Source organism: Rana temporaria, chromosome 11 (genome assembly GCF_905171775.1).
Source record: "Rana temporaria chromosome 11, aRanTem1.1, whole genome shotgun sequence".
Classification (NCBI taxonomy): domain Eukaryota; kingdom Metazoa; phylum Chordata; class Amphibia; order Anura; family Ranidae; genus Rana; species Rana temporaria.
In genome coordinates, this window is record NC_053499.1 from 115,300,982 (window position 1) to 115,445,160 (window position 144,179).

The 144,179-nt window shown below is 44.6% G+C and overlaps 2 protein-coding genes across 5 annotated transcripts; both read right to left on the minus strand.

Moving 5' to 3' along the window:
• Positions 1–21,688: 21,688 nt before the first annotated feature.
• Positions 21,689–74,644, minus strand: RIN1 (Ras and Rab interactor 1). 3 transcript variants are annotated; one of them, XM_040328875.1, is made up of 11 exons: positions 74,521–74,644; positions 73,137–73,213; positions 64,208–64,385; positions 56,891–57,005; positions 49,309–49,381; positions 43,150–43,241; positions 39,583–40,602; positions 34,559–34,864; positions 30,195–30,326; positions 28,020–28,156; positions 21,689–22,566 (listed from the first exon to the last, which is right to left on the minus strand). In XM_040328875.1, the coding sequence occupies exons 2-11, from the start codon at positions 73,166–73,168 to the stop codon at positions 22,240–22,242; spliced, it is 2,412 nt and encodes an 803-aa protein (XP_040184809.1). In that variant the 5' UTR covers positions 73,169–73,213; positions 74,521–74,644; the 3' UTR covers positions 21,689–22,239. The 3 variants fall into 3 exon arrangements, with proteins under 3 accessions (XP_040184809.1, XP_040184808.1, XP_040184810.1); XM_040328874.1 differs by lacking the exon at positions 74,521–74,644 and having other exon boundaries at positions 73,137–74,468; XM_040328876.1 differs by lacking the exons at positions 73,137–73,213; positions 74,521–74,644 and adding an exon at positions 61,018–61,192 and having other exon boundaries at positions 64,208–64,296.
• A 21,030-nt stretch (positions 74,645–95,674) lies between these two features.
• Positions 95,675–132,822, minus strand: BRMS1 (BRMS1 transcriptional repressor and anoikis regulator). Of its 2 annotated transcripts, none has more exons than XM_040328877.1 (11): positions 132,660–132,816; positions 120,924–121,041; positions 117,686–117,776; positions 114,654–114,781; positions 111,245–111,324; positions 107,607–107,703; positions 105,796–105,888; positions 100,813–100,877; positions 97,920–97,959; positions 97,186–97,309; positions 95,675–96,147 (listed from the first exon to the last, which is right to left on the minus strand). In XM_040328877.1, exons 1-11 carry the CDS (start codon positions 132,663–132,665, stop codon positions 96,024–96,026), a joined length of 966 nt encoding a protein of 321 aa, XP_040184811.1. In that variant the 5' UTR covers positions 132,666–132,816; the 3' UTR covers positions 95,675–96,023. The 2 variants fall into 2 exon arrangements, with proteins under 2 accessions (XP_040184811.1, XP_040184812.1); XM_040328878.1 differs by having other exon boundaries at positions 96,060–96,158; positions 132,660–132,822.
• Positions 132,823–144,179: the final 11,357 nt, after the last annotated feature.

Genomic DNA, 144,179 nt, shown 5'->3' on the forward strand with positions numbered 1-144,179 from the left:
TGGATGAGGGAAAGGGCCCCAACGCTGGAGGACTGGAAAAGGGAGGTGAACACCACTCTTCCCTATAGGAAGATGATCTACATTCATAGGGGGCGCCCACAAAAGTTCTCCAGTGTATGGGACAGGTGGTTAGAAGATGGGGAAACATGCACGGAATGAGTTCCGGGCAGGTGAAGAGCGTCTGTGGTGGGAGGGTGGCGTGGTCGATTTGTTACATGTATTGGGTTTCTGGAATGTGCAGGGTTTCTTTTTATACGTATGACAATGTTAAACATATGTGCACAGGTCCTGATGTGAAGCGGTCTGCGAACCCGAATTGTAAAATATATATCTGTAAAAACGTACTGATTATTGATCAATGTTGATCAAATGCCTACCATGTATGTACCTCTTATTTTTTCTACACCTCAATAAACTTGGTTTTGAAGTTAAAAAAACATATATACAGTATATACAGAGGGAAACCATATTTGCTTTAAGAGAAAGTAAACCCTCTGAAACATTTCCCTAAAAAAAAAAAACCTGCAAGAGAAAGGCATAATGAGCTAGTATGCATAGCATACTAGCTCATTATGAATTACTTACCTGAAATCGAAGCCCCCCGCCGCCATGATACTCGGAGTGACTTCCGGGTGTCGCTGCTCCGGCGCTGTGACTGGCCGGAGCAGTGATGACGTATCTCGTGTGCGTGGGAGCCGTCAGGAAAGGCACGGTCCCGTTCATTAACGGCACGCCCATTGCGCCTGCGCCGTTGTCTATGGTGCGCATGCGCCATAGACATTGGTGCAGTCTTCTCTGCAAATATCTCCTTAACCGTGTAAGTTACGGATATATTTCTTGCACCTACAGGTAAGCCTTAATCTAGGCTTACCCATAGGGCCAAGTGGTCTGTAAGGGTTTACAACCACTTTAATACATAGACAAACTGTGCTAGGTGGCTACCGATTTGGCAAGATTGAATCAGAACACTTTTACTTGAGATCGCTCCTAGAAAAAGATCGATATAAAATATCTTGTGCAAGTATGGAAGCACATACATGTATTATTTGAAAGTCCCATTAAAATATATTCATGTTAACTTTGCATTAATAACTTTTGATGTATATGCATTGAAACTATAGTATACTATATTATTCTTACCTTTAACGATGTTCTAAAGTCAAAAGTTTTTTTTAAAAAGTTTTTTTTACCTTAATGCATTCTCTGCATTAGAATTAAAATGGATCGATTACTTGTCCTACCCACCCCAATCCCTAAACACTTAACTGATTCCTGTTACCGCTCCAGCCCTGTCTCAGCTGCAGCAACGCCCCCCTCACTTCCTGCTTTCACAGGAAACCCTGAGGGCAGCAGGAGTCAAACTCCTATGACAAGGGAACAGGGGCATTGCTCACCAGCTCTGTGTGTCTATGGACGCACACAGCTCGGCTTGGGAGTGTGCTTGCATGGGTCCCTCCTTAGCACTTGGTTTGCTAAGGGGGCACCTGGAGGAATGAGAAGTTGACAGCGTTGGCAAGGGACTTCCAGAAGAAGAGGTAAGAGAGCTTTATGTGCAATATCTTTGCACAGAACAGGAAGCTATAATCTCTTTTTTATTTTATCCCAAAAAACTGCCTTTAGTATCACTTTAAACTGGTGTTCCACCCTAAAAAAAAATACACCAAAATCCTTTAAAAAAATAGATTTTTTTTTTTTTAGTCACCAGAAAGGGCGGTTGCTATGCGGAACTTGCTAATCTGCCTCTTCCTCCACCTCGGCAGGTCTTCTTCTTCGTCCTCCTCATGTTGTCTTCTGGGGAATGTGGCGCGCTGCCTTCTGGGAACTGTGGGCCAAATCCACAAAAGGGATACGACGGCGTAACTGCTGTTACGCCGTCGTATCCCTGTTCCTAACTATGGAACTGATCCACAGAATCAGTTTTCCATAGTTAGGCAGAAGATCCGACATGTGTAAGGGACTTACACTGCCGGATCTTAGGATGCAGTACCGCATCCGCCGCTGGGGCATTTCGTGTCGAAATGCTGCCTCGGGTATGCAAATTAGCACTTACGGAGATCCACAAAGCTTTTCAGCTTCGTTTTTTCTCCGTAAGTTTTAGTTTGCAAACGCAAAATTAGGGCTGCTTTTACAAGGTGTAAACAGTTTACACCTTGTAAAAACAGACCTTTCTGTCCAGCGACGCGATTTTTTTTTTATTTTATTTTTTTTTCGCGCCGTATCTTTTTTTTTTCCCGACGCAACTTTATTGACCCGTCGCAATCCACAAAGCTCGGCGTAATGTAATTTCGCGCTATGTACGTTGGGAAAATGACGTCACGAGCATGGGCAGTACGGTCGGCGCGGGAGCGCGCCTAATTTAAATGGGAATCGCCCCCATGAAAATAGGAACGCCTTGTGCCGGCGGAATTTAAGTTACACAGCCCAAAATTTCTTGGTAAGTGCTTTGTGGATCGGGCACTTAGGTAGAAATTTTAGGGCAGTGTAACTTAAATGGAAAAAAATAAGTTACGCACGATCTTTGTGGATTACCCCCGCGTGTATCCCAAAAAAGGGCAGCCGCCCATTCACAAATCGGCGCGAGCCTCGCGCATGCGCAGTAGGAAACGAGGAATGCAAGGCTTTTAGAGATTTATGTGCATAAACAAATTCTGTTGGCTAGAATATTCATTTATTCTGGCCAATCAAATTCATGAACACACCTACACGCTTGTTTACATGCATTTATTCACGCATTTGCATGAGTTATGCCAGTAAGCTCCTCTATGAACGCAGGCTTTTTATGCCTCCAAGCGCTGCTTGAAAATATAAACCTAAATGCATGTACACATTGGCTGACACAGAACTGCATTTAGAGCAGGCATGTCCAAAGTCCGGCCCGCGGGCCAAATGCGGCCCCCTGTTGATTTCATATGGCCCCCCTGGGGATTTGGATATATATTGTTTGTGGCCCCCAGGGCCACAAAAGATATACACCGTATTAATCGGCGCTGCCTTGGAGGGCACAGGACGAGCGCCGTCAGAATACATAAAGAAAATCTCCTGTTTACTCAGCAGCGTCTGTATTGAAGTCCCGTCTCCTGGGATGCCATTGGACGACTGTTCTGTCTATCATAAGAGGCAGGACTTTGTATTAAAGAGGCCACAGAGTAAACAAGAGATTCTCCTGTTTGTAATCTGTCGGCACTCCCTCTGCCCTCCGAGGCTGCAAATGGGCATCGATTAGGCTGCACTGATGGCACGTGTGAGGCTGCACTGATGGCACGTGTGAGGCTGCATTTATGGCACATGTGAGGCTGCATTCATGGCAATGGTAAGCCTGTGCGTGTTATATGCCGATAAATACGGTATATCCAAGTAACACGCCCAAGCTCATCCTTAGTCCTGAGCAGCGCTCTGGGATTCGTTGGAGCCACAAAAGAAATATACACAGTATATCCAAATAACACGCCCAAGCTCATCTTTCTCTTCCGTTCATGGATGGACACAGCAGCAAATGACCTTAGGGTTATATCCGCTTCCTTCAGGACAAGTGGCCAGAAGGGGGGTAATAACCCCCCTCCCTGCGCCTGCTTCTGGGGAAGGCTCTGACATGGAACCAGATCCTGCTGCTGGCTCTGGTTCTGTCATGTCAGATGTTGCAGGCTTAGCCCACACGGTCAGTGAGGATGACTCTGCCTCAGGGTCAGCGCTTGATAAGGTGTTTTGTTGGAGCTTTTATCACTGCGGTGCGGGACACTCAAAAACGTGAGGACGGCGGAGACATCAGAGATGCCGGTCCCTTTTGGGTTCCGCACGCTACCCCGCACCGCAAAAGTGTTTCCTTGTGTTCCTTACCTGGACAAAATATTATACAAGAAATGGGATCGGCCGAAGAAAGTTTTTGATGTACCAAAATACTTTGCGGTCCGTTATCCTCTTGAGGAAGACTTTTAAAAAAAAGCCTCCGTCAGCGGACCCCCCTGTGTCCAGACTGAACAAGTCTACCACGTTACCTGTGGAAGGGGCTCCCGCCTTTCTGGACCCCGCAGATAGGAGAGCTGAGGCTGTGGCCCGCTCCATGTTCACAGTAGTGGGGTCGGCAGTGAGACCGGTTTTGGCCGAAGCTCTAGTGTCAGACAATTACCGAGCAGGCAAAATCCCTGCTGCAGGAGCTGGAGGCGCATAATGCTCCTGAGCTCTGTGTGGGCCTGGCTGACCAGTTAGTGCAGGGCCTGCAGTTTGTCTGTGAATTGGCCCTGGATACGCTCCTCTTGCTCTCCAAGGCCTCCGCCTACGCGGTGGTACTATGCCACCTTGGGTGGCTAAAGTGTTGGTCGGCGGACCAAACCTCTAAAAGGTCCTTAGGGGACTTACCCTTGAAGGGTGCACGGCTTTTTGGGGCGTCCCTGGATGACATCATTATAGATGCTACAGGGGGTAAGAGCACTCTGCTCCCGCAATCTGGGAAGGGTAAGGAGCCTCGTCATAAGCAGGGTCCCTCCTTTACCTCCCCCAAGTGATTTTTTTCGTCCCCAGGTGCGGCAGGAAAACGTTTTCTAGGGTGCTAAGGCACCCGCTGTAGATCAAAAAGCGCACCTGGTACCGCAAGCAGGGCCAGATTAAGAACATCATGGGCCTGGTGCTGAGGATTTTGGTGGGGCCTTTTATAAATAATAAATAAATGCGTGGGAATGACATGAACGCAGCCTGGCCAAGGCAAGTGACCAAAGGCACAGAACCCAGAAGGAAGACCGGGTGAAGATGGAAGTGCCCGGACCCCGCCTGATTCATCACAGCGCAGCACTGAGGGGCTCAGTCTGAAAATGTAAGTGTACACTAATGTGCTAATATGCTGTGCATACTTGTACATTGTGGAATAACCTACCCCATGGCCTCTAAAAAGTAGTAATGTCAGGAAAGTTTACTACCACTTTATTATCACAGGATCCCAGGAGCCTCTCATGGGGCCCCTACTGACCCAGTGGTCCTTGGGCAGTGCCTAAGTGCACAGTTGCCAACATTTAAAAAATATTTTCAGGGACACTTTTTTATATAAGTGCTATATTTAGAGTAGCTGAGATCCCCGATGTTCCTCTATAGATCATAGTAGTAATCACAAAATTAAATGAGTACTAATAATGGGGCAGAACAAATATGAGAACTGAGATTTCCTTTAGTTGAACTATCAAAAGTGTGCCCATTCTAGAACTGGTAACATTGAGGGTATTCAGTATAATTTTTAAGAACTGTTTTTGTGGGTAAGCGACATAGGGGAGGAGTATGGACGGTATATAAGTGGGAAGTATGTGCAGGTGAGGGAGAGGAATGTGGAGGGTCTAACAGTGGGCACTATGTACAGGAGAGGAGTGCAAAGGGTATGGCAAACAGCACTATGTACAGGAGAGGAGTGTGAAGGGTATGACAATGGGCAGTATGTACAGGAATAGTGTGGGGGTATGACAAAGGGTAGTACGTACCAGAGAGAAGTGTGGATGGTATGATGGGGCAGTATGTACAGGAGAGGAGTGTGGAGGGTATGACAGTGGGCAGTATGTACAGGAGAGGAATGTGGACGGTATGATAGTGGGCACTATGTATAGGAGAGGAGTGTGGAGGGTATGACAGTGAGCAGTATGTACAGGAGATGAGTGTGGAGGGTGCGACAGTGGGCACTATGTACAGGAGAGAAGTGTATGACAGCAGGCACTATGTACAGGAGAGGAGTGTGAAGGGTATGACAGTGGGCGCTCTGTATAGGAGAGGAGTGTGGAGGGTATGACAGTGGGCACTATGTACAGGAGAGGAGTGTGTAGGGTATGACAGTGGGCACTATGTATAGGAGAGAAGTGTGGAGAGTATGACAGTGGGCACTATGTACAGGAGGAGTGTGGAGAGTATGACAGTGAGCACTATGTACAGGAGTGGAAGGATATTTAGGGACTGAGTAGTGGTTAAGCGGGTCATGCATGGATTGAAATTACGCCAATTATACAGAGACCAGCCATAGTCGATCTATGTATGGGCTAGCTGGTTTTACACAAGTCAATCTATTAATCGACTTGAGTACAACCAGCCTGTTAGATTTTTCTTAAAACAATCAGTGCTGCCAGCTATAGTTAGCAACACTGATCATTGTACTCACTGGCAGAACACAATAACACTGCAGGAGTGATTCCCCCATCCACAGGTCAGCAGGTGAGAGGGTGTGTGGGGACAGGCTGGGGAGAGATAATAGTCAGTGGCTGGGTAGGCACTGGTAGTATCAGAGCCAGATACACACAGGTTACATACGCCACGATCGTTAGAGCGAGAACAATAATTCTAGTACTAGACCTCCTCTGTAACTCTAAACATGTAACCTAAAAAAAAATCGCTTAGGATACCAAAAAAAATCGTGCTAACTTAACTAACTAGTGTTTTTTTTAATGAATAAAACAGTTTTTTTCAAAAAAAAAAACATGTTAGAAAAATTGCTGCGCAAATACTGTGCTAGAGCTGCACAATTAATCGTTAAAAAAATTGTGATCTCGATTCAACCCCCCTGACGATCTCCAATGCAGAGTTTGCCGATTCTTTCATATAACAAGTGGAAAGACTTTCAGCTATCAAAAGAAAATATCTGGGCAGTCTGCCAAGTTTTTAACAGGAAACAATGGGCCAGATCCTCAAAAGGGATACGCCGGCGTATCTACTGATACGCCGTCGTATCCCTGTTTCTATCTTTGGAACTGATCCACAGAATCAGTTTCCCAAAGATAGTCAGAAGATCCGACATGTGTAAGGGACTTACACTGCCGGATCTTAGGATGCAGTACCGCATCCGCCGCTGGGGGCATTTTGAGTCGAAATGCCGCTTTGCGTATGCAAATGAGCACTTACGGAGATCCACGAAGCGGTTTAGCTTCGTGAAATCTCCGTAAATACTTACGTTGTAATCGTAAAATTAGGGCTGCTTTTACAAAGTGTTAACTGTTTACACCTTGTAAAAGTAGACCCTTCTTTGCAGCGACGCTGATTTTATTTTATTTTTTATTTATTTTTTCCCGCCGTATTTTTTTTTTTTCCCGACGCAACTTTTTTTACCCGGCGCGATTCACAAAACACGGCATAACGTAATTTTGCGCTATGCCCGTCGGGAAAATGACGTCACGAGCATGCGCAGTATGTCCGGCGCGGGAGCGCGCCTAATTTAAATGGGACTCCCCTCATTTGAATTGGGAACGCCTTGCGCCGGCCGGATTTAAGTTACACAGCCGAAAATTTCTAGGTAAGTGCTTTGTGGATCGGGCACTTAGGTAGAAATTTTGCGGCAGTGTAACTTAAATCAGAATATTTAAGTTACGGCGCCTCTTTGTGGATCTGGCCCATTGTAACTAACGCTACCTTCTTAGATCAAAGGGATAAACTTCTGTGTGTAAAGAACAAATCTGGGCAGTCTGCCAAGTTTGTAAACAAAATGAAACATTGTAACCAACTATCTTCTTAGATCAAACTTCTGTGTGTAAATGCGGGAAATTTAACCACTTAAAGACCAACACTTGTTTCTTAAGTTAAAAAGCAATATTATTTGCTAGAAAATTATTTGGAACCGCCAAACATTATATATATTTTAGCAGAGACTCTAGGGAATAAAATGGCTATTGCTGCAATATTTTATGTCACACTGCATTTGCCCATTTCAATGAATAATAAAAACCATAAAAACAAAACAGTAAAGTTAGCCCATTTTTTTTTTGTTTTAATGTGAAAGATGATGTTACGCCGCAAGAATCCTGATCTATCTTCTAAGCAAAAAAATTGCAATTCTCATTTTAGCCAGAATCGTGCAGCTCTACACCGTGCAACATAAAAAGTGCAAAGACCACCATAGAGTAATTTTCTAGCAAAAAACAAATGATGATTTTTACATGTAGTAGAGAAGTGTCAAAATTGGCCTGGGTGGCAAGGGGTTAATTACCATGAGTAATATACAAATAATTATTATAAACCCTGTGATCAGGTTGCTGCAGTGTGTCAGCTTGTATTTATACTGGCCGCTCTGAATGTGGCTTCTGACAGGCTGTGCAAGCAGGCCCGTATCTCCGGAACCATAAATGATAGCCGTCCCATATTTTGACCAGTTGTGGGGTAGGTCTTCAACTGCCTATCCCCCAAATGTGGGGTTTCTGTGACCTCTGGTCGTCGAGCTACAACCCCCGAAGTCCGATGTTTTTTTTGTTTTTTTTCTGAATTTTTTTTTTTTTGGGCAATTGGGCCTATCTTGAGAAAGGGGCCTGGAGCTGCAGCTCCATCAGCCCCCTTGTTAATCCGGCCCTGACCGCAAGCCCAACAAGCCTGCGGACAAGCCTGCTTCTGCATGTAGGTCTGCCCCCGCCAGATACTTGGGTGGGGGGCCGACTTTGCGGATGCGCGATTTGGTGGAGATCCCTCTTTCCGACCGCTGGGTTTGCGAGGTAATTTCCTTGGTGTACAAGATAGTTTCTCTCTTGTCCACCAAACAGATTTTTCCTTCCAGCTTCCTCCGATACGACGGGTGGCCCTGTCAGGGGCTGGTCAGGATCTGCTGGCCAGGGGAGTGATTATACCGGTTCCTTCAAGGGAACGTTTTCAGGGGTTTTTACTCCAATCTGTTTGTAGTCCCCAAAAAAGGAAGGGGTCTGTCCAATCCTGGACCTTAAGGCCCTTAACTCCCTTGTCAAAGTGCAAAGATTCAGGATGGAATTGTTCGCTCTGTAGTGGCGGCTCTCCATCAGGGGGACTTTGGGGCGTCCTTGGGTACTCAGGACGCGTACCTGCATATTCCCATACGCGCAAAACACCAGAGGTTTCTGCGTTTTGCGGTCGAAGAGGACCATTTTCAGTTTGTGGCCCTCCCCTTTGGCCTGGCTTCGGCACCACGAGTTTTCACAATGGTGATCGCTCCGATTTTGGCCCTGCTAAGGCAGTGCGGAATTACTATTGTGGGATACCTGGACGACCTTCTGAGAGCTTCTTTAAGCTCAGTCTTAAGAGAGGATGGTCCATCACCTGCCAGCCCCTCCAAAAGATTCTAAAAATCATCATTTGTTTTTTGCTAGAAAATTACTCTATGGTGGTCTTTGCACTTTTTATGTTGCACGGTGTAGAGCTGCACGATTCTGGCTAAAATGAGAATTGCAATTTTTTTGCTTAGAAGATAGATCAGGATTCTTGCGGCGTAACATCATCTTTCACATTAAAACAAAAAAAAAATGGGCTAACTTTACTGTTTTGTTTTTATGGTTTTTATTATTCATTGAAATGGGCAAATGCAGTGTGACATAAAATATTGCAGCAATAGCCATTTTATTCCCTAGAGTCTCTGCTAAAATATATATAATGTTTGGCGGTTCCAAATAATTTTCTAGCAAATAATATTGCTTTTTAACTTAAGAAACAAGTGTTGGTCTTTAAGTGGTTAAATTTCCCGCATTTACACACAGAAGTTTGATCTAAGAAGATAGTTGGTTACAATGTTTCATTTTGTTTACAAACTTGGCAGACTGCCCAGATTTGTTCTTTACACACAGAAGTTTATCCCTTTGATCTAAGAAGGTAGCGTTAGTTACAATGGGCCAGATCCACAAAGAGGCGCCGTAACTTAAATATTCTGATTTAAGTTACACTGCCGCAAAATTTCTACCTAAGTGCCCGATCCACAAAGCACTTACCTAGAAATTTTCGGCTGTGTAACTTAAATCCGGCCGGCGCAAGGCGTTCCCAATTCAAATGAGGGGAGTCCCATTTAAATTAGGCGCGCTCCCGCGCCGGACATACTGCGCATGCTCGTGACGTCATTTTCCCGACGGGCATAGCGCAAAATTACGTTATGCCGTGTTTTGTGAATCGCGCCGGGTAAAAAAAGTTGCGTCGGGAAAAAAAAAAAATACGGCGGGAAAAAATAAATAAAAAATAAAATAAAATCAGCGTCGCTGCAAAGAAGGGTCTACTTTTACAAGGTGTAAACAGTTAACACTTTGTAAAAGCAGCCCTAATTTTACGATTACAACGTAAGTATTTACGGAGATTTCACGAAGCTAAACCGCTTCGTGGATCTCCGTAAGTGCTCATTTGCATACGCAAAGCGGCATTTCGACTCAAAATGCCCCCAGCGGCGGATGCGGTACTGCATCCTAAGATCCGGCAGTGTAAGTCCCTTACACATGTCGGATCTTCTGACTATCTTTGGGAAACTGATTCTGTGGATCAGTTCCAAAGATAGAAACAGGGATACGACGGCGTATCAGTAGATACGCCGGCGTATCCCTTTTGAGGATCTGGCCCATTGTTTCCTGTTAAAAACTTGGCAGACTGCCCAGATATTTTCTTTTGATAGCTGAAAGTCTTTCCACTTGTTATATGAAAGAATCGGCAAACTCTGCATTGGAGATCGTCAGGGGGGTTGAATCGAGATCACAATTTTTTTAACGATTAATTGTGCAGCTCTAGCACGGTATTTGCGCAGCAATTTTTCTAACATGTTTTTTTTTTTGAAAAAAACTGTTTTATTCATTAAAAAAAACACTAGTTAGTTAAGTTAGCACGATTTTTTTTGGTATCCTAAGCGATTTTTTTTTAGGTTACATGTTTAGAGTTACAGAGGAGGTCTAGTACTAGAATTATTGTTCTCGCTCTAACGATCGTGGCGTATGTAACCTGTGTGTATCTGGCTCTGATACTACCAGTGCCTACCCAGCCACTGACTATTATCTCTCCCCAGCCTGTCCCCACACACCCTCTCACCTGCTGACCTGTGGATGGGGGAATCACTCCTGCAGTGTTATTGTGTTCTGCCAGTGAGTACAATGATCAGTGTTGCTAACTATAGCTGGCAGCACTGATTGTTTTAAGAAAAATCTAACAGGCTGGTTGTACTCAAGTCGATTAATAGATTGACTTGTGTAAAACCAGCTAGCCCATACATAGATCGACTATGGCTGGTCTCTGTATAATTGGCGTAATTTCAATCCATGCATGACCCGCTTAACCACTACTCAGTCCCTAAATATCCTTCCACTCCTGTACATAGTGCTCACTGTCATACTCTCCACACTCCTCCTGTACATAGTGCCCACTGTCATACTCTCCACACTTCTCTCCTATACATAGTGCCCACTGTCATACCCTACACACTCCTCTCCTGTACATAGTGCCCACTGTCATACCCTCCACACTCCTCTCCTATACAGAGCGCCCACTGTCATACCCTTCACACTCCTCTCCTGTACATAGTGCCTGCTGTCATACACTTCTCTCCTGTACATAGTGCCCACTGTCGCACCCTCCACACTCATCTCCTGTACATACTGCTCACTGTCATACCCTCCACACTCCTCTCCTATACATAGTGCCCACTATCATACCGTCCACATTCCTCTCCTGTACATACTGCCCACTGTCATACCCTCCACACTCCTCTCCTGTACATACTGCCCCATCATACCATCCACACTTCTCTCTGGTACGTACTACCCTTTGTCATACCCCCACACTATTCCTGTACATACTGCCCATTGTCATACCCTTCACACTCCTCTCCTGTACATAGTGCTGTTTGCCATACCCTTTGCACTCCTCTCCTGTACATAGTGCCCACTGTTAGACCCTCCACATTCCTCTCCCTCACCTGCACATACTTCCCACTTATATACCGTCCATACTCCTCCCCTATGTCGCTTACCCACAAAAACAGTTCTTTAAAATTATACTGAATACCCTCAATGTTACCAGTTCTAGAATGGGCACACTTTTGATAGTTCAACTAAAGGAAATCTCAGTTCTCATATTTGTTCTGCCCCATTATTAGTACTCATTTAATTTTGTGATTACTACTATGATCTATAGAGGAACATCGGGGATCTCAGCTACTCTAAATATAGCACTTATATAAAAAAGTGTCCCTGAAAATATTTTTTAAATGTTGGCAACTGTGCACTTAGGCACTGCCCAAGGACCACTGGGTCAGTAGGGGCCCCATGAGAGGCTCCTGGGATCCTGTGATAATAAAGTGGTAGTAAACTTTCCTGACATTACTACTTTTTAGAGGCCATGGGGTAGGTTATTCCACAATGTACAAGTATGCACAGCATATTAGCACATTAGTGTACACTTACATTTTCAGACTGAGCCCCTCAGTGCTGCGCTGTGATGAATCAGGCGGGGTCCGGGCACTTCCATCTTCACCCGGTCTTCCTTCTGGGTTCTGTGCCTTTGGTCACTTGCCTTGGCCAGGCTGCGTTCATGTCATTCCCACGCATTTATTTATTATTTATAAAAGGCCCCACCAAAATCCTCAGCACCAGGCCCATGATGTTCTTAATCTGGCCCTGCTTGCGGTACCAGGTGCGCTTTTTGATCTACAGCGGGTGCCTTAGCACCCTAGAAAACGTTTTCCTGCCGCACCTGGGGACGAAAAAAATCACTTGGGGGAGGTAAAGGAGGGACCCTGCTTATGACGAGGCTCCTTACCCTTCCCAGATTGCGGGAGCAGAGTGCTCTTACCCCCTGTAGCATCTATAATGATGTCATCCAGGGACGCCCCAAAAAGCCGTGCACCCTTCAAGGGTAAGTCCCCTAAGGACCTTTTAGAGGTTTGGTCCGCCGACCAACACTTTAGCCACCCAAGGTGGCATAGTACCACCGCGTAGGCGGAGGCCTTGGAGAGCAAGAGGAGCGTATCCAGGGCCAATTCACAGACAAACTGCAGGCCCTGCACTAACTGGTCAGCCAGGCCCACACAGAGCTCAGGAGCATTATGCGCCTCCAGCTCCTGCAGCAGGGACTTTGCCTGCTCGGTAATTGTCTGACACTAGAGCTTCGGCCAAAACCGGTCTCACTGCCGACCCCACTACTGTGAACATGGAGCGGGCCACAGCCTCAGCTCTCCTATCTGCGGGGTCCAGAAAGGCGGGAGCCCCTTCCACAGGTAACGTGGTAGACTTGTTCAGTCTGGACACAGGGGGGTCCGCTGACGGAGGCTTTTTTTTAAAAGTCTTCCTCAAGAGGATAACGGACCGCAAAGTATTTTGGTACATCAAAAACTTTCTTCGGCCGATCCCATTTCTTGTATAATATTTTGTCCAGGTAAGGAACACAAGGAAACACTTTTGCGGTGCGGGGGTAGCGTGCGGAACCCAAAAGGGACCGGCATCTCTGATGTCTCCGCCGTCCTCACGTTTTTGAGTGTCCCGCACCGCAGTGATAAAAGCTCCAACAAAACACCTTATCAAGCGCTGACCCTGAGGCAGAGTCATCCTCACTGACCGTGTGGGCTAAGCCTGCAACATCTGACATGACAGAACCAGAGCCAGCAGCAGGATCTGGTTCCATGTCAGAGCCTTCCCCAGAAGCAGGCGCAGGGAGGGGGGTTATTACCCCCCTTCTGGCCACTTGTCCTGAAGGAAGCGGATATAACCCTAAGGTCATTTGCTGCTGTGTCCATCCATGAACGGAAGAGAAAGATGAGCTTGGGCGTGTTATTTGGATATACTGTGTATATTTCTTTTGTGGCTCCAACGAATCCCAGAGCGCTGCTCAGGACTAAGGATGAGCTTGGGCGTGTTACTTGGATATACCGTATTTATCGGCATATAACACGCACAGGCTTACCATTGCCATGAATGCAGCCTCACATGTGCCATAAATGCAGCCTCACACGTGCCATCAGTGCAGCCTCACACGTGCCATCAGTGCAGCCTAATCGATGCCCATTTGCAGCCTCGGAGGGCAGAGGGAGTGCCGACAGATTACAAACAGGAGAATCTCTTGTTTACTCTGTGGCCTCTTTAATACAAAGTCCTGCCTCTTATGATAGACAGAACAGTCGTCCAATGGCATCCCAGGAGACGGGACTTCAATACAGACGCTGCTGAGTAAACAGGAGATTTTCTTTATGTATTCTGACGGCGCTCGTCCTGTGCCCTCCAAGGCAGCGCCGATTAATACGGTGTATATCTTTTGTGGCCCTGGGGGCCACAAACAATATATATCCAAATCCCCAGGGGGGCCATATGAAATCAACAGGGGGCCGCATTTGGCCCGCGGGCCGGACTTTGGACATGCCTGCTCTAAATGCAGTTCTGTGTCAGCCAATGTGTACATGCATTTAGGTTTATATTTTCAAGCAGCGCTTGGAGGCATAAAAAGCCTGCGTTCATAGAGGAGCTTACTGGCATAACTCATGCAAATGCGTGAATAAATGCATGTAAACAAGCGTGTAGGTGTGTTCATGAATTTGATTGGCCAGAATAAATGAATATTCTAGCCAACAGAATTTGTTTATGCACATAAATCTCTAAAAGCCTTGCATTCCTCGTTTCCTACTGCGCATGCGCGAGGCTCGCGCCGATTTGTGAATGGGCGGCTGCCCTTTTTTGGGATACACGCGGGGGTAATCCACAAAGATCGTGCGTAACTTATTTTTTTCCATTTAAGTTACACTGCCCTAAAATTTCTACCTAAGTGCCCGATCCACAAAGCACTTACCAAGAAATTTTGGGCTGTGTAACTTAAATTCCGCCGGCACAAGGCGTTCCTATTTTCATGGGGGCGATTCCCATTTAAATTAGGCGCGCTCCCGCGCCGACCGTACTGCCCATGCTCGTGACGTCATTTTCCCAACGTACATAGCGCGAAATTACATTACGCCGAGCTTTGTGGATTGCGACGGGTCAATAAAGTTGCGTCGGGAAAAAAAAAAGATACGGCGCGAAAAAAAAATAAAATAAAAAAAAAATCGCGTCGCTGGACAGAAAGGTCTGTTTTTACAAGGTGTAAACAGTTTACACCTTGTAAAAGCAGCCCTAATTTTGCGTTTGCAAACTAAAACTTACGGAGAAAAAACGAAGCTGAAAAGCTTTGTGGATCTCCGTAAGTGCTAATTTGCATACCCGAGGCAGCATTTCGACACGAAATGCCCCAGCGGCGGATGCGGTACTGCATCCTAAGATCCGGCAGTGTAAGTCCCTTACACATGTCGGATCTTCTGCCTAACTATGGAAAACTGATTCTGTGGATCAGTTCCATAGTTAGGAACAGGGATACGACGGCGTAACAGCAGTTACGCCGTCGTATCCCTTTTGTGGATTTGGCCCACAGTTCCCAGAAGGCAGCGCGCCACATTCCCCAGAAGACAACATGAGGAGGACGAAGAAGAAGACCTGCCGAGGTGGAGGAAGAGGCAGATTAGCAAGTTCCGCATAGCAACCGCCCTTTCTGGTGACTAAAAAAAAAAAAATCTATTTTTTTAAAGGATTTTGGTGTATTTTTTTTTAGGGTGGAACACCAGTTTAAAGTGATACTAAAGGCAGTTTTTTGGGATAAAATAAAAAAGAGATTATAGCTTCCTGTTCTGTGCAAAGATATTGCACATAAAGCTCTCTTACCTCTTCTTCTGGAAGTCCCTTGCCAACGCTGTCAACTTCTCATTCCTCCAGGTGCCCCCTTAGCAAACCAAGTGCTAAGGAGGGACCCATGCAAGCACACTCCCAAGCCGAGCTGTGTGCGTCCATAGACACACAGAGCTGGTGAGCAATGCCCCTGTTCCCTTGTCATAGGAGTTTGACTCCTGCTGCCCTCAGGGTTTCCTGTGAAAGCAGGAAGTGAGGGGGGCGTTGCTGCAGCTGAGACAGGGCTGGAGCGGTAACAGGAATCAGTTAAGTGTTTAGGGATTGGGGTGGGTAGGACAAGTAATCGATCCATTTTAATTCTAATGCAGAGAATGCATTAAGGTAAAAAAAACTTTTTAAAAAAAACTTTTGACTTTAGAACATCGTTAAAGGTAAGAATAATATAGTATACTATAGTTTCAATGCATATACATCAAAAGTTATTAATGCAAAGTTAACATGAATATATTTTAATGGGACTTTCAAATAATACATGTATGTGCTTCCATACTTGCACAAGATATTTTATATCGATCTTTTTCTAGGAGCGATCTCAAGTAAAAGTGTTCTGATTCAATCTTGCCAAATCGGTAGCCACCTAGCACAGTTTGTCTATGTATTAAAGTGGTTGTAAACCCTTACAGACCACTTGGCCCTATGGGTAAGCCTAGATTAAGGCTTACCTGTAGGTGCAAGAAATATATCCGTAACTTACACGGTTAAGGAGATATTTGCAGAGAAGACTGCACCAATGTCTATGGCGCATGCGCACCATAGACAACGGCGCAGGCGCAATGGGCGTGCCGTTAATGAACGGGACCGTGCCTTTCCTGACGGCTCCCACGCACACGAGATACGTCATCACTGCTCCGGCCAGTCACAGCGCCGGAGCAGCGACACCCGGAAGTCACTCCGAGTATCATGGCGGCGGGGGGCTTCGATTTCAGGTAAGTAATTCATAATGAGCTAGTATGCTATGCATACTAGCTCATTATGCCTTTCTCTTGCAGGTTTTTTTTTTTTTAGGGAAATGTTTCAGAGGGTTTACTTTCTCTTAAAGCAAATATGGTTTCCCTCTGTATATACTGTATATATGTTTTTTTAACTTCAAAACCAAGTTTATTGAGGTGTAGAAAAAATAAGAGGTACATACATGGTAGGCATTTGATCAACATTGATCAATAATCAGTACGTTTTTACAGATATATATTTTACAATTCGGGTTCGCAGACCGCTTCACATCAGGACCTGTGCACATATGTTTAACATTGTCATACGTATAAAAAGAAACCCTGCACATTCCAGAAACCCAATACATGTAACAAATCGACCACGCCACCCTCCCACCACAGACGCTCTTCACCTGCCCGGAACTCATTCCGTGCATGTTTCCCCATCTTCTAACCACCTGTCCCATACACTGGAGAACTTTTGTGGGCGCCCCCTATGAATGTAGATCATCTTCCTATAGGGAAGAGTGGTGTTCACCTCCCTTTTCCAGTCCTCCAGCGTTGGGGCCCTTTCCCTCATCCATGCCTTAGCCGCCACCTTTCTAGCCATAAAGAGCGATTCACAAATAAAAATATTCTGGTATTTATCTACGTCCACATCTGGGACCAGTCCCAAGAGACATAACTTCGGGTCCATACCCACCGGTGTTCCCATATTGTCATGGAGGAACTGAGTTACCCGCAGCCAGTAGGCCTGCACGTCAGGGAAGTGCCACAACAAGTGGTAGAACGAGGCCGCAGCAGCGGCACACATGGGGCAGGCAGTGCTCCATGTGGGTTGAAATTTTGCAAGTCTCATGGGCGTCAGATATGCACGGTGAATTATATACAGCTGCGTTAGTCTGTCCGATAGTTTGGGGGATGACGTCTTCACTCCCTCTAAGATCTCTCCCCAGTCAGTGTCATCTATCTGTCCCAAGTCCTCTTCCCATTTTGCCTTTGCCGCCTGTGACACCCTGCCCACCTTTTTCAGTCGAATAGTATAATATAAATTGCATGTGAGTTTTGTTGAATCAGCCCCGAAAATTATATCCAGCACCCGCGGCCTACTCAAATCTACAACGACCTGTTCCAATTGTGTTCTAAGTGCATGCCGAAGCTGCAAATACCGGAAAATAAATTGAGGCGGAATGGAAAACTCTTCCCTAAGGCTTGAAAAGGATTTAGGTCCTGAGTCAGTCAGGACCTGTGACAGAAAGAGTATCCCATATGCCGCCCATATCCCCGGGTCCGGTACTGTTCCTAATTCGGGTAGACTTCCGTTTCTCCACAGTGGTGTGTGAGAGTGCACATGCGTCCTGTCCAGTTTCTTAAGGGCTACATCCCAGATTTTTTGTTGGTGCGTCAGCATATCTGCCCCAAAGTGCGTTGTCCTGCATCCCCCATGTCCCGTCCTAAATATTGCCTGCACCGGGGTATGGAGAGGGCTACCTGGCCTGTTACACACCAACGACCTATGTCTCTGCGCTTCCGACGTATTAAAATGATAGACATGGGACAGTTGCGACGCAATATAGTAATCTTGCAGATCCGGAAAGGGAGCAACCCCCCTCCAATGCAGGATTTTTAAGTATGTGCCACGCCAATTTATGTCGACTTGAACCCCAGACAAATGAATTTAGGATTGCTTCCATCTGTTTAAACACTTTTAGGGGTATGTACAATGGGGCGTGCCAAACCATATATAGTATTTTGGGCAGTAAAATAATTTTTACCAAATTTATTCTACCCATTACTCCCAGGGGTAGTCTGGCCCATGCTTGTGTTCGAGCTTTAATAATGGCAAATAGGGGTTCTACATTCAAGGGGACATAATCCCTGAGATTCCTGGTCACACTGACCCCTAGATATTTAATCTCCGCTACCCTCTGTAGAGGCAACTCCGGGGATGAGGCCGGCGGGGGAAACTGATCCAGTGGGAGGATACGGGACTTGTCCCAGTTAATCTTTAACCCCGAATATTTACCCGCCTCTTCTATTATAAGCAGGGCTGCTCTTAGCGACGGTCCCTGATCTGCCAGATAGAGGACAGTGTCGTCTGCGTATAATCCTATCTTTTCCCATGTATCCCCTTTTCTGAGGCCTATCACGTCTGGGCTTGCCCTAATTGCCATGGCTAGCGGCTCCGCCGCCAGAGCATACAATAGCGGCGACAGGGGGCAATATACTGTATATATTTACAAACCACAAATGCATTTTTTGTGCTTTTTGCATATTTGCTACAGAACGTGTTCCATAGGAAACCATGTTAAATGGACTGTAGTGCAAATCTGCCAAATGCAAAAGGCACTAAAAATGCATAGGTGTGAATCAGGCCTTAGAAACAGTTTGGTATCCTTGGAGTGTAGCTATGGGTAAAGTAAAAAATGTCATACACAATGCAATTTTGCATTTTTTACAAGTCCGCCTTGTAATATCATTTTTTTGGCAGTTGATCCTGCCAGTAGATTAGTATTTGCCCACTTCCTCCTGTAGTAGATTACCTATGCTGTTCTTTTAAAGCGACATTGCTGAGCAGCCTTGTCACACTGTGGGCAGCGTAGTCTTAGATGGACATGTCGTTTTAAATTGATTTTAGGTAAAAGGCAAACAGAATAAAGCCTAGCTCCAGCTAACACTTTTTAAAGTGGTGTTAAACCAAAAAATAGAAAATTATTATAGCTTACATGTGGTGACTTCATTGTTTTCCCAGGCTTTTTTACCTTTATTTTCTATTATTTTTCAACTTCCTTTAATAAACCGAATTGTCCAGCAAAAGTGGCAGTTAGAGAGTTGGGACAAACCATTTAACACTGACAGGGGTGCTCACAATAGTCACAATAGTCCGCGGACCAGTTTCAGCAGACATGTTCGGTCGTGTGTACGGGGTCTAAGGCTGGGTTTATACTGCAGCACGGAGTGGCTCACAGCAGGGGTCCGACGCGTCCCTGTTCACCATTTCAGGTCAGATTTTAGCCGAAATATTTGTCTGAATTCGGACCTAAAACGGACTACAAGATGCACAGGACTCCTGTGCAATTTGCATCAGAGTCGCTCTAGAGATGCCGGAACGGGCTCCATAGAGAACCGGTTACAATCTCCTGACATGTGAATTGGATGCAGGAAAACCCTCATCCAATTGGCAGTGAACCCAGCTAATACTACACTCTCTCAGACTGATAATGCTGCTGTCCAGAAGTGTCTCCATTTCTCCTCCATCCAGAGTAGAGACACCATAAGACAGGAAGCGTATGCATTGGCAAGCTACAATATATTAAATGTTTATTTTTATTTTTTTGGTTTTTTTTAATACCACTTTAGGTAGTTACAGTTACAAGTGCAGTGTTAATTGGTTGATACCAATTCCCGTATATGAAGATGTTGCTCGGCACTATGGCCTGTTAAAAGAAGTGGACAAATATTGGCAGGATCAATAAACAAATCTAAGTTACGGAAAGGACCAAAAATTGCTGTGTTACTGTTATTGACATATAGAATCTGTATGTATTTTTTTTTTCATCTTTTCCAATAAAATTGAACTTTCGTTTTTCGGAATCTTCCCCCCTCCGGTGTCACATTTGGCACCTTTCAGGGGGGAGGGGGAGCAGATACCTGTCTAATCCAGGTATTTGGCTCCCACTTCCAGGCATAGATAGCCACAGTATCTGTAGATATCTATGACACGTCCGGTGCACGTCCGGTGCCTCCTCCATCCCCACCGGGGAACACACAGGTCCCAGAAGACAGCAGGGACCATTCAGATCGCGCAGCGTGAGTTGCGCATTAGCAGTAGGGAACCAGGAAGTAAAGCCGCAAGGCTTCACTTCCTGATTCCCTTACCGAAGATGGCGGCGGCAGCACCCAAGAGCCGAGAGACAGATCGGCTTCTGGTTCCGACACAGCGGGCGCCCTGGACAGGTAAGTGTCCATATTTTAAAAGTCAGCAGCTGCAGTATTTGTAGCTGCTGACTTTTTAAAAACTCCACTTTAATTCATAATGAAGGCCTCTTGAGCCCCTTAGGGAAAGAGAGCCTTGACTGATGGGGGCATGACCAGGTACTGGACAAGGTGGTGGTCGCTAAAGGATTGGTTTATTTGGGTGATGGGATGTGCCTGAGCTTGGGTAAAAGGGATCGCCCCAGGGAATTCTGGGTCTTTTGGGGAACGTGTTTGGAATAGCGGCCCACCCTCCCGCCCCTTTTTTTCGATGGTATGTCACAGCTTGCTGCGGTTTTCTTGACCTTGCCAGCATAACATGGCTATAATGGGCCATGCCCTTGATGGAAACCGGAAGTAGGCGGCCTGTCCAGCACTTATGGTAAGGACAGGCCCCTCCCCCCTTTTGGAGTTGTGTGATCACAGTACAACTGTGACTGGAACTGGTTGAAATGTTCAATGTTCAAAATGTTATGTTTGCTTTTAATAAAGCTGTGGCCTTGCCCTTTCCAACCTAATGGTTGTAAGCGTGTTTATTTAATAGGATGAAGGGGGAAGGTTTTATATATACATATATATTACAGCTAAGGGGTACCTGGGCTCATTGCGCCTCAGCAGTCAAGATTCTAAAGCCTCGTACACACGATAGGTTAACCAGAGGACAACGGTCAAAACCGATCGTGTGTGGGCCCATAGGTTAATAAAAAGCCAACTTGCTTTAAAATGAACCTATGGATTCCAAACCGATCGTTAGTAGGCATGACCATCGGTTAAAAATCCACGCATGCTCCGAATCAAGTCGACGCATGCTTGGAAGCATTGAATTTAGTTTTTTTCAGCACGTCATTGTGTTTTACGTCACTGCGTTCTGACACGATCGGTTATTTAACCTATGGTGTGTAGGCGTGAAGGACCATCAGTCAGCTTCATCGGTTAACCTAGGACAACGGTCCTTCAGACTGTTGTCCTCTGGTTAAAGTGGAAGTAAACCCACCTATCATTTTCAGCCAAGGAAGCTGCCATCTTGGCCTATGTTTAATCTTCAACTGCCATGGTGCTGCACATGTGATCAGTTATGACACCAGCCATTGGATGGTTTGACAGTTTGGTTGAGAGCACAACCAATGTGACAGTTAGCAATTCCGGCATGCCGGAAATGTAACTGCTTTTTGAAACTGTTAAATCGATGGGTTTACTTCCGCTTTAACCTATCGTGTGTACGAGGCTTAACAGGAAACTGTATCAGATCAGATTCTGATATACATTTAAATCATTTTCTAAAACACAGATATTCTCTTAAATAAAAAATATACATTGGGATTTGATGACTTTGAATGGTAAAATCCCTGGCAGAGATTCTTTCCCAAAAATACAGTAACAGACAGAATAAAATAAATTCTATTTTTAAAGGTTACTTATAAACCATGTTTTGCTACTCTTGGTTTTGAGCACTTCAAGTAGTGTGCAAAATAGCAGAGCGTTTAAAAAATCTAAAGTGCTGGTCATATAAAATAGCGTGTTAAATACATGCTTTAAATCGCACAAGAGTTCACAAATAAATACTTAATCCAGTTCCTCAGGTATGTACTGATCTTTTGTGTTTCCTCCTAAAATATTTTCAAAACTCATCCATTCATTTCGATGAATTCTGAGCATCTGTACAACTGGCAATCTATGTACAATTTATACCAGGAAATGTATAAAGAACGGATCTCTTGCATGGCACTTTGTGGATATCACAATAGCGACATTCCAATAAAAATGTTGAACACTACGAAGAAGCTACATCTCAGGCTGGTTAGCTTGGTTATCATGGTTATCTCTGGTTATCATGCTTGGTTAGCTTGAAATGTTATATCCGAAGTATATTAGAATTCCTGGACAAATGACCAGACTCTGTCCTTATGTCCCAAGCTACGCAGCGACACATTTCAGATGTTTGATGCATGTGATTGGTCAGAGGCTTTTTCTTCAAGGATTTTTTCTGCATCCTCCTCCTCAATTCTTTGGTAACAGAAGAAAAAACTAGATCCAGTGTCTTTGAGCTTGGCCTTTATCTCCTGGGGATGTTCATCCAGAGATAACAGTTGCTGTTCCCCACCACAGTGTAGAAAAATAGAGAAGTCTTGTGGCTTGGAAGGCTTGAATTTTAGAGCACAGAGATGGGTTAGGTCGGCTACTGTCTGTGATGGCTTCAGAAGGATGGTCTTAGTAGTGCAGCCATTAACCGGATCTTGATGGGCAACTCGTAAGAAGTTCTGAAATAGAAAGACATGTTTGAAAACATAAACTGCTAGACAAATATATATTTTTTCCCCCCAGATATGACCTTAAATTATTTGTTTTCTTGTATAAATGTGTTTGATTCCTTCTCCTCAGACTTTGGTGCAGGACGACTAGCTTTTGGCCTTGTACACACGATAGGTTAATCAGAGGACAACAGTCTGGAGGATCGTTGTCCTAGGTTAACCTATGAAGCTGACTGATGGTCCGTCGTGCCTACACACCATCAGTTAAAAAAATGATCGTGTCAGAACGCGGTGACGTAAAACACAACGACGTGCTGAAAAAAACGAAGTTCAATGCTTCCAAGCATGCGTCGACTTGATTCTGAGCATGCGCAGGTTTTTAACTGATGCTTTTGAAAACTAATGATCGGTTTTGACCTATCGGTTACCAGTCCATAGGTTAAATTTTAAAGCAAGTTCTCATTTTTGTAACCTAAGGTTAAATAACCTATGGGGCCTACACACGATCAGTTTGGACTGATGAAAACGGTGCTTCAGACCATTGTCCTCTGGCTATCCTATCGTGTGTACGAGGCCTTAGAGCAGAGGTGCCCAACTAGTGGCCTAGGAACCACATGTGGCCCGCGGAGTCCTCTGATGTGGCCAGTGACCTCCTGCTTTGAGATAGCAGGTTTACAAGCCCAGATCGTGGGTTGCCGACCTGCCATCCCAGAGCATCAGTGTTTTGATGAAGCAAGCGGTTGCGGAGGGAGCAGAGCCGTGTATGCCAATGCTTCCTGTATAGCGCCGGCTCCTGTCACAAGTGAAGTGATACCAAATGCACTCTGCCTGCAACAGCCGGCGATACCTGAATAAAAGACTATTATTAAAGGTCAGTTTATTACTAAAAAGTGTATATATGGGCATATCTGTTCTGCAGTGGTTACTGGGCAGCGCAGTGCACCTTCTGGTTACCTGCATAGACCTCTGTTATTACCTGCAGGTTTGGTGCACTTTCAGAAAGTACGCCACACCTGCAGTATATGTGCCGATAACCCAGGAAAGCCACAAGTCCTCCGCGCTGCACCCGCAGTGCAGGTTAACTGCAGCACATTTATGTGAAAGCAGCCTTAGGCCCCTTTCACATGATCTGTAAAACCCACATAGACACTCCATTCACCTCTATGGAGTGGCAGATGTAAACGGACTTGTGTCTACAGGGAGTGCAGAATTATTAGGCAAATGAGTATTTTGACCACATCATCCTCTTTATGCATGTTGTCTTACTCCAAGCTGTATAGGCTCGGAAGCCTACTACCAATTAAGCATATTAGGTGATGTGCATCTCTGTAATGAGAAGGTGTGTGGTCTAATGACATCAACACCCTATATCAGGTGTGCATAATTATTAGTCAACTTCCTTTCCTTTGGCAAAATGGGTCAAAAGAAGGACTTGACAGGCTCAGAAAAGTAAAAAATAGTGAGATATCTTGCAGAGGGATGCAGCACTCTTAAAATTGCAAAGCTTCTGAAGCGTGATCATCGAACAATCAAGCGTTTCATTAAAAATAGTCAACAGGGTCGCAAGAAGCGTGTGGAAAAACCAAGGCGCAAAATAACTGCCCATGAACTGAGAAAAGTCAAGCATGCAGCTGCCAAGATGCCACTTGCCACCAGTTTGGCCATATTTCAGAGCTGTAACATCACTGGAGTGCCCAAAAGCACAAGGTGTGCAATACTCAGAGACATGGCCAAGGTAAGAAAGGCTGAAAGAGACCACCACTGAACAAGACATACAAGCTGAAACGTCAAGACTGGACCAAGAAATATCTCAAGACTGATTTTTCTAAGGTTTTATGGACTGATGAAATGAGAGTGAGTCTTGATAGGCCAGATGGATGGGCCCGTGGCTGGATTGGTAAAGGGCAGAGAGCTCCAGTCCGACTCAGACGCCAGCAAGGTGGAGGTGGAGTACTGGTTTGGGCTGGTATCATCAAAGATGAGCTTGTGGGGCCTTTTCGGGTTGAGGATGGAGTCAAGCTCAACTCCCAGTCCTACTGCCAGTTTCTGGAAGACACCTTCTTCAAGCTGTGTTACAGGAAGAAGTCTGCATCCTTCAAGAAAAACATGATTTTCATGCAGGACAATGCTCCATCACACGCGTCCAAGTACTCCACAGCGTGGCTGGCAAGAAAGGGTATAAAAGAAGAAAAACTAATGACATGGCCTCCTTGTTCACCTGATCTGAACCCCATTGAGAACCTGTGGTCCATCATCAAATGTGAGATTTACAAGGAGGGAAAACAGTACACCTCTCTGAACAGTGTCTGGGAGGCTGTGGTTGCTGCTGCACGCAATGTTGATGGTGAACAGATCAAAACACTGACAGAATCCATGGATGGCAGGCTTTTGAGTGTCCTTGCAAAGAAAGGTGGCTATATTGGTCACTGATTTGTTTTTGTTTTGTTTTTGAATGTCAGAAATGTATATTTGTGAATGTTGAGATGTTATATTGGTTTCACTGGTAAAAATAAATAATTGAAATGGGTATATATATTTTTTTTGTTAAATTGCCTAATAATTATGCACAGTAATAGTCAGCTGCACACACAGATATCCCCCTAAAATAGCTAAAACTAAAAACAAACTAAAAACTACTTCCAAAAATATTCAGCTTTGATATTAATGAGTTTTTTGGGTTCATTGAGAACATGGTTGTTGTTCAATAATAAAATTAATCCTCAAAAATACAACTTGCCTAATAATTCTGCACTCCCTGTATTTGCACCCACCAACTGTCCCCTTCCATCTGGTTGGATCGGATGAGAGGGTCCACAAAGTAGAGTGGGCTGTGTCTGTGTCCGCTCTGCATATACAGCACCTTCATTAAATGTAACCATATAGCTACACTTAGAGGCGCCTCTCTTCTCTTTTATACCCAGTAGCTCCTGCTGGCTTTTGCTTCTAATCCCCTTGTGGAGGCTGCCATTTGTGGACGGACATTTTATGGTTACACAACCTGGTCACATTGCTATAATCTTTTTATATGGACTATAAACTGAAGGACCTATGAATAAATGGTTGTGGAACAAATCATTTGAGTTTCCTTTATTTCTTATGGGGAAATTTGCTTTGATATACAAGTGCATTGGATTACAAGCATGCTTCTGGAACTAACTATGCTCACAATCCAAGGTCTGTACTGTAATACAAACTAGTTGCTTTGTCCTGCACAGCCAAAGTACAGGTGTGCTTTGATTTCGTTTTTAACTGATAGTTTTATCGTCTAATAAAATGAACCAATTGCTAAAAATATATCTTAGATATTAAATATTTATTTCTGAATCATGTATCTCAGAGTTGTCCAAAAACCAAAGCTGATAACACTAATGCTGACAGTTTTTGCTAAACGTGTAGCTGGACTGCAACACAGACAGGAAAGATGTCATCATCTTGCCACGATAAGATACAATCAGTATTGCATCACAAAGGACTACAATAGCCCTTAAAGGGGTTGTAAAGGATTTTTTTTCTCCCTAAATGGCTTCCTTTACCTTAGTGCAGTCCTCCTTCACTTACCTCATCCTTCCATTTTGCTTTTAAATGTCCTTATATCCTCACTTCCTGTTCTTCTGTAACTACACACCGTAATGCGAGGCTTTCTTCCTGGTGTGGAGAAAGCCTCTTGAGGGGGAGGGGGCGAGCAGGAGGGTCAGGACACTCTCTACTTTGCAGATAGAGAAAGGAGCTGTGTGTTAGGCCTCGTACACACCACCGGACATGTCCGATGAAAACGGTCCGCGGACCGTTTTCATCGGACATGTCCGCTCGGAGATTTCGGTCTGATGGCTGTACACACCATCAAACCGAAATCCCCGCGGACAGAGAACGCGATGACGTAGACGACACCGACGTTCTCTATCGCGCGAGTTCAATGCTTCCACCCATGCGTCGAATCAATTCGACGCATGTGCGGGATTTCGGTCCGCTGGTTAGACGTACTAACCAGCGGACATGTCTGACGGACAGCTTTCCAGCGGACATGTTTCTTAGCATGCTAAGAAACATTTGTCCGCTGGAAATCTGTCCGCTAGCCTGTACACACGATCGGATCTGTCCGCTGAAAGTGGTCCGCGGACCAGTTTCAGCGGACATGTCCGGTCGTGTGTACGAGGCCTTAGTGGGTGTCCTGACACTCCTGCTCGCCCCCTCAAGAGGCTTTCTCCACACCAGGGAGAAAGCCTTGCATTACTGTGTGGAGTTACAGACAGAATAACAGTAAGTGAGGATTTCTCAGAAGAAATAAGGACATTTAAAAGCAAAATGGAAGGATGAGGTAAGTGAAGGAGGACTGCACTAAGGTAAAGGAAGCTATTTAATGAAAAAAATTGTACCTTTACAACCCCTTTAACCTTCCAAAATACACCATTGAAAGGACAATATACAGCATCTACTTCTACATTGCTCTTATATTATAGCATTATGATCAGCAGTAAATTAAAGGCTTTGCAAACTTTCTAATTTTCTCTTACATATGTTATGAACCCCTTCGAGAAAATCAATTATAACACTGGATGGAAGTTATGGCTAGTTGTAAACCAGGATATGTACTTTTATTCTTACATTTGTCCCGTCACTCTCCTACAAAATGATAATGTCATATACAGTAAAACCTTGGTTTGAGAGTAACTTGATTTAAGAGCGTTTTGCAAGACAAGCAAAATGTTTTAATAAATTTTGCTTTGATATACAAGCGATGTCTTGATATAAGAGTAGCGTCATGTCACAACTAAGTATAAAAAAGAAGAGAGGAGCCTCTAAGGCCGCGTACACACGGTCGTTCCAAACTGATGAGGATGGTCCGACAGGCCAGATGGCCTGATGGTCTGATGTGCGTACACACCATCGTTCCAAAAACGGATCGGGTCAGAACGCGTGACGTCAAACACACGACGTGCTGATTAAAACAAAGTTCAATGCTTCCAAGCATGCGTCGACTTGATTCTGAGCATGCGCAGGTTTTGAACCGATGCTTTCTGTACTAACCATCGGTTTGGACTGAACGGGCAGTGGGCCATCGGTTCGATTTTAAAGCAAGTTTTAAAATTTTGGACTGAAGGACAACAGACCGATGGGCTATACACACGGTCGGTTTGGACCGATGAAACTGAACCTTGGTCCATTCTCATCGGTTTTGTCCGACCGTGTGTACAGGGCCTGAGTGTAGCAATATGGTTACATTTAATGAAGGTACAACATTTAGCAACTTATTGCTACACTTAGAGGTGCCCCTCTTCTCTTTTATACCCTGTAAAAAAATGCTTTGATATACAAGTGCTTTGGATTACAAGCATGTTTCTTGAACGATCTATGCTCGCAAACCAAGGTTTTACTGTATATATAAAAAATAAAACCTCTATGTTCCATAATTTAGCTTTCAACATTATGTACATCCATATTTAATATAAGCATTCATGGGATACCTGTAAGTCATTGAGTGATGGCAAGCCTTGCCTCCTCCGATGCCACTCACTAAGTGACAGTGCAGCATCCTGGGGGTGAGCATGTAGTGAGCATAGGACAGACAGAGAGGCAGATATACTGGTCAGATAGTAACCTCCTGGTAAAGAGAAAAAAAAGACAGAATGAGGAGGGATCGACACATTGTTATTCAAACTAGAGTAAGGTTCACGTTCAGGCTGGGTTGACAATGAAGCAATGCAGTAACTCGTGCATTACACGTTGACTCAGCATGTGTTATGGTGCCTTTAATCTTAATGAGACCCCAGTGCATTTTGTCAACGGATATGTGTTGCGTCAAGCAGATAGAACATGATCTTTTTGTGTGGGTTAGGTAGGTCATTTAAATGTGTTTCTGTGGCATGAGCTGCTTGACAAAACACACATTACCGTAAGACATAGGTCAGAAGGGGGCTTAAAGGCTAGCTATGATTTAAATAAAAAAATTGTAATGACCCTCCTTCCCATGCTAACTAAACCCTCTTGCACTTGTATCATCCTTCCTCCCAACCCCCCCCCCCCCCCCGGACACTGAACCCCCTGCTATCCTGATTCAGAACCTTCCTGCATACCAGCACCCTGACATTGAACCCTCCTACTATCCTGACTCTGATCCTTCCTACATACCAGCACCCTGACATTGAACCCTCCTACTATCCTGACTCTGATCCTTCCTGCATACCAGCATCCCTGACATTGAACCCTCCTACTATCCTGACTCTGAACCTTCCTGCATACCAGCACCCCCTGACACTGCCCCCCCCCCCCCCCATGGTTTCCTGGCTATGCATCTTCCTGCATACCAGCACCCCTGACACTGATCCCTGCTACCTTGACTCTGCACCCTCCTGCATACCAGCAAACCTGACAAGGATCTGCCCTGATACATTGGGCTAGATTCACATAGCCTGCCCTAACTTTGCGGCGGCGTAGTGTATCGTGTTTACACTATGCCGCCGTAAGTTAGCGAGGCAAGTACATGATTCACAAAGTACTTGCCTGCTAAGTTACGGCGTTTATGTTAATGGGGCTTGACCTGACATGATTGACGTATTTTACGAACGGCGCATTCGCCGTCCGCCTACATATCCCAGTGTGCATTGCGGCTAAGTACGCCGCACAGGGTCCTATTGATTTAGACGTGGACGTAAATGACGTAAAACCCTATGCACGGACGACTTACGCAAACGACGTAAAATTTTCCAATTTCGATGCGGGACTGGCGGCCATACTTAACATTACTATTCCAGCTATTTGATGGAATAACTTTAGGCCTGCTAATGCGTTACGTAAACGGCGTATCTGTACTGCGTCAGCCGGGCGCACGTTCGTGAATAGGCGTATCTAGTGATTTACATATTCTACGCCGACCGCAATGGAAGCGCCACCTAGCGGCCAGCCTAAATATTGCACCCTAAGATAGGACGGCGCAAGCCGTCGTATCTTAGATAGGTTTAAGTGTATCTCTGTTTGAGAATACACTTAAACTTAGGTCGGCGCAGATATCTACTGATACGCTGGCCTAACTCTTACTGAATCTAGCCCATTGACTCTGCATCTTCCTGCATACCAGCTCCCCTGACATTGAACCCTCCTACTATCCTGACACGGATCCTTCCTGCACCAGCACCCCTGAACTAAACTCCCCTACTATCCTGACTCTGAACATTACTGCATACCAGCACCCCGACACTGCTTTCTGCTAGCCTGCACTCCACCTGCCACTCAGCCACTCTGCCATTGCATACTCCACCATTGCTCCATCACTATGAAACCTCTCCATGGTGGGAGCCACAATGTACAAGTCCAACAACCAAATTTATTCTTTATATATTTTAATTCAAAGTTACTTTTTTTTTGTTTTTGTTTTTTTATTACAACACAACTATTTATCATTCCTCCCTACTAAGCTATTTAATCCTCTATATTTATATTTTAAACAAGCAATCTCTATATCAGGCTGGAGCTAGAAATCCACTTTACATCCTATATGCTTCTTTTACAATAAATGTAGGCTATGATAAACTGTACATGAACACCGACTTGGTGTGAGTTCGCAATACAAATGTTACAAATTTAAACATAATGTAGAGTCATATACAGTATCGTAGATCATAAAAAAATAGTAATATTCTTACCTTCCCCCATAAGGGACTCTTGTGTCAGCAGTTCTATGGTGTACTGAGTATCTATGAGAAGGTGGGGCAGCTCACATAGCGCCAGCACATAGCACAACGCAGGGAGAAATTCATCTGCACCACAAGCATCATCTGGAAGAGACAAGTGGGACTATAATCGTACAATGCATAAACATTATTCTCCTTACCTGTAAGCATACGCTCTGACTGGAGACATTTTGTGATTTCATTTCTTAAAGTGGAAATAAACTCTCTCAGTCAGTGGTAACTAGTTTTCATTTTATGCTGTACCATTGATACATAGATAGGAAGGTATTTTTTTTTTTTTTTTTGTTTACATTTCTTTAATTGCTTCCGAATTTCTGGCCAAGGTCAAAATGTTGTCCTACATCCCATTTTTTCTTTCATCTGGAGAAGTGCAGGAGGGGCTTTCTTAAAGGGGTTGTAAAGGTAAAAAATGTTTTCTCTAAATAGCTTCCTTTACCTTAGTGCAGTCCTCTTTCACTTACCTCATCCTTTGATTTTGCTTTTAAATGTCCTTATTTCTTCTGAGAAATTCTCACTTCCTGTTCTTCTGTCTGTAACTGTAATGTGAGGCTTTCTTCCTGGTGTGGAGAAAGCCTCTGGATGGGGGAGGGGGCGAGCAGGAGTGTCAGGACACCCAAGCCAACACACAGCTCCTTTCTCTATCTGCAAAGTAGAGAGCGTCCTGACTCTCCTGCTCGCCCCCTCAAGAGGCTTTCTCCACCCCAGGGAGAAAGTGTCGCATTACTGGGCCGGATTCAGATACAATGGTGTATCTGTCCGGCCGGCGTAACGTATCTTAGATACGTTACGCCGCTCTAACTTTGGGCGCAAGTTCCGTATTCAGAAAGAACTTGCGCCCTAAGTTACGGCGGCGTAACGTATGTGGGCCGGCGTAAGCCCGCCCAATTCAAATGGGGATATGGGGGGCGTGTTTTATTTAAATTTTGCTTGACCCCGCATATTTTACGTTTTTTTTTGAAGTGCGCATGCTCAAAAATCCGCCGCAAAACGTCATTGCTTTCGACGTGAACGTAAATTACGTCCAGCCGTATTCGCGAACGACTTACGCAAACAACGTAAAAATTTGAAAACTTGGCACGGGAACGACGGCCATACTTAACATAGGATGCCCCTCATATAGCAGGGGTAACTTTACGCCGGAAAAAGCCGAACGCAAACGGCGTAGAAAAAAGCGCCGGGCGGTCATTCGTTTCTGAATCGACGTAAATAGTAATTTGCATATTCCTCGCGTAAACAAACGGAAGCGCCACCTAGCGGCCAGCCAGAAAATGCAGCCTGTAAAACACTTACACCTGTCGGATCTTAGGGATATCTATGCGCAACTGATTCTCTGAATCAGGCGCATAGATACGACCGAGCGCACTCAGAGATACGACGGCGTATCAGGAGATACACCGTCGTATCTCTTTCTGAATCTGGCCCACTGTGTTTAGTTACAGACAGAAGAACAGGAAGTGAGGATTTCTCAGAAGAAATAAGGACATTTAAAAGCAAAATGGAAGGATGAGGTAAGTGAAGGAGGACTGCACTAAGGTAAAGGAAGCTATTTAGGGATTTTTACCTTTACAACCCCTTTAACTAAGCACACCCGCCTTCCTATATGCCTGAGTTAGGGGAAGGTGGAAGTAAATGCTGCATCAATCTTACTCAAGACTGCCACAGCTAGAAAGGCTTAGGCGGTGTTGTTCAAAGTGATTTCTTAACAGAATAAAGTATGGAGAAATGGAAACATAATTGGGGGAGTTTGCTTTCATTAAAAAATAATTAAATAGCATTTTCAAGTTGTGGTGCTCAGATAAAAGTAAGTTCTACTTTAATATAATCATTTATTAAAAATATAATTTTGCAAAAATATTGTAAGTATATGTACACAATATATTCCTCTATCTATTTTATTGTATAATAAAGCAAACGTGAAAAGATAACAAATTGGATTAGCCCATAAAATGAAAAAAAGTATAAGCAGAGGTTATCAATATTGTCACTACAAATAAACTGACTTAAGCCCTGTACACAAGATCGGACCCTTGTCCGACCAAAATGACATCGGAACTCCGACGGAATTCCATCGGAGTAAAAGAGAACATGTTCTCTATCTAAACTCCAACGGGATTTCTCGGAATTTCCGATGGAAATAATCCGATGGGGCATACACACGGTCGGAATTTCCGATGGAAAAAGTTTGTCTGACTTTTTCCATCGGAAATTCCGATCATGTGTATGAGGCATAACAGTTAGATATATACACAGATGAAATTATCTCCAAACTGGATTTTTTGGGAAAAAGTCAGGCTTATCCAACTCCCTCATGCCCTAGAAGTCTTCCTTATTTTCTTAATGTAAACCCAGTCAGTAAAATCTCAAACATGTTAATGTAATTAAAAAAAAAATTCTGCTGCCACTTTGCCAAATGCCAAGAGTTCTCGATCTTACAACTACTGTTATCTTAGCATCAATGCCTATAATGCCCCATACACACGACTGGTTTTCCCATCGGAAAAACTGTGATGACAGCTTTTCGTCGGGAATGCCGACCACATGTATGCTCCATCGGACTTTTTGCCACAGGAAAACTGCCGGGAAAAAAAAGACAGAGCAGGATCTCTTTTTTTCCCCGTCAGGAAAAAATCCTAGCGGGAAAACCGTTCGTCTGTATGTTTTTCCGACGGGGAAAAAAACACGCATGCTCGGAAACAATTCCACTCATGCTCGGAACTTAATTTTGTCGGCTCATCGTAGTCTTTTACGTCACTGCATTCTTGGCAGTCAAAAGTTCACCAGACTTGTGTGACCGTGTGTATGCAAGGCAGGCTTGAGAGGAATTCTGTCAGGAAAAGCGCTCGTGTGTATGTGGCATAAGTTATTTACATGACTTTTAATAATCAGACACTCACCTGTCCCACGGTCCAGGGATGCAGGTGCCTCGCTCCTCTCCCCTTCCTCACTTTGGCACCAGTATTCTAACTGTGGGCGCCCAGCTGTGCCTTCATAGCTGGGTGCGCACTGCTCATGCGCGAGCCGCGATGCGCGCTGTGAATGGCCAGGTAAACTTCTGGAACTTGTGACGTGTCCCAGGAGATTGCAGGGAGGGAGAGGTGATCTTCCTTCTGGTTCCGCTGCACCAGGGGAGGAAGTGGGAGCTGGGTACCTCTAAAAGTTCAGTCATGTGATCCTGCAGCTACGGCTCCCCTGTGTCAGTGAGCGGCTGCTGCCAGGGAGAAGAGGGAGCAGTGATAATGGCAGGGCCATGGGAGCCTATGAGTGATGTCACAGCACCCAGAATTCCCAGCTGTTGACAAGTATTCCATGGCACAAGGGAGTAGGAGCTGCAGGTCACCTAATGCCCGACGAGTTTTTTCCGACGGAATTCCGTTCAAGCTGTCTTGCATACACACAGACACACCAAATTCTGACTGTCAAAAACGCGGTGACGTACAACACTATGACGAGCCTAGAAATATTAGGTTCAATGCTTCCGAGCATGCGTTGAATTGTTTCCGAGAATGCGTGGTTCTCTTTCCAACTTCGAATTTCCGGTGGAAAAAGTGTGATGGGGCATACACACGGTCGGAATATCCGATGAAAAAATACCGTCAGACTTTTTCCATCGTAAATTCGTGTGTACGAGGCAATACTGGACATGAGCAGACTTCAGTACTTTTTTACACAGGGTAGGAGGAGTGAATTCTACATTAAAGTGGATGTAAACCCCAAAACAATTTTTTTTTTTTTTTTTATGTCACAATGTAGAGTATAAGATTTCCTATCATCTGTGCCCAGTCTTGCCTCACAGAGTTAATCCAGCTCTGAGCAATCAAATTTTATTGTTCAGTGAAATACAACAGACTTCCAGATTAAAACCAAAGTCCTTGCTTCTGAAAAAAAAGTGCACAATTCACATCCCCTCCCCTGTGTTTTGATTAAATGTTTTCAAAATATGGGGTGAGTCACAGTTCAGTGCCATGAGAAAATGCAACAGCCACCAGAATATACATAGAGCTGGAGGGAAGAGGGGAGGGGGAAGTGAATTGAGCACTTTTTACAGAAGCTGTGCATGTCTGCAAGCAGTGCACGAGATATGTAAATAACCTGTCACTCAAGCAAGGACTTTGGTTTTTATCTGGAAGTCTGTTTTATTTCCCTGAACAATAAAAAGAGGATTGCTCAGAGCTGGATTGTGGCATGACTGGGCACAGATGATAGGAAATCTTATTCTCTACATTGTGACATCCACTTTTTTCTGTGGAAATTGTGACACCATTACTATACGATTATGGCAGTTCATAGGTTACATAGTGTTCTGTACTTAGTGTTACCTTGCTGTGTGTCCATGCTTTTATAAACCCCTCTGCAGGCTTGTAGCAATAAGCGGACCTTATCAGAAGGAGAATATTTTAATTGTATTCTTAACAATTTCTGTCGAATTTTCTCCAGATCCTGAGACACGGGAGCTTTTAAGTTTACACCAAGAAGCGATGATCCACCTTTCTTTACACTTTGCATATTCTTCCCAAGTTTCTCCAGCTCTCCATTTTCCTCCATTTCTTTTTGAATTTCGGACATTAGATATGATTTCAGAGGCTTTAGTATAAGTCGGTGGAGGGATTTTTCCAAGACACGCTCTGCAGTAGCATAGAGGACAGTTCAGATAGTATTATGACATCATCAACACATATAGCTATGCTATGTTTAACTTATCTTTAACTTATGTCATGACCCTGAATATATAAGGCATTCCTAGTACACATAACGTGGTATAAAGAAGTAAGATACAAAAGGCAAAATGGAAGTACTCATGGATGGTTATTAAGAGGATGAACATGAAGTGTGTTAAATGGTATACCATAATGATTATGGTTTATTTAGCATATATCTAGTATTTAAACTCAAAGCATACTGTATATACATGTGTTCATATAAAGAGCAAGTGTACATGAGTTGTGACAATGTTTCTAAAGTGGTATTAAAACCAAAAGCAAAGATTTACTATACTGCAGACTTGCTGGTAAGTGTGCTGGGAAATTTTCAATTGTTTGTAATGCACGAAGCCCTTCCATGTGCACCTTAGGTCAGCCATAGATGGTTCCAGGGGAGGGCTGGGCCGGGGGGCAGGGTGGCAATTGCCTCTTAGGCCGCCCTTACTTATGTTCAAAATGCCCGCTAACATTTTATTTTTTATTCTGGTCTTGGAAGTCGGGCTGACCACTAGCTGTTGCATTCCAGGAGTTGTAGTCCATGCTCAAGCTCCGGGTGGGTGGAAAACAGAGCAGCGCAGAGGAAACTACAACTCCCTGGGACCTGATTCTTGGAAGCAGACAGAGGCAGGGCATGCCAGGGAGTCAGGACGCAGGGCTGCAGGGCTGGGCACTGGCTGCAACTTGACCCAAGGACCAGGAGCATTACACCCCCCCCCCCAAGAGGCCATGGCGTGCAAGGACCTGCTGAGCAGAGATCACTGAGGTTGAGAGACCCTGACACCCCTAGCTGACCCCCATACACCCCATGTAACCTGTCCCAGTGATCAGGCTGCATTGATGTGCACTGGAGTTGGCTGCACTGATGGGCACTGGTGAGGATGCATTGAAAAAACAGATGGGTCATGGATGGTGAGCTGATTCGGCGGTTCAATGGGCCACTTGACTGGACTTGCCCCCCAGGCTTAAGGCTGCCAGCCCTCCCCTGCATGGTTCAAATAATAATCAGGAACCAGCTGAGAGTTGAACCATGTGTGGGCAGTCTGAATGTACCAAGTTGATCGATTGATCAACTTGGGTACAACCAGCCTGTTGGAGTTACTTGCAATTATAGTTAGCGGCTGTCATAGCCGCTAGCAATAATCACTGTCTTCTCCTGGTGGGGACGGCTTCCCCCGCCACTGTGGTTACAGGAAATAAATTTGCACTGTCTATGGCCTGCCTTACTGCAAAGGCTAGTTAAAGATTGGGGTGGTTGCCACTATCTGCACAGTTTTTCAGCTGAATCTAGCATGGGGACACATTGGATGCCTTCAGCTGCCATAGTGCTCTTGCCAGGCGTCCAATGTGTCCCTGTGCTTTAAAGATGGGGTGGGCTCCCTCCAGGCAAACCCGCCCTTAATTTATCCACTGCTATATGTGCTCCAAAAACACTATACAGTGGAACCTTGGTGTCATGGATTTGCAAAAAAAGTCTGGCAGCTTACCTGATCTCCATGTGGTCATTAGAGGCCTGACCCTCCTTCTGACTGTCTTTTATCACCTTCCTCCCTGTATTGCTCCACCCTAGGCCATCCCAGGAAGCCTATATTAACCACTGCACTGCTAGCCTGCTTTGCTGTTCAACCGTGTTGCTTTGCTTAAGTTCCTGTCTGCAGTGTGCTATCATCATCTTCCTGTGTACGGTTTTTGGCTTGTCCCTGACTACTCCTGTTTGCCTGTACCCCTTACCATTTGCCTGTCCCATGGTTACCCTTGTCTGCCTGTTGCCCTGACCTCGGCCTACCCATCACTAACGTCTTTCCTGCTAGCTGCTTCCCCTCTCTCCCTGCGGAGTGTGACCTAGGGGATCTCGGGGGTGGCGACCTGGATCCAGCTGCGGCCAAGGCCATCCTCACCACTAGAGGCTCTGGTGAACACAAAGCTGGGTCTTAGACTCCGCGCCCTGGGTGATCTTGGGTTCATGCTTCCTCTCAGATCGCAGCAGTCGGCTACAGGGTTCACTACCCTGTGGTGCATCCCTGACCCCTATGGGGTGCACTTGTCACCTGGCCACAGGTGACCTGACACTTGGTTTACGAGTGACGCGGTTAAACACCGTTTTGAAAGACAAGCAACTTTTTTTTTTTAAATCCTGACTCGGTTTGCAAGTGTTGTCTCGCAAAACGAGCAGGATCCAAGCCTCTGCGGTGTGCAGTACCGCATTTGGCCAGAGTGTTTCCAAGTTCAGCCAAGCCGTCTCCGAGTATTTCCGAGACTCTCCAGCCGGCGTCCCCCCCACCTCTGGCCACATGCAATAGAAGTCAATCCGGAACAAATTATCTTTGTTTCCATTGACTTCTATTAGGAAACTCGCTTTAATATGCGAGTGCTTTGGATTACAAGCATTCTCCTAGAACGGATTATGCTCGTAATCCAAGGTTCCACTGTATTTTTCGGTTTGGGTTTAATACCGATTTTAATTAGACCTGCCGTGCAACAACAAACATTTTATTGCTTTCTTTGAAGTTATTGTGGTGAATTCCTTTCACTTCTAGTCTCAGACACATAACTGGAAGTCAACACAAACCTCCTGATTATAAGGATTATAAGGTTCGTTTTTTATTTTCTAAATAGGTTCCTTTAAGCTAGTGCATTGTGCCTTTGTCTGAATTTCTCACTTCCTGTTTCTCCTCAGTAAGCTTTCCACCATCATTAGAGCCATTCTGCCTGGGGGTTAGTCAGCCAGAACAGCTTACTGAACAGCTTACTGAGGAGGAACAAGAAGTGAGAAATTCGGACAAAGAAAACACAGGAAAAAAAAAACATTTAGAAGGGAAATGGAAGGAAAAGGTAAGTGAACCAACAATGCACTAGCTTAACCTCCCTGGCGGTACGATTATTTCAGATTTTAGGTGCTGAAAGTGGTACCATTATTTGCAAGGAAATTTGGCGTTTTATACTGTAGGCCTGTAATTTTTTGGCCTAGTACACATGAGAGGATCGATCCGCGGAAACGGTCCGGAGGACCGTTTCCGCGGATAAATCCTCTGGCGGATTTTGATCTCATGGTTGTACTAACCATGAGATCAAAATCCCAGCGGAATTCCCTCTGCGGTGACGTGTCGCGCCGTCGCCGCGATGATGACGCGGCGACGTGCACGACGCTGTAATATAAGGACTTCCACGCATGCGTCGAATCATTGATCCGGTGAGTCTGTACAGACCATCGGATCAATCCGCTGGACTGGATTCCAGCGGATCGATTTCTTAGCATGCTAAGAAATTTTGATCCGCTGGAAATCCATCGGCCCGAAAAATATCCGCGGATAAATATCCGCTGGGTTGTACACACCAGGGGATCTATCCGCTGAAACCGGTCCGCGGATAAATTTCAGCGGATCGATCCTCTCGTGTGTACGGGGCCTTAGGAATAACTCACTTAAGTCTGTCCAAACAAGAGTCTAGTAGGCATCCCGGGTATGATATTTTTTTAAAAACAAAATTATAAATTATAATATAATAAATAATTATAAATAATTATAAAAAATAATAATATAATTATAATAAAAATTATTCAATAATGTAATCAACTCAAAATCGCTAAAATTTTCTCAGTTGCAGAATTGTCGCTGTCTATACTTTTATTTTTTTATGATGAATTTCCCCACAAATCGCTATCGCACAATTCTGCAAGTGATTATAATTTATTATCGCTGTTTTCTAGCTGCTCTAAAACTATTTTTGACATAAAGGGACACTTTTGGTTGCTATGGACAATCTACAGTTTGCAGGCAGAAAGAACAGTTTTTATTATATAAAAGTACATGTAGGACACTGGGCAGACCACTAGGGACAAGGGGGGTGTGTATTTTTTACATACAGTACTGTAATCTATAACATTACAGTATACTGTATGTAATGTGTTTGTTTACCTTTTTGAATTTGGCGCCGTTCTCCGCTCCTGTGCGTCGTAACGTCGCAGGGAACGGAGATCGGCGGCACACAGAGGCACTGTGTGAATCGAGCGAGGTCCCGCTCGCTCACACAGCGCGGTGGCATCGTTGGATCCAGGGACAAGGTAAGTAAACCAAGCCTGTGGATTCTGCGAGGCGAGCCCGAGTCTGACTCGGGGTTACCGATTGCAGCAGAAAAATTTAACCCCGAGTCAGACTCGGGAATACCGCCAGGCAGGTTAAGCTAGTGCATTGTTGGTTCACTAACCTTTTCCTTCGATTTCCCTTCTAAATGTTTTTTCCCTTTGTCTGAATTTCTCACTTCCTGTTTCTCCTCAGTAAGCTTTCCACCATCATCAGAGCCATTCTGTCTGGGGATTAGTCAGCCAGAACAGCTTACTGAACAGCTTACTGAGGAGGAACAAGAAGTGAGAAATTCAGACAAAGAAAACACAGAAAAAAAAAACATTTAGAAGGGAAATGGAAGGAAAAGGTAAGTGAACCAACATTGCACTAGCTTAAAGGAACCTATTTAGAAAATAAAAAACAAACCTTTACAACCCCTTTAAATCTGAAACAAGAGCCACTTTTTATTTAGCTTCTCATTTAAGGTGGAACATCCATTTAATATTCATAAAAGTCACATCATGCCCATGTATATATGCTCACTACATCCTATCTGTCAGAGCTCTTTTATGGAATGTTACTAACCTTGTTCATCGGGTATAAGCATTTCCAGGTGCATTTCTGCACTCTCTCTTAACAAATGCTTCATGCGATCCATAAAATCCCTGATCTCCTTTAACAAATTCCTATAAGTTGTAGGTTCCTCCTGTGTCTTCTCTTTTACATCTTTATTTTTATTCAGTTCCATATTTTGAAGAAAGGCTTGCAGTTCCTTCCCAAACTCTGTTGACATGTCTTTTCCCTTTTCCTCTATTAATATCATCATCTTTCGTTCTGGAGACAAAAGGGACAAGAAAGCTCCACTAACTGCCCGAAATGAGGAGCGACCACTTTTCTTTTTCTTTCTGCGCGTAAGCTGAGGAGACTTTCCACCATCCTCTGATGTCACATCATCTGCACTGCTGATGGATCCACTGTCTTGCTCTTCCAAAGTGGACACTCCATTGATGTGGTTCTCTCTTGCCTCCTTTGAGTCTTGTGTTCTTGGCAATGTGGAAGGGACATTGTAGTCACCTACATCTTTAGACCGCATTGGCGACAGCTTTATTCCAAAGTCACGACTACCCTTACTTAAGCTCTTTCTCAAACGCTGTCTAAGAGATGACCGAGGTTTTCTATACTCTTGGTCTTCTGATGATTCCTCTGTTTGTTTGGTCTCAGTTCCAGGTGACATCTCCACTGAAACCACCTCTTCTTCCTCCTTTACAGCTTCCTCACTGGGCACTGGAGGAGGTGGGTTTAGAGGAGGAGAAAGGGATCCTGAATTTTCAGTAGACACCCTGACTTTGATACTCTTCTGGAAGTGGGAGCGCTTGAGTGCGCCAGTGTCTTTGGATTTGAAAAGAGGATTAAGAAAAAAGAGTGCTCCCTCTTTCCCCCCTGAGGAAACCTCTTTGGGGCTGCGAGTTTTGAGTGCAGGAACAAGAGTTGGGCTGATAGTGTCTGGTAGGTCAGGCAGCGGTGACAAGGTGAGTGTAAGAAAGGTGGTACTGAAAGTTGGAGCTGAAGATATATCACGAGCATTAAGTGAGGAATTCCAGAACTCTAAAAAGCAAGTTAAATTACAAAAGAAAGTACTGATTTAGAAGGTGAGAAATCAAATATGGGACATAAAATAGCATATACAACTATTCAATTTTTGGTTTCTGCCTCAAAGAGTTCATTAACTACTATTAACTTTCATTTATAATAGAAATCAATGGGTACAAGTTGTCTAGAAGTGGCCTTGAGGTAGTACAGGAACCTTATTGAAGTCGAAGTCGGAGCGACTTCAGTAGTGTACATTAAGACGGCTCTCATTCACTTCAATGGAATTTCTCATGTCGCGCGACTTGGGGCAACACATGTCGGATCCCAAGTCGCTGTAGTGTGAACCTGCACTTAAGCTATCTTGTGTGATAATATACCTTACAAGTAATATATGTGGTGTGTGTTACATGACAGTTGTCACTCTATTGATGTTGTTTTGATGTTCTGGACTTCAGTCTGTAGCCATCCCAATAAAGTTGCTTATGTATTTTTGAATAAATTACATTGTAAAATGTGTTTATTACTTCTGACTTCCATTGTTTTTGTTTTGTTTTGTTTTTTATCACTTAGGTATTCCCCTATCAACAACCTAGCTGGGCAACAGAAAAGTGTCTATGGCCACTATGTGCATGTAAGCAGGTTGAAGTTAAACCAGTTAGAATTTCCATGAATGGATCCTATTCTTTGTACATGGACTCTACTTTTGCAGGTATGCCCGGGAAGCACAAAGCCTGAGTAAAGAGTAGGGATGTAGGAAAAATCGTGTTCTTGCATGTTTGACTATGAGATGTTAATTTTGCACTTTTCTAAGTAAAGCTTTTTTAACTTTGTTCCCGCCCGGTCTGAAATTACTCAAGGGGTGTAACCGGCACACATGGTCTGTAGTTCGGGTTACTAGACACACTGGGGTATGAAGACATCAGTACCAAAGTTGGTGCAGTGTGCAGATAGTGGTTATCCATGGTAATGAAAGCCTACCAAGCAGCCTGTCATTAAGTGTGTGCCTGGGGCAGGTGGGATAGCCCCCTGTAGGAAGGAGTTGTTGTTGTCACTCTCGATGTGAGTGGGCTATCTCCCATAGCAACAAGGTTCCCAGCCTGTACAAAGGTACAGAAGAGTCAAGTGAAGTTTATTGCACGCAAGGAGTCCACAGTGGGTGCACGGTGGGACCCCATACTGTTACTGGGAGTGAGGTAGCGGTGATACGCTGGATGGGTGAATGTGGACAAGGCTCAATGTGTCCCTCCTAAATGCAAGTTATAGAGAAGATGTATATTGTCACGGGGATCCGAGAGTTAACTGGAGAGCAGTTACAGTGCAGGTGTACTTGGTGTATGTTCATCTCTAAAAGTAGAGGCCTGCCATAAGGTTGAGTATTCCCCCACGGTGGCCTCAGCCTTGTCCCAGAACAAATGTACCCCATGTGTAAGGCAGTGACCCTATTTCAAGTGCCTAGCATAGCCCAGAAGAAACCACCCTGGGGGTAGTGTTCTAATGTAACCCAGACTTGGTACCCAATGAGTTGATGGGTAAACAAAGAGGAAAGTTTGATCTTCAGCCTTACCCTGCCTACATGCAGAGGCCCCTGTGAGTTATAACAGTGCAGCCACTGACAAACTGTAAGTATTTATTTTTTTTCCAGGAATTTTCCTTCTAGGTTGGGGGTGCGCGCTATACGCCGGGGCGCGTTATAGGAAGAACAAATACGGTACTTGGAGTGGTAGGCAGTTGGCGGCAAAAGGCTTTTAATTAGAAGAAAAAACTTGTTGCAGGCTCTGAACTGCGCAAGTGAGTCGTAGAGCCAGCGAAATAGTGAACTGCTGTGGTTGGCCTCAGATTGGGCAGTGGGGCATGTGAATAAAAGCCATGCTTCATGTGTGCCATGATATCACTGCACAGGCCCGCACCCAGACCTGCCCTGCCGTCTGATCTGAGGCCGAGCTCAGCAGTGCACCATTCAGCTGCCTCTGAATGGCAACAAGTGGATTTTTCACGGGCACGGGATTGTTAGATAGACTTCTGTTGAGTGGCAGTAGTCACACATGGATCATACAGTATACACACAGACACACACATGCACAGTAAACATACACACAGTCACACAGTATACATATAGTAAACACACATACAGTATACACATACACACAGTATACATACAGTATATACACACACATAGTCACACATACAAACACACACTGCAGGCTGTACACTCCTCCCTCTCCTGTCCTCAAGCAGTTGGCATCTCCTGCTCATATATCAAATAAGCCGCGCTGGGGAAGGGAGCCGGTACACTGTGTTCCTATTGGCTGAGGAGGCAGTGCAGAGGTGGAGCAGCTATAGCCTCATGATTTTCACATCAAAGTATGTTGGACATTTCAGGGACAGATGTAAAAAAACACAGATTTTTACAAACTGTCTTTTCCTGATTTTACTGAGGCTGGCAACCCTGATGGGGCCCCCTAGTAGCCCCAGGCTCTCAGGCAGTGCCCGAGTGCTTGAATGGTCAGTCCGTCTCTGAATATCAGTATACAGTATAAGCATAATAAACTCTCATTTAGTTACCATGTCCTAGATTGGAAATAGCCTCCAGCTCTTTGCGTGAAGTCACTTTTTCTATAGCTGCGGGAAGTCTTAGCGTATATGGGAGAACATCCCTTGAAAAATAAGGACTCAAGTTACATGCAATATATCAAATAAGTGTAACAGTGCAAAGAAGAATAAATGTAGAAAAATAAGAATGCATGAAAGTGCAGCTAAATATGGTTGGCTAGATCACTGTAACTATAAAATATAGGTAATGGAAAACTTTACTAGAAAAATAATGGATTCTGATCAAATATGCATCTTCTGTACTTGCTATTGCTTTGCATTACATTTATAATAGTAGCTTGGTACCTAAAGATCAGGGTCACATTTAAAACTCATGCCGTCCTACTTTTTTTTCAATCTCTGTACTGCTAAAAGCAAACTCCCTTACCATGCTGTGTAATTATAACTGTGAAACATGCCATATGCTTAACCTGCTAAATTCCTATTGGAATGTACAGTGCACTCACTGGACTTCTAGAGGTTCTTAGCCTGTATGCAGTACTAAAGGTATCTACTGCATACATACCTGCCGGACTTCCCCACCCTTACCCTATATTTAGACAGCCGAATATGTGTGACCGAGTTGGCCTCTGGCAAGAATTGTAGGTTGTAAATGTTGCTTGCGTACACTATGGGGTGTAATCAGCAGCACTTGTTAGCAGAGGATGTCAGATTTGTACTCTATATACAGTCTATGCAGGTGGTGCTGCTGTTCACATGTAACTGCTCATCTATTTTTGCAGAGTTTTGGCTGCACACAAACTGGCCTTAGGTAACTGGCCAGATTTTTTACTTCTTTAACACAGACTGTTGTAGCGCCCAGATGCAATATTTTTTATTTAACCTCCCTGGCGGTATGATTATTTCAGATTTTTGGTGCTGAAAGCGGTGCAATTGTTTTGCATGGAAATTTGGCGTTTTATATTGTAGGCCTGCAATTCTTAGGCCTCGTACACACGGACGGACTGTACGATGAAAATGGTCCGCCGGACCGTTTTCATCGGACATGTCCGCTGCCGGATTTTGATCTGATGGTTGTACACACCATCAAACCAAAATCCCCGCGGACAGGATACGCGGTGACGTGGCCGCGCCGTCGTGGCGACGTGCGCGACCCTGGAAGGTCAATGCTTCCACACATGCGTCGAATCACTTTGACGCATGCGAGGGCTTTCGGCCGAGCAGACATGTCCGGTAAGTCGTACAGACGACCGAACATGTCCGACGGACAGGCTTCCAGCGGACATGTTTCTTAGCATGCTAAGAAACATTTGTCCGCTGGAAACCTGTCCGATCCGCCGGAAAATTGTCCGGTCGGACGTACAGACAACCGAACATGTCCGCTGAAACTGGTCTGCAGACCAGTTTCAGCAGACATGTTTGGTCGTGTGTACGAGGCCTTAGGAATAACTCACTTTAATCTGTCCAAACAACAGTCTAGTAGAGATCCCGGGTATGATAAAGTTTGAAACACAAAATCATAAATTATAATATAATAAATAACTATAAATAATTATAACAAATGTAGCGCCCCCTTTACTTTCAGTAAGGACACTACGCTAAAGTTAGTGGGAGAATAAGAGAGATAAGTTGCTCTCATTCTTAATTGTGTTAAATTTGGCTGTCGCCAAATCTGGATTGTTCTGTGGGTCAGACTGCGTTCTAGGGATGCGGTTTCATCCCTGGGCGGCAGGTGGCGCCAGAGAGGTCCAGGCGGAGCCGCTTCTTCTCAGCAGCCAATTGGAGGAGTTTTCCCTCGCGGGGCATGCTGGGGGGGGGTATTTCTGTGGCGGAGACCGTTGTTCTTGGTTCTTCGCGGGTTCCTGGTTCCGGGTGCGGCACCCACTTTTGGGGTGTGCGCACATCGTGGGCCCCACCACTATGGCCTACCTGGCCTGGGGTCGTGCGCCACGCAGAGTTCCAGACTCTGGGCCCTCCTGGTCTGGAGCAACTGATGCTACCAAGGGGCCCCAGTGACTTACTGGGTCCCCCTTCTACTGAGGAGATCCCAGGCTGTATGCCGTTCGGTGGGGGATCGGCTTGAAGAGAACCCGGAGGCAGGTTATCCAAAAGGAACGAACCATCGGGGATCTGGTGACCGGAATATTGACAGGTACACTTCCACTGTCAACCGGTGACCCTAGCATAATCTACTGGGAGGATTAGCTCAACTATTTAGCTCATCCAAGTTCTAGGCCTGTGGCAGAGGCCCCACTAGAGCCAGGTCTGTGGCAGAGGCCTTGTTCCTCCCAGCAACCTTAAAGTGGCACTCCGGCTGCCAGGCCTGTGGCAGGGGTCTGTCCGGAGTGGCGACGAACTGTACTGTTACTGAGAGCAGGATTGCTTTCCTTCTATCCAAGCCTAATACCGCAAAGTTCCTTTACTTCATTAACCTTTTCTGTCTACCTCACGTTGATGTTGGTCGTGTTGGGCCAAGAAATAAAGCATTCAGAAAACCTTATCTACGAACTGGAAATTCGCTTTTTGCTCTACTCACTACCTTCACCCCTAGACAACACATAGAGGTAACTTAATATAATAATTTTTGAATTTAGCGCCGATCTCCGCCCCTGTGCGTCGTAACATCGCAGGGAACGGAGCTCGGTGGCACTCAGGGCACTGTGTGAATCGAGCGAGGAGACAGCTCGATCACACAGCGGGGAGGCATCACAGGATCCTGGGACAAGGGAAGTTATGCCCTGTACACACGATCGGTTCATCCGATGAAAACGGTCTGATGGATTTTTTCATCAGATATCCGATGAAGCTGACTTTCATCAGTCTTGCCTACACACCATCAGTTAAAAATCCGATCGTGTCAGAACGCGGTGACGTAAAACACTACGACGTGCTGAGAAAAATGAAGTTCAATGCTTCCGAGCATGCGTCGACTTGATTCTGAGCATGCAATTTTTTACCGATGAATTTCCCCACAGACGATCGGTTTTTTAACCATCAGATAATTTTAAAACAGGTTCTAAGTTTATTTTATCGATGGGAAAAAAACTGATGGGGCCCACACCCGATTGGTTCATCTGATAAAAACGGTCCGTTTTCATCAGACGAACCGATCGGGTGTACGCGGCATTACTCCCTGCCTGGATACTGCGATGCAATCCCGAGTCTGGCTCGGGGGTTACCACTATTAGTACTGAAATTCCACCCTGAGCCAGACTCGGGATTCCTGTCAGGGAACTTAAATAAAAAGGTGTTCTCCAACTGGTGTTGGCAGAAAGCCCCCTACAAAAATGTATAATAGTCTCAAATATATCTGTTTATTAATTTTCCAAATAATCCACAAACACTAAAACACTTAAAACAAACAAATTACATAATTCGCTTTGCCACATAAATATCAACATTAAAAAGGATCTACAGTTCCTCACCAATAAATCTTAAAGGGGCTGTAAAGGTTTGTTTTTTACTTTATAAATAGCTTCCTTTAAACTAGTGCATTGTTGGTTCACTTACCTTTTTCTTCGATTTCCCTTCTTAATGTTTTATTTCTGTCTGAATTTCTCACTTCCTGTTCCTCCTCAGTAAGCTTGCCCCCATCATTCTAGCTGTTCTGGCTGGGGGTTAGTCAGCGTGCTCGCCCCCGCCCTTGGGACTACATCCCTGCGGGGAGAAGCGTCTCCCCGCAGGGATGTAGTCCCAAGGGAGGGGGCGAGCACGCTAACTAACCCCCAGCCAGAACGGCTCGGATGATGGGGGCAAGCTTACTGAGGAGAAACAGGAAGTGAGAAATTCAGACAAAGAAAAAAAAAATTTGAAGGGAAATCGAAGGAACAGGTAAGTGAACCAACAATGCACTAGCTTAAAGGAAGCTATTTAAAAAATAAAAAACAAACCTTTACAATCCTTTTAAAATCAGATATTACACACAAAAACTAAAATCAAATATATAGCGATGCACCAATGTAGAAACCTTTAAAGACCCTTAAACAGGAAACAAAAGACAAACAAAAAAACACCCACCAAACAAAACAGAACAAATCAAAACAAAATAAAACAAAAACAAATTGGGGGGGAAAGGATAAAGGAAAGGGGCCGTAGAGAGCAGAGAAGTCGGAAGAGACCACCGAAGTCGCCTAATAAATTACTTTAAAAAACTGTCTAGTGTGTTATTTTTTTATTGACACTTTTTTCGCCCAAGTGAATGGGTATGGGATGTACCCACTACTCTTTCACATAGGGTGGAGGATGGGATCTGGGAACCCTCTTATTAAAGGGGGCTCCCAAAATTCCGATAAGCCCCCCGCCCGCAGACCCCAACAACTAACGGCCAGGGTTTTTGCCCCACCCCCCATGTTGTGGCCTGGTATGGTTCAGGAGGGGGGGGGGGCGCTGAGGAAGTTGCTACAGCGTAACGCGTACGGGGGAAGGAGCCTGAAGTCACTTGCTGCCATCTCTGAGACACATGTTGTGTGTATTTCCTTTCTGGCGTTTTGCCTTTCGGGCTAATGTGAGTAGCCTGTTAATGCCTTTTTAATAAACCTAAGCCATTTTTAAAGTAGAGAGCACTTAGATCTGTTTTTTCTCTTATCATCGATCTCAATGCTGCTGAGCCTAAGGCTCTGTACATACGATCAGTCAAAACCGATGAAAATGGATCGTGTCAGAATGCGGTGATGTAAAACACACAACGTGCTAAAAAAAAACAAGTTCAATGCTTCCAAGCATGCGTCGACTTGATTCTGAGCATGCGCGACCTTTTGACCGATGCTTTAGCATACTAACGATCGGTTTTGACCCATCAGTTAGGCATCCATCGGTCAAATTTTAAAGCAAATTCTCTTTTTTTGACCAAAGGATAACTGACCGATGGGGCCCACACACGATCGGTTTGGACCGATGAAACGGTCCTTCAGTCCGTTTTCATCGGTTTTGACTGATCGTGTGTACGTGGCCTAAGAAGTTTGCTATCCACATATTGCACCAATCTGTCTATCGATTTCTGCTGGGAAGACTGCCTAGTAAAACAGGGGTCCATACCTTAAGGTGAGAGTAGCCATTCTTAACGGTGGAGGGATCACTTATTTAACCTCTTGACCACTGGGCACTAAAACCCCCTTCCTAACCAGACCAATTTTCAGCTTTCGGTGCTCTCACAATTTGAATGACAATAACTCAGTCATACAACATTGTGCCCATCTGAAAATTTTGTCCTTTTTTCCCCCACAAATAGAGCTTTCTTTTGGTGGTATTTGATCACCTCTGGGTTTTTTATTTTTTGCGCTATAAAAGAAAAAACACTGAAAATTCTGTAAAAATAAAAAAATAATTATCGAGTATTGGGGGTATTGCAGAGTATTGGGGGTATTGCAGAGTATGGGGGGTATTGCAGAGTGTTGGGGGTATTGCAGAGTATGGGGGGGTTATTGCAGAGTATGGGGGGTATTGCAGAGTATTGCGCAGGGAGGGATGGATGGCTGGATCTGTGACTGCATTTGTCACAGATCCAGCCCACAGCAGCTGCTGCTGCTTCCGCTCTCCCCCCTCTCCTCTCACACTGTACCGAACGGGACAGAGAGGAGAGGGAGGAACCGGCGTCATGACATGACGCTGGTTTGTTTACAAGTGATCGCTCCGTCATTTGACGGAGCGATCACGTGGTAAATGGCCGCTATCAGCGGCAATTTACCGCGATCTGTGATGCGCCGGGTCTTCTAAACCCGGCGCTCACAGATGATTCCGGGAGCGCGCCCCAGGGGGCGCGCGAGTGAAGGATTCTGGGAGGATGTCCCAGGGACGTCCTCCCAGAATAACTCCACCGCGCTGTGGACGTCTTTTGTCTATGGCGCGGTGGGGAAGTGGTTAAAGTTAAAGTCACCGGTGAAGATTTGGAGTGGTTGTCACCCTGATTTTTGCATTATTTATGAACCATTTATGAATTTGTTATCGGTATAACAACTGTGTTTTGCACTTTCGTTTAATTGTATTTATATTGCGCTGCACTATTTCTTATACATTTTAACATAGAAAATGCACTAATAAAACAGATATAACAAAACACATTCAATGGTATCATTAGTAGAGCAAAGGTGAGCAAAGAGAAGTTAATTATTAGGGTTTACATACAGTTTAACTAACATACTACAACCCTAAGGGGAGAAATTGTGTTACAATTACCTTTCTGAACTGTAGTAAGATACAAGTCGGATAAGATCTGGAAAGGTAAATGTCGAACGTTCCAGAGAGAGACCTGCAACATACAGAAAAAATCCACAGTTATCAAATCAGTTCAGATCAGGAGAGAGGCCAGAGTTGAGCAAAGACATACCATACCTATAATCAAATGACATAACTTAAACAGGGAGATTAGTGGGCCTGACTTGGTACTCAAACTGATAATCTACTTCTTCAGTGATTGAAAAGGCCAAAGTACAATACAAGAATCTTTAAAAGACTCAGATAAGCATGATTTGATTCTGCACTGGTATCTTGTAATGAATGAACAGATTCACATGGTTTAAGGTTCAGTCCGGACTATGACTAAGCATCTATCCATGATGTGAAACATGTTAGCTTTTTTGTCCCCTATGTCCACTTTCTACCATTGATTGCAGTGTTGCATGAATTTTTGGATGTTATACAGCTTTGGATTTTATCCTTTGTTCATTTTGTTTCAATAAATCGCATATCAGAGTGCGGCAGTCTTTTTTCCACGGATCAGCGCAGAGTCTGCACCTGTCAGTACTACAGGGTGGGAGCACAGCATAGGTCGCAGGGCTTGGAGCGGTACTCTTTGCCATAGTCCGGACTGAGTAGTTATAAAGAGGATCTTCACCTTAGGTGCAAAAATTCAAAGTCAGTCATTACAAATACTGTATCTGGTGAATTTTCATAATAAGAAACTTACCTCTCCAAGGATCCAGAGCCATCCTGACCTGAGCCGTTAATTCTGGGTTAAGTTCTGCTTTAGGTATAACTATAACTAATATTCACAAATGGTTGACAGTTTGCTTCAAACTTTCTTGATCCACCATTTTTATTTTGTGGTTTGTTGAACTTTTCATAATGCCTCCCAGCCTTCCCTTTACTTTCCTGCCTTCATACAGACTGTTAGAATGGGTTGTGTCATCAGAAAAAAATGCAATTAAAAAGCATTGTGTGTTCACCTCTTTCTGGGAGCACATAAAAAGATCCGGCCTCTGCAAATTAACTGAAGATATCCATGACCCCAACCCAGGAAATGAATGACATGAAATGAATGACATGAAATTGACCACCAAAAACATTGTTTACTCCCACTAATGCTGGGACATTTTCTACTATAGTCCCTCATCAACTATTCTGTTTACCGGCCACTAGAGGGCGTCTGAACTTTCCAACAACCTGTATGTTATGAGGTTAAGATAACCTCCTTCAATTAACGCCCCCTATTAAAGCCACTCATCCCCCTACATAATTAGCTTGATAACGGAGCACGCCTGTCACTACCATCAGCAGAGCTCACGCTCGGAAATGCATTACGTCATTTCCGGTGACGTCACACGCCCGCCGATGCGGTCCATGTGCTCTTTTTGGGACACAATATATATACTGTATATATATATATACACACAGTACTGTGCAAAAGATGAGAACCCTGAGTGACACTTAGGCCCCTTTCACACGGGGCGGATCAGTAATGATCCGCCCCGTAAACCTCCGCTTGCTCAGCGGGGATCGCTCCGTTGATCCCCGCTGAGCCGGCCGAAGGCAGGGCGGTCCCCGCACACTGTGCAGGGACCGCCCTGTCTTTTCTCTGCCCTCCCTTATGGGGGGATCAGATGAACACGGACCGTCTGTCCGTATTCATCCGATCCGCAGACGGAAGGAAAAATAGGGTTTTCTTCCATCTGCAGAATCGGATCATTGCGGAGACGGGCGAGATCAGATGTTCATCCGCTGACATAGGGACTAATGTTTGTCCCTTTTTCATCCGCAAACGGATGGATGAAAAAGCGGACATACGGTCCGCAGGTGTGAAAGGGGCCTTAAACCTTCTCACACCGTGGCAGGGAGTTGTACTGTCACAATATATAAATACAATACTTTTCATTGCCTGTAACCAAGAAAATAACTTCATTATCTTGCATTGAGATGTGAATTATTTGCCCTTTCTTCTGTGGTAGCCTAAACTGAATTTCAGAATAAAAGGTTTACCATGCTTTACATGATTTCCTAAGAAGAATTCACTGCGTATATTTAAATTGTGCAATATGAAATGTTTCCGAAGCATTAATGTTCCAATATTAGTAGTTTGTTCCAGTACAATGCAGTGTAGCTATATCACCAGAAGGTGGCAGAAGTGTATTAGGACTTACAAGTCCTTTTTATCACTAGTTCTTCTTACTGGCTGTTCAAAACAACAAATGTAAGAATTCAGAGGATGGGGGAAAGCATGGAGAGGAAGAGAGTGAAAGAGAGACAGAGACAATAGAGAGAGAGACAAAGAGAGAAAGGGTTAGTAAGAGAGATAGAGAGAGGAAGAGAGAGAGAGAGAGAGAGAGAGAGAGGGGGGGTGGAGAGAAAGAGGGAGGAAGAGAGAGGGGGAGGAAGGGGGGAGGAAGAGAGATAGAGGGGGAGGAAGAGGGAGAGAGGGGGAGGAAGCAAGAGAGGGAGGAAGAGGGAGAGAGGGGGAGGAAGAGGGAGAGAGGGGGAGGAAGAGAGGGGAGGAAGAGAGAGAGAAAGAGGGGGGAGAGAGAGGGGGAGGAAGAGAGATAGAGACAGAGAAAATAGAGAGGGGGAGGGAAGAGAGATAAAGAGGGAGAGAGAGGGGGAGGAAGAGAGAGAGAGAGAGAGAAATAGGGGGGAGAGAGAGGGGGAGGGAGAGAGAGAGAGAGAGAAATAGGGGGGAGAGAGAGGGGGAAGAGAGAGAGAGAAATAGGGGGGAGAGAGGGGGGGAGGAAGAGAGATAGAGACAGAGAAAATAGAGAGAGGGGGAGGGAAGAGAGAGAAAGAGGGAGGAAGAGAGAGGGGGAGGAAGAGAGAGAGAGGGAGAGAGGGGGAGGAAGAGAAAGGGAGGGAGGAAGAGAGAAAGAGGGGGGAGAGAGCGAGAGAAAGAGGGGGGAGAGAGAGGGGGAGGAAGAGAGATAGAGACAGAGAAAATAGAGAGAGGGGGAGGGAAGAGAGAGAAAGAGGAAGGAAGAGAGATAGATAGAGAGAGAAGGGGAGGAATAGAGAGGGAGAGAGAGGGGGAGGAAGAGAGAAAGATGGAGGAAGAGAGAGAAAGATGGAGGAAGAAAGAGGGAGAAAGAGGGGGCAGAAGAGAGATAGAGAGAGAAAGATGGAGGGAGAGAGAGGGGGAGGAAGAGAGAGGGAGAGAGAGGGGGAGGAAGAGAGAGGGAGAGAGAGGGGGAGGAAGAGAGAGGGAGAGAGAGAGGGGGAGGAAGAGAGAGGGAGAGAGAGGGGGAGGAAGAGAGAGGGGGAGGAAGAGAGAGGGAGAGAGAGGGGGAGGAAGAGAGAGGGAGAGAGAGAGGGGGAGGAAGAGAGAGGGAGAGAGAGGGGGAGGAAGAGAGAGGGGGAGGAAGATTGATAGAGAGAGAAAGATGGAGGAAGAGAGAGAAAGATGGAGGAAGAGAGAGAGGTCTGTATCCGTCCCCCTTAATGGGAACTTTTACACTTTTTGGGCTCAGTCCTAGATGTGTAAAAGTACCCATACAGTACTCCCAACTGTCCCCGATTTTGAGGGACTGTCCCTAATTTGGAACAAAGTCCCTCTTTCCCCCTTATTTATCCCTCATTTTGATCTGATCTCTATAGTTGTGTATAAAATGCACTTTTTATCTTTTAAAAAGTGTTTCCCAGTGGTAAACTTTTCATCCAATTTCTAAACTGCTACATTTGTACATTTCCAAAGTCAGTATAAAGGAATAGTCGTGGTTAAAAAAGAAGCACTTGTGGGTTTAACACATTTTTTTTCTATAATTTTCCTTTAAGGGGGTGTGGCAGGGGGTGTGTCCTATGCCTACATACTTTTGCTAAATGCTAAGTGTCCCTTGTTCCCATCCTATGGGTATGTCATGTCCGACTTATTCTCTCTGCTCATGTGACTCAACCATGACTGCGTAGGTTTGCCAGGCTGCACATTGTGCCCCCACTAGTCAACCGCAGAGATTTCCTGGAATTTTACATTGAGTCATATTACTGTTTCCTTCTCAGGGAAATAAAATATAGAAAGATGTCCAGAGAAAACTATAGAGGAAAGGGAGTTTTTTGCTCCATCAACATCTTGAAGCAAACAGATACTGCAGATCATCTGTGCATTAGCATGTGGCGGTTGAACATGAGTATGGCAGCCTAGGTTAGAAGTCAGAGAAATGAAGATGATTTAGGAGAATAAGGTGCACGAGCTGCTTGCAGTTGTGATTAATATATATGGGTCAGTCCAGATCGATAAAAGTTCATTGAACCGAATGCAGTCTCCTGGTGGATTATAATGTGGCTTATTCTCGCTCAACAATATTTCAGCTTGCATGCTGATTTCATTGTCTGAAAATAATATAGTCACTACAGGGGGAAGCTTCATACAAATCTATGTGAACTGTAAGGCTAAATATATACAAAAGCAAACAAGCGATATGTGAAAGACTTATCAAAAATTTGTTTCAGCTAAACTTTACAGTAATAACTCAAGTGTGAGAAAATACCACGTGTTCCCTTTAAATACACACAAGTCATTTCTTTTGCTCTTAGGAGTTGCAAATAATCAGGCACTAATGTGGATAATAAATTGATGATCTCATTGAAAAATGCTGTAGACTGCAGACTTGTTACTATGCTTTTACCACAGCCATTCACATAAACAGCAGTCAACTAATGGCTGCAATTAATATTTCATTACGCAGTTGTTATCGGAAGACCAAGAGAAGCAGCAAAGTGAAAAAGTGATGTGTTGATGGCTGGGGGTTTATAGTCCATCCAGCTTACACAGCAAAATAGAAGCCCTTAAAGTGACCCTGTCAGGTTAGAAAAAATAAAAAACACAAAAAAAAATGATCAAACATCCCTGCAATAGAAGAGCTTTTATACTCGCTTCTTCTCTTTACCTCCAGCTCAATTGCTTTCGCCAGTCTCATTGACAATCAATATTTATGGGAGTGTCAGAACCTGTGTCCCCTGCTGCGTGTCGAGGTTCTATCCTCTTACACCTACAGGGCCGTCTTTAAGGCATGGCAAAAGGGGGAGCTGCTGTGGGCCCTGTCATTGTTGTGGGGCCCAAAGCAGCTGCCACATACTTGCCAACTATGCCAGTTTAAATTCCCTTGTCCCTTGAAGTTTTAGCCCTGTTCTGTGTCCTGATATCTCAGTGTGAAGTGCTGCTACTAATGCTGTCCAGCTCTGCCCTATTGTTGTGTACAGGTGACTCACCTGCAGACCCTGTGTTTACATGTAAATAGCCATCATTCATATGTAAATAGCTGAGACTGGCGGCATTCATATGTATATCATGCCTCTCTGCAGTGAAGAGATGGTGTGCTGTAACCTCTAGCCTCTACCAATCAGTGAGCAGTATTACTGTACAGTAATCTCTAGCAACCAATCAACAAGAAGAAATCATGTGCTGTAACCTCTAGCAACTAATCAGTGAGTCTAATGTGTGCTGTAACCTCTAGCAACCAGTCAGTAAGTGGTAATGATATGCTGTAACCTCTGGCAACCAATTGCAATCACTGCCTGGTCTGATACAGTAAACGGATTTTAAGTCTAGCTGATATATATTGTATTTCTCAGAGCAGGTGTAGAGCAAAATTGCATGGGGGGGCCCCCCAAGAATTATTTTGGCCAGGGTCCAATCAATATTAACCACTTAAGGACCGCCTAACGCCGATATACGTCAGCAGAATGGCACGGCTGGGCACAAGCACGTACCTGTACGTGATTGTTAAAAGCCCAGCCGTGGGTCGCGGGACCCACGGACCCGATCGCCGCCGGAGTCCCACGATCGGTCACAGGAGCTGAAGAACGGGGAGAGGTGTGTGTAAACACACCTTCCCTGTTCTTCGTTGTGGCGCTGTCATTGATCGTCTGTTCCCTGATATAGGGAAAGGCGATCAATGACGTCAAACGTACAGCCCCGCCCCCCTACAGTTAGAAACACATATGAGGTCACACTTAACCCCTTCAGCGCCCCCTAGTGGTTAACTCCCAAACTGCAATTGTCATTTTCATAGTAAACAATGCATTTTTATAGCATTTTTTGCTGTGAAAATGACAATGGTCCCAAAAATGTGTCAAAATTGTCCCATGTGTCCGCCATAATGTCGCAGTCGCAAAAAAAATCGCTGATCGCCGCCATTAGTAGTAAAAAAATAAATAATTAATAGAAATGCTATAAAACTATCCCCTATTTAAATGCTATAAATTTTGCGCAAACCAATCGATAAACGCTTATTGCGATTTTTTTTACCAAAAATAGGTAGAAAAATACGTATCGGCCTAAACTGAGGGGAAAAAAACGTTTTTTTATATATTTTTGGGGGATATTTATTAAAGCACAAAAGTAAAAAATATTGCATTTTTTTCAAAATTGTCGCTCTATTTTTGTTTATAGCGCAAAAAAAATAAAACGCAGAGGTGATCAAATACCACCAAAAGAAAGCTCTATTTGTGGGGAAAAAAGTACGCCAATTTTGTTTGGGAGCCACGTCGCACGACCGCGCAATTGTCAGTTAAAGCGACGCAGTGCCGAATCGCAAAAAGGGGCCTGGTCCTTTACCTGCATTTTGGTCCGGGTCTGAAGTGGTTAAAGACGACACTGTACACCTATGTCACTGATGTGTCCTGTGGTGACAGGGGACACAGGCTACGACACTCCCAGAAGTGTCGGAAATTGAATAGTCTTATGGAAGCTGAAGGTGGTAAAGTATGTCACATATATTTATGACCAGTACAAATTGTGCTACACTATACTGCGCCTTACTATTACCCTGTAAGGGTCAAGACAGGCAGTGATGTGTGGGTTTTAAATCTCAGTGCATCACTCAGGCCTTGTACACACGACCGAACATGTCCGCTGAAACTGGTCCGTCGGACCAGTTTCCGCGGACATGTCCGACCGTGTGTAGGGCCTACCGGACAGTTTTCTGGCCTAGCGGACAGGTTTCCAGCGGACAAAAGTTTCTTAGCATGCTAAGAAACTTGTTCGCTGGAAGCCTGTCCGTCGGACATGTCCGATGGTTAGTACGACTCATCGGACATGTCCGCTGGGCCGAAATCCCGCGCATGCGTCGAAGTGATTCGACGCATGCGTGGAAGCATTGAACTTCCTGGTTAGCGCACGTCGCCGCGTCATCATCGCCGCCACGTCACTGTGTTTTCTGTCCGCGGGGAATTTGGTCTGATGGTGTGTACACACATCAGACCAAAATCTCCCAGCAGACATGTCCGAGCGGACATGTCTGGTCGTGTGTACGAGGCCTAAGAAGTGCTGAGTTCTCCAGACACTTCAGAAGAGCTGCTCCCCAACAATCCAAAGGGGTCCAAGCAGGGTGATTCTCTCCAATTGGCATTACTTTCCCAGTGAAGATAAAACAAACCAGGTGCATTGGGCCATTGCTGGGAGTCTAATGAAACTGTTGTATTTTGCTACTGTATAATTCTATAGGAAAGCACACACCCAGTAAAAGAAACAAATGAATTGACCTAACCACCATAACCAAGGATGGGCAACCTACTGTACTCTGCAGCACCTTGTCTAGTGGATTGAGGCCTGCCTGCTATTCACCTGATGATCCTTCATGTATGTAAGCCTGATGGATGAAACTTGGTCCGTAGTCATCTGATAGTCGCACACACAGGACCAACTGCTGCCGAGTGTTGGATCTCCTCACCAAGAATGTCTGGAAAGTAAACAAGTCTATGGTAAATTCTGAGTACAATGGACATTAGTATAGTAACAAAATACACACATATTCTAGTGTCCCAAAAAATAGAAACAACACAACAGGCCATCCCGTAGGGCATGAGTGCTCAACCTGTGGCCCTCCAGCTGTTGTGAAGCTACAAGACCTATGAGGCATTGCAAGGCTGACAGGTATAAGCATGATTCCCAAAGGCAAAGGCACAATGGGACTTGTAGTTTTGCAACAACTGGAGGGCCACAGGTTGAGCACCCATGACCCTGAACACACCATCCCCACTGTGAAACATGGCGGTGGCAGCATCATGTTGTGGGGGTGCTTTTCTTTAGCAGGGACAGGGAAAATGGTTAGAGTTGATGGGAAGATGGATGGAGCCAAATACAGGGCAATCTTAGAAGAAAACCTGTTAGGCCTCGTACACACGATAGGATAGCCAGAGGACAACGGTCTGAAGGACCGTTGTCTTAGGTTAACTGATTAAGCTGACTGTTGGTCCGTCACGCCTACACACCATAGGTTAAATAACCGATCGTGTCAGAACGCGGTGACGTAAAACACAACGACGTGCTAAAAAAACGGAGTTCAATGCTTCCAAGCATGCGTCGACTTGATTCTGAGCATGCGCGGGTTTTTAACCAATGCTTTTGCATACTAACGATCGGTTTTGACCTATCGGTTAGGCGTCCATCGGTTAAATTTTAAAGCAAGTTCCTATTTTTTTAACGGGAAGGTTAAATAACCTATGGGGCCCACACACGATCGGTTTTGACAGATGAAAACGGTCCTTCAGACCGTTGTCCTCTGGCTATCCTATCATGTGTACGAGGCCTTAGAGTCTGAAAAATACCTAAGGCCCCATGCACACTGGAGGTTAAAATAACATTATAAAAATGCCAGTAGCTTTGCATTGAGTCTTTCAGCGTTTATTAGCATGTTTTTCCTTTGTAATATATACAGATGCAAGAAAAAGTATGTGAACCCTTTTGGAATGATATGAATTTCTGCACAAATTGGTCATAAAATGGGATCTGATCTTCATCTAAGTCACAACAATAGACAATCACAGTCTGCTTAACCACTTGAGAGTCGCGCTATAGACGAAAGACGTCCACAGCGCGGCTCTCAAGTGCCGGGTGGACGTCCCTGGACGTCCTTTTATGTGCATTACCCGCATGTGCCGCTGGGGGCACGCAGCAGGTAAACACTGTGCCCGGCGCATCGCTGAGAAGCCGATGCGTGTGCCTGGCGGCCGTGATGTCTGCCAGGTACCCGCGATCGGCGGTGACAGCAGGGGCGTGGAGCTCTGTGTGTAAACACAGAGCTCCACGTCCTGTCAGGGAGAGAGGAGACCGATCGGTGTCCCTTGTACATAGGGACACAGCTTTGGTCACCTCCCCCAGTCAGTGCCCTCCCCCCACACAGTTAGAACACACCCAGGGAATACATTTAACCCCTTTCTTACCCCCTAGTGTTAACCCCTTCACTGCCAGTCACATTTATACATTAATTAGTGCATTTTTATAGCACTGATCGCTGTATAAATGTGAATGGTCCCAAAATTGTGTCAAAAGTGTCCGATATGTCTGTCGCAATATCGCAGGCCTGACAAAAAAAAATCGCAGATCGCGGCCATTACTAGTAAAAAATTTATTTTGTAGGCGCTATAACTTTTGCGCAAACCAATCAATATACGCTTATTGCGATTTTTTTTTAACAAAGATATGTAGAATACGTATCGGCCTAAACCAAGGAAAAAACATTTTTTTTTTTAAAAAAAATTGGCATATTATTATAACAAAAAGTAAAAAATATTGTGTTTTTTTTCTAAATTTTCTGTCTTTTTTTTGTTTATAGCGCAAAAAATAATAATCGCAGAGATGATCAAATACCACCAAAGGAAAGCTCTATTTGTGGGAAAAAAATTATAAAAATATAATTTGGGTACAGTGTTGTATGACCGCGCAAATGTCATTCAAAATGCGTCAGCGCTGAAAGCTGAAAATTGGTCTGGGCACGAAGGGGGTTTAAGTGCCCAGTAATGAAGTGGTTAAACTAATAACACACACATAATTAAATGTTACCATGTTTTTATTGAACACACCATGTAAACATCCACAGTGCAGGTGGAAAAAGTATGTGAACCCTTGGATTTAATAACTGGTTGAACCTCCTTTGGCAGCAATAACTTCAAATAAACGTTTCCTGCAGTTGCAGATCAGACGTGCACAACGGTCAGGAGTTCTTGACCATTCCTCTTTACAGAACTGTTTCAGTTCAGCAATATTCTTGGGATGTCTGGTGTGAATCGCTTTCTTGAGGTCATGCCACAGCATCTCAATGGGGTTGAGGTCAGGACTCTGACTGGGCTACTCCAGAAGGCGTATTTTCTTCTGTTTAAGCCATTCTGTTGTTGATTTACTTCTATGCTTTGAGTCATTGTCCTGTTGCAACACTCATCTTCTGTTGAGCTTCAGCTGGTGGACAGATGGCCCTAAGTTCTCCTGCAAAATGTCTTGATAAACTTGGGAATACATTTTTCATTTGATGATAGCAATCTGTCCAGGCCCTGACGCAGCAAAGCAGCCCCAAACCATGATGCCCCCACCACCATACTTCACAGTTGGGATGAGGTTTGGATGTTGGTGTGCTGTGCCTCTTTTTCTGCACACATAGGGGGTTATTTACGAAAGGCAAATCCACTTTGCACCACAAGTGCAAAGTGCACTTGAAATTGCACTGAAAGTGCACTTGGAAGTGCAGTCGCTGTAAATCTAAGGGATTAGATCTGAAATGAGGGGAAGGTCTGCTGATTTTATCATCCAATCATGTGCAAGCTAAAATGCTGTTTTTTTTTTTCATTTTCTCTGCATGTCCCCCTCAGATCTACAGCTACTGCACTTGCAAGTGCACTTTGCACTTGTAGTTTGCACTTGTAGTGCAAAGTGGATTTGACTTTCGTAAATAAGCCCCATAGTGTTGTGTGTTTTTTCCAAACAACTCAACTTTGGTTTCATCTGTCATTTTGCCAGTACTGCTGTGGAACATCCAGGTGCTCTTGTGTAAACTGTAAACGTGCAGCAATGTTTTTTGGACAGCAGTGGCTTCCTCTGTGGTATTCTTCCCATGAAATCCATTCTTGTTTAGTGTTTTACGCATCGTAATGTTAGCATATGCCAGAGACTTTTGTAAGTCTTTAGCTGACACTCTAGAATTCTTCTTCACCTCATTGAGCAGTCTGCGCTGTGCTCTTGCAGTCAGCTTTACAGGACGGCCACTCTTAGGGAGAGTAGCAGCAGTGCTGAACTTTCTGCATTTATGGACAATTTGTCTTATCGTGGACTGATGAACAGCAAGGCTTTTGGAGATACTTTTATAACCCTTTCCAGCTTGCAAGTCAACAATTCTTAATCATAGGTCTTCTGAGAGCTCTTTTGTGCGAGGCATCATTCACATCAGGCAATGCTTCTTGTGAAAAGCAAACCCAGAACTGGTGTGTGTTTTTTATAGGGCAGGGCAGCTGTAACCAACACCTCCAATCTCATCTCATTGATTGGACTCCAGTTGTCTGACACCTCACTCCAATTAGTTCCTGCATAACATACTAGCTCATTATGCAATACTCACCTGGGATCGAAGCCCCGCTGCAGTGCTTGACACAGCACCGGCTGGCGACATGTGGTCCTGGAGTTACTTCCGGGTATCGCGGGAGCCGCCGGTAACGGCACAGTCACTGAAAGCAACAGCATGTATGTGCCATTGCTTCAGTGCACATATGCCGATAACATTGGCACATGCAAATACAGGGGATATCTCCTAAACTGTTCAGGTTTAGGAGATATCCAGGGTAGCTACAGGTAAGCCTTAGCTGTAGCAAAAAGTGTGTTGTAGGGGTTTACAACCACTTTAAAGTAACACCAGAGGTACATTTTTTGTTTCTTTTTTAAATCTGCAGCTTTTAATATAGCAGAACTCAACATGTAAAAATATTCACCTCCACCTTCCAGCAATGCAACGGTTGATATTCCTTACTAGTCGCTGTCATTTTCTCTCTGCATTACTTGTAAGTGCGGAATTTTCAGCCCCTTAATCAGCTGGTGGAGGATGACATCACCTTGTGCGCGGGAGTCGGTCATTCTGGCACAGGCAGAGTGTGGCGGGAATGCGCGCTGAGGAGAGCCCAGGGAAATAATAACCAAAAAATGCATAAACAGTTAATATATTTATTTAAATAGTTTATTAAAAAAAATAACCAGTTGATAAAAGGTATGCAGAAATTTTGCACCTGAAACCATAAATAGACAGGGTTGTCTGGGGACAAAGACAAGCACACACAAGACAGAACATAAGACACCATCCAAAATAATCAATATCACCAATAAGGTACTATGGAAGAGTGCAAATTAAGGTAGTCATGTTTTTCTTTGTCCCCAGACAACCTTGTCTGTTTATGGTTTTAGGTGTAAAATTTCTGCATACCTTTTATCAATTGGTTAGTTTTTTCAATAAATTATATTTGATTAACTGTTTATGCACTTTTTGGTTATTATTTCCCTGGGCTCTCCTGTGTGGCACTTGGCAGTATGCCTTCTCTCTGACACAGTGCACATTTTTACGCATTTTTGCACATACGCCGTAGACAATGGCGCGCGGGAGTGACGTTATCACGGCTCCGGCCAGTCACAGAGCCGGAGCCGCGATATGCGGAAGTGAATCGTGGAAGGAATGGCGCACACAGAGGAGGTGACCAAGCACCGCTGCGGGGGCTTCGATCTCAGATAAGTACTTCATAATGAGCTAGTATTCTATGCATACTAGCTCATTATGCCTTTGCCTTGCAGGGTATTTTTTTTTTCTTAAAAAAAAATGGTTTATTGATAGCTGCACCCGTGGCCGGTGGTCAGTGAGTATGAGCTTTTTACACACTGATCACCAGCCCATTGTAAACACACACATGTCACTAAAATAGTGTCACCACACACATGTCCCCACACAGTAAAAACACCTGTCCCCCCACATATGTCCCAGTAAAATCATATGTCCCAATGATCATCTGCGTATGTCTGTCCATGATCACACAAACCAATTACTATACACTTAATGGGATTTTATTTACCAAAGACATGTAGCAGAATACATTTTGGCTTACATTTCTGACAAAATTCGATTTTATTGGTTTCTTTTAAAATAGAAAGTAGAAATTATTGTTTTTTTCCCCAAAATTTTCGCTCTTTGAAGTCATGAATGAATATCACCAAAAGAAAGCTCAATTAGTGTGAACAAAACGTTAAAACTTTCATATGGGTACCATGTTGCATGACAATTCATTGTCATTGAAAGTGCGAGAGCGCTGAAAGCTGAAAATTGGCCTGGGAAGGAAGGGGGCGAAAGTACCCAGTATTGAAGTGGTTAATGTACGACCAGCTTTGTGTAATCGGCGCTCTCACATCGCTCTATTGTGTTCCACGCTGGAACGCATACGGCGACCGCGCAATGACGTCATCACCCGGCGCCGCGTGCGTTTCAGCATGGAACGCGGAAGTGCGAGTCGAATCAGTGCTTTATGCACTACACATGCCTCCCTCCTATAAACAAGACAGCGTGGACAGTAAACGCTGTCCTATTATTGTCGGCCGTAGCCGGACCACGCTACATACAAGCTACTGGCATATCCCCTCAACTGAATAGCAGCGCAACCTGGAACAATACTCTGCGTACTCTCATCCTCTGCAAACGGATAAGTACCATTACTACTATGCTGCTTGGCATTACTTGTTGTGCTTTTAAGTAACATTTCTAGAAAATCTTAAAGGCACATACACTCTCAGATCATTTAAGCTAAAGTTACCTCTCTCAAGTAATTGCTAATTGCATATAGTATTTTCATATGCTACGTGCTTGACATTTGTTGTTAATTGTATACGGCCTTATGCCCTAAAATACTGAACATGTTCACTGTACCTTTTCAACGCTAGGCGTTGAACGCATGTTGTAATACCTCCACCCTTAGTAGCTCAACGCATTCTTTTATGTGAAAGAGATGATGTACTGAACCCCTAAACTCCTGTTCTCTGATCGGAGTGACGCCTGGGGTCCAGTACAGATATTCACATCGCATAGAGAGCTGCATTGAAATCTTCCTAACCCGCAGTTGTGGTTCACTCACATTCACCCTAGTTTGTGACACTTTGGCCCATTCTGTGGTTTGGGAAAGACCTTTCTATCTCCCCCCACCCACATAGTGCATATTATATTAAAAAAAAGAGGCGGCTCTTTAATTAGGCAAATTAGGCAGTCGCCTAAGGCCTCACACTCACAGGGGCCTCGCGGCCACCTAACTTACCCAATGCATTACCCCAGTTTTGAGGGACAGAGGACCTTAACGCTGCTGTGCTCAGGCAGCGTTTAGGCCTCGTACACACGACCGGACCAGTTTCAGAGGACAGATCCGATCGTGTGTACAGGCTAGCGGACAGATATCCAGCGGACAAAAGTTTCTTAGCATGCTAAGAAACTTGTCCGCTGGAGAGCTGTCCATCGGACATGTCCGCTGGTTAGTACGTCTAACCAGCGGACAGAAATCCCGCGCATGCGTCGAAATGATTCGACGCATGCGTGAAAGCATTGAACTTGCGTGATAGAGAACGTCGATGTTGTCTACGTCACCGCGTTCTCTGTCCACGGGGATTTCGGTTTGATGGTGTGTACAGCCATCAGACCGAAATCTCCGAGCGGACATGTCCGATGAAAACGGTCCGCGGACCGTTTTTATCGGACATGTCCCCTCGTGTGTACGGGGCCTCAGAGTCCTGACTCAGGAGCGGAGCCGCCAGCATCCCTAACAACCAGTTAATATCGATGGCCCCACCCCTTGTGACGTCAATGACCCAGCATGACCTCAGTTAATGACATCACCTGGTGGCCCTGCACCTTAGTTATTAAAGAGCAGGATCTGGAGGCAGCCTTGTTAAAGGTGGCTTTTAGATTCCGATAAGTCCCCTGCCTGCAGACCCCCACAACCACCGGCCAGGGTTGTGGGGAAAAGGGCTCTTGTCCTTGGATTATTTTCCCGTCATGGGTGTGAGTGGGGCCCCATGTCAAGTTTTGCCTAAGGCCTCACAAAACCTAGAGTCGCCTCTGATTGAGAAGGATGGGTACACAGCAAAAGTTACCAGTTGACTTACCCCTGGTGGCTCTCTCTGCAGCACATGCAATGCGGTAGCTGAGTTGACACTGAGGTGAAGCCACACACTCTGTGTGAGAAGAAGCTTGTCTGTAATGCTGACTAAGGTTGATGATCCTCTTGGAGATGGGGAACGGGGGGGTTCGTTATTTGGGTAATCATACACAGGTTCTGTCGTACTGAAAAGACAAACATAAAGAACTGGTATTTATCATTGATTAGACAAGAAATTCACCCAACATTCACATGTTACGACTAAGATTTGCTTTTTCATATTATATACTATATAAAAATCACAGTGATCTCTCATTTACAAACAATATTTATCTGGCAAAAAAATGACATCAAAGACAATCCCCTTCTATTGGTTGAACTAGATTTTTTTTTTCAGCCAGAAAGATTTGCCCAACATCTCCTCCTCAATGGGAAAGTGTTTAAGGGTTCGTGTACAGTGCAGCCGGGGCAGTAACTAGGGGGTTGAGCAGCGGTTTTACTGTCTATAATTTGACCTGCATAGACCTGCATGGGAATACAAAACTCACTGGCCATTATTATTGGCTCTGTAATGCTACTAAAACATACCTCCCAACATTAGAGATGGGAATGAGGGACACCTACTAGCAAACGTATGTAGGCATAGGACACGCCCCCTGCCACACCCCCTTAAAGGAGAATTAACAAAAAAAAAGTTCATTAACCTCTTCCTTACCGGGCTATTATAAAATGACGCCGGCAGGAAACCTTCCTCGATCTGGGTGGACGTCATATGACGTCCTTTCTTCCCGGCAATCTAGGGCGGGCAGCACTGCCCTTGACCCGGCGGCCGCGATGTCCGCCGGGTACCCGCGATTGCCAGTGATCACGGCAGGACCATGGATCTGTGTGTGTAAACACACAGATCCACCTCCTGTCAGAGGCGAGGAGACCGATGTGTGTTCCCAGTACAGAGGAACACACATCGGTCTCCTCCCCTTGTGAGTCCCCTTCCCCCTACAGTTAGAACACACTTTAGGGAACATATTGACCCCTTCAGCGCCCCCTAGTGTTAACCACTTCCCTGCCAGTCACATTTAAATCAGTAATCAGTGCAGTTGTATATCTCTAATCGCTGTATAAATGTGAATGGTCCCAAAAACGTGTCAAAAGTGTCCGATGTGTCCGCCGCAATGTCACGGTCACAATAAAAATCGCAGATCGCCGCCATTATTAGTAAAGAAGAAAATAATAAATAAAAATGCCAGAAATCTATCCCCTATTTTGTAGACGCTATAACTTTTGCGCAAAAAAATTATTATACGCTTATTGCGTATTTTTTTTTACCAAAAATATGTAGAAGAATACGTATCGGTCTAAACTGAGGGAAAAAAAATGTTTTTAAAAAAAATTGTGGTATTTATTAAATCAAAAATTAAAAAATATTGTGTTTTTTTTTTTTAATTGTCGCTCTTCTTTTGTTTATAGCGCAAAAAAAACAAAAAACGCAGAGATGATCAAATACCACCAAACGAAAGCTCTATTTTTGGGGGGGGGGGAAACATAAAGATTTCATATGGGTACAGTGTTGCAAGACTGCGCAATTGTCAGTCAATAGTTTTCAGTCAATTTCCGGTCAGTTTCGGCACCGGAAACTGACTGCATGGTGTGAACTAGAGACATTGGAATACATGGAAAACACTGTGCATGCATTTTTAGTGCAGAAAAAATACATACAAAACTGTACGGAACTGCGTCTGATGTGAACTGGCCCTAATGCCGCGTACAAACGATAATTTTTCGGGTTGTAAAAAACTACGTTTTTCAGCCTCTAGAAAAAACAAAGTTTTTTTCAACTTCATCAATAAAAAAACAACGTTGCCTACACACGATAGTGAAAAAAAAATTCTCTAGAAAAGCGCGGCGACGTACAACACGTACGACGGCACTATAAAGGGGAAGTTCCATGCGGATGACGCCACCCTTTGGGCTGCTTTAGCTGATTCCTTGTTAGTAAAAGATGATTTGCGCTTTTCTGTCTGTTACAGCGTGATGAATGTGCTTACTCCATTACGAACGGTAGTTTTACCAGAACGAGCGATCCCGTCTCATAACTTGCTTCTGAGCATGCGCGGGTTTTTCACGTCGTTAAAGCCCACACACGATCATTTTTTACAACCAAACAACATAGTTTAAAATGTCGTTAAAAAATAGAGCATGTTCGAATTTATTTTTTTTGTCGTTTTTTAGAACCCGGAAAATGCTCTGAAGCCCACACACGATCGTTTTAAATGACATTTTTAAAAAACGTTTTTTACAACCCGAAAAATGATCGTGTGTACGCGGCATAAGAGATTTTCAGTAGTCTCATTGAGTGATTGATCTACAACTGCAAATTTAATCACATAACAGGAACTATTATGCCGCGTACACACCATCACTTTCTGCGATGGAAAAAAACGTCATTTTCAAAAACGTCAATTTAATTGACCGTGTGTGGGCAAAAACGTCGTTTTATGTCTTCTAAAAAACGACAGAAAAAAATTGAAGCATGCTTCAATTTTATGTGTCGTTTTTCAAAAGTGCACTTTTTACCTCACAGAAATTGACCGTGTGTAGCAAAAAACGTCGTTTTCTAAGACGTTTTTTCATCCACGCATGCCCAGAAGCTAGCTTCAATGGTAAAACGTGGTGGAACGTAACCTGACTTTGCAAGATCATTGTGAGAAAACGATGGTGTGTATGCAACTTCGTCTTTGAAAATTGAAGTTTCAAAAACGTCATTTTTTACTTCACAGAAAGTGTCGTTTTTTTTCATCACATAAAGTGATGGTGTGTACGGGGCATTAGAAGTTGATCTCCACTCTTCTCCTCCAGAGATTTGAATGGTAACATGAGAGAATTGCTCATTTAGCATTCTTGGGCAATTTGTCATATTTATGTATACTTCATGGAAATTATTATTTCATGATAAATCACCCAACAATCTCTTGCAGTGATTTTTCCACTAACAGATTTCCAAAGATGGATCAAAATTTGGTCAGGATGGACAAATCTTTAACTGCAGGCTATTGTATTCTGACAGATGTCTTGTTGGCTGCAGTCACTGTTCTTCCAACCATTTTCTGCCCGATTCCTTTGATTTCTAAAGGATGTTGGGCAGAGTGCAACCGACAGGGCCAAACTTGTCTTAACCACTTAAGACCCGGACCATTATGCAGGTTAAGGACCTTGCCCCTTTTTTGCGATTTGGCACTGCGTCGCTTTAACTGACAATTGCGTGGTTGTGCGACGTGGCTCCCAAACAAAATTGGCGTCCATTTTTTCCCCACAAATAGAGCTTTCTTTTGGTGGTATTTGATCACCTCTGCGGTTTTTATTTTTTGCACTATAAACAAAAATAGAGCGACAATTTTGAAAAAAATTCTATATTTTTTACTTTATGCTATAATAAATATCCCCCAAAAATATATAAAAAAACCTTTTTCCTCAGTTTAGGCCAATACGTATTCTTCTACCTATTTTTGGTAAAAAAAATCGCAATAAACGTTTATCGATTTGTTTGCGCAAAATTTATAGCGTTTACAAAATAGGGGATAGTTTTATTGCATTTCTTTTTTTACTACTAATGGCGGCGATCAGCGATTTTTTTCGTGACTGCGACATTATGGCGGACACATCGGACACTTTTGACACATTTTTGGGACTATTGTCATTTTCACAGCAAAAAGTGCTATACAAATGCACTGATTACTGTGAAAATGACAATTGCAGTTTAGGAGTTAACCACTAGGGGGCACTGTAGGGGTTAAGTGTGACCTCATATGTGTTTCTAACTGTAGGGGGCGGGGCTGGACGTGTGACGTCATTGATTGTCTTTCCCTATATCAGGGAACAGATGATCAATGACACTGCCACAATGAAGAACAGGGAAGGTGTGTTTACACACAGCTCTCCCCATTCTTCAGCTCCTGTGACCGAACACGGGACACCGGCGGCAATCGGGTCCGTGGGTCCCGCGGGCGCGGTCACGGAGCTTCAGACCGTGTCGCGAGCACACCGCCGGCATCGCGTTTGCGACCCCACGGCTGGGCAGGTACGTGATTGTGACCAGCTGTGCCATTCTGCCGACGTATATCGGCGTGAAGGGGTCCTTAAGTGGTTAAAGAGGAATTCCACCCGCGATTTTTAAGTCAGCAGCTACAAACATTGTAGCTGCTGACTTTTAATAAGGACACTTACCCATCCTACTCGCCCGCGATGTCGGCCCCCCCCGAGGCCGATCCCTCGATCCTGGCAGCTTCCGGCGCCGCCATCCTCAGTAAGGGAAACAGTCAGTGAAGCCGTGCGGCTTCACTGCACGTTTCCTACTGCGCATGCGCGAGCCGCGCAATGCATTGTGAATTGGCCAGCTGCTCTCTGGGATACACACAGTTCCCAGAAGGCAGCGCGCCCCATTCACCAGAAGACACCGCAAGGAGGACGAGGAAGAAGACCTGCCGTGGACGATGAAGAGGCAGATTATGGACTTCCGCATAGCAACCGCTATTTCTGGTAAGTAAAACAATATTTTTAAAAAAAAAATAGGATTTTTGGTCCAAAAAAATTTGAGGGTGGAACGCCACTTTAAATTTTGTCCAGCTTTGGACCTTGTTCACATCAGGCAAGTTGGGATGCCAAATCACGCTGCAACAGTGGTAAAACACACCCATACCTCCCAACTTTTTGAGATGGGAATGAGGGACACCTATCAGCAAAAGTATGCAGGCATAAGACACACCCCATTGCCACGCCCCCTTAAAGGAGAATTGTACAAAAAAACAAGATTGGTTAAACCCACAAGGGCTTTTCTACCACTACTAATCCTTTGTATTGGCTTTTGGAATTTACAAATGAAGCAATTTAGAAATCAGATGAAAGGTTTAGCGCTGGAAAACACTTTTCAATAGATAAAAAGTGCATTTTTTATACATCTGTATAGATCAGACCAAAATGAGGGACAAATGAGGGAGGAATGAGGGACAGAGGGACATTGCTCCAAATCAGGGACAGTCCCTCCAAATCAGGGACAGTTGGGAGGTATGCACACCACATGTGTTTGGGTGCTATTCATTTTTAAAACATGGTGTGATAAATCGTGCAGCAATTGCAGCAAACCTCATCGCACAAAGCTTGTCGCCCAAAAAGACCTCCTGCTCCATTTTGGGCAACAAGCTTTGCATTATGCAGTTTGCCAGGATTGATGAATGGTAGACAAACACGCAGGGTTTTGCCACTATTGTAGTGCAATTTGGAATTGCGGGCAGAATTGCGTTGATTCTGCCCATAAAACCCAAATTGCTAGATGTGAACGGGGCCCTCAAGGATGCCAAAGAATTCTTCAACTTTGGCTGATAAATGCTGGCCTTGTTGGCACCACCTGGCTCAACAAAAGTTGATATTTCATTAGATGCAGCCACTGTTTGGAAATTCGGACAGCCATAAGTGTCAGCTGTCAGAATACAATAGCCTGCAGTGGAGATTCCTCTATCCATACTGAATGAGAGAAATATCTATATAGGCTATATTACCAATGGGATATCTCTCTTTACAAGCACATGAACTTTAATGGCATCCCAGTCGTATGCCGCGTACACACGATCATTTTTCAGCATGAAAAAAAACGTTGTTTTTTAAAAATGTAATTTAAAACTATCGTGTGTGGGCTTCACATCATTTTTCGGGTTCTGAAAAATGACAAAAAATAAATTCAAACATGCTGCATTTTATGTCGTTTTTCGGGTTGTAAAAAATGATCGTGTGTGGGCTAAAACGACGTGAAAAACCCGCGCATGCTCAGAAGAAAGTTATGAGACGGGAGCGCTCGTTCTGGTAAAACTACCATTCGTAATGGAGTAAGCACATTCATCACGCTGTAACAGACAGAAAAGCGCCAATCGTCTTTTACTAACACGGAATCAGCTAAAGCAGCCCCAAGGGTAGCGTCATCCGCATTGAACTTCCTCTTTATAGTGCCGTTGTACGTGTTGTACGTCACCGCGCTTTGCTAGAGCATTTTTTTTAAAACGATGGTGTGTGGGCGTCGTTTTAATGATGAAGTTGGAAAAACTTAGTTTTTCTAAATGCCGAAAAACTTCGTTTTTTTTCATGCCGAAAAATGATCGTGTGTACGCGGCATCAGTCTCTAGGGTTTAATATTGAGTTGACCCACCCTTTGCAGTTATAACATCTTCAACTCTTCTGGGAAGGCCCTCCACAAGGTTTAGGAGTGTGACTATGGGAATGTTTGACCATTCTTCCAGAAGCAAATTTGTGAGTATAAAAGAGAAGAGAGGAGCCTCTAATACAGACGGTCGTTTTTTGTGATGAAAAAAAAACGACGTTTTAAAAAACGTCATTTAAAATGATCGTGTGTGGGCAAAACGTCGTTTTATGTCTTCAAAAAAACGACCAAAAAAAAATTCGAACATGCTCGAATTTTTTGTGTCATTTTTCAAAACGTCGTTTTTGTTTCACAGAAATTGACCGTGTGTAGCAAAAAACGACTTTTAAAACGACGTTTTTAAACCCGCACATGCCCAGAAGCTAGTTATGAAGTGAGCTTCAATGGAAAAAAGTGGTGAAACGTAACCTCGCTTTGCTAGAGCATTGTGAAAAAACGTCGTTTTATTTCATGATTTAAAACTTCGTTTTTTTTCATCACAAAAAACGACCGTCTGTATGCGGCATTAGTGTAGCAATATGGTCACATTTAATGAAGGTACAACATTTAGCAACTTATTGCTACAGTTAGAGGTGCCTCTCTTCTCTTTTATACCCTGTGCTTTGGATTACAGGTGTAGCGCTGGTCTCCCAACGAGTCGGGCGCTATTGTAAATTTAGGGGTGTCTGAGCCAATAGTTGGCCTCAGACTCTGTTAATTCTATTTAAATTAGCCTCTGTTCTGGCTATGGCTGTGCTCGGTAGAAGTTTTCCCTTGTTGCCTGTAGGTGGCGTTACCATCTCAGGCCCATGTTGGTACTCAGGCAAACCATAGTGTGTTAGGTGACCCCTCTCGGCAGCAGCCCAGTGGGAGTGGTGCCCCGCTGTGCATGCTTGGAGGGAGTACTTAAGGGGCAGACGCCGTTTTTTCGGGGTCCTTCGCCTCGTGGCCCTCTCGGCGCGAGGTGGGTGTGCGTGATTTCAGTCTCGGGACCACGTTGGTCTGAGGCTGAGTTCCTGTCGAGTAGGCCCAGCTATGCTGGCTGGGGCCTATGATTTTACAAGGGATCCCAAGCTGTCCATCCAAGTGGAGGAAGCTTCTTAGCGAAGGAAACCGGGGGAGGACCTGCGCTGGAGGAGACAAGCAAGGCAAGCTGATGTCCCGGGATAGGCCTTGTAACCTCGTTAAGAAAAAGGGATCCGCTCTGCAAGTTGTCTTACAGTCCGCCGGATTGGCTTAAAGGCTCTTTGGCTGTAAAGCAGGAAGTTCGGGACTTAAAATCCTGTGGCAGAGGATTCCCTGACTATCCATCTTGTGCTTTCAGATGGTCTGTGGCAGAGACTGTTTCTATACTGTCTATGCATCATTCCGGCTGCTAGGCCATGTGAGGGGGGTCTATCCGGGTGAGCAATACCCACTCAGGAGTGAGTGGCAAACATTGGACCTTTGAATACTTTGAGCATTCTGTACTGCGTGCCTGAACCTTTCCCTTCTCTCTATACTAAGGTGGCCAGATTTTTTTAATGAAATCCGGGGACATATTTTTTTTTACTAGTAATGGCGGCAATCAGCGATTTTCTGCCCGTCGTCGTCAGCCTCACAGCCTGTCAAGTCTCACTCTACGGGCCCCGGCTACTACTGGGTGGGGTGTGGAGGAAGATCCCTCCACCAGGGAAGGCAAGGAGATAGGTAGGCAGGTGGCTGGCCGGGACTTGAGCCAAGGCAGAAGAACAGAAGTAGAGCTGAATGGCCATGCACCCGAAACTGAAGAAATATTCCCTCCGCTCCGACCAGCACATGATCATCAGAAAGGGGCACAGATAATGGAAAAAAATACACGCCCCTAAGCTAGTAGGAGCGGCGGAGTGGAGGTGTGTAATTCAGATTTTTTATTCTGCACCGAATGTCTTTGAAATTGCCCCAGCCCCTGTTCAAATCCAATCCGGGGACAAAACCGGGGACAGACTTGGTCTGGGGACAGTGTCCTCAATCCGCTTCCTTCACAAGTTTATGCAGCAAAAATAAAGCCTATAGTTGAAGGTTTCCGCTGGACAACGAACTTGGAGGTAACGTGCAAAACCCAAAATCTAAACCAGCAGCTCCTACGGCGGTAGTGCTACACAAGCATGTTTCTGGAACGAATTATGCTCGCAAACCAAGGTTTACTGTTTAGAGCTGTCAATCAGGTGCAATCATATCTATAGGAAATGCAGTTACCATGCATTTGGTGACCTACAGAAATAAATCGTAGTGTAGAATAATAAATGTGTAGCGTGCGTGTATGTGTGTATGTATGTAGTATACTATATGACCAGCTGACGTAGATGAATTTTTATAAATGTGTCTTCTGCCAAAAAAATACATCAAAACCCAAGTGTCAAGTGTCAAAAATGTGAGTCAACTGGTATCTGCAATAAAGCACACAATGCTGCACTGACTGTCGCATCATCAAGTGTCAGTCCGGCGTTCCAGGTTACACATGAACAATAAGTAATCACAAATCCTTGGATTAGTTAGAGGTGGGTGGATTTCCCCTAAATAGTGTCTCATTCTATCCAATATTTGCTTGATAAATCCCCCTCGGTATATTAAGCACAACCGAACTGTTAATGACACATTAGATCTGAGATGAATGTAATGCTTCCACTGATACAATATTAATGCCGATTTAGTGTGCTTGCTGTAGGAAGCTCTGACCGCGATGACGGAGCTGAAAATGTGGAAAGTGAGCGGAGAGATGATTTGGGAGAAATACCTTGTCATGCTGGGTTCCGATACAGTTTCCATGCCAGGAATTCCAGTTTGCTTCCTTCTTCGTAGGAGATGCTTGATCTGAATTTGGGAACAGGATTACAGTGTCACGTTGCTATTAAACCAGGAAAGATTATTACTCATGGTTGAACTTCGGCAGAACACAGAAATACCGTACTGGATGTATAGAAGAATGTGCTGGATTATTCACCATGCACAACTTTTCTATTAAATACTCTTTTTTCAAACTGTAGAATAGCAATTTCCAATTTATGCTGACTATAATACTTAACGTACATGTTCTAGTTCTAGATTGTAAGCTCCATAGGTAAGTGGCCTCTGATTATCAAACTGTAGAATAGCCATTTCAGCTTTATGCTGACTATAATACTTCACATACAGTGTTCTACTTCTAGATTGTAAGCTCCATGGGTAAGTGGCCTCTGATTATCAAACTGTAGAATAGCCGTTTCAGCTTTATGCCGACTATAATACTTAATGTACAGTGTTCTACTTCTAGATTGTAAGCTCCACGGGTAAGTGGCCTCGGTTTATCAAACTGTAGAATAGCAATTTCCAATTTATGCTGACTATAATACTTAACGTACAGTATTCTACTTCTAGATTGTAAGCTCCATAGGTAAGTGGCCTCTGTTTATCAAACTGTAGAATAGCCATTTCAGCTTTATGATGACTATAACAATTAACGTACGTGTTCTACTTCTAGATTGTAAGCTCCATGGGTAAGTGACCTCTGTTTATCAAACTGTAGAATAGCCATTTCAGCTTTATGATGACTATAACAATTAACGTACGTGTTCTACTTCTAGATTGTAAGCTCCATAGGTAAGTGACCTCTGTTTATCAAACTGTAGAATAGCCATTTCAGCTTTATGCTGACTATAATACTTAACGTACATGTTCTAGGTCTAGATTGTAAGCTCCACGGGTAAGTGGCCTCGGTTCATCAAACTGTAGAATAGCCATTTCAGCTTTATGCTGACTATAATACTTAACGTACAGTGTTCTACTTCTAGATTGTAAGCTCCATAGGTAAGTGGCCTCGGTTCATCAAACTGTAGAATAGCAATTTCCAATTTATGCTGACTATAATACTTAACGTACGTATTCTAGTTCTAGATTGTAAGCTCTATAGGTAAGTGGCCTCTGTTTATCAAACTGTAGAATAGCCGTTTCAGCTTCATGCTGACTATAACACTTAACGTACAGAGTTCTACTTCTAGATTGTAAGCTCCATGGGTAAGTGACCTCTGTCTTTGTACGATTAGAAGTTTACAGAGTATTCTTAGTAGGATTTCAGATCAGTACTGTATATATTAGGCTATTGTGCTATGAAAATAGGTAAAGAAAGTACTAAGTACACTTACCTTGGTTCTCCCTTGGGACGCAGACTGTGGAATCTCTCTCGCCCTATTCTCCAACCCCTATGGGCGTTCCCAGAGTGACTAACCCTTACGGTGTTGCAAGGTAGATATACGCAGCTCCTTCACTCATTCTTTTCCATGGGCCCTCCCTCCCCTTCTTGCCTTGCACTGTATCTCTCACGCTGTCAGCTCTTCCCACATGCCTGCTCTGTAGAGACTTGTGAAATAAGAGAAGCTTCATAGCTTCCAGGAGGGAACGGCTAGAGGCTCAGAGACCTGGCACCCCGCTAAAATATTAACTATTTAAGGCTTCTTTCATAAGGACATTTTAGCATTTTTTATTTAGGGATTGAACACAGCTGCATTATTTTCAATAGACGTATTCGCACAGGTGTGTGAACATGCACTGCGTAACGCAAAATCCAAAAATCTGCATCGGAGGACATGCATATACAAGTACGCCAGATGCAGGTATTTAAACAAACAAAAAAAAGGACAATTTTACGCATTTATTTAATAATCATTAAAGCGGTTGTAAACCGCATATATAATTTTTTTTTTGTTAAACCTGCAAGGCAAAAGGCATAATCAGCTAGTATGAAATACTTACCTCGGAACGAGGTGAAGAACACTTACCTGGTTCACGCCGAGCGAGATGTCATCTTGCTCCGGCGTGTCTTCCAGGTATCGCCGCTCCAGCGCTGTGATTGGCTGGAGCGGCGATGACGTCACTCCCGCGCGTGCGCGCAGGAGATTTAAAATCGGCAAGGTCCGGCGGCTGCCGGATCTTTCGCCGTGGATTCCCCCTGCGCATGCGCCGCTGCAATCAGCGGCGCATTGCGAGGGGAATATCTCCTAAACCGTACAGGTTTAGGAAATATTCTTTATACCTACAGGTAAGCCTTATTATAGGCTTACCTGTAGGTAAAAGTGAAAAATAAGGGATTACAACTGCTTTAACCACTTCAGCCCCGGACCATTTGGGTGGTCAAAGACCAGGCCACTTTTTGCGATTCGGCACTGCGTCGCTTTAACTGACAATTTCGCGGTCATGCGACGTGGCTCCCAAACAAAAATTTTTGCGCTATTAACAAATATATAGCGACAATTTTGAAAAAAATGCAATATTTTTTACTTTTTGCTATAATAAATATCCCCCAAAAATTTAAAAAAAAAACATTTTTTTTTGTTCAGTTTAGGCCGATACGTATTCTTCTACATATTTTTGGTAAAAAAAAAATCGCAATAAGCGTTTATTGATTGGTTTGCGCAAAATAGGGGATCGTTTTATGGCATTTTTATCGTGACTGCGACATTATGGTGGACACATCGGACACTTTTGACACCATTTTGGGACCATTGTCATTTTTACAGTGCTATAAAAATGAACTGATTACTGTAAAAATGACACTGACAGTGAAGGGGTTAGCCACTAGATGGTGCTGTAGGGGTTAGGTGTGACCTGGTGAGTGATTCTTACTGTAGGGGGGATGGGCTGTGTGTGACATGACACTGATCAGTGTCATGGTTAAAGCACTGGTTAAAACTTGTAGGAGGAGTTTTCTGACTGTCCTATGAGACTTCAAGATCCCTGACCCTCTATATTGACAGTACTGATAGGCCCTGTGCTGACCACATGCACTCTCCCAAGATAAAAAAAACTCTCTAGCAATACACACCAAACTGAGCATGTGCAGCCTGACTCCATAGACCAGTGTTTCTCAACGCCCCAACAGGTCATGTTTTCAGGCTTTCCATTATTTTGCACAGGTTATTTAATTGAAATCCTGAAAACATGACCTGTCTGGGTGCCTTGAGGACTGGAGTTGAGGAACACTGCCATAGACTATGTGTTATCAGAAAATTATCAGGAAACGGTGGAAGGAGGGGAGGATCAGAGAAGAAAGGATCAAACAGAGCTTTCTTTTGGTGGTATTTGATCACCTCTGTGGTTTTCATTTTTTGCGCTATAAACAAACAAAGAGTGAATATTTTTTACTTTTTTCTATAAAAAATATCCCCCATTCAAAAAAAATAAAAAAAATCTTCATCAGTTTAGGCCAGTATATATTCTTCTACATATTTTTGGTAAAAAAAATTGCAATAAGCGTATATTCGTTAGTTTGCATAAAAGTTATAGCATCTGCTATGGGAAAGATTTATGGCATTTTTATTATTATTATTATTATTTATTGTATTTTTTTACTAGTAATGGTGGTGATCTGCGATTTTTAGCATTACTGCGACAGACAGATTGGAGACTTTTGACACTTTTTTGGGACCATTGATATTTATACAGCAATCAGTGCTATAAAAATGCACTGATTACTGTGTAAATGTCACTGTCAGGGTAGGGGTTAACACTAGGGGGCGATCAAGGGGTTAGTTGTGTGTCCCCTCAGCATGTTCTAACTGTGTAGGTATAGGAGTGACTAGGAGAGGAGACATATAGGGCCAGATTCACGTAGATGGGCGTATTTGTGGGCGGGCGTAACGTATTTGATTTACGTTACGCCGCCGCAAGTTTATCAGGCAAGTGCTTTATTCACAAAGCACTTGCCTGTAAAGTTGCGGCGGCGTAGCGTAAATCACCCGGCGGAATTCAAATTCGGCGGGTAGGGGGCGTGTTTCATTTAAACGAAGCACGTCCCCGCGCCGAACGAACTGCGCCATCCCTAAAAATATCCCAGCGTGCATTGCTTTAAATGACGTCGCAAGGACGTCATTGGTTTTGACATGGACGTAAATGGCGTCCAGCCCCATTCACGGACGAGTTACGCAAACAACGTAAAATTTTCAAATTGCGACGCGGGAACGACAGCCATACTTAACATTGGATACGCCACCTAGGGGGCATGTTTATCTTTACGCGGCGTATCTCTTACGGAAACGACGTATCTTTACTGCGACGGGCAAGCGTACGTTCGTGAATCGGCGTAACGACTCATTTGCATATTCTACGCCGAACTCAATGGAAGCGTCACCTAGCGGCCAGCGTAAATATTGCACCCTAAGATACGACGGCGCAGGCCGTCGTATTTTAGGCATGTTTAAGTGTATCTCAGTTTGAGCATACACTTAAACATACGACGGGCTTAGATTCGGAGTTACGTTGGAGTATCTGGTGATACGCCGGTGTAACTCTTTGTGAATCTGGCCCATAGTTTTTCCTACTTAGTAGGAACACACGATATGGCTCCTCTCCCCTGACAGCATAGGGATTTGTGTGTTTACACACACAAGTCCCCGTGCTGGCGCTCGTGGACACGATTGTGCGTTACTGGTGGCGATTGTGCCCAACGGCCCCGCGCATTGGGTCCCCAGCCGTGTAGACAGCGCACGCCCTCTGGTGGCCAAGAATAGTTAGGGCGTACCTGTACAGGATTTCGCCCAGAAGAGCCATTGTGCCGCAGTATATCAGCGTGACATGGTTGGGAACCGGTTAAAGAAATAACAAACATATTATACTTACCACCTCTGTGCAGTTGGTTTTGAACAAAGCAGCCCAGATCCTCCTCTTCTTGGGTCCCTCTTCGCTGCTCCTGGCCCTTCTTTCGAGTGCCCCCACAGTCAGCAGCTTCCTATGGGGGCACTGGAGCCGAGTCACAGCTGAGAGTGTCCATTTAGACATGGAGCCCCAACCCAGCCCTGCCCCCACTCTCCCTTGATTGGCTGACTGGCTTTGATTGACAGTGTCTCAGCCAATCAGGAGGAGTGTCCCAGACGGCTTAGACATTCGTGGACATTGCTGGAGAGAGATGGGGCTCAGGAAAGTATTAGGGGGAGCTGGGTTGGCTGCTACACACAGAAGGCTTCTGCCTTTACAACTCGTTTAACCCCTTAGGTTCCACATCGAGTATAACAAGCATGCTTTACTGCATATGCAGACTGATTTTACTGTAGTGGGTTTAATAACACTTTAAGCGGGAACTTTTGTGCTATGAAAAAAAGCATGACTAATAAGAACAATACAGTTTTTTTTTTCACAAGAAAAAGATCAATACAGTTTTAACACCCATGTGAATACAGCCTTACAAATCCTTGTGGACAACTAACTGTTCCATTGTAATCTCATTTATGACTGTCACTCTTGCAGGCAATAATAGGATTCAGACTTTATATCACTGCATCGATCCACTTGTGTACAACCAGTCTGACGCATTTTTATCAAACGATAAGTGCCGTTGGCTATAGCCGGCAACAGGGCTGTTGTTAGAAATCACGGGGCCCCATACAGCCTACCTGACAGCCACCCCCCCCCCCCCAAATTACTGAGGACATTGATTTATCAGTTCCTTTCCCTGAAAGATCAGCTGCACAGATGAATGAATACGAAGCACTTTCACGCTTCCTGCTCATTCACAAACATAGTAAATACAGTTTACTATGCTTCAGTGATAAATAGACACAAGCGTGATTGTTACTGATCACTCACTGTGTTCATTCAGGAAAAGAAGGGGCCAGAAAATGACTTTATTACCGGCCCCTTCCCCCACTTTACATCACAAAACATCCCCTGTGTGCCTGCAGCAGCTGCCAGCGGGAGAGGAGAGGAGAGGAGGGAAGTCGGGGCTGCTGCGGGGGGAAAGGGGCACACAGGGGGGCCCAGACAGCAGATGGAAGAGACACGCGCCGGAACCAATTCCCTTGCAGTGCAGCCAGAGGGAGAAAGAGGAGGAGAAGCTGGCAGTGCTGCATGGGGAGGCATAATAGGATTGTTGTCTGCAATAAGACAGTAGGCCTGCGCCTAGTGCAGCACTGCTGTCCCCACCCACCTCGGCACCTCCTTCTCTGGCACCCGGCCGCAAGCATCAGGCACTGGTGTGATCTTCACTCTCCAGATAGTGACTCCACTCCTTTCCTTCTACGCACATGGCTCATGCAGAGGGAGTGACAGCAGCACACTGCATCTGGTGGCAGGCTATGGGTGGCAAGTGGCACTGCATCTGGTGGCAGGCTTTGAGTGGCATTTGGCACTTCATCTGGTGACAGGCTATGGGTGGCAAGTGGCACTGCATCTGGTGGCAGGCAGCACTGCATCTGGTGGCAGGCAGCACTGCATCTGGTGGCAAGTGGCGCATTCACCTGACAAAGAACATGCCGCCTAATTCCCCATCAACCCCAAGACTATATTCCCCCCCCCCCCCTTACCTTTTTTGGGGGAAGGTGAGGGGGGGGGTGTCCCTAAATGGCAGTTTGGAAATGTGGTTACCCTATCCTGTGCGTCTTTGGCTCCCTTTCAGGTCCCAATTCAGGCAAAAATTCGGACCTAAAACGGTGAACAGGGACTCACCGGACCCCCTGATGTGCCCCACGCCACACATAGTTAAAAGCCCAGCCTTAAATGGTGGTGTGCTGCCATGGGTTTCTGTAAAGAGCACACATGCGCACTGATCCTCCAGGCGCAAACAGTGTGCGTTCAGAGCATAGGTCAGTGTGCATTCGGGTACTTTACACAAACCCCAGGATACCACCAAATACAGCTGCTTCTACCCATTCATTTCAAAGGGGGGCAGCTGTGGGTCCTGGGAGAGGCATTGCACAAAGTCACCCAGCTGAATGGCTTTTGCATTGTGTGATCACCTCCAAAGAAATAAGCTGCACAGCGACCACACTGATGCACCCACAGTGTAGACATGTGGGCCCCCAGGGAACGCATGGTGACATCAGGGACACATAACTGCTTACTTCATGAAAAACCTGCAAAGCATGTTTGTGTCAGCGGGGCCCGGGGGTGCTGCATGATCTATGTGATTATAACAAACAGTTCCTTTAAAGCAGTAATATATTCTGCAGTGATGCCTAATCACAGAGTAATTCCATAAAGAAACCATGATGTCTGTTACAGAAACACTGAAAAGAATACATGTTCATAGCATTCTATGCTATCTGAGATAGAGAAGGATGGAGAAAGAGATAACTTTCCTGACACTTTACTCATATCTATAAGTACAAGGGTGATTAATATGTGGGTCAGCATAGATTAATTCCCCCCTATCAAACAGCTGCCAGCTGGAGCCATAGTGATTATTTGGTACAAATGGATTAGAGAGGGACAGAGGAGAGGGGAAAACATTGAGACTCAGGACATCAGGAAGTAGGAAAACCAAAAAATGATATATGGGCATGTCCAAAATATTGTGGGGAGATGGTTAGCAGGGCTTTTTTTCCAGTGGGAACGCAGTTCCAGCACCTCCAACACTGAATTCATGTAATGGCAAGGGGTGCTGGGGTGTGCTGGAGGAGGGTCTATTGATGCTAGCTACTGGGGGATATAGGGATCTATTGTTGCTAAGGGGAAATCTATTGTTGCTGGCAAGTGTTTATTGTTGCTGGTGGGGAGGTCTGTTGTTGCTGAGGGGGAAATTGTTGCTGGGAGGGATCTATTGTTGCTGGCTACTGGAGAGTCTATTGATGCTGATGGGGGTCTATTGCTGCTGTGGGTATTTTGTTGCAGGGGGTCTACTAGGGATGTCCCGATACCGATACTAGTTTCGGTATCAGTACCGATACCGATACCAAGCATTTCCCTGAGTACTTGTACAAGCACTGATCTGTCCCCTTTTTAGCTGTTTTAGTTAAAGTTATACAACGGTGATCAGTGCTTTTAACTCCCCTGCCACACTGATCACTGCTGACTGTCCCTGTGCTGTCCACCTCCGTGCTCCATGCTGTCCCCCTCTGTCCTGTCCCCCTTCATCCTCCGTGCTGTCCCCTCCGTGCTGTCTAGGGTGACCACATTTCCAAACTGTCATTCAGGGACACCCCGCCCCCTCACCTTCCCCAAAAATAGATGAGGGGGTGGGGGGAAATGTAATCTCGGGGGTTGATGGGGAATTTGGTGGCGGGTTATTTGTCAGGTGAATGTGCCACTTGTCACCAGATACAGTACCACTTGCCACCCATAGCCTACCACCAGATGCAGTGCTGCTGTCACTCCCTCTGCATGAGCCACGTGCGTAGAAGGAAAGGAGTTGCGTCTCTATCTGGAGAGTGAAGATCACACCAGTGCCTGCTGCTTTTGCCGCTGGGTGCCGGAGAAGGAGGAGGTGCCGAGGTGGGTGGGAATAGCAGTGCTGCACTAGGCACAGGCCTCGCTCCCGGTCTCACTGTCTGAGAGTAAATTGTCACTGGTTGCAAGATGCCAGGCAGCGCTGGCCCTAGCAACCAGTTCCGGAAAAGTAGTTACTAGTTAGTAGTTACTAGTTAGAGTCAGAGTTTACGATGCTTCATTTTAAGAATGGAGAGGAGCTTCTCTCCATTCATTTTAGCTGAGGCTGCAGAGAAAGAGACTGGAGAATATGTGTCCTTAGTCCCTTTCTCTATCTTGTCAGGGGTCTGTTAAGATCCCTGATATCTCACTAAAGACCCCCCACCCCCCAACAGGGCTGATAAAAAAGAAGAAAAATTGCAATAAAAAAATAATAATAATAATACAATTTAAATAAAAAAAACACACTGACAATCCACTCCCCCCCCCATAAAAAAAAGAAGAAGAAAGCATTGTAAAAAAAAATTAAATTGTAAAATAAAAATACTGCCACTGTCACATGACATTAAAAAAAAGTATCAGTAATCGGTATCGGCGAGTACTTGAAAAAAAGTATCGGTACCACCCTAGGGTCTACTGTTGCTGGCTGAAGGGGATCTATTTTACTGCTTTTCTTTTTATCACTAACAAATGACATACAAATTACTTAGCTTACATGTTTCTGTATTCCTTTAACTACTTCCCGCCCGGTCAATAGCAAATTGACGTTCGGGAAGTGGTTGTGTTATCCTGACTGGACGTCTATTGATGTCCAGCAGGATAACCCCTAGGGTGCGGCTGGCGGGGCACGCTGTGATCGGGACGGCATGTGTCCTTCGGACATGGCACTTCCCCGATCACGGTAAACAGCCAAAGAATTTGGCTGTTTACCACGTGATCAGCTGTGTCAAAGTCACAGCCGATTACATGGCATAACAGACTAGGCTCCGTGCGCACCGCCAGAGGCTTGCAGAGCAGGGATCGGGGAAGGTGCGTGTCCCTTGGACAGAGCGCTTCCCCGATCAGGGTAAACAGCCAATGAAACTAAACACACCGATCTTGTAAGGAGAGAGCAGAGATCAGTAAGTATGCGATCAGTGTAGTGTATTGTCTATATATACTGTATCCTGTGCACAACACGGCCCCCCGCCAATAAAGAGGACCTGTCACACAGCTCAGCCAATCAATCAGCCCATTTGTCAATCAACCCAGCCAATCACTCAGCCGATCTGTCAATCAGCCCGGCCAATCCATCAATCAGCCCATCTGTCAATCATCATCTCTCATCCCCCCTCTCTTTTCCTGCGGCCTGCCAGGTTGCGTGCTCGGATAAGGGGTCTGGTGTGGATTTTTAGGGCAACTCCAAGCCATTTTTTTTTATTTGAGGTGGAGTTCCCCTTAAAATCCACACCAGACCTGAAGGGTCTGGAATGGATATTTGGGGGGGAACCCCACGTTACTTTTTTTTTAATTTAACGGCGGGGTTCCCCTTAATATCCATACCAGACCGGAAGGGACTGGTAATTGAATTAGGGGGGACCCCCACACTTTTTTTTTATGAATGACTTTTCTCTGAATTGCCGGGAGCCGACAATTCATTACTTTTTTTCCTTCAGAAATGACACTTTGTGCATGGACAGTTCTAAGCACGGGAAACATGCGCTACTTCACAGGCATACTATAGACACCCCCCCTAGGTACGAAATGTAAAGGAATATTTCACTTTTATTGTTTCACTTTAAGCATTATTAAATTCACTGCTCCCGAAAAAAACGCAGTTTTTAAAACTTATTTTTGCATTGATACATGTCCCCTGGCAGGACCCCAAACACTTTTCAGGACAATAACTTGCAAATTAGCCTTTAAAATTAGCACTTTAGATTTCTCCCATAGACTTTTACAGGGTGTTCCACGGCTTTTCGAATTTGCCACGAACACCTCAAATTGTTCGCTGTTCGCCGAACAGGCAATGTTCGAGTCGAACATGAGTTTGACTCGAACTCGAAGCTCATCCCTACTTGTATCTTATAAAGGTCTTTTCTTCACTCCCGACAGCTGGTTGGAGTGGTAGGGGAGCAAAGGATGGTAGTTTTATGTTGCTGAGGGATTTTAAAGTATTACTGCTCACCTCCACCATCACAGGAGTTCTTTCTCCAAACCCCTTCACATGCACGTTCTCCACCCTGATGCAGTAAATGTGAGCTCAGCATTTGAGCGCTCACTCCTGTGATGGTGAAGGTAAGCGGTAACACTAATGCCGCATACAGACGGTCATTTTTTGCGATGGCAGCTAGAGGGTTTAGGTTTAGGCAAACCATTAAATACTGACAATGGTCAGCATTTATTCATTTGTGCAAAACCTTTATCCCAAAAAGAAAAGAAAAACTTTAAACTATACCATACTTATAATTTGTTTGTCAATTTGGAGCCGCTGCATAGATGTGTGAACTGGTGTCCTATCATTATGGATCCCCTATCAGATAGTGCCCAGCCATGCGCAATCGGAGATCACGGAAATCTCAGAGAATAAACATCTGTTCCATCAGCTGTAGTTGGAGCATGCGCAGTTAACACACTCTCGATGGGGGACCCATCATGATAGAACAGCGCTGCCCGCACTCAAATACAACAAGGGGGATGTTTTTTTCTAAGGGGCGGGTGTATTATGCTTATTCAGTGAGCGCTGCCTCTTATAATCATATCCGCCCCTTTGATAAAAGCATCTGCCCCTTGCTGTATTGAGTGAACGCGGCCAGCGCTGTTCTATCAGCGAGCAGCGTGCATAACCATAATACACCCACCCCTTAGAAAAAAACATCCGCCCCTTGCTGTATTTGAGCACGGGCAGCGCTGTTCTATCTTGATGGACCCCCCATCTGATAGAGCAAGCGACATGTTAACTGCGCATGCTCCAACTACAGCTGATGGAACAGATGTTCATTCGCTGAGATTTCCGTGATCTCCGATTGTACATGCGCAGTCCAGCCCGGGCACTATCTGATAGGGGACCCTATATTGTTAGAACACTGGCTTCATAGAGAGGCGGTCATAATCTCCTGCTATGCGAATTGGATGCAGGGAAACCCGTATCCAATTTGCAATAGTGTGAACCCAGCCTCAGGGTATATTTAGGGGCTCACAGCAGGGGTCCGGTGTGTCCATGTTCACTGTTTGAGGTCCGATTTTAGTCCAAATTTTTGGACCTGAAATAGACCAGAAGACACACAGGACTCCTGTGCAATTCGCTCCGGACCAGCTGCGGAGATGTGTGAACCGGCTCCATAGAGAGCCGGTCACAATCTCCTGACATGCGAATTGGATACGGAAAATTCACATCCAATTCACAATAGTGTAAACCCAGACGTCCATCCAAGCCGGCCATAGAAGGTTTGAATCTCTGTGGTTTCAGCGGGATCTGGCCAAGATTCAAACCATGTATGGGCAGGCTGAACGTACCAAGTTGATTGATCGATCAACTTGGGTACAACAAGCCTGCCGGATTTTATTGCAATTTTTGTTAACGGCTGCTATAGCCACTAGCAATAATCATGGAATACAATGTCTCGGTGGAAGGGATTCCCCCGTCTGTGTTGATGGGGGAATCATGTGAATTTCTTTTCTGCACCCCGCGGTTGCAGGAAAGAAATTTACACTGTCTATGGCTTGTCTAAATCTCGCTTGCCTCTGAAGCCCAATCTGTGTTAGGATCACGCTCAAGAGGATACTGACAGGCTGTGAGAAAGCAATGCGACGCCTCCTCACCGCCTGTTTTAACCCCATTAGCGCCGACAATCGTGCCGCATCTGCGTGCATTGCGGGGCATTTGCGGTGCTTCTGGATTGATTTGCATGTGTAGTTCAAACAACATATATCAGTTCAACTCTACCATGAAAACATCCCCTTCCACTGCCTATTGCAGCTTAGACCCCTTTCACACTGAGGGTGTATTGCAGGCGCTAAAGCGTTAAAAATAGCGCCTTCAATCCGCCCTAAAAGTGTTGCTCTATTGTCTCCAGTGTGATAGCCCCGAGGGCTATCACACTGGAGCGTTTCGCTAGCAGGACGTTAAAGAAGTCCTGCTAGCCGCATCTTTGGAGCGGTGAAGGAGCGGTGTGTGTATACCGCTCTTCCACCGCTGCTGCCCATTGAAATCAGCTTCAGCAGCACATTGCAGGTGGCTTTAACCCTTTCTTGGCCACCAGCGGGGGTTAAATGCACCAAGCTAGCGGCCGAAGTGCGCCGCAAATCTGCCCATAGCATCGGCGGTAAAAATAGCGGCAAAAAGACGGCTCAGTGTGAAAGGGGTCTTAAGGAGGGGCACATTTTTGCTGCCCTCCAACCGCTGGTCTAAATAAGGCCTTTGACAGAAAGTATGTTACTGGCCTGATCACTAGGTAAGAATAAAGGGAACATAATCCAAAAAAAAATAAAAAGAGAACGAGTGTGGCAATCATATTTAAAGCAGAAGTAAACGTATCCATTTACCAGTTTCATTTTCGGCACATGACAGAAATGTAACACTCCCATTGGCTGTGCTCTCAACCAAACTATCAAACCATCCAATGGCTGGTGTCATAACTGATCACATGTGCAGCATATTGGCAGTTGTAGATTAAACAGAGACAAAAATGGCAGTTTCCTTGGCGGAAAACAATAGGGGGGTTTACTTACACTTTAAAGAGGTTGTAAAGGTTTGTTTTTTTATTTTCTAAATAGGTTCCTTTAAGCTAGTGCATTGTTGGTTCACTTACCTTTTCCTTCAATTTCCCTTCTAAATGTTTTTTTTCTTTGTCTGAATTTCTCACTTCCTGTTTCTCCTCAGTAAACTTGCCACCATCATCCGAGCGGTGGTTAGTCAGCTAGAACAGCTTACTGAGGAGAAACAGGAAACGAGAAATTCAGACAAAGAAAAAAAACATTTAGAAGGGAAATGGAAGGAAAAGGTAAGTGAACCAACAATGCACTAGCTTAAAGGAACCTATTTAGAAAATAAAAAACAAACCTTTACAACCCCTTTAAGGATAAGCAAGCTGCAATATGTTCCATCTCTGTTTTTGGTTTTAATTCCACTTTAATACTTCCTGATAATGCTGAAGCACACCTTCCCATTCTAGCCTCCTGCACATTTCTACTGGCCTGTGAGCTGAGCCCATACAGCAGCAGGTTAATTGCTGCATTTACAGACCTTATACCTGCAGCTGTTTTTTTTTTTAATAGTAGTCTCTTTAGGAATTGCACAATTAGATTGTGGTGTGTGTGCCCTGTAGAAATTGGCCAGATTATAGACATTACATGCTCATTCCCAGTTTTTCTTAAAGAGGAAGTAAACTCCCCAAGTTTGTTTTTACCTATAGATAAGCCTATAAGAAGGCTTACCTATAGATACTTGCACCTTTTAGGAGATATTTACTGTATACTCCGCCGATTACATAATCGGCGCATGTGCTCTTCAGAGCAGTGTGCCATGACCGGCATCTCCCGCATGCATGCGCGGGAGTGACGTCATCGCGGCTCCGGACACTCACAGCACCGGAGCCTGTGAACTCAAAAGAAACACAGGGGAAGATGTCAGCCTTCTCAGCATGCATTGCATTGCATGAATCTATGTATTGTCACCGGCCATCTGAATAACGGCAGCTGGTTGGCTGTGGAAGTGTCTATCAGAGCCTGTGGGCTGTAATCGGCTTCCAAATAGTTAACCAGGGGACGCACGGGGTGTGCTTTCCCTGGTTATCACTGACACGCATCTCAGCCAATCAGGTTCACCGGATCTGGTTACCGGTAACCTGATTGACTGAAGCGACATTGAGGGTGGGAAAAGACATCGAGGGATTGTGGAGGAGGATGGCTGACCGAGAAAGGTAAGTGCCGGGCGAGGGCAATCTGGGGGTATTTTGGGGCAATCTGGCGGCATTTTAAAGGGCATTCTGCTCGGCATTTTACAGGGCAAACTGGCGGCAATTGAAGGGCACAGTGGCGACAATTGATGGCACAGTGGCTGCGTTTGGCATGGCACAGTGGCGACAATTGATGGCACAATGGCTGCGTTTGGCATGGAACAGTGGCGACAATTGATGGCATGGCACAGTGGCGACAATTGATGGCATGGCGCAGTGGCGACAATTGATGGCACAGTGGCTGCGTTTGATGGCATGGCACAGTGGCGACAATTGATGCGCACAGTGGCTGCGTTTGGCATGGCACAGTGGCTGCGTTTGATGGGCACAGTGGCGGCAATTGATGGGCACAGTGGCGGCAATTGATGGGCACAGTGAGGCTGCAATTGATGTATTTTTATTTTTTCGTTTGCGCCCCCCAAAAATTTTGAGCACCAGCCGCCACTGCATCTCAGCAGTGTGCGGGCGCCGTTGCGGAGGCATCATTCTATGTTAAGTATTTCATAATGAGCAAGTATGCAATGAATACTAGTTCATTATGCCTTTGTCTTGCAGTTTTTTGGTTTTTTTTGGGAGGTTTACAACCTATTTAAATGTGAATCTGATGTAAAATGTCAAGTTGAATAGTTATATGACTGCAGATAAATCAAATTTTTATAGTGTATAATATTTCTGTACCTTTGCTTGTTCCTGGTCCATAACTCATAAACATGGAAGACAGCCAGGCAACTAGCATTTTCAGAAGATCAGCAATGACAGATGTACTTATGAATTTCCATTCAACTCCACTTAAAGTGCTGCAGATAAAAACAGTGGGGTGGATTCAGGTAGGGGCGCGCCAAACTGCGCAAAACATTTACGTTACGCGGCCGAAAGTTTTACTGGCAAGTGCTTGATTCACAAAGCACTTGCCTGTAAAGTTGTGGCGGCGTAGCGTAAAAGGGACTTATGCCAGTCGTATCTTAGGCTACAGTCGGCGCATCAAGCTTTCTGAATACAGAAAGTAGATACGCCGGCGCAACTTAGCAATTACGCGGCGTATCTATGGATACGCCGGCGTAATTGCTCTCTGAATCTACCCCAGTGATGTCTCTTTACAACTCTCCCACATACCACAGTATGCTTTGTTGCTATCCTTTCCTTCTTCTTCATCTTTTCCGTGATGTCAGGAACCTAAAGAAAGTGAAATGTACCTAAAATACTGCTGTGCTTAGTAAATCCACACGGCAAACATTTTATAAGCACTGAATTCAACAGAAAAAACTGTGACATGCCCCATTATTCTTATTAATGCTTTTTATATGTCATTTTAAACATAGTATTATTTGCTATATACACAATGCTTTTTGTATGGATTTTTTAACAAATATTTAATTCCTATTTCCCCCCCCCCCCCCTCGTCCCCCATACTTCTACACTGTATGAAATATCACATTCCTTTCTTAGAGAGTGACTGATCAAATAAAGGCAGTACTGACGTAAGCATGCGAGTCACGCCTAGTTACACGTCCAAACACATCAAACGTGGCCTGCAGTATCATCGTTTTTTTCCAACACGTTTAATTGGGCAGCTTTTGGCCGCAATGTACTTCATATTTAGGCACTACATACTTTTGGGTTTGTTTGGACGATGTGTCATATGCTTTTGCGCTAACCACTAGATGTGCAGCAGTGATCTGTAATTGCAGGCATTTGCTAAAAACCACTCTACCCTCCTTCAAAAATCACAATCATATGGTTATCCCATTACTATTTGTAGTACTAAAAAAAAAACCGGTATAAAAGATTTTTTATCTGTGATTCATCTCTGTGGCAAATAATCATTTCCTCTTCAGCACAGCTTGTAAGGTACAAGAAAAAAAGAAATATCTCACTGCCCTTTGCTCCCAGACGGTTACATGCTGAGCGGGCCAAGGAGGCCAAGTTGTCCCTAGACTGTCACTTATTAAGTCTACCCAGCAGGGGCAGCATATACACCAATATTCCTAAATATTGTGTTTCCCCCCCGAAAATAAGCCTCTTATATTAAAGTGGAGGTTCACCCGAAAACTTAATTTTTAACATTAGATTGATGCTCATTTTGTCAAGGGGAATCGGGTAGTTTTTTTTAAATCATAGCAGTACTTACTGTTTTAGAGAGCGATCTTCTTCGCCGCTTCCGGGTATGGGCTGCGGGACTGGGCATTCCTATTTGATTGACAGGCTTCCGACGGTCGCATACATAGCGGCACGATTTTTCGAAAGTAGCCGAACGTCGGTGCGCAGGCGCCGTATAGAGCCGCACCGACGTTTCCCCGAAGACCAAACCCGAAAGCGGCGGAGAAGATCGCTCTCTAAAACGGTAAGTACGGCTTCGATTTTAAAAAAAACTACCCGATTCCCCTTGACAAAAATGAGCATCAATCTAATGTTAAAAAAAAAATTCGGGTGAACTCCCGCTTTAAGTTTTTCAACAAAAAGTAGGGCTTATTTTCAGGGTAGGGCTTGTCATGTGCGGTCTTCTCTCCCCATCTCCTTCCTTGCCTGTCCAAAATCCCCAGTGGCCATCGGAACGGAGTTAAAAGTGCCTGTAAAATCATAAAATGTGCTGCATTACAGCACTATAAAATGTAAAGTGTGCACCATACCTTCCTACAGCGCCTTCCTCTGTGCTTCCGTGACCCGCCTGATCGGTCTTTCATGCTCCGAGCACTGAAGAGGGAGGGGGCCCCCGAGATCCCCCGCTGACAGCTGGCAGAAGAAGAGCAGCGGGGGAATCAGCTGAGCGCCGCTCGGCCCTTCCATGATCCGCCTGATCGGTCTTTTCCCGCTCCTACTGCAGAGGGAGGGGGCCCCGAGATCCCCCGCTGACAGCTGGCAGAAGGAGAGCAGCGGGGAATCCGCTGAGCACCGCTCAGCGCTTCCATGACCTGCCTGATTGGTCTTCCATGCTCTGAGCACTGCAGAGGGAGGGGGCCCCCGAGATCCCCGCTGACAGCTGGCAGAAGGAAAGCAACAGGGAATTAGCTGAGCACCGCTTCCATGACCCGCCTGATCGGTCTTCCATGTTCCGAGCACTGCAGAGGGAGGGGGCCCCCGAGATCCTCCGCTGACAGCTGGCAGAAGGAAATCAGCTGAGCGCCGCTCAGCGAGTCCATGAGCCGCCTGATCGGTCTTCCATGCTCCAAGCACTGCAGAGGGAGGGGGGCCGAGATCCCCCACTGACAGCTGGCAGAAGTTGAGGAGAGCAGTGGGGGATCAGCTGAGCGGCGCTGCAACAAAAGGTATTCACCACAGAAATATACACAGTCAAGACAACACAACCTTTCCAAACTAGGGCTTATTTTTGGGGTAGGGCTTATATTGCAGCCCTCCCCGAAAATCACAATAGGGCTTACTTTTGGCTATACATTATGAAAGCACATGGATATGCTCAATGAGTCTTATTTTTGAAACTTCATTCATCAGCATCGTCTTAGATGATGTTATTCTTCACATTGAATAAACAGCCTATTAAGTGATACAGGACTAGCAGGTACATCCATTTCATCTTTGAGGCCGGCTTCAGAACACTGCACTGCAGTGACATAACATAAAACGTGTGTTTTGTGACACAGTGCAGAGCCATTCATGATGTTGGTGCCTTTTAGAGTACCACAATACACAGATGTGAGGTGCATTGAGGGGCATGAGCAGTCCATTTAAAATAAATGAATCGTCGTTTTGTTTTTTCTATTCTCCTTCAACTTACGATATTGTGCGCTGTGTGAAACAATGTATACAATGTTTGTATCTCATTATATACAAAGTCTAACAAAAAAAAGTTAACGTGTTACTAGACCCACAACAGTAAAATCAGTCTGTATATGCAGTAAAGCATGCTTGTTATACTCACTGTGGAATCCAAGGGGTTAATCCTCTGCATTCTGTAAAAAGCTGTTTGATCCTGTCTTCTCTGATCCTCCCCTTCTCCTAGAATCTGCAAACCACCTCCGATAGTACAGAGGCTAGGGGACAAACCTGCACATGCTCAGTTTGGTTTGAATTGCTAGAGAGTTTTTTTTGGGGGGGGAGGGTGCATGTGATCAGCACAGGGCCAATCAGCACTGTCCAGACAGAGGGTCAGGGGTCCTGCAGCCTCATAGGACAATAATGGGAGAATGAAACAAGCTTTAACCAGACACTAATAGAAGTCACAAGACTGCTATGCACTGTTATTGAGAAAGGGTATTTAGTAAAACGATTGCATTTCCATGTTCTGTGTACTGTGGGAGACCAGATATAGTGAATTCAGGGTCCTGGGTTTAGTAACACTTTAATGATAAACAAATTAAAATAAACAAATGAAACTGCCTTACAGCAACGCATGTTAACGCATAAGACCTCATTTACACAGGAGGCAAAGGGGTTGTAAAAACAGGTGATTGAGCGGTTTTACTGTCCCCTGAGTTGCAGTTTAACATGCCTGGCCATGTTAGTACACTTTGTCATCACGTTTGGCAGGGGGAACGCAATCCAGTCCAGTGCATGGGTCTGCATCACAACTGCTTGTAATGCAGACTTGTAGTGTTGCAGGTTTTTAATGGTTAAAACAGGCGACTTCTGAAAAGCAATCCACCACATTTCACTAATCAGAGGGGGCAGTAAAAGAGCCACATATGTAAACAAGGCCCAACATACTGCTCATCAGCATATGTAGTGCACCGCAATGCAGCAGGAAGCTCTAAATCCGGCATTAAGAGTTGTGTGAAATTCTAGGTCTAATGTACTAGAGGTAGTAATTTCTGTATGAATACAACCGCCACCAAAACTCACTTTTTTTTTTTTTATTAACCACTTGCCGACCGTTGCAGACACATTTACATTGGCAGAAAGGCGCGCACACCCCTAGGGTACAGCTCTTAATAGGGATACTATGGTTCCAGAACTGCCAGTGCCTAGGCCCTGACTAGGGTAGATTGTGCTATGTGATGATATTTTCTGTATGCTGTTTCACAATGTTTACCTGTATACCCGAGTATTGTATTGCACTTTGACTGAAGCGATGTTCGCTAGGATAATACACCTGTGTAGTGTTTGTTTGTTATGTTTTTTATAAACAATAAAAAAAAAAAAAAAGTTAACCTTTAAAAAAGAAAGGCACGCACAGGCAAATGGGCGTACCTGTACATCCCTTCGAATTTGCCATTGTGCAGGGGCACGCTCCCCCGGGTCACAAAAACTTGATGTTCACCAGCGGCCCGCGATCGTGAGAGGCAGAACGGGGAGATGTGAACAAGGCATTTCCCTGTTCTGCCTAGTGACATGACAGGGATCTACTGCTCCCTGTCATCGGGAGCAGTGATCGCTGTCATATCAGTGGTAGCCCACCCCTCCCCCTACAGTTAGAATCATTCCCTAGGACACACTTAACCCCTTGATCGCCCCGTAGTGTTAAACCCCCTTCCCTGCCAGTGTCATTTATACAGTAAACAGTGGCTATTTATAGCACTGATCGCTGTATAAATGACAATGGTTCCAAAATAGTGTCAAAAGTGTCTAATGTCGCCATAATGTCGCAATACGATAAAAATCGCAGATCGCCGCTATTACTAGTAAAAAAATATTAATAAAAATGCCATAAATCTATCCCCCATTTTGTAGACGCTATAACTTTTGCACAAACCAATCAATACACGCTTATAGCTTTTTTTCTTTTGACCAAAAATATGTAGAAAAAAAATAGTTTTTTTTATATATTTTTGGGGGATTTTTATTAGTAAAAAAAATGATTTTTTGTCGCAGTTTTTTGTTTATAGCGCAAAAAATAAAAAAACGCAGAGGTAATCAAATACCACTACAAGAAAGCTCTATTTGTGAAAAAAAAAAAAAGACGTAAATTTTGTTTGGGTACAACGTCGCACGACCGCACAATTGTCAGATAAATCGACGCAGTGCCGAATCTCAAAAATGCTCTGATCAGGAAGGGGGTAAATTCTCGTGGTTGAAGTGGTAAAAGTATAACTAAAGGCAATTTTTATTTATTTTTAGCTTTGGATAGAGTGGAGAAGGATTAAAACATCTGTCAGGTTGTTATTGCTGCCTCTAGGGAGATTCATCCTCTCTAAGAGCCGGTTCACACTGGGGCGACTGGTCAGGCGGCTCAGCCGCCTGACATGTCGCGTCCCATTCTATCAAATAGAACCGTTCTAATAAGAGCGACGCAAGTCGCTCCGACTTAGAAAAAGGTTCTTGTACGACTTCGGGGGCGGCTCGGGGCGATTTGCATTGACTTCTATACAGAAGTCATTTTGCTAATCGCCTCTGAAGTCGTCTTCAGGACGACTTGCAGAGTCGCCCCCGAAGTCGTGCCGCCGCAGTGTGAACCGGCTCTAATTGTCCTGTTTACCGTTATCATCGAAAGTAAAAGTCCCACATTTTGGGTTGATATCGGAAAAAGAATAGAAATTTTACAATGGGGACAATAGTTCTGGTGACACACCAGGATTCCCTCACTTTGGAGAGATTTCCTCTCGCTTCCTTTTTTGGCTATGGGACAGGAAGTTAAAGGAAATCTCCCCAATGGGACACAGATGGCAAAAAAAAAAAAAAAACTGACGGGTTATTATAACCCTCTGTTACTCGATCCAAAAGGGAAATCGAAGGAAAAGGTAAGTGAACCAACAATGCATTAGCTTAAAGCAGATGTGCGCTGAAAAAAAAAATTAAAAGCCAGCAGCTACAAATACTGCAGCTGCTGACTTTTAATATTAGGACACTTACCTGTCCTGGAGTCCAGCGCCGTCTGCAGCAGAGGACGAGCGATCGCTCGTCACTCTGCTGCCCCCCCCCGCCATCCTCAGTGAGGGAACCAGGAAGTGAAGCGCTCCGGCTTCACTGCCCGGTTCCCTACGGCGCATACGCGAGTCGCGCTACGCCTGCCGATTGGCTCCCGCTGTGTACTGGGAGCCGAGTGTTCCCAGAACACAATGGGGGGGGGGGTGAACGTCATGCCCGCAGTCTGCCCGAGACTGTGTGGCCGGAAGTGGGTGCAAATACCTGTCTTTAGACAGGTATCTGCACCCCCCACCCCCCTCCCCCCTGAAAGGTGTCAAATGTGACACCGGAGGGGGGGAGGGTTCCGATCAGCGGGAGTTCCACTTTAGGGTGGAGCTCCGCTTTAAAGAAACCTATTTAGAAAATAAAAAATTAACCTTTACAACCCCTTTAATGCATTCTATGCTTTAAGATAAAAAACCTTCTGTGTGCAGCAGCCTCCCTCAAACTTACCCGAGCCACATCTCGATTCAGCGATGTTACACAAGAGACTCGGCTGTCTGGGACTCTCCCTCCTGATTGGCCAAGACACAGCAGGCGACATTGGCTTACGCTGCTGTCAATCAAAGTCAGCGAGCCAATGAGGAGAGGGGGGCGGGTTTGAGCCGCAGTTCTATGTCTGAATGGACACACAGAGCAGCGGCATTGGGTGCCCCCATAGCAAGCTGTGTGTTGTGGGGGCACTCGAGAGGAGGGAGGGATCAGGAGCACTTTAATGATGTCTTATTTTTTTGATACAGAACATTGTCAGAGCTTGCTTGCAATGCTTTCTCTGCCTCTGCATCATATCTGTAAATCTTCAATGTGAGTTCTAAGGCACTGTCACTCTAGCCTCAGAAGATCTGAAATGAGATTTAGTAATTTCACCATTTTGCTTCTCACTCTTTTCCTTGCTGAATTCACAGACATGGGGAAGCAAAGCTCTGCCTCTAACAAGAGGGCCGTCTCCTATAGAGACACGGTGTAGAACAAGATATAAGTCAGTAAAGAGGAAATAATCAGCTGCAGGGAAATAAAAGGCAACACTGGTGGCCAGTTTTGTATATTTATGGCACAAAAAACCTGGACACCCAATCTTTTCAAAATATCCAAGGGAAACATTGTGGTAAATCAACCACAAAACTATATCAACTAAAACTATAGAGTGCAAAACGTGGTGCAGCTTTGCATAGAAACCAATCCAGTTGTTTTTTGTTAAAGCTTAATTGAACAAGCTGAAATTAGAAGCCGATTGGCTACCATTCACAGCTGCACCAGATTTTCACTCTCCAGTTTTAGAGAATCAACCCCGGTGTCTGTCTGTTGCCCTTTAAAATTACAATTCCTCATAGCACATTGGGATAATACAGAAAAGGACTGATCGCTTGCCTGTCCAAGGCTGTATGACACTGGAACCACAAGAACCACTGGTAGTAAAAATACACAAACAAAATTGTTTAGCTTTAAGACAATAGTTTATTGCGTTCTAAATTAATTGGTTATAAAAATACATATTTAAATTTTAGCAAAAATGTAAATATAGGAAAATAACTATTTTTGGAAACAGCTCAGCACCGTACGCTAAACACCAGCCCTACCCTCTGGAAAAGTGGTTCTTGCTACAGCTTGCCATACACACAAAATTCATTTTATTTACAATATCTACATACAGCATCCTATATGCTGCAATATTGTCACACACTCACACAGTACCCTAAAGCATTTTGCCCTATCCCTAAAACCCAAATCAATATTTTGCAGAAGGTATCCTCCCAGATTTCATGAAGGAGGAAGGGTTACTTTTCTTATTTTCCTGCTCTTCTCACCGAGTATTTGCCTTTCTGTAGCTGAGATACATATATCTTTGTCTTGCTGCTGTCTCCTCGCCTCAGCCAAACTTCTCCTGTGCTTACTGCAGTGATCACAGCCCTATAAAAGATCAATAAATAAACAAAATAAAATGTTAATCCCTGCAAAACCCAGCTAACAAAATCCAACATTTTGTCTACAGCAGTGGGGGGCTGGTGGCACTTGGCTTGGGGACAGTCTAGCTCAGGGGTGCCCAACAATGAGCGGAGTGGGCAGATGACAGGTCTGTGTCCAGTCTGCATAAGCCAAGCAGACACAGCCCAATCTACTCTATGGGCCCTCTGATCCAAATCAGATGGAAAGGGGCAGGGCCGGATTAACATCCTCAAGATAGTCTATTTGACCCCCCCCCAAAAAAAAAAGATCGACTTCGAGGGTTGTAGTTCGGTGACCAGGGGGCACAGAGATCCCACATAAGACTAAAGTCTGTTTACATCTGCCGATCCATAGAGGTGAATGAAGGGTCCGATTGGGTCGGACCAATCGATTGAAAGGGGCCTATTGCAGCGCAGTGTACATGTGGTTTTCCTGCCGGTTAGCTGTACTTTGCCATAGACGTCTATTATATCTTGCAGGTGTGGTGCACTTTCTGAAAAGCCACTTGCTCCCTCTACCACCGGCTTTATTTACAACACTGATGCTCTTAGATGGAAGGTCAGCAACCTGCCATCTGGGCTTTCCAACAAGCCATCCCAGAGCAGGAGGTCGCGGGCCACATCAGAGGGCTCCGCTTCATACTAGCCCATTATGATTTTACTTTCCAGGGAGGAAAAGGGGAAGTAAAACCCATCAGGGTTTACTTCCTCTTTAACACCTGTGGCCTGACCAGTCTTTATATACCTTATTCTACTAAAACAGCAAGCCTATTACCTAGATATTAGCATCTGTGCTACACCAGTAAAGGGCCGGCACTGAACATATTTCACAAACATTTCTGTTCCCGCAAGCTAGACCAAGCTTGGTCACATACACAAATGCTGACTGCCAGTGAATATTTTTACTCCAAGGCTCATCTTATGAATACCCATTAAGTATGGATGGACTGGACTAACTATGCACTGGAACCAAAGAAAAAGTGTCAAAGGGTAACATTCTTACTGTGATGGGGGTTCATCTTTTATGTCAAGAATAATGGCTTCCCCTTTGGTGAAGCTCTCTCCTTCATAATATAGGCAACCATCTTCACACCGAGCACTAAAATGCTGCTTTTCAACCTTCACACCTAAAGGCATGAGAAAAACAGCAAAACGACAATGGTAAATATTATTTATAAACAGTAACCCAGGAAGTAAGTATGACATTAGGAAAGTGGCTCAACAGCATCAACAATATCATTATTGAAAGGGCCTGTGTTGACAGACTTTGGGATTGTGTCATTGGCATCAGATTGACAGTTTGAGGATCTCCTGAGGTACAGTATTCAGAATTCATTAACAGATGAGTATGACCCGAATAAGGATGAGCTCTGGTGTGTCCACACTGTCCACGTGCAGAGCCCGCGAGGAAGTGGGCACGGCGCTGTGCTCATCACAGGGAGACATTGTCCCGATGCTGAGCTGCAGAGATCGGGAAATGTCTCCCTGCCTGTGGTTAGCGCAGTGCCGTGCAGACTTCCTGGCGGGCTCTGCACGTGAAGTGTGTGAACACGCCGGAGCTCATCCCTAGACCTGAAGTTGGCCTCCTTCCGAAGTGCATTTAACCTGCTTCAAGCACAATGGATTTGTATAGGAGATTAAAACCTGTCTGAAGCAAACAAAGCCCATTCATTGACCCAGGCCCTAAAGTACAAGGTACAACTAGTGCAAGTCAAAATAATTTGCCTAAGAACTCACTGTCTGATTTCCTCTTCTGGGGAGAAACTGCTGCTTTAGCCTGTAATAATCCAAAATGATAGAAAAGCAAGAGACTTCAGAATAGCCATCAAAAGTTTTAGTACAATGCAAGTAAATGGGTGGCAAGTTTAAGAGACCATCTTAGACTTCCCTTTGCCTGTGAACAGGTTACTATTAATAAGACATTAAAACAAAGAAATAGTGAGGAGGCACAGATGGAAAAATCTCCTCCAAGAAAGGACATTTGTAGGGTCAAGTACCACATCCTAATATATGCAAAAAATCCTAATATACAGTGAGGAAAATAAGTATTTGAACACCCTGCTATTTTGCAAGTTCTCCCACTTGGAAATCATGGAGGGGTCTGAAATGGTCATCGTAGGTGCATGTCCACTGTGAGAGACATAATCAAAAAAAAAAAATCCAGAAATCACAATTTTTGATTTTTTAACTATTTATTTGTATGATACAGCTGCAAATAAGTATTTGAACACCTGTCTATCAGCTAGAATTCTGACCCTCAAAGACCTGTTAGTCTACCTTTAAAATGTCCACCTCCACTCCATTTATTATCCTAAATTAGATGCACCTGTTTGAGGTCATTAGCTGCATAAAGACACCTGTCCACCCCATACAATCAGTAAGAATCCAACTACTAACATGGCCAAGACCAAAGAGCTGTCCAAAGACACTAGAGACAAAATTGTACACCTCTACAAGGCTGGAAAGGGCTACTGGGAAATTGCCAAGTAGCTTGGTGAAAAAAGGTCCACTGTTGGAGCAATCATTAGAAAATGGAAGAAGCTAAACATGACTGTCAATCTCCCTCGGACTGGGGCTCCATGCAAAATCTCACCTCGTGGGGTCTCAATGATCCTAAGAAAGGTGAGAAATCAGCCCAGGACTACACGGGAGGAGCTGGTCAATGACCTGAAAAGAGCTGGGACCACCGTTTCCAAGGTTACTGTTGGTAATACACTAAGACGTCATGGTTTGAAATCATGCATGGCACGGAAGGTTCCCCTGCTTAAACCAGCACATGTCAAGGCCCGTCTTAAGTTTGCCAATGACCATTTGGATGATCCAGAGGAGTCATGGGAGAAAGTCATGTGGTCAGATGAGACCAAAATAGAACTTTTTGGTCATAATTCCACTAACCGTGTTTGGAGGAAGAAGAATGATGAGTACCATCCCAAGAACACCATCCCTACTGTGAAGCATGGGGGTGGTAGCATCATGCTTTGGGGGTGTTTTTCTGCACATGGGACAGGGCGACTGCACTGTATTAAGGAGAGGATGACCGGGGCCATGTATTGCAAGATTTTGGGCAACAACCTCCTTCCCTCAGTTAGAGCTTTGAAGATGGGTCGAGGCTGGGTCTTCCAACATGACAATGACCCGAAGCACACAGCCAGGATAACCAAGGAGTGGCTCTGTAAGAAGCATATCAAGGTTCTGGCGTGGCCTAGCCAGTCTCCAGACCTAAACCCAATAGAGAATCTTTGGAGGGAGCTCAAACTCCGTGTTTCTCAGCGACAGCCCAAAAACCTGACTGATCTAGAGAAGATCTGTGTGGAGGAGTGGGCCAAAATCCCTCCTCCAGTGTGTGCAAACCTGGGGAAAAACTACAAGAAACGTTTGACCTCTGTAATTGCAAACAAAGGCTACTGTACCAAATATTAACATTGATTTTCTCAGGTGTTCAAATACTTATTTGCAGCTGTATCATACAAATAAATAGTTAAAAAAAATCATACATTGTGATTTCTGGATTTTTTTTGATTATGTCTCTCACAGTGGACATGCACCTACGATAACAATTTCAGACCCCTCCATGATTTCCAAGTGGGAGAACTTGCAAAATAGCAGGGTGTTCAAATACTTATTTTCATCACTGTAACATGTACAAAAAAAAAAACTAACTACTATTGGAAGGACTTTGCTGGTACTCATAAGTAAAAAAGTTTATTTGTACAAAAATTTCAACAACATTGATCATATTACAAAGACAAGGTTGCAATAACATTATAGACCATTCATCACCCTACTGCAGCCGGGTGGCGATTTAGCTTCCTGCAACTTCAATTCAACACAAGTGCTTTTCACGGGTACAAAAACCCGCTTCTTTGGGAAGAATGGAATTACAGCACAAATTCTAAAACAGAAGGTATAAGCATGTCAGTCAATTTAACCGTTTAACAAGGTATGTGACCCCTTGATAGGAAATAAATGCATACCTTAGGCTACTTTCACACTCAGACTAGTTCAGCTAGTTTTAGCGGCGCTTTACCGGCGCTGTGCGGACAGGGCACTTTTAAACCCAAAGAAAAGGTTAATGAGGGGTTAAAAGTGCCCGCAAAGCACCGCTGCCTAGGCGATTTGCAGGCGCTTTGGCAGCGCTGCCATTGATTTCAATGGCAGGGCAATTTGGGAGCTGTGTAAAGATGCTGCTTGCGGGACTTTGCAGACTGTCCCGCAAGCGCACCAGTGTGAAAGCACTCAGGCTTTCACACTGGGGTGGCATGAGAGGCACTCTACATGCGCTATTTATAGCGCTAAAACATCTGTAAAGCGCCTCAGTGGGAAAGGGCTCTAAAAATATGTGAAGTAAAAACATAACAATGGTCATCCCAGAATCAGCTGTTACCAACTTCCTAATTACATACAATGGTACACATGAGTTCCTATTGATTCGATAGTATCAAAGCAAGTGTTCAAACAAACAATAATCAACAAGAAAAAATATATACTAGTAATCCTAAATCAATGGGATTGATTAGGGAGTATGTGCTTGGTTAAAAACCAACAGTGCACAAAAATCTATACATAGTTATAATGGGGGCCCTAAGCATTACCAACTTGCCCCCCTACTCCCAAAAAACGTTTGAAATACCTTTTTGATAGCAGTCCAGTCCTCTAGGATATCCAAGTCCCGTAACATATAAACAATATATGGACCTATCCGCACTGTCAAGGAAAACTGAAGACTAACAATAGTTTATTAAAGGGTTAGTTCACCTTCATGACGCAGGAAAAATAAATCCTGAACCCAGTATTCTAACTTTGACATGTGTTAGTAAAACTAAGGATATCATTGCAACTACTTTGTGTATCCAGGAGACCCATCCCTTTTTTGACAAATGACAAATTGGGCCCTCATTTGCTGGTAAATAGTTATGGATGTCTCCTAAAAAGAATGCATTATCAAAAAAAAAAAAAAAAATGGACAAAAATAGTAAAAATAATATATATGTTTTGATGGATATTTCCTGTAATTACCATGGCCTACCCCCAAAGAACAACTCAAAACAAATACTCCTATTCCTGACAGTTGCAGTAATACCACATATGTGTATGTCATTTGCGGTTTGTACCTGTAGTAGGGCCAAGAAACAATTGTGTGCATTTCGCTTTTTTATACTGCATAAACATACTAATACCAAGTAAAAAAAAAAAAGCTGGATTTTAATCCTAAAAACACACGCACTCTGACCTTTGCACCTTAACCATGACTTTGATCAAACCTTAGTCTTTCTATTTTACTCGAATTTTTTTTTTTTCAATGTTTTTTGTTTTGTTTACTCCTCTAGCAAGAAAAACAATATTCCATTATTTTTTTTCTATTCGAGGCTGTGCAGTGAATGATCACAGTGATAGCCAATCACAGGCTATTACAGTGAACACGTGATCGAGAGCCAGTCCTCATGGTCATTCTTATGAAACCTGGAGCTGTCAGTGACAGCTCAGTTTCTGTGCTAGCAGTGAGCTCCCAGCACAAACACACTGGCCTCCCACCCTTTCAACCTCGGCAGCAATGCTGGCAGCACTAATAGGTCTATTTCCCAAAGACAACCCCTGGATATGACGCTGAGCACGTGCACTCAACTTCTTTGGTTGACCATGACAAGGCCTGTTCTGAGTGGAAATATTACACAGCCCTATGGTCTTGGCCACCGTTCTGCAGCTCAGTTTCAGGGCCCTGGCAATCTTCTTATATACTAGGCCATCTTTATGACGAGCAGCAATTCTTTTTTCAGATCCTCAGAGAGTTCTTTGCCATGTTTAACTTCCAGTGACCAGTGTGAGAGTTAGGCCCCTTTCACACTGGGGTGTTTTTCTGGCGTAATTCAATCGTTTTTCAGGCGCTTTGGCGTTAAAAAAAAAGCCTGTAAAGCACCTGAAAGAAGCCTCATCTGCAATCCCAATGTGAAAGCCCGAGTGCTTACAGAGCCCTTTCACACTGCCAGCGCTTGAAAAACACTGGTAAAGTGCCGCTAAGACCCCTTTCACACTGGGGCGTTTTTCAGGCGCTTTGGAGTTAAAAAATTCTCCCCACATGGAAAGGGGGCTTTATTCAGCGTATTCAACGCTGCAAAGAAGCTGCTTGCGGGACTTTTTTTTACGCCCTGCCAGCGCAGCGCCTCAGTGTAAAAAGCACTCTGGCTTTCACATTGGGATTGCAGATGCAGCTTCTTTCAGGCACTTTACAGGCGCTTTTTTTAATGCCAAGACCCCTTTCACACTGGGGCGTTTTTCGAGTGTTTTTCAGGCACCTTAGTGTGAAAGTACTCGGGCTTTCACATTGGGGTTACAGATGCAGCTTCTTTCAGGCGCTTTTTTTAACGCTAAAGCGCCTGAAAAACACCCCAGTGTGAAAGGGGTCCAAAAGCGATAACACCAAATTTAACACACCTGCTCCCCATTCACACCTGAGACCTTGCAACACTAACGAGTCACATGACACCAGGGAGGGAAAATGGCTAGTTGGGCTCAAGACATTTTCACTTAGGGGTGTACTCACTTTTGTTGCCAGTGGTTTAGACATTAATGGTTGTGTGTTGAGTTATTTTGAGGGGGCAGAAAATTTGCACTGTTATACAAGCTGTGCACTCACTACTTTACATGCAAAGTGTCATTTCCTCAATGTTGTCACATGAAAAGGTAGAATAAAATATTTACAAAAATGTGAGGGGTGTACTCACTTTTGTGAGATACTGTATATGCAGATGTACCTGCTAAAAGAATTGAAATTCTTGTCAGTCATTCTTATTCATAAATATGTAACATATATTGTAGGGCCAGGAATTTCACTTTAGTGTTTACTGGTTTAGCTTTATAGCTCCCGGAGTGTACTTTCCCCTGAGAGGACAGAGGTGTGGCTACAGATACATTTCTCTAATGAAAAGAAGAGGGGTAGCCCAGAAAGCTGCAATGCAGAATCAAGAACATTTACCTGTCACCTTTTTGTTATGCAGGGGGCTGGAGGAGTGTGAATCAGAGCACAGGCTGATATGAATTACACATCTTGGATGGCAAGACAGCACATAGATATATGCATTTCAAATGTGTTTTTAGCGGTTTGCCTTCACCTTAAAGGGTCACTAAAGGAAAACAAATGTTTTGCTGAAATGACTGTTGACAGGGTATAGAGACATAAAAGTTAACTGATTCCTTTTAAAAATGATTACAAATAGATAAAAATCAATCCTATAATGTGCCTGCAGGTTAGTTACACTTTTAAACTGGTTTCATGTTCCTGTGAACTAGAGAGACACACAGAACAAAAACAAACAAATCCAGGGCAGTGTTTTGTTTTTAAAATGAATCTGATTGGTTCTTTTAAGTTTTAGACACACAGTAATGACAGCTTAGACCTACAGTGAAAAGCTCCCAGTACGATGGTTATGAGGAAACCGACAACCAGGAAGTGTGGAGATCACAGCAGAATTACAGCTACTTCAAAGCAAAAACGAACAATAAGGACATGAAACCAGTACTGCAGTAAGGTAAAGGAAGCTATTTAGTTAAAAAAAAAAAAAATCCTTTAGTGATCCTTTAAACGTAGGCCTTCAGAGCTTGAATGGGTATCTAGAAGCATCCTTGAACCAACAAATAACACACAGAAATAAGACATTGGGGGTGATTTACTTAACCTGGAGAATGCAAAATCTGGTGCAGTTCTGCACAGAAACCAATCCGCTTCCATTTTTTTTGTGAAAGCTTAATTGGACAAGCTGAAGTTAGATGCTGATTGGCTACCATGCACAGCTACACCATACTTTGCATACTCCAGTTTTATTAAATCAACCCCACAGAAGGAAACAACCCAGTGTTTAAATCAAGACTCAACAGCCTCCTGCTGAAATGTTATTGAACCCTGCTCCTCTTCTTTGCGTCCAAAAAACACACAGTGTATAATTACACTGTCCCGTAACATATAAACAATATATGGACCTATCCTCTCTATCAAGGAAAACTGAAGACCAACAATAGTTTATTAAAGGGTTAGTTCACCTTCATGACGCAGGAAAAATAAATCCTGAACCCAGTATTCCAACTTTGACATGTGTTAGTAAAACTAAGAATATCATTGCAACTACTTTGTGTATCCAGGAGACCCATCCCTTTTTTGACAAATGACAAATTGGGCCCTCATTTGCTGGTAAATAGTTATGGATGTCTCCTAAAAAAAAAAAAAAAAAAAAGTATTATCAAAAAAAAAAAAATGGACAAAAATAGTAAAAATATATATTTTTTGATGGATATTTCCTGTAATTACCATGACCTACCCCCAAAGAACAACTTAAAACAAATACTCCTATTCCTGACAATTGCAGTAATACCACATATGTGTGTCATTTGCGGTTTGTACCTGTAGTAGTGCCAAGAAACAATTGGATTAAATCTGAGGATCAGAAAACTTCTAATGCTATCCAGTAAACACACAGCTGCAACCAACTCACCATAATCTGATTTTAGTGCAATATCCCAGGTAGGTCACTAAAAGTGTTTATCCTCAAGCGCGTGTTGTGAGGCCACCTCGCACTCAGCTTCCGGTATCATCAATAACAAACTTCCAAGGCATGACTGAATCAGGTGAGTGGTTGAAAACAATTTCTTACCATCTATGTTTTTTTTTTTACATCAAGCTTTTTCATTCACATTACAGCAGCGAAACTGCATTTGCAGTGGCGGTGTCTGGGACTCTCTCCCCTCTCACAAGCAGGGGTATTTTGATCACCAAACTACTGATAAAAGGCCCTAAAATAGACTGCTGCACTACAGCACTGTCTGGATGAAATTTTGTAGTAGTGAGCAGTCAGGATGAATTCCCCATATGCATGTCAAAGTTTACCTTTCAGTGTTAAAGTGGTTGTAAACCCTCGGGGACAAGTTACACCTACAGGTAAGCCTAGATTAAGGCTTACCTGTAGGTGTTTGCAATATCTCCGAGACCTACATGGTCTTGGAGATATTTGCAATTTCCCCGAGCAACGGCTTCAACGGCGCATGCGCTGTCTTGAAAGCCGGGGTCATGTCATGAAAGGCGGCTCCTGTGCGCATGGGCGGGATTTTGCAGCCCCCGGAAGAAGAGGGGTGAAGATGGATGCTCGATGCCAGCATGAAATACGGTGACATTGCGGGCTTCTACTGCAGGTAAGTGTCACATAATGGGTTACTATGCGATGCATAGTAGCCCATTATGCTTTACCTGTGCAGGAAAAAATAGAGGAAGTAAACCCCATCAGGGTTTACTTCCTCTTTAACTGCAGTGCACCTCTAAACCTGAAACTGCAAGTATATTTCCTGATACATCTTTTCTTGTTTGCAGGAGGAATGTAGCTAGGCTAAATTTTCAATATGCTTTTACAGGCAACAGATTTCTATTATCAACACAGTAATTGTAGTTTGGATACAATTACAATACAGATAAAAAAAAGTAACATTGGACAGTTTCTATGGAATCATAATGTGTGTTTTTTTTTCATGTAGATGATAACATTTTAGTTCTCAGGCCGAAAATCACAAAATGGTGAGATAGTAACATATGTAACAGTCATTTGACACACAGAGTCTGTCTTTAACAAAAGGATACCAGAAACCAATGGAACTCTCCGCTTCTTCTCCGAACGAAATGGATCCCACTTTTTTCTACTTCGCTTGGATCTCAATTCTTCATCCCACCATTCTGATGAAAGAAAAAGAAAGAATGGAGAAGCTAGCCAAAAAAAAGAGAGGAAGAAACTAAATGGTACCAGCAGGTGCCCTATGGTGTTGCTAAGCAGGGGTGAGTTTAAGGCTACACACATTCACACACCTACTTTTCAAGCTAGTGCATTGCCATAAAAAAAAACATGGTTTTATTGCAATAAATGGTAATGCATGTACACACAAACAAATGTCCATAGTAAAAAACTACTGATTTCCTAATCAGTAGCCGATTTACATTCTTGCAGTCTGTACGTACAAATGTTAAAATAGTCTGCTATCATTGGGATATTAAAGGATATGTAAAAACCTAACCCTTTAAAACAACCAATTGAGTTTAAATCATAAATGCAAGGCAAAATGTGTGTGTTCTCATAATCTCTGTTCTGAGCTGCATAGGGAACTTAGAGAGGCAGAAGTGGTGATTACAGGGGGGTGAGTTGGCAAGAAGCAGAAACACAGCAATACACTGATCTTTCTATTGAAGAGCTCTGCAGTAGGGCCTGTCCACACATGTATTGGCCATTGGAGGACATATGGGCTGTGTTCATAGCACAGCCAGAAAACGGACCACGCTGGGAAGTATGTGCTTCTATGCCTAATGTGGTCAGTTTGAGCGAGCAAAGCAGAAGAACTAGCAGGATTACCACACAACGAAAGCAATACAAGGAGAACAGGGCACTTTTTACTACAAGTACATGGTACAATAGGCACTTCAGGAATATGAAATATGAAATGTTGCATCACTTTGAGAGCTGGTTCACACTGGGGCTGAGCCGCCTGACGAGTCGCGTCCCATTCTATGCAATAGAACCGTTTTAATAGGAGCGACGCAAGTCGCTCCGACTTAAAAAAAGGTTCTTGTACGACTTTGGGGGCGACCTGCATTGACTTCTATACAGAGGTCATTTTGCAGGTCTTTACCCAGTGCAGTCCCAGCACAAGACAAAGCAAAAAGCCTTTTCTTATGGAATAGTTCAATGTTCATGTTGCAATGACGTGCATGGTGTTTTTTTTTCCAGTGCAGCAGGTTTCAACACAAGCTACCACATTACAACGTCAATGTGTGAAAAAAAAAAAAAAATCACGAAATGTCACTTTGACATTTCAATAACATTCAGACAAACAAAAAAAGGAAAACAGTCTGGTGCACTGGGATCAGTGTGGTTGATCATAATTGATTAGGTCCAGTGGTTAGGTTAAGTTGCAAGAAAAAGTGCAGGTTCCTGGATTTTTGTGGATTTTTCTTCCCACTCTCTCTCTTGGACTATACATTTGCTCATTAATGTCTAGCCTAAGCAAGCTGTGTTGTGGCTTCTGGGTACGGTCACCTCGCTTGGCTGTGTTCGTCTCTGCTCGCTGCCTTCGGTGAGGACCTTGCATATCACCAAATTGAGCGAGCAGAGACAAAACACAGTTCAGCATGGTGACAATACCCAAAGCCGCCACACAGCTTGCGCTCCAGCTCCTAGCACCTGGGACAGATTGTCTGCTGCCCAGCATCACCCTGCCAGCCCCAGTCCCCTCCTGCCGATATCTGCAGTGTGTCTGAGATCCCAGCATTGCTGACAGTCTGAGTACACAAGACGTTTTCCTGACGATTTCTGCAGCCTCCAGCACCGCTGACAGACTGACATGCAGCTGCTTACCTGCCGACCTCTGCAACACCTTGAATGGGAAGAATAGTTTCCCGCATACCTGAGGAGATATCTATGCTTTGACGATCTTCCTCAAGTCGTTGGATTCGCTCCAATAGTTCACATTGCATGTTGTCAAACAAGAGAACCTTCTCACTCTAAACAAGAAAGCAGAGTAAAACTTTAAAATGGATGATGAGGCAAAATATATATATAAAAAAAAAATGCAATACATGCACATTTTAACCTTGACTTATTCCTTTAAAGCAGTGGTTCTCAACCTTTCTAGTGTTGTGACCCCTTGATAAAATTTCCCAGGTTGTGGGGACCCCTAACAGTAAAATTATTTTCGTAGCATGGGTTGTCAGCACCCAAGACAAGACAAGTAATTTGCACCCATAACCCATGAAAATGTACAGCTCCCCGAGTTCCTTTCCACGTGTACAATATTAAAACTCCTTTGGTGTATCTCGTAGCAGTGACACCTTTGCCGAAATCAGGAGATAGGGTCTCCTACAGCCCCTCCCACTTCACATTTCTCACCAGTCAGCTGACCTCTAGTCTCTGCCCCCCAGTCATGCCGTGAACTGAATGGGCGGCTACAAAGAGGCTGAGTGGGCAAAAAGGCTGAGAGGGCGGTGCAGGCTTCAGAAACAGCCCATGATTCGGTGACCACTGGCAAATCATCATTCGACCCCCAGGTTGAGAACCACTGCTTTAAAGATTCTAAGTAAAAATAAATACTTGTTGATGTGGCAGAAATGCATTCATCTATTAAGCCATGTTGTGGACTGACTACACACAGGATTTTATGTGGAAAAAGTGTCGTCAGCCCTGCCCAGTCTTTTGCTAACCTACTCAACCACTCCCACTCTCTGATATCTACAACATATTGTAAAAAATAATAAAAAAATTGGTTGGTTCAACAGAAACTGGCCAATTTTCAGTCAGTGTGTATAGCAGTCTGTCTGACAGAGATCGGTCTGATGACCGTCCTTTGTCAAAGAGACATGCTGGAAAACCAGCCATCCATCAGTGTTTGCAGCCAATGGCTGTGAGCACTGATCACTATATTTTGGGTGGTGGTGGGTGTCCCCTGTCAGAATACAATAGTGCAGCAGGGAGGATCATGGCACCAACATTGCTTGTGTTGGTATGGCGATCTGTCAGGTTTTTTTTCAGGCTAAAGAAAAAAAAAAAAAAAATGTAATTAGTGTGTACTGGGCTTTAGCTAATTACTCTGTAGACCAAGATGACAACAACTAGGAGCGTTAAACAGACCCTTTGAATAAACACAGGTTGTATGCTGAGGACACTGGAAAACTCTGACAAGCTCAACAAGGTTTTTTGCACTTATCCAACAGATATAACGAAATGCTCCCAATGGCATAGTAACAAACCAAAAGGGTGCAAATGAGTTCATTAGTTTAGTGTCCATGCACCCTTGTGCGACTTAAAAATCATGTGATTTCTTTTGTGACTTTATCACGCAACTTGATACAATTTTGATACGACTTTGTTGTGGAAGGAGTTGTAAATTAATTTTTTTTTTTCACCTTAATGCATTAAGGTGAAAAAACATTGCATAACGCAGCCCCCGCCCCACCCCCAAGCCCCCGTTATACTTACCTGACCCCTCAAAAGTCCTGCGCGGTCCCGAGATCCTCTTCGCCGCTCAGCCTGGCCACTGATTGGCTAGAGCGGATGGGATTGAGAGCAGCGCAGCCATTGGCTGGCACTGCTGTCTATCACATCCAGTGACGCGGCGCGCCGAGGGGCGGGGCCGAGTGATACAGTGAGTGGCTATGGCCGCTCGCTGTATCACGGGAGCGCGCCCGCAATTAGTGACCACCATGCGAGCTCTCACATGACTGTGGTGACTAATTGCGGGGAGGACCGAGACAGCTGCCGAGGGACCCCAGAAGACATGGATTGGGGCCACTCTGTGCAAAACGAACTGCACAGTGGAGGCAAGTATGACATGTTTGTTATTTTAAACAAAATCTTTTTTTCCTGTACAAAGGCTTTAAAGGAAAAATTTGTTTAGTTTCGTTTGGTTTCCTTTTTTTGAATGTATTCAACATTTTCAGAATGATTCGAATTTAAAAAAATTGATCAAAAATTGGTCGACCGATTCTAATTGTGTGTGAAGCGAGCTGGGAAGTCGACTCCGCGTCCTTAACAACCGATGACTCATTAGCTGACAGCTAAATGTAATACAAAAGAATGAAGGCAATGAAAAATAAATGAAAAAAAAAACTGTGTGGGGTCCCTCCCCCCTATCCATACCAGGTTCTTCAAATAAAAAAAACAGCGTGGGGCCCCCCCCCCTAACATCCATACCAAACATTTATCCGAGCATGCAGACCTCCATTTAACAAGGGAGGCCCCCAATTCTGGCCCTACCCCCTACTCATTCACCAAAAAAGGTGTAAAAAGAAAAGGCCTGGTATGGATGGGGGGGAACGGGGGGACGTTGACCCCATGCTGTCCCCCCCCCCCCCTTTATCTTTCATTGTCGGTATTCTTTTCACACACAAGTCGCACATATATCATGCAGCTGTGACTTTCATGTGACTTTTGAAGGTTTACATTGAAGTCTATGGCCCTCAAGTCGCATGAAAGTCAGACCAAAGTAGTGCAGGAACTACTTTAAGGTTGCTGCGACTTTAAGTCGCATAGATATGAGCAGTACTCATTGGGAAACATGGGGTGTGACTTGTCATGCAACTTTGGGGTCCAAAGTCGCATTACAAGTCGCACAAGTAATTTTTTCATTTTTACTTTCAGTTACATAGTAACATAGTTAGTCAGGTTGAAAAAAAGACAAGTCCATCCAGTTCAACCACAAAAAAATAAAACAAAATAAAAAAATGGTAATATGTATTTAACATCCATAAAGTCTATAATGTACTATGGACACAGCTAGCCATGCAACAGCTGATTTTTAGATACAGTGAACACCTACTGAATGCGTCATGACTGACTTAAAGCGCAGATGTGCCACACTGGAAGGCCCCTATGATCAATCTGTGAGGAAAAGGAATCCTTTCATAGTTCAAACTGGTGCCTACTGAACTAGTGGTGCCTGTCCTACTATGTGCTGCCACACAGACATTGTTTTGAGGATAAACAGGTCTCATTTAGGCCCCTTTCACACTGGGGCGGGAGTTGCGGTGGCGGTATAGCGGTGCTAGACCATTGGAATTGCCGCAGGATTCGGCCGCTAGCGGTGTGGTATTAACTCCCGCTAGTGGCCGAAAGAGAGTTAATACCGCCCGCAATGCGCCTCTGCAGAAGCGCATTGCGGGCGGTATTACTGCGGTTTCCCCTTGTTTTAAAAGGGAAGGAGCGGTGAGGGAGCGGTATACATACCGCTTCAAAGATGCTGCTTGCAGGAGATTTTTTTCTCCCCCGCCAGCGCATCGCCTCAGTGTGAAAGCCCTCTGGTTTTTCAGGCACTATTTTTAGCGCTAAACCGCCTGAAAAACTCCTCAGTGTGAAAGGGGCCTTAACAATTCCAGTCAACCCCAGCCAGAAAAAAATAAAAATAAAGATAAATTGATAGATGTAATTTCTAGCTAAGAAAAATGACACCAAGCATTTAAATAAACAGATACACAGTTATGCAAAGTCAAACTTTGCATAAAAAGTAAACACAGAAAACATTTATAATAGCAAACAATTAATACGACTTACCTCTAAATGCTGCTTAGCTCCCTGAAGCTCACATTCATATCGGTGTTTTATAACATCCAGGCAAAATCCCTTATAAATTCCTAAAAGGAAAATATAGTATCTTTACATTTCTGTAATGCTAAATATGATTCTTGTATTCACTATAAATATGTTTCTTGGAGTTCATTCAGAGATATAGGAAGTCTTTCACCTTCAGAACATCCAAATGTTGTCCTACTGAGGGATGAGCAACACAGCAAACAAATGCCAACAGGGACAAGACAACAAAAGGAAACTGGATACTGCCTAAAGCTCAAAGAGCTGCCTAAAGGACCTTATGAAGTTGACAGAAGACCGAGTGGCAGCCTTTCAAATGGGAAACAGTTGCTTGATGCCAAAAAACTCACAAATGTAGTAGAGTGCACCTTGACATGAAAGGGTGGGACTTGACCTTGAGACCAAAAGGGGATGTTGGTCTAATGAGCCACCTAGCAGTTTTAGTAAATATAAACAGCTAAATACCTTTTCTCACCAGCAGTCTTGTGACTTTTATCAGTGTCTGGTTAAAGCTTGTAGGAGGAGTTTTCATCCTCCTGATGTCCTATGAGGTTGCAGAACCCCTGATCCTCTGTTTGGACAGTGCTGATTGTCCCTGTTCTGATTACATGCACTCTCCAAGAGAAGAAAGAAGCTGAGCATGTGCAACTTGCCCCCAAGGCTCTGTTCTATCAGGAGATGGTTTAGGGCAGTGTTTCCCAACTCCAGTCCTCAAGGGAAATCCTGAAAACATGACCTGTTGGTGTGCCTTGAGGACTGGAGTTGGGAAACACTGGTTTAGGGGGACTCTGGAAGAAGGGGAGGATCAGAGAAGACGGGATCAAACAGCCTTTTTACACAATGCAGAGGATTAGCCCCTGGGGATATACATATATACATAGTATAACTAGCATGCTTTACTATATATACAGACTGATTTTACTATTTTGAGATTAGTAACACTTTAAGTTGGACCATCTATGAGCAGGCTAAATGTACCCAAGTTCATTGATCGATCAGCTTGGGTACAACCAGCCGGTCAGATTTTACATGCAATAAATATCATCATAGCGGCTCGCAGTAATCACTCTGTTCTCCCGGTGGGGCTCACCCCGCCCCGCCAGAACACACTGGCTACACAGGAAAGATTCCCCCATCAACACTGAGGGGGTTATTTACGAAAGGCAAATCCATTTCGCACTGCAAGTGCACCTGGAAGTGCAGTCGCTGTAGATCCGAGGGGGACATGCAAAGAAAATAAAAAAACTGAATTTTTGCTTGTACATGATTGGATGATAAAATCAGTAGAGCTTCCCCTCAGATTTACAGCGACTGCACTTCAGACATGACGCTTGCCATTCATACCAAAAAGAGTTCAATCTTTGTTTCATCAGACCAGAGAATTTTTTAAGTTTGATTTCCTGCATTTACATAAATACTGCTGGAGGAAATATAACACTCCTGGCATTAACATGGCATTTTAGCATTACAAATGTCTTATTCTAGTGCTATAAACATTTCTAATCTACAAACAGGGGTGCCCAACCAGTGGCCCGCGGAGCTCTTGGAAGTGGCCCACGACCTCCTGTTCTGGGATGGCGGGATGGCAAGACCAGATTGTGGGTTGCCGACCCAAAATCCCAGAGTAAGAGTGTTGTGAATGAAGCCGGCGGTACAGGAAGCAAGTGGCTGCGGAGCAGAGCCGCATAAGCCGATGCTTCCTGTATAGTGCCAACTCCTGTCACAGTCGGCATGATACCAAATGCTCTCTACCTGGGACAGCAACAGCCAATGATACCTGAATGGAAGACTGATATTAAAAGGTAAGTTTATTACTAAAATCGGTGTGTATATATAAAATTATATATATATATTTATATATATATATATATATATATATATATATATATATATATATATATATCTGTTCTGAATTGGTTACTGGGCTGCTTTCAAACCGATCCGCAGGTGCAGCGCAGAGCACCTGCAGGTTACCTGCACTGAGCCATAGACGGTTATTACCTGGGGGTTTGGTGCACTTCAGAAAGTGCCCCACACCTGCACGGTATAATAGAAGTCTATTGCAAAGTACAGCTAAGCCACAGGTGCACTGCGCTGCACCCTTGGTGTGGGTAAACCACAGCGAGTCCATGTGAAGGCAGCCTTAGGTACAACCCAATTAGACCCTCCGTTCACCACTATTGAACCACAGATGTAAATGGACTTATGGCCATTTACACCCACCTACCTCCAATCAAAAAAAAAAAACAGAAAGGGGGATCCGTCCCCTTTCATCTGGGCAGATCAGATTGGAGGGCCCAAAGAGTAGTGCAGGCTGTGTCAGCTGTCCATATGCGGAGTGGACTTGGACCTGTCATCCGCATATACCCCTGTGGAATGCTCTATGTACACTCTGGAGGGTTACATCCACCGTGGTGCCATAGGTGATGTAATTATATGTTATACTTTTTATTCTAATTTCTTCAGAAACCATTAAAGATGTTGTAATGTTGTGCTAATGTAATGTATATCGTTTCAGATTGTGAAATAATACTTATACACTGTCAAAAATCCCCTTTGTCTCGTCCTGAGGAAGCCCAATGGCGAAACGCGTAGGCGACTTCAGAGGACTTTTTCCATATCTATCTATTTCATATGGTTTTATATACCTTTTATTGTTGTATAAATTTTCAAATTTTGTAATAAATTCATATTTTTTATACTTACTTCCGTCTTGCCTCAAAGTCCGACCATCAGTTACTATTCTTAGCAATTGTTTTCCCTTTCTATCTGCCTGCTCTGCTCATTGTGGCCGTGACCGCTTACCAAGTCGCTTAAGTGGCCCTTGCTCTTCAAAATGTTGGGCCCCCCTGATATAGGGTCTGATTTTAGGAAGTTATGCAAAATTAGAATATTGTTTACAACAACGGCATATAAATTGATATCAGAGAGATAACGAGAACTTCTCAGTTCATGAGGAAATTCTCCAACCGATAGGATAAGGAGCACCAACTTCTCCTTTCTGCAGAGACTCTTTTAAAAAAAAAAAAAAAAATCTGGCTGAAAGATATGGTGCCATTTTCTAATATAATCACAGCTAGACACCGGAAGCACAGAGCTTCTTTAAAAAGGAATGGCAAAATGCAATTATATACCTATACAAACAAATTTAACCATTCATTAGTGAATAACGGATGAAGAGTTAAACTATTTAATAAGTACAATATTAGAGTACAAATAGGTTGGGGGACTAGGTCCTATTACAAGAGATTTTGTGAGCATATAGCTCTGCAAACACTTCACTAAATATATGAAAATTTTCATTTTAAGACCCTCAGGTACTTTGTGGGTTAACTCATTTTGTAACAGAGAAGCTACAATTTAAAGGATTTACCTGCAACTTCAATGCGGATTTTCATGTTCTTCTGTAGGTCAGCCAAAGGGTTAAGATACTCCATAGCTCTACCAGAAGACACCTCTTCCAATTTGGCTTTAAGCTGGTTCAGTCTTTCCTTGAATAACCTACAGCATTACATGCACAGAGACAAGAAGCCCAATTAAATAAGATGGATAACTTAAGTAAGATGGGAATTTAACTTTTTTTCTCAGAAATAATTAAAGGAGAAGTATGGCTCGTTTGGCTGTACTTCTCCTGTGCATCACATGATGTGCAGTCCGTTCTGCACTCCTGTGTCCTATTTTCAGCAGACAGCAGGCTGAAGCCCGCTGTCAGCTGACATCAGAGCCAGTCCAGGCTGGGAAAAGACTGCGACCATATGGTCGAGATCCACCCAGGAACCTGTACTGGCAGCTGGCTCAGCCTCTCAGTGACCCGCTGAGAGCCTGAGCCAGCCGCTCCCGCCCCCTCCACAGCCCAGCACGGCAGTGAATGAGGAGGCACAGAGCCGGGGGCCGACAGTTAACTCACGAAGCATGGAGAACCGAGTGATCAACTGTGTCTGATTGCTCGGTTCTCAGTCTTTGTGCTGGCAGGCGACTGATGCTGAATCCACCTAGGTAAAGCCAAATACGCATAGGCCAAATGTCAGACGGCATCAGCTGGTTCCACACAAACCGTCCAACATTCAGCCTGTGTGTACAGCAGCCAGGCCGGCTTCTGTCGAAGGGGCATGCCAAAAAAAAAGTCGACCAACTCCCGATCAGCGCTCTCAGACAATGACTGAGATCGCTGACTGAAGTGTTCTGTCAGAACACAATAGCTCAGTAGGGGAGATTGCTGTACCAACATTGGATTGGATTAAACACGTAGTGTGTACATAGCTTAAAGTGATTGCAAAGTTTCATTTAACCACTAGGCGTCCGCGCTATAGCCGAATGACGGCTACAGTGTGGACCTGAAATAGGCGTCCTCCCCTTTGCATGCGCCCCCCCTGCAGGGCGCGTGCGGCGCACACTGTGATCACTGAATCACCGAGACTTGAGTGATCACAGATCCGAGTAAGGATCCCCTTACCATGTGATCAGCTGTCAGTCAATGACAGCTGATCACGTGATGTGAACAAAGCTTGGTAATCTTTTTTTTTCCTGCTCACGCTGACAGCCCATGAGCCTCATTAGTGCCCACCAGTACTGCCTGCCAGTGCCCCCAACCAGTGCCCACAGTGACCACTAGTGCAATAAAGTGCCACCTATTAATGCCCACCAGTGGTGCCAGTCAGTGCCTTATTAGTGCCACCTAGCAGTGCTGCCTATCAGTGCCACCCATTAGTGCCAATTCTCAGTGCCACCTATCAATGCCCTTCAGTGCCACCTCAGTGCCCACCAATGCTGCCTCCCATTGCAGCCTCATCAGCGTACATCAATGAAGTAGAAAAATTACCAGTTTTATATTTTGTTATAACATTTTGCAAACGGTTTTGAATTTTTTATTTTTATTTGGTCTTTAATTTTTTTAACAAAAAAATTAAAAACACAGAGGTGATCAAAGCTCTATTTGTGGAAAAAAAATTATAAAAAATTCATTTGGGTACAATGTTGTATGACCGCGCACTTGTCATTCAAATAGTGAGAGCACTGAAAGCTGAAAATTGGTCTGGGCAGGAGGGTGGTTTATGTGCCCAGTAAGCAAGTGGTTAAAAAATAAAAACAACAAACATGGTATACTTACCGCCTCGAGTTGGTTTTACAAAGAGCAACCCAGATCCTCCTCTTCTCGGGTCCCTCTTTTATGCTCCTCGCCTCTCCCTCCTATCGAGTGCCCCCACAGTCAGCAGCTAACTACGGAGCACTGAAGCCGAGTAACAGCTCCCTGTGTCCATTCAGACAAGGAGCCCCAACCCGGCCCCGCCCCCTCTCTCCCCTGATTGGCAGACTAACTTTAATTTGACAGCCCTGTGAGCCAATGGCACGGCTGCTGTGTTTCAGCCTTATCCTGGATGGCTTAGACACTCGTGGACATCGCTGAAGAGAGATGGGGCTCAGGTAAATAATTAGGGGGTGCTGGGGAGGCTGCTACACACAAAATGTTTTTTTAGCCTAATGCTTTAAGATAAAAAACCTTCTGCCTTTACAACTCCTTTAGGTAGGATTCCCAAAAAAAACATGCTTAGTTTTAATTCAAGTGGTTGTAAATAATGGCAAATAATGCAATGTCTCAAGTGTCTGTGCTGTAAAAAAATGCCCGCTCACATGACTGGCCACCGTTCCCTCTCCTGATCTGACAGCTACAGCTTGAGAGGCTGAGAATCCCCCGCTGACATCAGTTGGGGGGGAGGAGAGAGGAGGCTGGTCACGTGAGCACCGAGCAGCTCAGAAATAAGATATACAGCGGCATTTTTTTAAATAAAGCACAGACACTGGAGACATTGCATTAACACAGGGGATTGCCAGAAAATGATAAAGTTATGATCGCTTGTGACAGTGCCCACCCCTCCCCTCCGAACTCTGACAGGCAGGGAGGGGAGGGGGGAGAGGAGAGAACAGATGACAGAGGCATATAAACAGACCATAGTGTCAGGGCTCAGCAGCCATGATAAACCGTGGTCAGTTTACGGGGGGGTGGGGGCAGAACCAGGCAGGATCAACCAGGTATTTCAGGTGATAGAAGGGGTCAAATGACACAGCACAAGCACTGTGCTGTTGATCATGCTTTAAAAGGGGACAGGATAATTTATTTTTATTCTTTTCAGGGTAACAAACGCTTTAATGCTTTAAGACTAAACCAAACCTAAATTGGTGAAACATTCTAATACTGAGGGGAGACATTTCCTGTACAAATAATGCTATCATTAATCTTATTAAAACTCTCGAAAATAATGCTTTGCAAATCATTTCCATGAAGAGTAAATAAGAGTAAAACCAATAAAGAAGTCCACTTACCAACAAGTTCTTCCAAAAAAAATCAGGACAAGTGGGGATTACCTGTAAATACTAGATATTGGCATATGCAGCGACTGCAACACTTACTTTTCTTTCAACTCTGAGAATTGCTTTTCTAATTGACACATCTCATCAATACACTCGTTTCTGCGTCGTTCACAATCCATATCATCCATATCTGCCAAAAAAATGATAGATTGTCTTTTATTGCACATGTTTGCCTCTTTACAATTACTGCCATTGTTGAAAAATAACTGATGATTCTGATAAAAATCTGAGCGTTTCAAAATTCCTGTTTGAGCTGAGAACACAGTGCCCCTGTTGTACTAAAATCCTAGGCAGCAATGTCAGCTTTGCCTGATTTCCCCCTTTCATCTACACGATTTATGGGGGAGATGCCCTGAGATCCTGCAAGGGAGATCTAAGGCAGAGCTGGCAACACTTCTAGGCATTTCAGTGTAGCAGATCCCTTCATTGGTTGCCAGTAAAAGACAGAATCACTTTCAAGGCACTCTGTCTAATACATAAGTGTATTCAAGGAAACGCCCCCCAATATCAATGCGAAAAAATAAAAGCCCATAACCCCAATCGCATTCTGCGATCCACCAATCAAAACCTACTCCAGATACCCAAAGCCAGATACAAGACCAAAGGAGATCGAAGATTTGCAGTCCAAGGACCTCGCCTGTGGAATGCACTACCAACCACCATCCGACTGGAGCCGGACCACTTGGCCTTCAGGAGAAAGATTAAAACCCATCTCTTCTGAGGTCAAGGGGTTCCTTACCCATGATATGGATACAGCGCCCAGAGGGTATTCAGTTCGCATGTGTTGCGCTTTACAAGGCTCTCACTCACTCAACACTGTAAACTCAGTCAGGAAGGGAAGAGCTCTCTGGATTTCTGGCAGCATTAACTCTTAAGCCTTGTGCACACGATCGGATATCTGATGGAATCTAATCCGATGCATTTTTTCGTTGCATATCTGATGAAGCGGACTTTCGACAGTCTTGCCTACACACCATCAGTCAAAAATCCGACCGTGCCAAAACGAGGTGACGTAAAACACTACGACGTGCTGAGAAAAATGAAGTTCAATGCTTCCGAGCATGCGTCGACTTGATTCTGAGCATGTGTGGATTTTTGACCGATGGACTTCCACACAGACTATCGTTTTTTTTTCTATCGATTTTTTATTCATAGAAAACATGTTCTATTTTTTTTCACCGATGGAAAACAAACCGATGGGGCCCACACATGATCGGTTTGTCCGATGAAAATAGTCCATCGGTCTGTTTTCATCGGACAAACCGATCGTGTGTACATGGCTTACATTTTCTCTTACAATCACTTTCATTTTTTTTTACCTAACGTTATTGTTATCACAAAGGATGAACAAAATCTCTTGTGATAGCATTGGGCAGTGACAGGGCCTTTTTAATGAGAGGTCTGGAGTCAATTAGACCCCAGATCTCTCTTCTGCCCTCCAAAGCAGCCGATTAAACCTAGATTAGTTTAATTGTGTGCTTTAAAAGCTGGTAACGGCTTGTAAACAAACCGAAAGTGGAAGTGACAAAATCCTCATCGCTTCCGGTTTCTGACATCACAGAAAAGGGTAAGGAATGGAAGTTCCAAGTTGTTGACTTGCATTTAATTGTTACTAGTGTATGGCACTGTACTCTGTTTATGTTGTATTGTCTTGTTTTTCAATAAGGCACTCCTGATTTATAAAAAAAAAAAAAAAAAAGAAGAACAATCCCAAATTTATTGAAAGAATTGGATCGCTTTGATCAAACCTTGAACCTAAAGATAAATGACAATAAATCATACGCGCTGAATGTGACTCTTTCATCAGATTTGGTGCACCACTGTCAAAGAGAATTCCCCCTTTGTCTGGGAAAACAGATGCAATTACTGTATTTATTGGCGTATAACACTCACTTTTTTACCCTGAAAATAGAAGGTAAACTGTGCCTGCGTGTAATACGCAGGGGGCTGTAGAAAGTTTTTTCCTGAAACTTCAGTTAGGGTGCCTGTTATACGCCTTACGTGTTATATGCTGATAAATACGGTACGTACTTAGGGATTCAATTACCTTCCAACCTACATAGTAGTTGAGGTTGAAAAAAAACACAAGTCCAACCTAAGTGTGTGATTATATAAAGCAGGGGTGCCCCAATCAGGAGGCTTCTGATGTGGCCCGCGACCTGCTCTGGGATAGAATATTATACTGTCATTAAAGGTCAGTTTATTACTAAAATCAGTGTATATATATGGGCATATCTGTTCTGCAGTGGTTACTGGGCTGCTCAGGTGCACCGCAGTTTACTTACGGGTTACTTGCACTGAGCCATAGACTTCTGTTATTACCTGAGAGTTTGGTGAGCTTTCTGAAAGTGTATCACACCTGCAGAATATAAAAGAAGTCTATTGCAAAGTGTACGAAAGCCAAAGGTACATTGCATTGCACCCACGGTGCGGGTAAACAGCAGCGCATCAGTGTGAAAGCAGCCTTGGGCTCCTTTCACACGGTCAGTCCGACAGCCTGACCAATTGGACCCTCCATTCACCTCTACGTAGTGGCAGACATAAACCAACTTGTGTCCTACTTCCAATCCGATCCAAGAAAAAAAAAAAAAAAGTATAGTGGGCCGTGTCCGCTCTGCATATGCAGAGCAGACATGGACATGACATCCACCGCTCCGCTCATTGTGGCCCGCGATCGGTTACAAAGCCGCTTAAGTCGCCCTCACTCTTTAAATGGTTGGGCACACCTGATATAACTCTCGTAACCACTTTTCCTTACATCATAACATACAACAGGACTATAAATGCTGAAACAAACCATGCTTCTCATGGTTTGGGAAAGCCTTGATCCTGAAAATTTGCCCAAAGTTACTGCACCTATTTTAAGCGATTCCAAACAAAATACCCGCTTTGCTTAAGCTTTCCAGCATGTATATATGGGAAAATAGCACCCCCAGGATTAGCCTTACCACTCTATCCCTGCCTAAAAGCAAGGGCGGGATTGGCCCCCAGACATACAATTGTACTACAAGGCCTGCCATTTAACTAGATTAGTGGATTGGCATATCCCTCATGGCTTGAGAGGCTGGGTTCCTTCATGTGCGGATCAGTGATAAAAAGTAATAATAAGTAATAATAAGAAAAAAAAAAAGGAGGGGCAAAATTCACCAGAATGCATCAAAACACATAAAAAACATGTGTAAACGCACAGGCAGATATGCATCCAGAACGCAGAAATTGTGGTGCGACCTGGCTTTGATATTTCGAGACATATAGTAAACATATAGGGGATACAAACCAGAACTCTCTTCCTCGGTCTCTGTCTGGCTAGCACTATCTTCCCCATCACTGTCGGCTTCTTCCTGTCCATTCATTTCTGTAGCTGAATCTGCTTCAGCCTCCATTGTGGAGGATTCCTGATTTTAGAAAGAAAAAAAAAAACATATTATTCCAAAATTAAATTATTCTTTTATTATTCAAAACCTAAACAGGGCAAGGGCATCGATACGCCACAATGACACTCTCAGCCTCACCCTACACAAAGATTTTCCAATAGAAGCAAAAGAAAGTGAGTGCTGTATAGAAAAATAAGCAGCTTAGCACACAAAAGTGAATATACAACCTTCAATAATCAACAAAGCAGAAAATGGTGTGCAGCGCTCAGCTGTGACAAACATACAAAAGTCTTAATAAGTGATGTACAAAAAAAGTGCAGTCATCCTTCACTTACCTCATCCTTCCATTTTGCTTTTAAATGTCCTTATTTCTTCTGAGAAATCCTCACTTCCTGTCCTTCTGTCTGTAACTCAACACAGTAATGCAAGGCTTTCTCCCTGGTGTTGAGTGTCGTGCTCGCCCCCTTGGACTACAGGAGAGTCAGGACGCCCGCTAACACACAGCTCCTTTCTCTATCTGCAACGTAGAGAGAGTCCTGACTCTCCTGTATTCCAAGGAAGGGGGCGAGCACGACACTCCACACCAGGGAGAAAGTCTTGCATTACGGTGTGTAGTTACAGACAGAAGAACAGGAAGTGAGGATTTCTCAGAAGAAATAAGGACATTTTAAAAGCAAAATGGAAGGATGAGGTAAGTGAAGGAGGACTGCACTAAGGTAAAGGAAGCTATTTTGGAAAAAAAAAATTTTTTTTACCTTTACAACCCCCTTTAAGCCTGTTATTCAGGCTTAAAAGGGGCCCAGACACCTGGAGCAGGTTTTCTTCTGCTATAAAAATGACAGGCAGCCCTGAACGTTCCGTATGTGTCAAAGGGGCCTTATACAGCCCACTTCCGGTTTCTTGTTTGGTAATAAGCCGAGGCTTATAACATCATGCACAGCTCTCTCTCCTTCTCACTTTCGTGAGAGTTTGCCAGGAAGGGAGGGGGGGATGAGTCATAAGAGGGCCACTGAGAGCTGCAGACCTGGAGGTGTGTCCCTGTGTGTCTCTGTAAATCCAGAAAGTGACAGGCAGCAGCTTCAGCTGCCCACATTTAAAATGGATGCAGCCAGACTCGGTGGAGGGAGATTTCTGCAGCATATTTGGCAAGTACAGAATCACATTACATATAAAATAATATGCAAAGTGGTTGGAGGGAAGCTACAGAATGGCAACAATGTTTTTATTACAGATTATGTGAGCAGACTGCAGTTCCTCTTTAACCACTTACCCCCCGGACCATATTGCTGCCCAAAGACCAGAGTACTTTTTGCGATTCGGGACTGTGCCGCTTTAACTGACAATTGCTCGGTCGTGCGACGTGGCTCCCAAACAAAATTGGCGTCCTTTTTTTCCCCACAAATAGAGCTTTCTTGTTGTGGTATTTGATCACCTCTGCGGTTTTTATTTTTTGCGCTATAAACAAAAATAGAGCGACAATTTTGAAAAAAAATGAATATTTTTTACTTTTTGCTGTAATAAATATCCCCCAAAAATATATAAAAAAAAAAAAAATTTCCTCAGTTTAGGCCGATACGTATTCTTCTACCTATTTTTCGTAAAAAAAAAAAAATCGCAATAAGCGTTGATTGGTTTGCGCAAAAGTTATAGCGTTTACTAAATAGGGGGTATTTTTATGGCATTTTTATTAATATATTTTTTTACTAGTAATGGCGGCGATCATCGATTTTTTTTCGGTACTGCGACATTATGGCGGACACTTTTGACACATTTTTGGGACCATTGGCATTTTTATAGCGATCAGTGCTATAAAAATGCATTGGATTACTATAAAAATGCCACTGGCAGTGAAGGGGTTCACACTAGGGGGCGGGGAAGGGGTTAAGTATGTTCCCTGGGTGTGTTCTTACTGTGGGGGGGGGGGGGGGGCCTCACTAGGGGAAACATTGATCTTCTGTTCATACATTGTATGAACAGAAGATCAGCATTTCCCCCGCTGACAGGACTGGGAGCTGTGTGTTTACACACACAGCTCCCGGTCCCCGCTCTGTAACGAGCAATCGCGGGTGCCCGGCGGCGATCGAGCACACGGGGCACACGCACGGGAGTCGGGGGCAAGCGGGGGCGCGCACGCGCCCCCTAGTGGCGGCTAGAAGAGAGGACGTTATACTACGTGCTCTCGCCTAGGACAGCCACCTTGCCGACGTAGAACGGCGGTGCGCGGTCGGGAAGTAGTTAAAGTCAGGTTTTTATTCTTTTAAAAATAACAAACATGTCATACTTGCCTGCTCTGTGTAGTGGTTTTGCACAGAGCAGCCCAGATCCTTCTCTTTTCGGGTCCCCTCACCGCCATGCCAAGTGCCCCCACAGCAAGATGCTTGCTGTAGGGACAGCCGAGCAGGCTCGCTCCCGAGCCGCTGCTCTGCGTGTTCATTCAGATGTGGAGCCAAATCTCAGCTCCGCCCCTCTCTCTTTTCATTAGCTCACTGGCTGCGAGGAAGGATAGTCCCAAGAGAGCCGAGACTTTCATGCACATCGCTGGATTGCAATGGGGCTCAGGTAAGTAATCGGGGGGCTGCTACATACAGAATGCATGAAGATAAAAAAACTTGAGCCTTTAGACAAACTTCAAATGTATTAATATTTTGAGTATATCCCATGTGTCATAATCTGGTAACCCCCATACATTATTGTACAGCATGCAATTTCCATTCCAGAGACACTACACATGATATCTCTCATATAGGCCTGTCACCCAGGAGACGAGAGACTATCCCACCTTCTGTATACAATAGCCTAGTCATGTGTGATCTTGATCCATTTAGTATTTTCTTGCATATTCTGCTTTCATGGCTTATGTGTGGATTTTGACAGCACCACAAAGTCAGCACTGATTTGAACAGTTCCATTGCCTGACCATAGGGTGCGACTTGTCATGCAATTTAGCCTGATAATCGCATTACAAGTCACACCAGTGTGAACAAGGACTAAGATAAAGCAACACCTGGCCTCCAGATCTTCTAAAGCATTCAATTGGTTATTTACAGCTTAGCAGATCCCTGTTTATTAGTTGTGTGCTAATTATTATTACAGCAAAATGGTTAAAGCGGAGGTTCGCACAAAAAGTGAACCGCCACTTTTTGGATTCCTCACCCCCTCCGGTGTAACATTTGGCACCTTTCAGGGGGGGTGCAGATACCTGTCTGAGACAGGTATTTGCACCACTTCTGGGTTCTAACTCACGCGGGGAATCCAGCCTTGTCACGTCACCCCCCCGCTGTCTTCTGGGAAACACTCGCAAAGGCTTCACTTTCCGATTCCCTCACCGAGGATGGCGGCGGAAGGTGCCGAGGACCGAGCGATTGCTCAGCCTCGGCTGCCGACATTGCAGGCACGCTGGACAGGTAAGTGTTCATTTTTTAAAAGTCAGCAGCTGCCGTATTTGTAGCTGCTGGCTTTTATAGTTATTCCTGAGAGGAAATAGCCGTTCTTTTGGAGTTTCCAGACCCTTGTTAAGGCATTCAATTCGATATTTACAGATTTAGCCAATAACAGCTCTGGGCTAAGTAGGTTTTATGGCCTTGCTGGAAAAGTTGTGCATTCCTGAGTCGTGTTCTGGGAGGGGGTCACAGGCTGTGGTATAAGCTGGCTCTGGTGTCTCCTGTTCTAAAACAAATGTATTAGCTGACTTATGAATTTCAAAACAACATGGCTGCCCCGTCTTCTCACACCAGTGCCCAGTTTACATCATCATTACAATGCATACATTGGCATTTAGTTGCACCGATATCAAGTATCTTCAATACCTGAAGCCGGTACCTTTGCGCTGCTATTTGAGCCCATACAAAATGAATGAGCTCAAATCACACTTTAAAGACCTGCATGCGATTTGAACAGGAATGCGGTACGAAACCTGTCCAAATCCCATGCGGTTTTCTGTCATAGTGATTTCAGCCTGGGTTCACACAGGAGCGGTGCGGGAAACTGTATGCGATTGGGACAGAAATCACAACGCATTCCTGTTCAATTCGTATGCGCTTCTTTGCAGTGCGATTTTTGCCTATTAATTTTATATGGGCTCAAATTGCAGTATAAAGGTATTGGTATTCGGTATCGGCAAGTACTTGATTGAACGTATTGGTACTTGTACTCGTCAGTAAAAAAATGGTATCGGTGCAACCCTATTACCATTTATATTATTATTATTATTATTATACAGGATTTATATAGCGCCAACAGTTTTCGCAGCACTTTACAACATGAGGGCAGATAGTACAGTTCCAATACAATTTAATACAGGAGGGATCAGAGGGCCCTGCTCGTTAGAGCTTTCAATCTAGAAGGGAGGGTCAAGTGAAACAAGGGGGAATACTGTGGGGGCGAGCTGATGGACAAAATTAAAATGCAGTTGTTAGGTGTGGGTAGGATAGGCTTCTCTGAAGAGGATGGTTTTTAGGGATCGTCTAAAAACAGGGGTCCCAAACTGGTGGCCCGCCAGCTGTTGCGAAACTACAAGTCCCATGAGGCATTGAAAGGCTGACCGTTACAGGCATGACTCCTTCAGGCAGAGGCATGATGGGACTTGTAGTTCTGCAACGGCTGGAGGGCCACCAGTTTGAGACCCCTGGTCTAAAAGCTAATCAGACAGATTGGGTTAAGGAGTTCCATAGGATTGGCGTGGCTCTGGAAAAGTCCTGGAGGTGAGCATGGGAGGAGGTGACAAGGGAGCTAGAGAGCAGGAGGTCTTGAGAAGAACAAAGAGCGATTAGGTTGGTATTTTGAAACTGGGCTAGTGATGTAGCTGGGGGAGAAGTTGTGGATGGCTTTGTAAGTAGTTGTTAGCATTTTTAATTCAATTTGTTGGGTGAGCAGATGTCAGTGGAGGGATTGACAAAGGAGTAGCAGACACAGAGCGATTGGTAAGGTGGATGAGTCTGGCAGCAGCATTCATGATGGATGGAAGGGGGAATAGCCTGTGTAGAGGTAAGCCAATGAGAAGGGAGTTGCAGTAGTCGAGGCAAGAGATGTCGGAGATGAATTAGGAGCTTTGCTGTGTCATTGATTAGAAAGGGGGCGTATTTTGGAGATGTTGCGGAGGTTGAGTTGGCAAGATTTGGACAGTGATTGGACATGGGACTAAACCCAGGACATTGGCATACGGGGATAGGCTTATAGTTGTGCCATCGATTTTGACAGCGAGATCAGGGATGGGGCACGTGGGGAAGGAAAAATTATAAGTTTGGTTTTTGAGTTTGAGGAAGTGGTGTGACATCCAGACTGATATATCTGTTAGTAAATTAGTGATAGGTGATTAGTGATAGGTGAGGAGGTTGAGGGCGTGAGCTCAGGGGTAGAAAAATTGTTTTTGGGTGTCGTCAGCATAGCGATGGTATTGGAAGCCATGGGAGGCCATTAGCTGACCCAGGGAGGAGGTATAGATTGAAAATAGGAGAGGTCCAAGAAAAGAACCTTGGGGGACACCAACAGAGAAAGGAAGAGGAGAGGAGGAAGTAGAATTGTAAGTAACACTACAGGTGCGATTGTATGTAGGAAAGTAAGTAGGAAAAGAACCAGTGAAAAGTACACAATCATGGAGACCAAAAGGCATGGAGTTTTTTAAGGGGGAGGGGGTGGTCAACCGTATCAAAGGCAGCAGAAAGTTCCAGAAATAGGAGTACAGAATAGTGTCCATTGGTTTTGGCCGTTAGTAGATCGTTTGCTAGTTTTAGGAGAGCAGTTTCTGTAGAGTGTTGAGGACGAAATCCAGACTGAAGGCTATTCTCAGCAAGGTGGTCACTCAGTCGGTTGTAGACCAGTTGAAGGGGAGCAAGGAGATGTGGCTTAGGTTGTTAAGATTGGTTGGGTCCAGTGAGGGCTTTTTAAGTATGGGGCTGACTAGTGCATGTTTTAGAGAGTTGGGGAAGATGCCAGAATACATGGAGAGATTGAAGATGTGGGTTAGAGCAAATTGAGCCCATAGGAAAGACTGCGGCTTTGGCCTATCTCCGGAGTGGCGACCATCTTGGTACACCCGGCGGCGGCCTAGGTGAGTGGCGCGCTGACGTCATCACCCGCCTCAACTGCTCGTGGATCCGCCTGCTTGTGTAGTGGTAAGCAAGCAGACAATCGTATACAGTGGGGGAGATGTGGATATTACAGTGGGGGAGATGTGGACATTACAGTGGGGGGGGGGAGATTTGGATATTATAGTTTTAAACATATTGTATAGCTCTCATGGAATTACATTTTAAAATATGTGGCGTTTGTGGCTCTCTCAGCCAAAAAGGTTCCCGACACCTGGGTTAGAGTGTAGAATAGAGCCAGAGGGTGAATGTAGCATTTGTGCTGAGACAGGATCCAGAGGGCAAGTGGTTAGCTGGCTGTTAGCAAGTAGTTTAGCAACCTAGGGCCAGATCCACATAGTTACATAGTTACATAGTTAGTCAGGTTGAAAAAAGACACAAGTCCATCCAGTTCAACCACAAAAAACAAAAAAACTAAATAAAAAACACAGTAAAATCCTATACACCCAACTCCATACCCACAGTTGATCCAGAGGAAGGCAAAAAACCCCAGCGGAGCATGATCCAATTTGCTACAGCAGGGGAAAAAATTCCTTCCTGATCCCCCGAGAGGCAATCGGATTTACCCTGGATCAACTATACCTACAAATCTTAGTACTCAGTTATATTCTGTACATTTAGGAAAGAATCCAGACCTTTCTTAAAGAAATCTACTGAGCTGGCCAGAACCACGTCTGGAGGGAGTCTGTTCCACATTTTCACAGCTCTTACTGTGAAAAAACCTTTCCGTATTTGGAGGTGAAATCTCTTTTCCTCTAGACGTAAAGAGTGCCCCCTTGTCCTCAGTGATGACCGTAAAGTGAATAACTCAACACCAAGTTCACTGTATGGACCTCTTATATATTTGTACATGTTGATCATATCCCCCCTTATTCTCCTCTTCTCAAGAGTGAATAAATTTAGTTCCTCTAATCTTTCCTCATAGCTGCGCTCCTCCATGCCTCTTATCAGTTTGGTTGCCCTTCTCTGCACTTTCTCCAGGTCCCCGATATCCTTTTTGAGAACTGGTGCCCAAAACTGAACTGCATATTCCAGATGAGGTCTTACTAATGATTTGTACAGGGGCAAAATTATATCTCTGTCTCTGGAGTCCATACCTCTCTTAATACAAGAAAGGACTTTGCTCGCTTTGCAAACCGCAGCTTGGCATTGCATGCCATTATTGAGCTTATGATCAACTAAAACCCCCAGATCCTTCTCCACGTAGCGGATCGTAATTTTCGGCAGGCGTAGCGTATCGTATTAACTAGGGTTGTCCAGATACCGATACTAGTATCGGTATCGGGACCAATACCAAGTATTTGCGGGAGTACTCGTACTCGCGCAAATGCTCCCGATACCTAAATAGAATACTTTTTTTGTATTTATCAACATGTTCTATGAAAATTCTTTGAGTTTTTTACTACTGCGTGACAAGCAAATAAAACATTTTTATTCATTTTTACTCATTTTTATTCTTTTATAATGTCTTGAGTTAGAGTTCTTCATAATTCTAAAGAAAATATCCTTAGTCTGTATTGTGGTTTGAAAACTGTCACATGACATTTAAAAAAAAGTATCGGTATTCGGTATCGGCGACTACATGAAAAAAAGTATCGGTACTTGTACTCGGTCCTAAAAAAGTGGTATCGGGACAACCCTAGTATTAACGCTACGCCGCCGCAACTTTGAGAGGCAAGTGCTGTATTCACAAAGCACTTGCCTCTAAAGTTACGGCGGTGTAGCGTAAATCTGCCGGCGTATGGGCGCGGAATTCAAATTTGAAAGATGTGGGCGTGTTTTATGTTAATTTTACTTGACCCGACGTAAATGACGTTTTTTCTGAACGGCGCATGCGCCGTCCGTGGGGGTATCCCAGTGCGCATGCTCAAAATTAACCCGTCGTAAGCCAATGCTTACAATGTGAACATCATTCTACGCAAAGCCCTATTCGCGAACGACTTACACAAACGACGTAAAATTTTCAAAATTCGACGCAGGAACGACGTCCATACTTAACATTGAGTACGCCTCATATTGCAGGGGTAACTTTACGCCGAAAAAAGCCTAACAGAAACAATGTAAAAAAATGCGCCGGCCGGACGTACGTTTGTAGATTCACGCATCTAGCTAATTTGCATACTCGACACGGAATTCGACAGAAGCTCCACCTAGCGGCCAGCGTAAATATGCACCTTAGATCCGAAGGCATACTAAGACGTACGCCAGTCGGATCTAGCCCAGCTTCAGGCGTATCTTGTTTTGTGGATACAAAACAAAGATACGCCGGAGCAAAATAGAAGTTACGCGGTGTATCAATAGATACGCCGTCGTAACTTCTTCCTGGATCTGCCCCCTAGTCTATAGTGTTGGGGTTTGAAAGAGGGAAGTAATGATTGTACCTGTGGGTATGAAGTGTAAAGCATGGGGGGGGGGGGTGTATCTTAACAGCAGAGATCTCCTCATGAATTGTATCAATCTTCTGACTGAAGTGATTGGCAATTTCCTGGGCAGTGAGTGAGTTAGTGGGTGGAAGACGAAGTAGAGCGTTGAAGGTAGAGAAGAGGTGATGGGGGAAGGGCTGATATGTTGTTAATGAGAGTGATATAATACGTCTGCTTGGCAGTGAGGAGGCTGGAATTGTATTTTTGGAGAGCAGATTTATATTGGTTGAAATCTTTCTGAGACTTGGTCTTATGCCAGAGGCGCTCATGAGCACGTTTTTTTCAGACTTCAAGTGTCATCTGTTTGCCAAGGTTTCCCGGGCCCGATTCTTTGTGTTGTAAGGGGGGACAGTGTGTCCAGTGAGGCTATAAGTGAAGCGTTGTAGACAGAAGTGGCTAAGTCGGTGCAGAATAGGGGTGAGATTTTGTCATAGAGGTGGTCAGTAGCAGAGTAGAGATTACGTAGGTTTGTACGGGTGACTGTTAGGCGGTTGGAAGGAGAGGAGGTGGAGCAAGGAGAGAGAGAGTGAAACGAATAAGGTAGTGAGAGGGAATGGATAGCTGGAGAAGTTGCATGAAGTGCATAGGTGGGAGAAAATTAGGTCATGGGTATTGCCTTCAGAGTAAGTAGAAGCATGTATCCATTGCTTCAAGTCAAAGGAGGAGGTTAGACTGAGAAGCTTGGAAGTGGCAGGAGTGTTAGTATTAATAGGGGTGTTGAAGTCACCAAGAATGATTGATACCGGTTCAGGGGTCTGGTAGATCACAGCTATCTTTGGAGAAACTGGAGAGAAAAAACGAATGCCTCAAAATGAGGAGAGTGACAGAGAGGGAGGCGGGTGAAGTACCTGAAAGGTTCTATGTGGGGCTGAAAGGATTCCGACACCCCCTCCCTTGCATCCACTGGATCTAGGGGAGTGAGTCCAGAGAAGACCACCGTGGTATAGGGCAGGAGAAGACGCAGCCAATCACAGCAGTCACATGATCATAAACCCAGCTCCACCTCCAAGCATCTGTAACCCCTTAAGGGGCCAGGAGGCACCAGCTCCAAGGGGTTAATATAGACACTTGCCTGTCCAGGGATCCAGCCATGTCCTCACCCAAGCCCATTTGTCAAACGGCTTCAGGTCCTGGTGCCAATATCTTAGGTAAGGGTACTTGGGGAATGGTCCTGCAGTCTACTGGGACATGTGATGCATCCCAGGCTGTGGTGAAAGGAAGGGGAGGGGGCGGGGGGCTTCCAGTCAGATCGCTGTGGCGATTTGTGCAGAAGTGAGAGTGGGTACCTGTCAAAACCAGGTACGGTACCTGCTCCCCCCCCACAAAGTGACAATAATTAAAGGGGGGGGGGGCAAAGAAGCGTAACTTCCCCTTTTGGGTGAAGTTGCGCTTTAACCACTTCCGGCCCGGCGTATTGTAATATGACGTCCGCAGGAACCTCTCGTCCCTCCGGGTGGACGTCATATGACGTTCGGGGATTCCCGGCCGTCTAGGGGGCGTGTGCGCGCTCCCGCCGCATTGCTCGGGAACCAAGGCGCGTGCCCGCAATCACGGCAGGACCGTGTATCTGTGTGTGTAAACACACAGATCCCCGACCAGTCAGAGGTGAGGAGACCGATGTGTGTTCCCAGTACAGAGGAACACAGATCGGTCTCCTCCCCTTGTGAGCCCCCTACAGTTAGAATCACACACTAGAGAACATATTAACCCCTTCAACGCCCCCTAGTGTTAACCCCTTTCTTGCAGTCACATTTATACAGTATACGGTGCAGTTTTATAGCACTAATCGCTGTATACTGTATTTATCGGCGTATACCGTGCACTTTTTTGCCCTGAAAATCAGGGCAAAATCGTGGGTGCGCGATATACGCTGATACCCGCGCCGAGTTTGAATACTGCGCCGGCATATACCGAGCGCAGTACACTCGTGTATAGTCGGGCAGGCTCGGCTACTCTCGCGCTCACGTCCTGTACGTACAGGACGTGAGCGCGAGAGTAGCCGAGCCTGCCCGACTATACACGAGTGTACTGTGCTCGGTATATGCCGGCGCAGTATTCAAACTCGGCGCGGGAAAGCGGGTATCGAGCGGGAAGGACGCCGTAGAAGGACGCTGGACCCGACGAAGAGGACACCCGAAGCCGCAGACGGACGCTGGACCGACGAGGCCGCCGATGGAGGCCGCGCAAGACACCAAAACTGTAAGTACAGAAATCTTTTTTTCCACAGGAATGCGGGTCCACTTTAGGGGTGTGCGCTATACGCCGGAGCGCGCAATACCCCGATAAATACGGTAAATGTGAATGGTCCCAAAAATGTGTCAAAATTGTCTGTTATGTCCGTCGCAATGTCACGATCACAATAAAAATCACAGATCGCCGCCATTACTAGTAAAAAAAAAAAAAAAAAATTTAAATAATTCTTTCCCCTATTTTGTAGATGCTTTAAACTTTTGCGCAAACCGATCAAGTACGCTTATTGGGATTATTATTTTTTTTTACCAAAAATATATAGAATACGTATCGGCCTAAACTGAGAAAAAAAAAATTATATTTATTAAATCAAAAAGTAAAAAAAAATGTGTTTTTTTCAAAATTGGCGCTCTTCTTTTGTTTATAGCGCAAAAAAGGATTTTATTTGGGTACAGTGTTGCATGACCGCGCAATTGTCATTTAAAGTGCGACAGCGCTAAAAAATAAAAATTGGTCTGGGCAGGAAGGGGGTAAAATGCCCGATATTGAAGTGGTTAATAACAACACAGATGGGCGAGATGTTGCGATTCCAAATAAATGTGCAGAGTTCTGTAACCACAGACGTTGTATATACATCTATATAACATGCAATACAGAGTGCTGACGGTTCAGGCAATGGCCAGCATGTTACACACAGGACAGGGTATGGAAGGGGGGGCAGTGCTGGAAAGTCTTCCCCTCCATAACATACGACACACACTCTCCTCCTCAGTAGCAGCTCTCTCACATACTTATTTCTTCTTCTCCTCCAATATAACAAAAATAAAAAAAACACTTCAACAAAACCGCCTCCGTTCCCCTCACCCCCTAATTTTCACCTTTTCCTTTTTTCCCCCTCTCACCTAAACCCCCCCTCCCCTGCTCCAGCCCCCCAATCGCTCACCTTCATTACTCTCCAGGCCGCTCTGCACAGAGTCTACAACAAAATGGCAGCGGAGACTGTCTGTACTTTGTCCACCGAAAGATGGCGAAAGACAAAGCTACCGTCAAGCTAAGCCGACATTTTCTTGAAGACTAATAAAGTTTTTCAGAGACAAAGTTTCCGTGTGCGGAAAAATGCCGGTGTTGTAAAAAAAAAAAGTCTCGACCCATGCAGGAACTTGATCGCGTCACTTCCGGTGTGGCTCCGTCACGCAAACAGCTGACGGCAGGGCCTTACTGCGCATGCGCGGGAGCTAGCAGCGGTCAACGAAACAATATGGTCTCGAGCGGGCGGAGGCGGAGAGATGCTTAAACGTCAACAACAGCCCCGCCCACGCTACTAACACGCCCCCAATCGCGCACGCGCCAAGTACAGTATTTGATGGCAGAACAATGTTACTGTACTTGGACTGGGCCCCCAGTCCAAGTACAGCAACATTGTTCTGCCATCAAATACACTGCCTCACTGTGCCCATGAAACACAGCCACTGCACCCAGCAAATGCAGCCACTGTGCCCGTCAAATGCAGCCACTGCGCCCGTCAAACGCAGCCACTGCACCCGGCAAAAGCAACCACTGAGCCAGTCAAATGCAGCCACTGTGCCCATGAAACGCAGCCACTGCACCCAGCAAACGCAGCCACTGCGCCCAGCAAATGCAGCCACTGCGCCCGTCAAACGCAGCCACTGCACCCAGCAAAAGCAACCACTGAGCCAGTCAAATGCAGCCACTGCACCCAGCAAATGCAGCCACTGCGCCCAGCAAACGCAACCACTGAGCCCGTCAAATGCAGCCACTGTGCCCAGCAAACGCATCCACTGCACCCAGCAAACGCAACTACTGTGCCCGTCAAACGCAACCACTGTGCCTGTCAAATGCTGCCTCACTGTGCCCATCAAACGCTGCCACTGTGCCCATCAAACACACCCACTATTGCCGCCACTGTGCCATCAAATACAACTACTGTACCCATCAGTTGCTGCCAGTGTGCAAATCAATTGCCACTAATGTGCCCCACCAAATGCTTCCCGGCACTTACCTGTCTCGCAGCTGGTCAGCTTTGGTGTCCTGCATGCCCTACATGTCTTCGTCCTCTCTCAGGCATCCAATCACAGCGCCTGACGTTTCAGCCAATCAGGTGACCGGTAACAGTCCCGAGCACCTGATTGGCTAAGAGGCGGTTCAGTGTTAGCAAAGCGAATTCCTTCACTTTGCTAACACAACGCTGATTGAACAGTGAACGCACAGCATGGTGCCCGCTGTTCACCTTTTTGGGGGTCTATTAGAGCCTATGGCTCTAATCAGGTGCTTCCATAAAACACCCCCACAGCTGTAATTCAGGTGCCCGAAAAGGGTCCGGACACCTAAATAGAGGGTGTCAGCAGTGACCATAGATAGATTCATGCAATGCTTGCCATGTGTCCTGTGTGAGGGCCTGCTCTGACCACCTCTTGTATCCTGTCCGCAGCCTCTAACCACCTCCTGTATCCTGTCCGCAGCCTCTAACCACCTCCTGTATCCTGTCTGCAATCTCTGACTATTTCTTGTCTTTTATCGTGTCTGCAGTCTCTTAGGGGGAGTCTGGAGAGGAATCAAGAGTAATCCCGGGATTGGGATTATGGGAGGAGTCAGATGTGTATGGACTGTGGAGAAGAGACTATAGAATAAAACCAAAGCCACCAACCTGGAGCCGTCTAACTGAGCCCTGCATGCTGCACCAGAGAGGAGGTCACTGATGTAAGGGGGAAGTCAATACAATTATATAAGGGGGCACTGATATAAAGGTTTCGTATTCACTCTGCGGAAGGTGGTCTCTGGTCACCAGAGTCGTGTCCCCCCCCTCCCCCCCCCTACATCACATTTCCCGGCATTTTCCTTTACATCAGAGTCATCAGGATTTCCCCTTACAGTGCAAGGGAACTCAGATGTAAAGGAAAATGCTGCAGAGCATAATCTAAGGAGAAACTCTGATGTAAGGGGTGCTCTGGTCACCAGAGCCAACCTTATATCAGAGTCCACTGCATTCCCATTAACATCAGAGTTCCCACTTACATCAGGGTCTGCAGCATTGCCCTTTACATAGGAAGAAAAGGGGGGTTAGAACTGCGCCATGGCACCCAGACTTCGTGTGTTATAAAGTCAATTAAATAGAGTAAACCTCAAGGGTTAAATGGAAGAAAAGTCAATACATTATCCAGGAGTTCCACGATCCTAATATACGGAATGATGGATTCCACCCTGATGGTCCACACTCTAATACATGTGAAACTCAACTGCCAGAGTCATGAGCAGCTTACCAGATCATTGACTTAAAACGACAGTCGACTGTGACCCAGCCGCGGCCTTTAAGGAGATACCTATGTATCGCCACTGTTTTTCAGTGAGCGATTGTAATTTAAATGTTAAAGCCTTTTTTGCAGTTTGATACGATAGTGCCTGTTCGTAATAAACTGCTTGCTTATTTTCCTTATCACAACACTGCTTATACACATGTTCACTCTGTTAAGCTGGGTTCAGATAGATGTCAGTCGGTTATAGGCATGTTTGCCCACGACCAAGATGGCGTCTGCTGCATTTTCGCTCACACCTCATGGTGGGGTCTGAGCCTATTAATAGGATGACACACCGCAACGCCCTATCCCATTGACAACGTCCAATGACGAAACGCGTCTGGGAGGACGTGCGGTGACGTCATTACATTTGGTGGAAGGGCTCCGCTCTGTATACATGCCGGCCGGCAATTTTAAATGCTCTTTTGACTTCCATATCATGTGAGTAACCCCTTTATATTGTTTTTAATAAATATCTTAACCTACGGAGTTACGCTATGTCTGCCGTTTTCTTTTTTGTGCGGTGACGTCTTTGCTAACTATCGAGGGTGCAAGTGGTGATTCCCACCAGGGAGTGGAATCTCCCCAAAGGCCGCAGCTGGGTCACAGCCGACTGCTGTTTGAGATTGGAGTTCTGGTAAGCTGCTTCTAATACCGGGTTATTCACATGATATGGAAGTCAAAAGAGCATTTAAAATTGCCGGCCGGCATGTATACAGAGCGGAGCCCTTCCACCAAATGTAATGACGTCACCGCACGTCCTCCCAGACGCGTTTCGTCATTGGACGTTGTCAATGGGATAGGGCGTTGCGGTGTGTCATCCTATTAATAGGCTCAGACCCCACCATGAGGTGTGAGCGAAAATGCAGCAGACGCCATCTTGGTCGTGGGCAAACATGCCTATAACCGACTGACATCTATCTGAACCCAGCTTAACAGAGTGAACATGTGTATAAGCAGTGTTGTGATAAGGAAAATAAGCAAGCAGTTTATTACGAACAGGCACTATCGTATCAAACTGCAAAAAAGGCTTTAACATTTAAATTACAATCGCTCACTGAAAAACAGTGGCGATACATAGGTATCTCCTTAAAGGCCGCGGCTGGGTCACAGTCGACTGTCGTTTTAAGTCAATGATCTGGTAAGCTGCTCATGACTCTGGCAGTTGAGTTTCACATGTATTAGAGTGTGGACCATCAGGGTGGAATCCATCATTCCGTATATTAGGATCGTGGAACTCCTGGATAATGTATTGACTTTTCTTCCATTTAACCCTTGAGGTTTACTCTATTTAATTGACTTTATAACACACGAAGTCTGGGTGCCATGGCGCAGTTCTAACCCCCCTTTTCTTCCTTGGTCTTTATATTTGTGCTTCGACGCCAGAACTGCTGCCTTCCCAATTTTTTATATATATATATTTTTTGATATATATTTTTTGTGATATATTAATTTATGTACATTAATCATTTAGCTGGATAAGCGCAATTTTTATTATCATACTATTGCCCTTTACATCAGTGTTCCCCTTTTACATCAGGGGTTCTCAGGCCCTCACACAGGACACATAGCAGGCAGGGCAGTGAGGTTGGCACACACAGGGTGATCGGGAAGATGGGGTCCCTAGGTGAGATGAAGTCCCCAATGCCAGGGGAGATGGAGTTCCTGCCCCCAGGTGACATAGGATCCCTGTCCCAGAGTGAGAAGGGGGTCCCTGTCCCCAGGGGAGAAGGGGGTCTCTGTCCCCAGGAGAGGAGGAGTTCCTGTCCCCAGGTGAGTGGCCCAGAGTGTCCCTGTTTCCAGAGGAGAAGGGGGTCCCTGTCCAAAGGAGAGCAGGTGTCCCTGTACCCAGGGGAGAAAGGCGTCTCTGTCCCAAGGAGATAAGGGAGTCCCTGTCCCCAGGAGAGAAGGGGTCCCTGTCCTCAGGGGAAGAAGGTTTCCCTGTCCTCAGTGGGGAAAAGGGGGTATCTGTCTTGGGGGACAGTGGCTGCTTTTGATTGGCACAGTGGTTGCGTTTGACAGGCCCAGTGGCTGCGTTTGACGGGCGCAGTGGTTGCGTTTGATGGGCACAGTGGCTGCGTTTACTGGGTGCAGTGGTTGCATTTGATGGGCACAGTGGTTGCATTTGCTGGGTGCAGTGCCTGTGTTTGATGGGCACAGTGAGGCAGTGTATTTGATGGCAGAACAATGTACAGTACTGTACTTGGACTGGGGGCCCCCTCCCACCAACTCTCCACCTCTGAGGAGACAGCAAGACAGCCACTGCAGCGAGACAGCAAGTGCACACTGCAGCTAGACAGCCACTGCAGCGAAACACCCACTGCAGCAAAACAGCGACTGCACACTGCAACGAGACAGCCACTGCAGTGAGACACCCACTACAGTGAGACAGCCACTGCAGCGAGACAGCAAGACACCCACTGCAGCGAGACAGCAAGTGCTACTAAAAGTAGTTTCAGCTTTCACCCATCACAGCGGGCAAGTTGTGCCAACCTTCAGCTTTACCAAGGGTTTGATTAGAGAAAACCTCATACCTGGACCTGTAGAAGACTCTGCCAGAAACTTTTCGTGCCACAGATGTATTAGTACACCAAAGTCTGGATCCCAGAGCCCAGACCTCCACAGAGAGACATTACAGCCAAACCTTGTTTCTTCTTAGACAAGGCCCAGGTACCAACCATCGTAAGCCTTTGATATCAGCCCGAGGAATGGATCCTGTTATAGCTCCTAGGTCAGACCATCAAAAGAGCATTTTTCATTGAACGTGACCAACCACCTTAACACTGGCGAAAAAACTGAGGTACTCTCCATTTCGGAGGGGTTATATAGGGGAGGAACTCAATTTTAATTGGGTTTGCCAGCGTCCAATCACCTGTCACCTGTGGTGACTACATAACCCATTAAGTAATTAAGGCTCTGTGCCCGTGATGTATAATCAAGAAAAGTTTATGGCTTGACGTATACTTTGACCACTTCATTACCCCGCTATAGCAAAAAGATGGCTATAGCACGGCTCTCTAGTTCTGGGAGGGCATCAATGGACGTCCTCTCAAAACCATGGCCCCTGAGGCGCACATCCGGCATTCTCTGTGACTGTGTCCGTAGGACACAGCTGATCACAGATTGTGGTAAAGGGCCAATCACAGCAGACCTTTACCATGTGATCAGCTGTGTCCAATCACATGTAAACAGACTTGGCGGTTAATGGCAGTCTTTTCCTCACACGCTTTCTCTGTGTGAGGAAAGAAAAACCGATAACCAACAGAGCTCTCAGCACATTGTTTACACTGATAATCAGGGTACTGATCATCACAACCCTAATTATCTGTGCAGCTTATCAGTGCAGCTTGTTAAAAGGGTTGAAATTGAAGTGCCACATCACTGCTAAGAGGTCCAGATACACCTTTATTCCATTAAAGGTCAGTGGTACAATTCAAAAGGTAACCAATACATTACCGGGGTCCAAGAGCACTCTTCATCAGGGCTAGAAAGAACTAAGGAGATTTTCATACCAATCTCATATTTTTATTTTTTATTTATTTTTATGGTTGAACTAGAATCTAATCTAGAATCATTATTAGCGCTGGTGTTTCTTGCTGGCCTCGTGTAAGAAGAAACAAGGTTTGGCTGTAATGTCTCTCTGTGGAGGTCTGGGCTCTGGGATCCAGACTGGTGTACTAATACATCTATGGCACGAAAAGTTTCTGGCAGAGTCTTCTACAGGTCCAGGTATGAGGTTTTCTCTAATCAAATCCTTGGAAAAAACCTGAAGGTTGGCACAACTTGCCCGCTGTAATGGGTGAAAGCTGGAACTACTTTTAGTAGCACTTGCTGTCTCGCTGCAGTGGCTGTCTCGCTGTAGTGGGTGTCTCGCTGCAGTTGCTGTCTTGCTGTCTCGCTGCAGTGGCTGTCTCATTGTAGTGGGTGTCTCACTGCAGTGGCTGTCTGGCTGCAGTGTGCAGTGGCTGTCTTGCTGCAGTGTGCAGTGGCTGTCTTGCTGCAGTGACTGTCTCGCTGCAGTGTGCAGTCGCTGTCTTGCTATAGTGGGTGTCTTGCTGTGTTCTATGCGTCCTCGGGTTTCAGGGGTTATACCGGGATGATGCCTGCAGCCGCAGGCATCATCCCGGTACCGTTGTTTAGAGCCGGCGATCGGCTATCCAAACATAACAACCAATGTGGCTAAAAGCCGCTCGGTTGTTATGCCGGAGGAGCGGGAGGGGACATCCCCCCCCTCCCGCCGCCTCTCGCCGCTCTGACCGGGCCTCCCGTCCCACCGGGAGACCCGATCCCCGATCCTGCGCCTCCAGTGTCCAGGCGCGCTCTGAAACAAAGCCGTAAACGGCTTTGGTTCAGTGTCCGCATTGAAAACACGGAAGCGACGTCATGACGTCACTTCCGGGTTTCTCGGCTGCCAATGGCGCCGGATTTAAAAAAGTACACAGTATTCAGAATCGCAGTTTTCGGCGATCTGAATACTTTGAAGTGCAAAGGAGGGCTCTGGGGTCTTTTAGACCCCCGATCCCTCCATAAAGAGTACCTGTCACCACCTATTACTGTCACAAGGGATGTTTACATTCCTTGTGACAGCAATAAAAGTGATCAAAATGTAAAAAAAAAACACAATTTAATATTAAAAAAATAAATAAAAAAATAAGAAAAATAAAAAATGTTTTTTTTAAAGCGCCCCCCCTCCAGGCGAGCTTGCGCAGCAAAGAAAACGCATACGGAAGTCGCGCCCGCATATGAAAACGGTGTTCAAATCACACATGTGAGGTATCGCCGCGATCGTCAGAGTGAGAGCAATAATTCTAGCACTAGACCTACTCTGTAACTCTAACCTGGTAACCGTAAAAACAAGACAAGCGTCGCCCATGGAGATTTTTAGGTACCGTAGTTTGTCGCAATTCCACGTGTGCGTGCAATTATAAAGCGTGACATGCTTGGTATCTATTTACTCGGCGCAACATCATATTTCACATTATGAAAAAAATTGGGCTAATTTTACTTTTTCATTTTTTTTAAATTCATGAAAGTTAATTTTTCACAAAAAGTTGTGTTTAAAACACCGCCGCACAAATACCATGTGACATAAAATATTGCAACAATCGCCATTTCATTCTCTAGATTCTCTGCTAAAATAATATATATAATGTTTGGGGGTTGTAAGTAATTTTCTAGTCAAAAATATGGATTTTAACTTGTAAACACCAAATGTCATAAATAGACTTAGGCATGAAAGGGTTAAAAGACACATCCATCTAGTTACTAGATGGATGTGTCTTTAAAAAAAAAAAAACAGCAAGAAACACCAGCGCTAATAATGATACAATATCCCCTCCACTGGGTCATAATTAACGCGTTGGCTACCTTTTGAATTGTACCCCTGACCTTTAATTGAATAAAGTTGTATCTCAACCTCTTAACCATGGTGTGGCACTTCAATTTCAACCCTTTTTACATCACACTAAGGTGTCCGTTTATTAAGCAGTGAAGAGCGGTGATCCCAGGGATCACCACTGATCACAGCCCATAAACAGTTTATGAAACAGTGATAATCGGGGGGAGAAGTGTTTGAACTTGTTCTCCTGCAGATTATCTCTACACACAGTGAAGTCTCATAGACTGACACAGAAACGGCCAGTTTATGAAGCTGTGATCTGAGCTCTTCACTGGTGATCTGTGTCAGAATTCACACTCCCTGATTCACCAGCTCAGAGGTGGTGAAGCGGGGAGTGAAGAGGGAATCCCGGGGGTTCTGAGGAGGAAGGAGGAAGATTTTTAACTTCCTTCAGCCCTGGTTCACACTGGGTAGGATTAGGAACGATTTGAGATGCGATTTGACATGTCAAATCGCATCTCAAATCTGCGGCAATTGTCGGCAATGGCACTGTCCTAATCAGTGCGACGCCGCATCTGCGATTTCAAAAAGTAGTTCCTGTACTACTTTTTGCGATTTCGGGCCGCGATTTACATGAAATTGCGGCCGAAATAGCGGCAAAATCGCGGCGAAATCGCGATTTTGAATTCGCAGCAGTGTGAACCTAGGCTAAACCTGTGTGAAGTTGGCACCCCATGTTTGTAAAATCTGAATAAAAATATTCCATTCGTTTGTGCTGGTTTGTGCCGCAAAAAGAAACGTTTGTGCCGCTTTGGTTCCGGAGATATTGAGCGTTATATTTTCTGTAACCCCGCCCACTTTGCACCCCATGTTGCTGAATTTAAAAAAAAACTGCGCCATTCGTTTGTGCCGCGTTTGTGCTGGTTTGTGCCGCAAAAAGAAACGTTTGTGCCGCTTTGGTTCCGGAGATATTGAGCGGCACAAACGTTTCTTTTTGCGGCACAAACCATCACAAACGTGGCACAAACGAATGGCGCCGTTTTTTTAAAAATTCAGCAACATGGGGTGCAAAGTGGGCGGGGTTACAGAAAATATAACGCTCAATATCTCCGGAACCAAAGCGGCACAAACGTTTATTTTTGTGGCACAAACCAGCACAAACGCGGCACAAACGAATGGCGCAGTTTTTTTTTAATTCAGCAACATGGGGTGCAAAGTGGGCGGGGCTTGCATTAAATTGAATGTTTAATATCTCAGAAACCAAACCTGCACAAACGCTCGTTTTAGCGGCACAAACCAGCACAAACGAATGATATATTTTTATTCAGATTTTACAAACATGGGGTGCCAACTTCACACAGGTCTTCCTTCAACCTCGTTCAGACCCCCCAACACTGTAACCATGTCCCCCTGTAATTTTTATGTGTATACATATATATACATAAATATATATAATGTATACATGTACATGTATATACAATGTGTGTGTGTATACATATATATATATTATGCAGGGGGACTCATTATTTTAATTACATTAACCACATGTCTTTCAGTGAACTGAGCGGTGATAATTTATCACTGCTCAATAAACTGACATCTCCGTATTTCTGTGAATTTCTGGTCCGTTCTCCACTGTTTGAAGCGTTGGAAGATCACTTCACTCCTCCAAGGGTGAAGCTATCTTCTCCGCTTCATAAACAGGCACCAGAGGAGAAAAATCTTCACCGTGAATGCCGGAGAAAGAAGCAGTGAATAGATTTCACTGCTTCATAAACGGACACCATAATACCAAGGAGACTGTGGAGATCCTCTGGGGTGTAAAAGATACCTGCCCAGGAACCAGATCATTTACACCAACGATAATACCTTAAAGTGATTGTTATTTAAATAAAATAAAAAAAATAGAAACATGTTATACTTACCGGCTTTGTCAATGGTTTTGCAAAGAGCAGCCCCAATCCTCTTCTTCTGGGGTGACCCGTCTGCGCTCCTGGCTCCTCCACTTCAGTGGGTGCCTACACTGAGAGCCGCTTTCCCTGGGGGCCCCCTGTGCGGTTGTTCTCACGAGTACCGCTGCTACATCTATTGAGTCTATTGAGCCGGAGGCTCTTTACCGAGATCGGAGATGCAGGGTGTCAGACTGACACCCCGTATCACCGATCGGCGCGCTGCGCGCCCCCACGGGCACGCGACAGCATGTAATCCTGCAGGACGTCAAAAGACGTCCAGTCAGGATTTTACAACCACTTCCCGGACGTCAATTGACTATTGACCGGGCGGGAAGTGGTTAAAGGAACCAATTTAGAAAATAAAAAACAAACCTTTACAACCCCTTTAAAGTAGAAGGCAAGTCAAAACCTAACTAAGCTTAAATCTGCTTCCACTCACATTCTAAGCATATTTTATCCACCCTGGGACAGCTGACAATGAATGCCCCATAGTAGGCCTATAGGTGACATCATGGCCCAGGCACTGCAACCGTTGTTGGCAATCTCACTTCTACACCAAACCCAGTGCTGGAGTGATGTAACCAAACCAGAGGGCCTTCAGAATAGGAAAGTATAGACCTCTTTTTTTTTTACAGGGTAGATAGATTAGTCTTAGAATGGGGGTGGGTGTAGGTTTCGGCTTAGTTAGGTTTTGATTTGCAGTGACAAACAAAACACTTTTTTTTTTTTGCATAGTTCTTCTAATACAGAAGAAAAACATTAACTTTCCTATTTTACAGTCATGTGTGCTGGCTTTTGGGATTAAGTGAAAAGAAAATTTCTCTAGCAGTGTTTAGTTGAGCAGCAACCAGCTTCAGATAATATGTCTGTCAATCAGAAAATCTCCCACTCAAGCTGTCAAGTTAAAAAAAAATACATTGTTACTGCCAGTTTTGCAAATAATTTAACAAAGTGGGTTAACTCATGGATACACCTTTCTTGTGTCAAGAAATCTCTTTTCCTCTAAACGTAAAGAGTGCCCCTTTGTTCTCTGTGATGACCTTAAGGTGAATAACTCAACACCAAGTTCACTATATGGACCACTTATGTATTTGTACATGTTGATCATATCCCCCCTTAAAGCGGAGGTTCACCCTAAATTTCAAGTTTGGCTGAATTAAAACAATACCCATCGATAATACCTAAACCGTTTTTTTTTTTTTTAATCGCCGTCTTTACCTTGTTTATCTAGCATTTTCTCTCCCGTCAATCAGTGTTTCCCCGCGGGAGTGGGCGTGTATTCGATTTTCCCCGGACCAGCGCTAAGTCTCCTGGGAGTGAGTGAGGAGAATCCCAGGAGAAGCGCTGTGCTGTAATCTCGCGATATCTCGCGGGTCACGTGACTCCGGCCGGGCCGTTGTGATGGCAATAGTGAAGTGTTGACGGCGACGCTCGCCGTCAACACTGCACATGCGCGGTATAGAGTGGTGGGACGTCAGCATTCACCGTATCCCGTAAGGACAAGCTGCTGGGCTTCACAGTGCCCACAGTAAAGATGGAAAACGTCCATCTCTGGATTTTAAAACATATCCTTTTGGGGAGAAATGAAATGCTGCGGGCTGAAAGACTGGGAGACACGAGTGCTTATTTGAACCAGGTGAGAGCGGCAGAAGGATTAAAAAAAAAAAAACGAAAACCCGCGGAACCCCCGCTTTAATCTCCACTTAAAGCGGGGGGTTCACCCTATTAATAAAAATTTTTTTTTTCCTCTAGCATAAAATGAGGCATAGTAGCGCAAGCTACAGTATGCCTGTCTTTATTTTTTTATCCCCGTACTCACTGTGCAATCGTAGAGACAAGATTACGACTCCCAGCGGGGAATG

Coding starts and splice junctions, on each gene's coding strand:
- RIN1 (XM_040328875.1), bottom strand. CDS start 73,168: ATGGAAACTGTATCGGAACCCAGCATGACAAG. Junction 64,386..73,136: donor TCGGAACCCAGCATGACAAG/GTATTTCTCCCA, acceptor TTGTCTTTTCAG/TACGACAGAACCTGTGTATG. Junction 40,603..43,149: donor TATTTCCAATCTAGGACATG/GTAACTAAATGA, acceptor CTTGCTTTTTAG/AGTTCTGGAATTCCTCACTT.
- BRMS1 (XM_040328877.1), bottom strand. Junction 111,325..114,653: donor AATCCGCATTGAAGTTGCAG/GTAAATCCTTTA, acceptor TTTTCCTTTTAG/GAATTTATAAGGGATTTTGC. Junction 97,310..97,919: donor CCAGAAGAGGAAATCAGACA/GTGAGTTCTTAG, acceptor TCATGCCTTTAG/GTGTGAAGGTTGAAAAGCAG.